Source organism: Lolium perenne, chromosome 1 (assembly GCF_019359855.2).
Source record: "Lolium perenne isolate Kyuss_39 chromosome 1, Kyuss_2.0, whole genome shotgun sequence".
In the NCBI taxonomy this organism is placed as follows: Eukaryota; Viridiplantae; Streptophyta; class Magnoliopsida; order Poales; family Poaceae; genus Lolium; species Lolium perenne.
The window spans coordinates 237,941,002-238,085,180 of NC_067244.2; the positions used below are offsets into that span (position 1 = coordinate 237,941,002).

General features: G+C 41.7%; 5 protein-coding genes and 1 long non-coding RNA gene across 8 annotated transcripts; 2 read left to right on the forward strand and 4 right to left on the reverse strand.

The window, feature by feature from the left end:
* Positions 1-14,965: 14,965 nt before the first annotated feature.
* On the reverse strand, positions 14,966-16,054 carry LOC127337276 (BTB/POZ and MATH domain-containing protein 2-like). Its single transcript, XM_051364235.1, has one exon. The coding sequence runs from the start codon at positions 16,052-16,054 to the stop codon at positions 14,966-14,968; it is 1,089 nt and encodes a 362-aa protein (XP_051220195.1).
* Positions 16,055-16,454: 400 nt separating this feature from the next.
* On the forward strand, positions 16,455-19,111 carry LOC127324972 (uncharacterized). Of its 2 annotated transcripts, XR_007866674.2 has the most exons (3): positions 16,459-16,747; positions 17,472-18,067; positions 18,467-19,111. It is a non-coding gene; the product is annotated as an uncharacterized lncRNA (long non-coding RNA). The 2 variants fall into 2 exon arrangements; XR_011750700.1 differs by having other exon boundaries at positions 16,455-18,067.
* A 327-nt stretch (positions 19,112-19,438) lies between these two features.
* On the reverse strand, positions 19,439-21,190 carry LOC127324951 (uncharacterized). Of its 2 annotated transcripts, XR_007866653.2 has the most exons (3): positions 20,822-21,190; positions 19,898-20,082; positions 19,439-19,856 (listed from the first exon to the last, which is right to left on the reverse strand). XR_007866653.2 is itself a non-coding variant. In XM_051352272.2 (2 exons), exons 1-2 carry the CDS (start codon positions 21,147-21,149, stop codon positions 19,976-19,978), a joined length of 435 nt encoding a protein of 144 aa, XP_051208232.1. In that variant the 5' UTR covers positions 21,150-21,190; the 3' UTR covers positions 19,439-19,975. The 2 variants fall into 2 exon arrangements, 1 of the variants encoding a protein (XP_051208232.1); XM_051352272.2 differs by having other exon boundaries at positions 19,439-20,082.
* Positions 21,191-45,862: 24,672 nt separating this feature from the next.
* Positions 45,863-49,325, forward strand: LOC127324935 (uncharacterized). Its single transcript, XM_051352270.2, has 7 exons — positions 45,863-45,960; positions 46,980-47,098; positions 47,233-47,315; positions 47,595-47,716; positions 48,085-48,249; positions 48,715-48,808; positions 48,895-49,325. The coding sequence occupies exons 1-7, from the start codon at positions 45,930-45,932 to the stop codon at positions 49,100-49,102; spliced, it is 822 nt and encodes a 273-aa protein (XP_051208230.1). The 5' UTR covers positions 45,863-45,929; the 3' UTR covers positions 49,103-49,325.
* A 1,434-nt stretch (positions 49,326-50,759) lies between these two features.
* LOC127318774 (BTB/POZ and MATH domain-containing protein 2-like) lies at positions 50,760-52,135 on the reverse strand. The gene has a single exon (XM_071825187.1). The coding sequence runs from the start codon at positions 52,004-52,006 to the stop codon at positions 50,921-50,923; it is 1,086 nt and encodes a 361-aa protein (XP_071681288.1). The 5' UTR covers positions 52,007-52,135; the 3' UTR covers positions 50,760-50,920.
* A 3,178-nt stretch (positions 52,136-55,313) lies between these two features.
* Positions 55,314-56,402, reverse strand: LOC127337264 (BTB/POZ and MATH domain-containing protein 2-like). Its single transcript, XM_071824868.1, has one exon. It carries the CDS (start codon positions 56,400-56,402, stop codon positions 55,314-55,316), a length of 1,089 nt encoding a protein of 362 aa, XP_071680969.1.
* Positions 56,403-144,179: the final 87,777 nt, after the last annotated feature.

Here is a 144,179-nt window from a genome sequence, read left to right on the forward strand (position 1 = left end):
TTTCTGCGCAGTAATCCAAATCTAGTATCAACCCTACTATCAAAGACTTTACTTGGCACAACAATGCAATAAAATAAGATAAGGAGAGGTTGCTACAGTAGTAAACAACTTCCAAGACTCAACAAAACAGTAGCAAAATAAACACATGGGTTATCTCCCAAGAAGTTCTTTCTTTATAGCCATTAAGATGGGCTCAGCAATTTTAATGATGCTCGCGCAAGAAATAAGAGTTGAAGCAAAAGAGAGCATCAAGAAGCAAATTCAAAACACATTTAAGTCTAACCCACTTCCTATGAAAAGGAATCTTGTAAATAAACAAATTCATGAAGCATAATGCAACAAGCATAGGAAGATAAAACAAGAGTAACTTCACAAATTTCAGCATATAGAGAGGTATTTTAGTAACATGAAAATTTCTACAACCATATTTTCCTCTCTCATAATGATTTTCAGTAGCATCATGAACAAACTCAACAATATAATTATCAAATGAAACATTCTTATCATGACTCTCATGCATAAAATTATTACTACTCCCAACATAAGCATAATCAATTTTATTAGTTGTAGTGGGAGCAAATTCAACAAAGTAGCTATCATTATTATTCTCATCATCAAATATAGGAGGTATAGTATCATCATAATAAACTTTATCCTCCATAGTAGGCGGCACCAAAATACCACTATCATTATAATCATCATAAATAGGAGGCATATCATAATCAACATAAACTTTCTCCTCAATACCCGGAGGGCTAAAGAGATCCTTTTCATCAAAACCGACCTCCCCAAGCTTAGAATTTTCTATATCATTATCAACAATGGTGTTCAAAGCGTTCATACTAATATTACTACTAGCATGCAAATAAGGTTCCATAGGTTTTTTAATTTTCGCATTAAACCATTCATGTCTTGACTCAGGAAATAGTTTAAAAAGCTCACAGATGTTTTCCATTATGCCTTACTAGTGTTTAACAAGAAACAAAAAGATGCAATTGCAGGATCTAAAGGAAATAGCTTCGAACACTCACACAACGGCAACAGAAAAGTACTTAGTTACCTGGGACCGGACTATGAGTGCCTTTTACCTTTCCTCCCCGGCAACGGCGCCAGAAAATAGCTTGATGTCTACGCACGCTTCTATTCCTGTAGACAGTGTTGGGCCTCCAAGAGCAGAGGTTTGTAGAACAGCAGCAAGTTTCCCTTAAGTGGATCACCCAAGGTTTATCGAACTCAGGGAGGAAGAGGTCAAAGATATCCCTCTCAAGCAACCCTGCAATCACGATACAAGAAGTCTCTTGTGTCCCCAACACACCTAATACACTTGTCAGATGTATAGGTGCACTAGTTCGGCGAAGAGATAGTGAAATACAAGTGGTATGAATGAATATGAGCAGTAGTAACGGCGCCAGAAAAGTGCTTGCTGGCGTGCAGTTGATGGTAGTAATATTGCAGGAAGTAAAGATGCAGTAAAACAGTAAACAAGCGATGATTGCAGTATTTGGAAAACAAGGCCTAGGGATCATACTTTCACTAGTGGACACTCTCAACATTGATCACATAATAAATAAGTTCTCTTCCTTTGTGCTACATATACTCTTGTTTGATAATGAACACCATTCGTTGTGTAGGGTGATACGTCTCCAACGTATCTATAATTTCTTATGTTCCATGCTAGTTTTATGACAATACCTACATGTTTTGTTCACACTTTATATCGTTTTGATGCGTTTTCCGGAACTAACCTATTGACGAGATGCCGAAGGGCCAGTTGCTGTTTTCTGCTGTTTTTGGTTTCAGAAATCGTAGTAAGGAAATATTCTCGGAATCGGACGAAATCAATGCCCAGCATCCTATTTTTCCACGAAGCTTCCAGAACACCCGAGAGCCAGCAGAGGGGGGCCACAGGGCCACCAGATGATAGGGCGGCGCGGCCAGGGCCTGGGCCGCGCCCCCCTATTGTGTCACCACCCCGCCAGCCCTCCGACTCCGCCTCTTCGCCTATTTAAAGGTCCCTGACCTAAATCTTCGAGACGGAAAAAGCCACGGTACGAGAAACCTTCCAGAGCCGCCGCCATCGCGAAGCCAAGATCTGGGGGACATGAGTCTCTGTTCCGGCACGCCGCCGGGACGGGGAAGTGCCCCTGGAAGGCTCCTCCATCGACACCACCGCCATCTTCATCCACGCTGCTGTCTCCCATGAGGAGGGAGTAGTTCTCCATCGAGGCTAAGGGCTGTACCGGTAGCTATGTGGTTAATCTCTCTCCTATGTACTTCAATACAATAATCTCATGAGCTGCCTTACATGATTGAGATTCATATGATGATGCTTGTAATCTAGATGTCATTATGCTAGTCAAGTGGATTTTACTTATGTGATCTCCGGAGACTCCTTGTCCCACGTGTGTAAAGGTGACAGTGTGTGCACCGTGTGGGTCTCTTAGGCTATATTTCACAGAATACTTATTCACTGTTATGAATAGCATAGTGAAGTGCTTATTTATATCCCTTTATGATTGCAATGTGTTTTGTATCACTATTCATCTATGTGCTACTCTAGTGATGTTATTAAAGTAGTCTATTCCTCCTGCACGGTGTAATGGTGACAGTGTGTGCATCGTGTAGTACTTGGCGTAGGTTATGATTGTGATCTCTTGTAGATTATGAAGTTAACTATTGCTATGATAGTATTGATGTGATCTATGCCTCCTTCATAGTGTGATGGTGACAGTGTGCATGCTATGTTAGTACTTGGTTTAGTTGTGTTGATCTATCGTGCACTCTAAGGTTATTTAAACATGAATATCGAATATTGTGGAGCTTGTTAACTCCGGCATTGAGGGTTCGTGTAATCCTACACAATTAGTGGTGTTCATCATCCAACAAGAGAGTGTAGAGTATAGCATTTATCTATTTATTCTGTTATGTGATCAATGTTGAGAGTGTCCACTAGTGAAAGTATGATCCCTAGGCCTCGTTTCCAATACTGCAATCATCGCTTGTTTACTGTTTTACTGCATCTTACTTCCTGCAATATTACTACCATCAACTGCACGCCAGCAAGCACTTTTCTGGCGCCGTTACTACTGCTCATATTCATTCATACCACTTGTATTTCACTATCTCTTCGCCGAACTAGTGCACCTATACATCTGACAAGTGTATTAGGTGTGTTGGGGACACAAGAGACTTCTTGTATCGTGATTGCAGGGTTGCTTGAGAGGAATATATTTGACCTCTTCCTCCCTGAGTTCGATAGACCTTGGGTGATCCACTTAAGGGAAACTTGCTGTTGTTCTACAAACCTCTGCTCTTGGAGGCCCAACACTGTCTACAAGAATAGAAGCACCCGTAGACATCAAGCACTTTTCTGGCGCCGTTGCCGGGGAGGAAAGGTAAAAGGCACCCATACTCCGGTCCCAGGTAACTAAGTACTTTTCTGTTGCCATTGTGTGTGTGCTCGAAGCTATTTCCTTTAGATCCTGCAATTGCATCTTTTTGTTTCTTGTTAAACACTAGTAAGGCATAATTGAAAACATCTGTGTGCTTTTTATATTATTTCCTGAGTCAAGACATGAATGGTTTAATGCGAAAATTAAAAAACCTATGGAATCTTATTTGCATGCTAGTAGCAATGATATTAGTATGAACGCTTTGAACACCATTGTTGCTAATGATATGGAAAATTCTAAGCTTGGGGAAGCTGGTTTTGATGAGCATGACATTTTTAGTCCCCCAAGCATCGAGGAGAAAATTTTCTTTGATGATACTTTGCCTCCTATTTATGATGATTATAATGATAGTGGTCTTTTGGTGCCGCCTACTATGGAGGATAAAGTTTATTATGATGATACTATACCTCCTATATTTGATGATGAGAATAATAATGATAGCTACTTTGTTGAATTTGCTCCCACTACAACTAATAAAATTGATTATGCTTATGTTGGGAGTAGTAATAATTTTATGCATATAGCTCATGATAAGAATGCCTTATGTGATACTTATATTGTTGAGTTTGTTCATGATGCTACTGAAAGTTATTATGAGAGAGGGAAACATGGTTATATGCATCTTAATAATGTTAAGTTCCCCCTCTTTGTGTTGAGAATCTTGAAGCTACTCGTGTTTTATCTTCCTATGCTTGTCACTTTGTTCTTCATGAATTTATTTGTGTACAAGATTCCTATGCATAGGAAGCATGTTAGACTTAAATGTGTTTTGAATTTGCTTCTTCATGCTCTCTTTTGCTTCAACTCTTATTTTTTGCGCGAGCATCATTAAAATTGCTGAGCCCATCTTAATGGCTATAAAGAAAGAACTTCTTGGGAGATAACCCATGTCTTTATTTTGCTACTGTTTTGTTGTGTCTTGGAAGTTGTTACTACTGTAGCAACCTCTCCTTATCTTTATTTTATTGCATTGTTGTGCCAAGTAAAGTCTTTGATAGTAAAGTCAATACTAGATTTGGATTACTGCGCAGAAACAGATTTCTTGCTGTCACGAATCTGGGCAGAATTCTCTGTAGGTAACTCAGAAAAATCTGCCAATTTACGTGTGTGATCCCCAGATATGTACGCAACTTTCATTCAATTTGAGCATTTTCATCTGAGCAAGTCTGGTGCCACTTTAAAATTCGTCTTTACGAACTGTTCTGTTTTGACAGATTCTGCCTTTTATTTCGCATTGCCTCTTTCGCTGTGTTGGATGGATTTCTTTGTTCCATTACCTTCCAGTAGCTTTGGGCAATGTCCAGAAGTGTTAAGAATGATTGTGTCACCTCTGAACATGTGAATTTTTGATTATGCACTAACCCTCTAATGAGTTGTTTCGAGTTTGGTGTGGAGGAAGTTTTCAAGGGTCAAGAGAGGAGGATGATATACTACGATCAAGAAGAGTGAAAAGTCTAAGCTTGGGGATGCCCCGGTGGTTCATCCCTGCATATTTCACGAAGACTCAAGCGTCTAAGCTTGGGGATGCCCAAGGCATCCTCTTCTTCATCGACAAAATTATCAGGTTCCTTCTCTTGAAACTATATTTTTATTCGGTCACATCTTATGTACTTTACTTGGAGCGTCTGTTTGTTTTTGTTTCTGTTTTTGTTTGAATAAATGCTTGTGTGGGAGAGAGACACGCTCCGCTGGTTCATATGAACACATGTGTTCTTAGCTTTTAATTTTCATGGCGAAGGTTGAAACTGCTTCGTTAATTGTTATATGGTTGGAAACGGGAAATGCTACATGTAGTAATTGGTATGATGTCTTGAATAACTTGATACTTGGCAATTGTTGTGCTCATGATTAAGCTCTTGCATCATATACTTTGCACCTATTAATGAAGAACTACATAGAGCTTGTTAAAATTTGGTTTGCATGATTGGTCTCTCTAAGTCTAGATATTTTCTGGTTGAGGTGTTTGAACAACAAGGAAGACGATGTAAAGTCTTATAATGTTTACAATATGTTCATATGTGAGTCTTGCTGCACCGTTTTATACTTGAGTTTGCTTCAAACAACCTTGCTAGCCTAGCCTTGTATTGAGAGGAATTCTTCTCGTGCATCCAAATCCTTGAGCCAAAATCTATGCCATTTGTGTCCACCATATCTACCTACTATGTGGTATTTTCTGCCATTCCAAGCAAATACTTCATGTGCTACCTTTAAACAATTCAAAAGCTATTATCTCTTATTTGTGTCAATGTTTTATAGCTCATGAGGAAGTATGTGGTGTTTTATCTTTCGATCTTGTCATTTACTTCGGACAGACTTTCACAATGGACTAGTGGTTCATCCGCTTATCCAATAATTTTGCAAAAAGAGCTGGCAATGGGGTTCCCAGCCCCGATTAATTAACTTGCATTAATAATTCTCTTCACATGTTTTGCTCTGATCTATCAGTAAGCAACTTAATTTTGCAAATAGACACTCCTTCATGGTATGTGATTGTTGGAAGGCACCCGAGGATTCGGTTAGCCATGGCTTGTGAAAGCAAAAGGTTGGGAGGAGTGTCATCTAATAAATAAAAAAAAACTAAACTAAAGTACATGTGTAAACAAAAGAGAAGAGGGATGATCTGCCTTGCTGGTAGAGATAACGTCCTTCATGGGAGCCGCTCTTGAAAGTCTGGTTGATAAGGTAGTTAGAGTACCCATTACCATTCGTTGACAACAACAAACACCTCTCAAAACTTTACTTTTATGCTCTCTATATGAATTCAAAACTTAAAAAGCTCTAGCACATGATTTAATCCCTGCTTCCCTCTGCGAAGGGCCTTTCTTCTACTTTATTGTTGAGTCAGTTTACCTATTCTTTCTATCTTAGAAGCAAACACTTGTGTAAACTGTGTGCATTGATTCTTACATGTTTACCTATTGCACTTGTTATATTGCTTTATGTTGACAACTATCCATGAGATATACATGTTGAAGTTGAAAGCAACCGCTGAAACTTATATCTTCCTTTGTGTTGTTTCAAAGCTTTCTACTAAGAATTTATTGCTTATGAGTTAACTCTTATGCAAGTCTTATTGATGCTTGTCTTGAAAGTACTATTCATGAAAAGTCTTTGCTATATGATTCAGTTGTTTACTCATTGTCTTCATCATTGCTTTGAATCGCTGCATTCATCTCATATGCTTTACAATAATGTTGATCAAGATTATGTTGGTAGCATGTCACTTAAGAAATTATCATTGTTATCGTTTACCTACTCGAGGGCGAGTAGGAACTAAGCTTGGGGATGCTTGATACGTTTCCAACGTATCTATAATTTCTTATGTTCCATGCTAGTTTTATGACAATACCTACATGTTTTGTTCACACTTTATATCGTTTTGATGCATTTTCCGGAACTAACCTATTGACGAGATGCCGAAGGGCCAGTAGCTGTTTTCTGCTGTTTTTGGTTTCAGAAATCCTAGTAAGGAAATATTCTCGGAATCGGACGAAATCAATGCCCAGCATCCTATTTTTCCACGAAGCTTCCAGAACACCCGAGAGCCAGCAGAGGGGGGCCACAGGGCCACCAGATGATAGGGCGGCGCGGCCAGGGCCTGGGCCGCGCCCCCCTATTGTGTCACCACCCCGTCAGCCCTCCGACTCCGCCTCTTCGCCTATTTAAAGGTCCCTGACCTAAATCTTCGAGACGGAAAAAGCCACGGTACGAGAAACCTTCCAGAGCCGCCGCCATCGCGAAGCCAAGATCTGGGGGACAGGAGTCTCTGTTCCGGCACGCCGCCGGGACGGGGAAGTGCCCCCGGAAGGCTCCTCCATCGACACCACCGCCATCTTCATCAACGCTGCTGTCTCCCATGAGGAGAGAGTAGTTCTCCATCGAGGCTAAGGGCTGTACCGGTAGCTATGTGGTTAATCTCTCTCCTATGTACTTCAATACAATAATCCCATGAGCTGCCTTACATGATTGAGATTCATATGATGATGCTTGTAATCTAGATGTCATTATGCTAGTCAAGTGGATTTTACTTATGTGATCTCCGGAGACTCCTTGTCCCACATGTGTAAAGGTGACAGTGTGTGCACCGTGTGGGTCTCTTAGGCTATATTTCACAGAATACTTATTCACTGTTATGAATAGCATAGTGAAGTGCTTATTTATATCCCTTTATGATTGCAATGTGTTTTGTATCACTATTCATCTATGTGCTACTCTAGTGATGTTATTAAAGTAGTCTATTCCTCCTGCACGGTGTAATGGTGACAGTGTGTGCATCGTGTAGTACTTGGCGTAGGTTATGATTGTGATCTCTTGTAGATTATGAAGTTAACTATTGCTATGATAGTATTGATTTGATCTATGCCTCCTTCATAGTGTGATGGTGACAGTGTGCATGCTATGTTAGTACTTGGTTTAGTTGTGTTGATCTATCGTGCACTCTAAGGTTATTTAAACATGAATATCGAATATTGTGGAGCTTGTTAACTCCAGCATGGAGGGTTCGTGTAATCCTACACAATTAGTGGTGTTCATCATCCAACAAGAGAGTGTAGAGTATAACATTTATCTATTTATTCTGTTATGTGATCAATGTTGAGAGTGTCCACTAGTGAAAGTATGATCCCTAGGCCTTGTTTCCAATACTGCAATCATCGCTTGTTTACTGTTTTACTGCATCTTTACTTCCTGCAATATTACTACCATCAACTGCACGCCAGCAAGCACTTTTCTGGCGCCGTTACTACTGCTCATATTCATTCATACCACTTGTATTTCACTATCTCTTCGCCGAACTAGTGCACCTATACATCTGACAAGTGTATTAGGTGTGTTGGGGACACAAGAGACTTCTTGTATCGTGATTGCAGGGTTGCTTGAGAGGAATATCTTTGACCTCTTCCTCCCTGAGTTCGATAAACCTTGGGTGATCCACTTAAGGGAAACTTGCTGCTGTTCTACAAACCTCTGCTCTTGGAGGCCCAACACTGTCTACAAGAATAGAAGCACCTGTATACATCATAGGGCTACAAGAGCTCCCTCAAGCCGGAGTTAACAAGCGCCACAACATTCGGCATTCATATTTAAGTAACCTTTAGAGCATAATAGATCTTTGAAACTTAAACCGAGTACTAACATAGCATACACACTGTCACCTTTACACTATGAAGGGGAATGAATCACATCAATACTATCATAGTAATAATTAACTCCATAACCTACAAGAGATTATGATCATAACCTACGCCAAGTACTACACGATGCACACACTGTCACCATTACACCGTGAAGGATGAATAGACTACTTTAATAACATCACAAGAGTAGCACACAGACTAATAGTGATACAAAGCTCATATGAATCTCAATCATGTAAGGCAGCTCATGAGATCATTGTATTGAAGTACATAGGAGAGAGATTAACCACATAGCTACCGGTACAGCCCTTAGCCTCGATGGAGAACTACTCCCTCCTCATGGGAGACAGCAGCGTTGATGAAGATGGTGGTGGTGTCGATGGAGAAGCCTTCCGGGGGCACTTCCCCGTCCCGGCGGCGTGCTGGAACAGAGACTCATGTCCCCCAGATCTTGGCTTCGCGATGGCGGCGGCTCTGGAAGGTTTCTCGTACCGTGGCTTTTCCGTCTCGAAGATTTAGGTCAGGGACCTTTAAATAGGCGAAGAGGCGGAGTCGGAGGGCTGACGAGGCGGTGACACAATAGGGGGCGCGGCTCAGGCCCTGGCCGCGCCACCCTGTCATCTGGTGGCCCTGTGGCCCCCCTCTGCTGGCTCTCGGGTGTTCTGGAAGCTTCGTGGAAAAATAGGATGCTGGGCATTGATTTCGTCCGATTCCGAGAATATTTCCTTACTATGATTTCTGAAACCAAAAACAGCAGAAAACAGGAACTGACACTTCGGCATCTCGTCAATAGGTTAGTTCCGGAAAATGCATAAATATGACATAAAGTGTGAACAAAACATGTAGGTATTGTCATAAAACAAGCATAGAACATAAGAAATTATAGATACGTTTGAGACGTATCAAGAGCCAGTTGCTGTTTTCTGCTGTTTTTGGTTTCAGAAATCCTAGTAAGGAAATATTCTCGGAATTGGATGAAATCAACGCCCAGGGGCCTATTTTTCCACGAAGCTTCCAGAAGACCGGAGGAGATACGAAGTGGGGCCACGGGGCGCCGCCACACTAGGGCGGCGCGGCCTAGAGGGGGCCCACGCGGCCCTAGCGTGTGGGGCCCCCGTGACGCCTCCTGACCTGCCCTTCCGCCTACTTAAAGCCTTCGTCGCGAATACCCCAGTACCGAGAGCCACGATACGGAAAACCTTCTAGAGACGCCGCCGCCGCCAATCCCATCTCGGGGGATTCAGGAGATCGCCTCCGGCACCCTGCCGGAGAGGGAAATCATCTCCCGGAGGTCTCTTCATCGCCATGATCGCCTCCGGATCGATGTGTGAGTAGTCCACCCCTGGACTATGGGTCCATAGCAGTAGCTAGATGGTTGTCTTCTCCTCATTGTGCTATCATGTTAGATCTTGTGAGCTGCCTATCATGATCAAGATCATCTATTTGTAATCCTACATGTTGTGTTTGTTGGGATCCGATGAATATTGAATACTATGTCAAGTTGATTATCAATCTATCATATATGTTGTTTATGTTCTTGCATGCTCTCCGTTGCTAGTAGAGGCTCTGGCCAAGTTGATACTTGTGACAAAGAGGGAGTATTTATGCTCGATAGTGGGTTCATGCCTCCATTAAATCTGGGACAGTGACAGAAAGTTCTAAGGTTGTGGATGTGCTGTTGCCACTAGGGATAAAACATCGATGCTTTGTTTAAGGATATTTGTGTTGATTACATTACGCACCATACTTAATGCAATTGTCTGTTGTTGCAACTTAATACTGGAAGGGGTTCGGATGATAACCTGAAGGTGGACTTTTTAGGCATAGATGCATGCTGGATAGCGGTCTATGTACTTTGTCGTAATACCCTGATTAAATCTCATAGTACTCATCATGATATATGTATGTGCATTGTTATGCCTTCTTTATTTGTCAATTGCCCAACTGTAATTTGTTCACCCAACATCTATTTATTTTATGGGAGAGACACCACTAGTCAACTGTGGACCCCGGTCCAATTCTTTACATCTTAAAGAACAATCTACTGCAATTGTTCTTTACTGTTCTTCGCAAACAATCATCATCATCCACACTATACATCTAATTCTTTGTTTACAGCAAGCCGGTGAGATTGACAACCTCACTGTTACGTTGGGGCAAAGTACTTTGATTGTGTTGTGCAGGTTCCACGTTGGCGCCGGAATCCCTGGTGTTGCGCCGCACTACACTCCGCCACCAACAACCTTCACGTGTTCCTTGACTCCTACTGGTTCGATAACCTTGGTTTCTTACTGAGGGAAACTTACTGCTGTGCGCATCACACCTTCCTCTTGGGGTTCCCAACGGACGTGTCAACTACACGTAGCAGGTTCCCAACGGACGTGTGCTTTACGCTTTAACAATTACTCCAGAAATGAATGAGGCCCTTCAACGAGAATTCACCCCAGAGGATGTCAAGAAGGCTTTGTTTCCCATTGGTGATATGAAGGCTCCAGGCTCGGATGGCTTGCATGCAATTTTCTTCAAAAAATGTTGGCACATCCTGGGTGAATTTTTGACTCAGGAAGTTCTGGATGCTATCAATAATAAGATCATTCCGGATGGATGGAATGGCACGGTCATTGTGTTAATTCCCAAAGTGGATTCTCCAGAAACTATAACACAGTATAGACCAATAAGCCTCTGCAATGTTCTCTATAAGGTAATCTCAAAGATGATAGCTTTCCGTCTTAAATCTTTCCTTGATGAGATTATTTCACCGGTTCACAGTGCTTTTGTACCTGGTAGACTTATCACAGATAACATTCTGGTGGCCTATGAGAGTATTCACGCTATTAAAAATAAGAAAAGTGGGAAGAATGGTTATTGTGTAGTTAAGCTTGGCATGCATAAGGCATATAATAGGGTGGAATGGGGTTTCTTGGAGAATATGCTTATCCAGTTGGGTTTCCATCATAATTTTGTTGAACTCCTAATGGTTTGTGTGAGGTCGGTCAAATATAAAGTAAGATACAATGATCAAGAAACTCAAGGTTTTTTCCAACAAGAGGCCTGAGACAGGGGGACCCCCTATCCCCATATATTTTCTTGATTTGCGCAGAAGGTTTATCAAGTTTATTGGCTCATCGTGAGGAGGTTCGTGGCATTGAAGGAGTAAGGGTGTGCAGAAATGCACCATCAGTTTCACACTTATTATTTGCTGATGATTCCCTGGTCCTTATGAAGGCAAACAGAGATAATGCAACCTCGTTGAGACAAGTTCTTGAACAATATTGTGCAAATTTGGGACAGATGGTGAGTGAGGCTAAATGCAGTATATTTTTTAGTCCTAATGTTGATGTGAAAGTTAAAGAAGGGATTTGTACAGAGCTAAATATTATGACTGAAGCTTTATCTGATAGATATCTTGGGCTGCCTGCAATGGTGGGAGTTAACAGAAGTGATCATTTTATGTATCTCCTAGAAAGAGTCATTGCGATCTTACCGGAAGGAGAAGTTATTATCTATGGGAGCAAAGAAAATTTTATTGAAGGCGGTTATCCAAGCTATTCCTGTTTTCGCTATGGGGGTTTTCAAAATTCCAAATAATATTTGTAAGGAGATTACTGATGCTATGTTGGCTTTCTGGTGGGGTGACACTGAAGAAAAAAAGCGTCTGCATTGGAGCGCTTGGTGGAAGATGTGCATACCGAAAAAAGAGGGAGGTATGGGTTTTCGAGATCTTCATGCGTTCAATCTTGCAATGCTTGCAAAGCAAACTGGAAGACTTATGTCTAGACCTGATACTCTATGCGCACAACTCCTAAGGGAAAAATACTATCCAACTGGTGATCTGCTTAATGCTGGTCCAAAGAGTGGGTCATCCTTCACTTGGCAGAGCATTGTCAAATGTATACAAACTTTTAAGAGAGGTCATATTTGGAGAGTAGGAAATGGACGAAGTATTAATATTTGGAAAGATCATTGGATTCCTGGGAATTTATCTAGGAAAATAGACACGGTGCGTGGTCAGAATCTGTTAAGAACTGTTGAAGAACTGATTAATCCAGCCACTGGTCTTTGGGACGAAGAGCTAGTTCGTGATACTTTCCATCCTTTTGAAACTCAAAAAATCTTGGAAATACCGATTAGCCCAAATCTGGATGCTGACTTTGTTGCATGGCATAAAACAAAATCTTATACTTTCTCTGTTCGTTCTGCTTATTATACAGAGTGGGAGCACCAGTTTCGGATCAAACTACGACGAGCTGATGGACAAGGTTCATCCACGACAAATCATGTTTGGGATATTCTTTGGAAGCTAAGTGTTCCTGCGAAAATTAAGATTTTTGGGTGGAGAGCCTTGCATGGGTTAATTCCAGGGGTTGGAGTTTTAGCTAACAGACATATCAAAGTCTCATCACAATGCCCTATATGTATGCAAGGCTCAGAAGATATCCGTCATTTTATGTTCACTTGTAAAAGAGCGAAAGAAGTTTGGAGATCGTTGGGACTTGAAGAAGTGATTGAAAATGTTGTTTGTTTGAATAGATCCGGCTCGGTGGTTCTAGAAGAAATTTTAAGAAGCCCTATAAAAAAGTCACCTATTCTTGGTCAGCTCGGTTTGCAAGAAATAATTCTTGTGGCATCTTGGTACATTTGGTGGCAGAGAAGGGAAGCAGTGAAGGGAGGAAAGGTGGCGCCACCATTGCGATCGGCATTCTCAATTCAGGCACTCACCCTAAATTATGGCTTAGCGGCGAAGAATACAAGTCCGGGACATATACAGTGGTCTAAACCCCCTCGGAATCAGTACAAGGCAAATATTGATGCTTCTTATTTCCCTAATGGTATGGGGGCAGTGGCAGTTGTTATTCGTAATGACCATGGCGAGGTGATAGCGGGAGGAGCATGGCCTAAGCTTAATCTTCTGAATGCCAAGACAAGTGAGGCCGAAGCTCTTCGACATGGTCTACAACTTATTGAAAGTATAGGCTGCTCTCCGGTAATTATTGAATCGGATCGTTTGGAGATTATTGAGGCTTGTAATGGTGCTGAAATTTGGGGTCCTTATACTGCTATACTAGCGGATTGCTTTCAAATTTCTCAACGCATGGGTATGATCAGCTTCCAGCATTGTCCAAGAGAAGGAAACAAGGTAGCACATAATCTTGCGAGGTTATGCTTTAAAGCAGATAGTATTATTTCTTGGGATGATGATCCTCCTAGTCATGTTGCTTTAGATGCTCTTAATGATTTAGCTCTCTTGAGCAATGATGTAATCGAACCGTGACGTTTAGCAGCAAGTTTCAGACGCACTCTTTTCCTTACCAGGATACCTAAGGGGACTGGAAGGTTTTTAATGAGATGGCTTGCGTGCTTTAATATATATTTAATTTTCAAAAAAAAGGAGGGCATGCGATCCGTTGTTTTCACACCTCCAGGCTGACCCCTTTTGGTATGTGCATGCAAGGAAACTGTTTCACACAGCCTAGAAAAAAGGAAAGAGAGGCATGCATGCGGCTAGGAGTAATTTTAGGAAGCTATTATTTAGGTGATTAATTGAAAGCGGGTCTTATTTTTTAGGTGTTTTGGAATAAATAATTTTTCACTAGGAGCCCAGAATACCGACCAGAGGGAGTAATGTATTTTCCACTCCACTTCATAATTTATCTTGAAATCTTCGCATGTACACTTATTTGTAGACGGAGGGAGTATGTTGTACTAGTAAATTGTTGATAAATAGCTTTGTTTCTCAATTCTCATGGTGAAAACAATAGGTGAAAAAGGCGGCAGCCGCCACAAAACCAATCTAGGGTTTCATCCTCGTCACCGGTGACACCGTTGGTCCGCTTTGCCTCCAACAGCCTTGGGGCCTTGGACGGATGGCGGGCCACGGCCCCTCGCCGGCGGGGAGTTTTTGTTTTTTTAGGTTGTTTTTCAGTTGTCTTTATCCATATGTTGAGGCGGCGGTTACATCTTGAAGTTAGAGTAAGTTCCTCCCCGTTTTATCCTCGCGTCGGTGGTGCGTCTAGCACTAGCGAAGGATGTGTGGAGTCGTGAGGCCGGCGGATCTCCTGGGACCCGGTCAGTTTTCATATTCCTTGGTGTGATTTTATGTCAGTCTCTTCCGATCTACTGTTATCATCGTTAGCGATGGTGGTTTGTAAAATTGGTAGAAATTACCTTGATGAAAGAGTAAGCATCACCAATGGCAAAGATTTGTGTTGTACATGATAAGCATTCTTGTACATGATAAGCATTCTTGTACATGAAAATATTATCTATTAATTGTATCTCCCTTTTATGTGAGCGAGAGATAATCATGCACAATCATGAGATTGGTTCAAAAGAATTGTTCTCAGGTCATTCAAAAAGGAGTAGTAGAAGAAATAAATACTATGGTGCAACCATGGCGATCAACTCCTTCATGACATAGGGGCAGCTCGTGATCAGATGATCGAAGCCATCAGTGGCTGCGACAGCCTTCAGCATGCCCGGAGCGCCCAGAAAATCGTAGCACGCTTTCTTCAACCCGTCAGAAAGGTGGCGCTCGGCTAGAGCCAGGATGGTCGCCGCGGTGTTCACGTCGATGAACCCACACAGCTTATCTTCACACATGAGTTTCAGCCGCTGGAGATCATACCTATCCGCCGCCACGAGCAGGTGCTGCCAAATCACAGCTCCATCGTCTTCTGGCTCCGAGTCACTGTAAATGAACGCAAGCATCGCGCTGAAAACTTGAGCCTCCATGTCCTCTACGAGTATGGTGCCGTTAGTGGCCGTCCCCTCCTTCATCGGACCGAGAAGCTCGGCCTTGAAGACCTTAGACCGGGCCGCGAGGATGCACCGGTGCGCGGCGAACGTCTCGCCGCTGACCTTGAATGTCACGTCGGTGCCTTCCTTGGCCATGAAGAAATCGGTGAAGTGACGCTGCATGTCGGGCGGAGGCACCGTGACGAACGGTGAAGCGACGCTGACACCGACGCTGGCATAGCCGCTGGCGGCCTTGGCGTTGGCGTCCCCAACGACGACGACGTCGCACCGGATGGTGAAGCTGCCATCCTTGAGGTGTTGCGAATTCTTCATCCTCAGGAGATTGCTGAGTTGCCAGTCGTTGGAAGGGAATTCATATACTTGGCCTGCACGAATGCGTGATGGCTCCTGCTCATCGGCCTGGTTAATGAAGCTAAACCTGAATTGCGCCTTCACGGGCTCTGCAACATGCTGATCAAGAGCGAGACCACCGTGGATTAGATTTGCGATGCCCAAGATGCCGTTGGGGTAGTACGTGAGATACCAAAGATACCCTCCGACTCTGAAACGGTGAGATGTGATGCAACCGCCGTTGGGGACGTCGGCATTGGTGTGCGAGTAGCCTTCGACCACGAGCAGGTGGTACCCACTGGCGGAGCCGGCGTCGCTGATGGCCGGCGCGGATGGCCATAGTTTCCCGTCGCGGATCAAGGATACGCCTGCGAATGACATGGCCTAGACACCAAGAGTACTCTCCGCGAAGATCAATTTGCCACGGACCCGTGACGTGCCTGTGAACTTTGCTTTATTACTAGATGTCACGGTTGGGTTACGAGTCTCTAGGGGAACATGCATATATTAGGCGTATGTGCAGGGACCGACTCGGCGTGCAACTTACACTACCCGGACTGTAATTCGTATGCTATTCGGACACACGATCGTTAAATTCTAACACTAGCAATTCATTAAGAAGAATACAAGTTTTACCATGATTGGCGATTTTATGAACCGTCCAACCAGGCTAATCCAACGGTTAGAAAATAGGTAATACCCGAAAGTACAAACAAAGAAGTACTGAAAAGTATTGGAAAGTACAGATTTATTTTAATTATTAAAGGGTAAATAAGTCATTTTGAGTCTACTGGTACACCTGTCTGGCTCTCTTCCGGCATCGACACCCTGTCGCCTTTCCCTCCCCCACCTCGCTGCCGGCGTGAGCTCCACCGTGCCGTCGCCGCCGTCGTCCCCGAGACCGGAGAATCGGCTCATCCGCTCCGCCTAGACGCACCGGTCCTCCCCGCGCGAGGAATCGGCCCGAGCAACACGCCTTCGTCTCCATCTAACTCACCTCCGGCCGGTCGCCGTGGATCATGGTTTCACCTCCGCCTCTCCGCCGGCATCGCCGACCACCTCATCTTCACCAAGGTGAGTCTATGATCCTTCTGGACTCTTTCCCGCATCTCCACGGGCTCTGTGGAGGACTGCCGCCGTTCACCGTCGTTTTGGAACTCAGCGTCGCCCCGCGTCATTGTGCTCAAGATCCGCTGCCTAGAAATATCCCAGCCCTGGTCCTTCGATGTTCCCGACGCTCGCCGGCGTGCCTAGCCGCGTCTCGCGTCTGTGAGTCGCGGATGTTTGCATTGCTCGGTAAATTTGCATTACCATCGTTTCAGAGTGCTGTACATGGACGATTCACCATTCGGAGCCTCCCATATGTGCCAGATAGTGACAACGAAAATAGTGGCATGGACCACTGGAGTTACCATTGCTGAGAACTTCTGAAATTCTTGAGATTCAGTTTGAGCCCATACATTGATTTGATGGACTCCAGGTTTCAGTTGTAAACGGAAACAACAGTAGTAATCTGTAGGGATTGGACGCTTTTGCAGCTGAACATCAGGCAGACTGTCATGGGCATATGTCATTGTAATTTTGTTCAATTTTGTCTAGGAGCATTCTGAAGCTAGATTGAGTGGAAATCTAACTTAATGTGGAGAATCGTAGCGTATATAGTTTACTCATTGCTAATGTTGTGTTCTGCTCAATTCCTTCATTAGGAATAGCAACTAATGATGTACTCATTTTCTTTATTACATGTGCTACTTGTTCTAATATTCTTACTCTTACAACGTGTTTTATGGTTGCATAGCTAGTGGAGGGCTGTTGAAAATGTTGCACGTAGGATTCAGATGATTACCTTTATTGAGAGTCCATCCTAAGAGTTTCCCTATGCCCCAGCTATGAGGTGTCGTTGATGCATACTTGGCTTAGACCAACAGCGTCAGTATCAACCATCCGAAGATAAGCACAAGCTTGCGCTGAGTGATGCATCTTGGATGGAATCAAACTCGCCATCCAAAAGTGTGCCTGAAACAGCAACACAGATTGCAGATAATGTTGATTCATGTACAAGTGCTGTTGGCAGTGATAAAAAAAACAAGGCATGCCTCGCAGGTTTCAGAAAATTTGCGAGCCCAAGTTCCACCCACCAAAGAGATTTCATGCCTTACATTAGGCGTGCAGCTGAAAGGAAGCTGCTGCAGCCTCAGGTCCTCTGGATGAGCCTCCTTTGCAAAGCTGAAGCAGAATGTCTCCTTGATGTCCCGTCTAGTTTACTTTGCGAGGACTACGCGTGTTGGATGTTGCGAATTCCTGAAGCTGAGCATGGTGCTGCAGACTCAGCTGCACTTGCTGGAGAGGGCGGTACTATCCCGGTTCCACATTTTTCTACTCAGCTACACCAAGGTATGAACTATGAAGCTCCATGAATTCTAACTAGGTGATAACTGCTTTTACTTGACATAAGCTGCAACCAGAACCAGTTTTATTCGGATTAAGAGTGCATTTGGTAGTATCTTCTGAAGGTTGCTTGATTTGTAGTATGAATAACCTTAGGATCTTATCTTGTTAAGTGTTTTTTCAAAAAAAAATTGCTTTCTCTTCTTTTAAGATATATTCAGGGCTTGGTTACAGGCGCCAAGTACCAGCTTACTGTTTTTGGATATGTATAGATGAACTTGTTCTTTAGGATGTTACACGATGGTTTCAAGGATGACAATGAGCAGTTGAGCACTAAACATACTTTATAGCTGCGTACTTGTACTTCATAATTCATATGATATCTTCTAGTGCTTGGTATTGCAGCTCGTATACTCCGGCGCCATTGTTGATGTATGCATGAGAAAGCTGATGTTTTATCCAGAAGTCGTTGATTTTCTCGAAGATGACAAAGATGAATTCCCTTATGTAGAAGCCCGATATGCTTACGGGTCGTCACCAAAGCTCATAATGCTTGACAAGGAGTCGTCGAACAGATCTCTAATGCGCTTAGATGAAATTCGACCACGTTTACATCTTGCGAAAGGCAGCAATGTGATACCTTTTGCAAACTGAAGACGAGAATGCAGTTTGCTCTGTAGTAGCTACAAGCTGGCTTCCCATTGATTTTATATAGTTCTCTTCTTGAATGAACTTTATACAGCAACTGAACCTTGTACAGTGGGTGAACAGAAGAAGACTATTGTTCTTCACGTCTAGCACAGTATAATATTGTTCTGTAATTCTCATTTGCCACCATCAAAGCCAAAACATAGCCAAGTACAGAGCGTCCATAGATCTAGGATTCATATTTAAGTTTCAGCAGGTCGTTGTCATGGCACAATTCAAAATCTTCCTGGATGGACAGTAAACAAGTCACCGTCCTGGATAATGCAATAGGCCAACAATGAGCCCCACATTGTTGTTTATTGTAGAATTATTCCCCTTGTTCTGTACACTAATGAGCTTTCAGAGATGACGACCATCTTCCTCCCGTCTTCACATTTATCAGAGGAAATGCGAACTTCTTTGTGTATGCGCTAAAAACATATGAGCTAGTCGTACAATGGGAACAGAATGAAGAATATATGTGTGCCTGAATACCACATTGATGTTTCTTTAAGAAATAATCAATCCTCTCACTTGTTGTGTACATTAATGAACAGATATAAAAACTGTGATACATCTTCCTCTGTTCTTTCAAAGAACGTGAACTTCATTCATTATGTATGAAGGACCAAGTTAGCGATTCGATTCATTTTGTCCCTGAACCTAAGAAATGACCTGAACGTCTCGACAAAACTACTTATCATACATATTCTTCTTATGTTTCTGAACCTAATTAAATCTGTAGTCACAAGTGTTATAACCCTGAGAACATCTCAATGCCACTAACCGCAGCTTCTGTCATCTCATGGTGCCAGCGAGCGACGCCCATGATAAGGACAGGCATCCAAGTCCGGAGTGAAACTGGCATAATCATCTAACAGATCTTCAGTTTCATCAGCTAACAGTTAGCTTGAGACCATGATCTGATCACAGGCCTCGAGGGCCTGGTGCGCGTAGCATCTCACATCCACGTCGGTGTCCAGGCTGAGCTCGACGAGGCAGGGCTTAAAAGTCTTCTCAGCCAAGGACTGATGTACGAGCGACTGCAATGAGATGGCTTGAAGGATTGTCATGCGGTACATCGTACGCTGTTTATCTTCTCCAACACCTGGAGAACATGATCTTTCACGACCTTATCTTCTCCAACACCTGGAGAACATGAGCTTTCACGACTAGTAGTAGAAATTAAGGAGAATTTATACATGCTACTACTCCGTTAAGTTCCAGTTAGGTATAAATGGGTCTAATTCGATGGATTATATGCTGCATTGCCCGCTCTGGCGCTCTGGACCAAACTCCTCTGCCAGACGCTGAAGTTGTTCGCGGCAGTTTCCCTGAAAGAAAACACCCGAAATTCAAACTATGGTTAACAAGCTTTGCATTAATAGCAGCAACGTTTCTGTAAGAATTTTGGAAATCCTCTTCAAAGATGCAAGCTCTAGCACTAAAATAATGCAAATCCTACATCAGATTTGGATAGTAAGTTCTGTTATGGTTGTTGCAATTAAAGAGCACACAAACTTCTCTCTGGGTGAGCAAGTATAAGACGAAACACACATGTATATAAACCAAAGCAAATCAGGTAATCATGAAAGGACAATATTGATGTGACCAGAATTGAGGTGGTAAAATAAATGTGAGGCAAACAAGACAGCAGAAGCTTTATGAAATCCAAACCTCAGCTATAATGAACAGTAGCTGGCAATTTTCTAGGCATAATGATATTTGAATAGAAACAGTGGCACCATATTGTTCATTATATACAAATCTTAACCAAAGAAATAGGGAAGCTAACTAAACATAGGTGTCAAGGTTGTTTGTAACAAATAAGATGAACATGAAAGTGTCTAATTATCAAGACTGAAACAATATGTTTGAGATTTGATATGCCAAAATCACATGAATGCACTGCTTTGTTTCCCAAAGGAACTAACTTCACACTAGTAATCACAACATATCATTAGTCGTATGGCCATTGGCCAAGGATACAACTAGAAATAATGATTTTGTTCAGAACTTGGCAAACATGCTCTGCTTATTTGGCAATAACTGAACTTCTTCAGACTGCACTACCAGGTGGATCAAGGGCGCAGAGGTGGAGGTGACGTGCAGGGGCGCCGCCGGGGGGTTTGGAGTGGGAGAGCCTGAGCGTGCCGGTGCAGTGCACCTGGCGAGAGGACGCGTGCGAGCTCGTGGGCGAGAACGCAAGGCGGCGGAGCTCCTTGATGACGCGGGCCAGGCGGGTGCGGTGCAGGAATGGAGTGCGGAGGTAGAGGTCTGATTCGGCCTCGCATCCGACGAGCGGCGGCGCGTCCGGCGAGCGGGAGCCGCGACGTGGCAGAGGGCAGAGGATTGCGCCGGCGCGGGACTGAGATCGTGGACCAGGTCGTGCTTGCGACATACCAGTCGTGCGGACTGGTTAGGCTAAGAAAGTTACCACAATACCCCTGCTTGTGTTTTTTTTTTTGCGAGGAAACAGCCATATCATTAAAGCAAGACAATTACGGAAAAGACCTCCACGAAACACAAAATTACAACCAAGTCCTTCTTCTGTAAAGCGAAGCCACCGACGAGGAACAGAACGAACTGCTCAGATCGGACGGACAGAAAAAAATAGAGCAGTAGTACTCGGTAGTACTCAGAAGTACTACCCAATCACTGTAACACAGCTCTAAGAAGAAAGTTCACATTGGGTCCTTAAATTCCAGTGAAAATTCACTTTTGGTCTTAGAACTTTCGTCTGCTTTAAAATAAACCTTCAACTCTCAGAATCATTCACTTTTAGTCATTATCCCGGTTGAGCTATGCAAATATCTGCCATCGGTCACCAAAAACTCAAACCAACGGTGCAAGGGTAAAGAGGCGGAACGATGTTGATAGGCAATCAAGCATGCCTTTGTAGCGCAACGCTTTAAGTGAATTGGAAGGGAGAGAAATCAAGCGAGAGACTAGTTCACAGACCCAAGAGTTTCATTGTTTTTTTTGCATTAAGATGTTGGGTTCCACATCTCAGCTAGTTTGGGCTTGGTCTGATTCTAAACCAATTTGGATGGTTCACTATTTTTTCTTTCCACATCAGCAATCTGCTCCACTCAACTGAAAATGGATGAAATGTGAATTATTCGGAGAATTCAAGATTCGTTTTAGACTAAAAATATATTTTGGAACCAAAAGTGAACTTTTCCAATAGTTCAACGATGAGAAGTGGACTTTCTTCATTAATTAAGTACTCCTTCTGTTAGAACATCTCAACGTGCTCTTCCTCCATTTTTATTTTCTTCGTCTTCTAGATTTTTCAAAAAAAAAGTTTTGATAAGAGGCGTAAACAGGTCTGATGGGCATTATGCAAATCTAGGCCTTGAAGATGGACCAACGGTTGTTGGTGGAGATGGCTTCTGTAGCATGTGCATGAGGTGCTCGCTAAGAATCTACTAGACTGGATGAGCACTTCCATTTTGCTTAGAGGGTGTCTCGGGTATGCGATATTCCTGATTTCTAGTAGATGAGAGTTCTTCTTTGTTCTCCAAAGAATAAGGCCCCGCCGACATGATCTTCTCTTGTTTGTCGGGTGTAGGTGTTGCGGGGTAGCTTCAGGTTTTTTGATTTCTGATTTTTGTTAGACTTTTGTTGAATAAATTAATAAAAAAAGTTGTATGCATCTTTTTGATGCATAGGCTGGGGTACTCCCTCCATTTAAATTTAAAGCATTATATATGGCATTTGCATAACTGAGATGCTCAAAATTCATCTTTGGATAACAAAAATAAAAGGCTCAATACAAGCAATCAATTATATCGACAACTAAGTTGGTGGATGTCCAATCCTTAGATAACACTTCCACCCATGTTGGGTAAAAAAGTCCTTTGTTGTGTTCTCTAACCATGTAGACACCTCCGAAAACAAATCGCAATCCTCCACACGATATAGAGATGACCATGAACATAGCAAAGCGATGCATCGGTAGATATATAACCTGCATAAGAGAAAAAATTGTAATAATTTTTTTTTATCATTTTTATGTAGCCAAAGCGACCATATAATGGCAAGCGCTAACACCCTAATAAGTATTCTGAGCCACTTAGCCAATTTCCAAAAATATTGGTAGAGCTCCGTGGTGAATATAAGGTAGAACCTATTTGGACGATTGACCATATAGATCTAACAAATTGGTATTAGAAGAATAAGTATTCTATAGTCTCATGCTGATGACAAAACTCACATCTTTAAATTTCCCTGCAAACTTTGTTTTGCAAGGTTGTCCTTAATGAAGATTGCCCATCTAAAAACATACCACACAGAAACCTTAGTTTTCAGCGAGATCTTTATTTCTAAATATTTTTATTATTATCCACCAATTCATCCGGTTGGCCCAACACTCTGTACATGGAATCCACCGAGAATTTACCACTCCTATTTAGGTTCCATCAAAACTCATATGTCCCTTGCGTCAGCTGGACAAAAGCCAAACGCTAAAGCAATGAATTCCAAGATGTAAGCCTTGGACCAACAAGATCTTTTCTGAACGTCACATTTGATGGGGAAGATATCATCACCTTAGCTAGTATCGCTTTTGTGAAGCACAATGTTATACAGAGCTAGATATTATTCCCGGAGAGTGGTATAACCTAATCACTTATGGTCTGAGAACCTTATCTCAGTACCATCCTTAATAGAGAAAGAAACATATTGGAAGAATTGCTTCTTAGTCGCCATATAACCATCCCAGACGTGTGAATCCCTACGTTTCCAATAAACTTGAGACAACGCAAACGAGATAACATATTTTCTTCTTAGAATGGTTTACCATACCCCATTGTCGGTAAGTAGCTTGGACATCTATTTACCCATGAGTGCTTATTGATCTCAAGATCATGAACACCCAACCCCCTTCATTCTTTGGACGAAAAACAACATTCCATTTAGTAAGCCGATATTTCTTTTTCTCACTATCTCTTTGCCAAAAGAATCTTGACGGGAAATAACCCAATCGCTGCAAGACTCCTTTGGGCAACTGGAAGAAGGAAATCATGTATAGTACCATATTAGTTAGTAATTGAATTAAAGAGAACCAACATTTGTCAGCCTCCGATAATGAATCATAATGTCAAAATATCTCATTCGAAACTGGCCCAACTTGTAGCCAAAAATCTCGGCATACAGTTCAGCCTCGCTAAATAAAACAACTAATTTTTATGGAAATTGATTTGCAACTTGATGTCGAAAGTTGATAAAATTAATTTTAGATTTGTCACTTTCATAAGATCATGCTTCGTAAAAAGAATCGTGTCATAACCATCCACAAGGTGAGGGACTACCCCTTCAATTTGCCCATCATTGCATGCTCAATAACTATTGCAAATATATCAGTCACTATATTAAATAGCATGGTTGTTAATGGATTGATTTGCGTCAATTATTTTTTCATCAAGTATTGTCTAACGTCATGTAATATCCCAGGTTTAGAGGCTACAAAATGAGAGAACACCAAAGTGTACATTGCATTCATGCATAGAAAATCCGGGAAATTTTCGCGCTTTCAAATAAAACTTGTCACAGTAACTGAAGTTTCACTTGACTTGCTGGAATTGAAGTAGATCATCAAATCAAGCGCTATAAACTTCACTGTGATCTTTGCTAAAACCTTGTTTTGGGTAGAGATGATTGGATCTATGGACTATTTCAAATGGAATTAGCTTTACAACAAACAACACCTTAAGTAAGTGAAAGTATAGAGATGGTAAACCTAGAGGGGGGGTGAATAGGTTTCTACAGATTTTTATTCTTTCTTTGCAATATTAGGCTTTGCGGAATATAAAGGTGAGCCTAATGCAAACTAGGTGAAGCAACCTATATGAAGATACAACTATCTCGAGCACGAAGGCTCTCTCAGGCAGTTTAAATCACAAGTAAGGAGTTCGGTTAGAGATAACCGATAGCACGCGGAGACGAGGATGTATTCCCATGTTCCCTTTCTTTGCAAAAAGGTACGTCACGTTTGGAGGGGTGGAGGTCCCACGAAGGATTCCCCACGCCACGAAGGCTCACCCTATTCTCCGGAGCCTATCCCACGAAGGAATAGCTCACTCACTTGTGGTAGACTTTGAGGTAGCCTCCAAACCTTCACAATCTTGTCCGGAGCAAATCCACAGCCCGGATGCTTCCGGACTCCTCTTGCCCACCTAGGGTTTCCAAGGAACCCTAGGAAGCAAGCTTCTCGATGAATACAAGGGGGAATGAGATTTGGCTTGGTAGAACAGTAGATCGGGTCCTCCTCTAGTGATTCCCCGGAGGGATTTGAGTTTGGGTGGAGGAGGAGTGAGATCGGAGGCTTTTGGTGTTTCTAATAATGGAGTAAGAGAGAGAGAGCTCAAGAACAGCTTGTAGTGTGTTGCCTAACTGTTCAGAGGTAGGAGAAGGCCTATTTATTGTGTTCTTCGAAATATGGCCGTTGGTCACTTGCCACCTCAGCTTTTTTCTCGACAAACCCGGTTGACCGGACCACAGACCGGACAGCCCGGTTGTGAGGCCGGTCGGACCGGATCAGCGACCGGATCCCTTTTGCGTCGTCCTGGAGCTCCTTCGGTTGGCGCCCGGTTGCCGCCCGGTTGCCGCCCGGTCGACCGGGCTGAGCGCCGGACTCCCCGGTCTGTAGGCCGGCTGACCGGTCGGCAACCGGATCTGCTGGCCCTTCGTATGGAACCCGGTTGCCGCCCGGTTGACCGGCCATCACGCCGGACTGGCCGGTTGCTGGCCCGGTTGGACCTGGCTGCAGACCGGATTTCTCCTGTAGACCCCTTTTTGATTGTTGTTGAAGTGGGGGGTCTCCTTTAGCCTTCTTGTTCCTTTATACACCATTTATGCCTCATTGCCTAATACCTGAGATTATCCTTTTAAACATATTAGGCCAAATACTTTAGCACGGTGTCATTGTTACCAAAATAATGGATAAGGGTAAAATACCCTTACAATCTCCCCCTTTTTGGTATACGATGACAAACCGAGCTAGAGTCACAAATATATATTATGATAAGCTCTAAACCCTGATTCCATATAAGATATTACGACAGCTCCCCCATAATGTGTGCACTTGGAGAATTTGCGTTTGAATGCAAAGTGCACCATTTGTGGAACATGAGAAGCTCCCCCAATATCTTTAGGAAACAAGCATGGTATGGAGATGTGCATATCAAGATATATAAGAATAGCACACATAATCATCCTAACATAGAGTAGCACACATAATAGTCGTCCATACACATCCATACACGAATTATGGTTCTTGAAAATACTGAAAGCAAACAAGCACAAGCCATATAAAATCCAAATAAAGCAACTCCCATGGCTTGTGACAATGAAAGAACCCCGTGGTCCTAGACTCTACTCTCTTCTCCCCCTATGGCATCGGAACACCAAAAAGGCGAAGAAAAGAGGAGAGATGCTATCGCACCCATCAATAGTGACCAAATCCGAACGAGGAGGAGCTCTCGCCAGCATCGCGTGCATCCGCATCACCCTGATACGTCTCCAACGTATCCATAATTTCTGATGTTCCATGCTTGTTTTATGACAATACTTACATGTTTTGCTTGCACTTTATAATGTTTTTATGCATTTTACGGAACTAACCTATTAACAAGATGCCACAGTGCCAGTTCCTGTTTTCTGCTGTTTTTGGTTCCAGAAAGGCTGTTCGGGCAATATTCTCGGAATTGGACGAAATCAACGCCAAACATCTTATTTTTCCCGGAACCTTCCAGAAAGTCAGAGGGGGACCAGAGGGGTGCCCTGGGGGCCCCACACGTGTGGCCGGCGCGGCCCAGGAGGGGGGCGCGCCGCCCTAGTGTGAGGAGGCCCCGTGGCCCCTCCGACTCCGACTCTTCGCCTATTTAAGCCCTTTCGACCTAAAAACGCAGTACCAATTGACGAAACTCCAGAAAGACTCCAGGGGCACCGCCGCCATCGCGGAACTCCAATTCGGGGGACAAAAGTCTCTGTTCCGGCACCCTGCCGGGACGGGGAAGTGCCCCCGGAAGCCATCTCCATCGACGCCACCGCCTCCATCATGCTCCGTGAGTAGTTCCCCCATGGACTACGGGTTCTAGCAGTAGCTAGTTGGTACTCTCTATCCTATGTACTTCAATACAATGATCTCATGAGCTGCCTTACATGATTGAGATCCATCTGATGTAATCGGTGTTGTGTTTGTTGGGATCCGATGGATGATACATTATGATTAGTCTATCTATAAAGTTTGTGAAGTTATTGTTGCTGCAATCTTGTTATGCTTAATGCTTGTCACTAGGGCCCGAGTGGCATGATCTTAGATTTAAACTCTATACTTATTGCTTAGATTGTATCTACAAGTTGTATGCACATGTCACTGTCCGGAACCAAAGGCCCCGAAGTGACAGAAATCGGGACAACCGGAGGGGATGGCGGTGATGTGAGGGACACATGTTTTCACGGAGTGTTAATGCTTTGCTCCGGTGCTCTATTAAAAGGAGTACCTTAATACTCCCTCCGTTCCTTTCTATAGTGCCTATTGTATTTTGGCACGGAAATTAGCGCAAGCCATTTTTTTTGGCACAAAACCCCCTAGCGATCTTAGATACAAAATAGGAAATTGAAATCAGATCTCAGAAAATAATCTTGTTTCCATAACCGATCGCTCGTGTACTCCATCTCTCCCGCTATTCTTTCCATAATCAGATTGGTTTCCATATTTTCTGGACGGGAACAGATTGGTTTCCAGATTTACTGGACGGGAACAGATTCGTTTTCAGATTTTCTGTACGGGAACATATCGGTGGAAGGGGTTCTTTGCAAAAAAACATAGCTTACTCTTATATTCTGAAACAAAAGAGAAAAAACAATAGGCATTATAGAAAGGAACGGAGGGAGTATCCAGTAGATTCCCTTGAGGCCCGGCTGCCACCGGCTGGTAGGACAATAGATGTTGTGCAAGTTTCTCATTGCGAGCACGTACGACTATATATGGAAAACATGCCTACATGATTAATGAATTGATGTTCTTTCTTAATGCTTTATCAATCCTATCAATTGCCCAACTGTAATTTGTTCACCCAACACTTGTCACTTGTTATTGGAGAGTTATCACTAGTGTAGATCGCTGGGAACCCCGGTCCATCTCTCATCATCATATACTCGTTCTACATGTCATTGGAAGTAGTATCAACTATCTTCTGGTGCCATTGCCACTGTGTTACTATTACTGCTGCTGTGTTACTGTTACTATTGCTCTCATATCACTGCTACTTTCACATCACCCCTGTTACTAGTGCTTTTCCAGGTGCAGCTGAATTGACAACTCAGTTGTTAAGACTTATAAGTATTCTTTACCTCCCCTTGTGTCGAATCAATAAATTTGGGTTTTACTTCCCTCGAAGACTGCCGTGATCCCCTATACTTGTGGGTTATCAAGACTGTTTTCTGGCGCCGTTGCCGGGGAGGCATAGCTCTACTCATAAGTTCACCTGGGGAGTACACTCTACCTCTCTCTCTGCTTTTATTTTGTTTTATTTTGTTTTGCTTAGTTTTCTTTTGTTTAGTTCATTTGTGCTCAGTTTATTTCTGTCTAGTATTATTTTGCTTAGTTTACTTTTGCTTAGTTTCTTTTTGTCTTGTTTTATTTTATACCCAAAAAACCATAAAAACTTGAAAAATCTAAAAATTAAAAACTGCTGTTATGGGAGAACCAACAACCTACTTGGAGCTCATAGAATGTTATAATAATTATAGGAAATCAAGAGCGGGTGAAGTAATGAGTGCTATGATAGTTGAAAACAATTGCTAAAATCTTGCTTAAACGCCATGATATAAACTGTTGCTCTCAACAGGATACTAAACATCTTAAATTTCAATGTGGCTTTAGTGAGGAATTTTTAATTAAGAACTATAATCGGAATTGCTATATTCATTATGGGTTCGAAGAGGTAGAACAATTTGTCTTATTTATGGGAGCCTCTGAGATAGAATCCTTCATGGTTGAGAATTATGAAACTTGTGCTGTTTCTAAGGACCTTAAAGATTATGTCTCTTCTATCCTTAATTCTTGCGTAGAATGCTACAGTGATAATCCTTATATCATTGATTATAAAGAGAGACTCATTAATGCACAAGAATGCACTCACAATTTGCAGGAACCTGTGGAAGAAGAAACTGATGAACCTGAAAGCTCATTGGATGAAAAAGAGGAGGAAATTGATGAACCTAAAAGCTCATTGGATGAAAAAGAAGAGGAGAATAATGAACAAAAGGAGGAAGAATGGATTAGCTACCCATGCCAACCTTCTAATGAGAGTAACTCTTTATCTCTTACACTATTTGATTGTCCTCCATGCTTATCGAAAGAGGTTGAATGTTATGTTCCTGTGGATTCTCTATGATTACCTATGAGTAAAACTTGTGAGAATAATTATGCTACTGTTATATATGATAATCCATGCTACTTTGAAAAATCTTATGATAATGCTTTGTTTGTGCCTGATGTCGAAATGCATGGTACTAAAGAGTTTTGTTTAGCAAATGTTTATGATAAAGCTCTAGATGATGGTCCTATGTTACTTGATACTATTAATTGTACTACTAATGAAAATGGGATTGGAGAGTTCTTGAAATTATCTATGTGTCCCATATCTCTTGAGATTGATCGATCACCTTGTTATATTATTGATAAAAGTGAGTTTGGAAGTTTTGATCCTACTATATTTGAGCTTGATAAAAATTATGTGTTTGGAAATCATGAAAAGTATGCTGCATGTGATAGTTATATTGTTGAGTTTGTTCATGAAGCTACTGAAAATTATTATGAGAGAGGAAAATATGGTTGTAGAAATTTGCATGGTACTAAAACACCTCTCTATGTGCTTAAAATTTTGAAGTTACTCTTGTTTATCTTCTTATGCTTGCCACTTTGTTCTTCATGAAGTTATTTGTGTACAAGATTCCTATGCATAGGAAGCATGTTAGGCTTAAATGTGTTTTGAATTTGCTTTTTGATACTCTCTTTTGCTTCAACTCTTATTTCTTGCGAGTGCATCATTAAAACTGCTGAGCCCATCTTAATGGCTGTAAAGAAAGAACTTCTTGGGAGATAACCCATGTGTTATTTTGCTACAGTACTTTGTTTTATATTTGTGTATTGGAAGTTGTTTACTACTGTAGCAACCTCTCCTTATCTTAGTTTTGTGTTTTTTTGTGCCAAGTGAAGCCTCTAATCGAAGGTTGATACTAGATTTGGATTTCTGCGCAGAAACAGATTTCTATCTGTCACGAATCTGGGCTGTTTTCTCTGTAGGTAACTCAGAAAAATATGCGAATTTATGTGAGTGTTCCTCAGATATGTACGCAACTTTCATTAGTTTTGAGTTTTCTGATTTGAGCAACGGAATTATTTATTAAAAATTCGTCTTCACGGACTGTTCTGTTTTGACAGATTCTGCCTTTTATTTCGCATTGCTTCTTTCGCTGTGTTGGGTGGATTTCTTTGTTCCATTACCTTCCAGTAGCTTTGAGCAATGTCCAGAATTTTTAAGAATGATTGTGTCACCTTTGAACATGTGAGTTTTTGATTATGTACTAACCCCTCTAATGAAGTTTATGAGAAGTTTGGTGTGAAGGAAGTTTTCAAGGGTCAAGAGAGGAGGATGATATATGATCAAGAAGAGTGAAAAGTCTAAGCTTGGGGATGCCCCCGTGGTTCATCCCTGCATATTTCAAGAAGACTCAAGCGTCTAAGCTTGGGGATGCCCAAGGCATCCCCTTCTTCATCAACTTATCAGGTTTCTTCTATTGAAACTATATTTTTATTCGGTCACATCTTATGTGCTTTACTTGGAGCGTCTGTGTGCTTTTATTTTTGTTTTTGTTTGAATAAAGATGGATCCTAGCAATCCTTGTGTGGGAGAGAGACACGCTCCGCTTTTTCATATGAACGCTTGTTCTTCGTTTTACTTTTAATGTTCAATGATAAAAGTTGGAAGCTACAATAATTATTTTTATTTGGTTGGAAACAGAAAATGCCTCATAATGTCTTGGATAATTTGACACTTGGCAATTGTTTTGAGCTCTCAAGTAGATCATGATTAAGTTTTTTCATGTAGTTTAAACCTATTAGTGGAGAACTACCGTAGAGCTTGTTGAAATTGGTTTGCATGATTGGTCTCTCTTAAGGTCTAGATATTTTCTGGTAAAAGTATTTGAGTAACAAGGAAGACAGTGTAGAGTATTATAATGCTTGCAATATGTTCTTATGTAAATTTTGCTGTACCGGTTTATACTTGTGTTTGCTTCAAATAGCCTTGCTAGCCTAAGCCTTGTATCGAGAGGGAATACTTCTCATGCATCCAAAATCCTTGAGCCAACCACTATGCCATTTGTGTCCACCATACCTACCTACTATGTGGTATTTCCTGCCATTCCAAGTAAATACTTCATGTGCTACCTTTTAAACAATTCAAAATTTACTATCTCTTATTTGTGTCAATGTTTTATAGCTCATGAGGAAGTATGTGGTGTTTTATCTTTCAATCTTGTTGGGCAGCTTTCACCAATGGACTAGTGGCTTCATCCGCTTATCCAATAATTTTGCAAAAAGAGCTGGCGCGGGGTTCCCAGCCCCCAATTAATTAACTTCATTAATAATTCTCTTCACATGTTTTGCTCTGATTCATCAGTAAGCAACTTAATTTTGCAAATAGACACTCCTCCATGGTATGAGATTGTTGGAAGGCACCCGAGGATTCGGTTAGCCATGGCTTGTGTAAGCAAAGGTTGGGAGGAGTGTCAACCATAAATAAAACTAAAGTACATGTGTAAACAAAAGAGAAGAGGGATGATCTACCTTGCTGGTAGAGATAACGTCCTTCATGGGAGCCGCTCTTTGAAAGTCTGCCTGGCAAGGGGGTTAGAGTGCCCACTACCATTCGTTGACAACAACAAACACCTCTCAAAACTTTACTTTTATGCTCTCTATATGATTTCAAAAACTTAAAAAGCTCTAGCACATGATTTAATCCCTGCTTCCCTCTGCGAAGGGCCTTTCTTTTACTTTATGTTGAGTCAGTTTACCTACTTCCTTCCATCTTAGAAGCAAACACTTGTGTCAACTGTGCATTGATTCTTACATACTTGCTTATTTGCATTCATCATATTAATTTATGTTGACAATTATCCATGAGATATGCATGTTGAAAGTTGAAAGCACCCGCTGAAACTTAAATCTTCCTTTGTGTTGCTTCGATGCCTTTACTTTGAATCTGTTGCTTTATGAGTTAACTCTCGTGCAAGACTTTTGATGCTTGTCTTGAAAGTACTCTTCATGAAAAGTTTTGCTATATGTTATCTATTTGTTAGCAACTATAGATTATTGCCTTGAGTCACTTCATTCATTTCATATGCTTTGTAATAGTATGATCAAGGTTATGTAAGTAGCATGTCACTACAGAAATTATTCTTTTTATCGTTTACCTGCTCGGGACGAGCAGGAACTAAGCTTGGGGATGCTGATACGTCTCCAACGTATCCATAATTTCTGATGTTCCATGCTTGTTTTATGACAATACTTACATGTTTTGCTTGCACTTTATAATGTTTTTATGCATTTTACGGAACTAACCTATTAACAAGATGCCACAGTGCCAGTTCCTGTTTTCTGCTGTTTTTGGTTCCAGAAAGGCTGTTCGAGCAATATTCTCGGAATTGGACGAAATCAACGCCAAACATCTTATTTTTCCCGGAACCTTCCAGAAAGTCAGAGGGGGACCAGAGGGGTGCCCTGGGGGCCCCACACGTGTGGCCGGCGCGGCCCAGGAGGGGGGCGCGCCGCCCTAGTGTGAGGAGGCCCCGTGGCCCCTCCGACTCCGACTCTTCGCCTATTTAAGCCCTTTCGACCTAAAAACGCAGTACCAATTGACGAAACTCCAGAAAGACTCCAGGGGCGCCGCCGCCATCGCGAAACTCCAATTCGGGGGACAGAAGTCTCTGTTCCGGCACCCTGTCGGGACGGGGAAGTGCCCCCGGAAGCCATCTCCATCGACGCCACCGCCTCCATCATGCTCCGTGAGTAGTTCCCCCATGGACTACGGGTTCTAGCAGTAGCTAGTTGGTACTCTCTATCCTATGTACTTCAATACAATGATCTCATGAGCTGCCTTACATGATTGAGATCCATCTGATGTAATCGGTGTTGTGTTTGTTGGGATCCGATGGATGATACATTATGATTAGTCTATCTATAAAGTTTGTGAAGTTATTGTTGCTGCAATCTTGTTATGCTTAATTCTTGTCACTAGGGCCCGAGTGGCATGATCTTAGATTTAAGCTCTATACTTATTGCTTAGATTGTATCTACAAGTTGTATGCACATGTCACTGTCCGGAACCAAAGGCCCCGAAGTGACAGAAATCGGGACAACCGGAGGGGATGGCGGTGATGTGAGGGACACATGTTTTCACGGAGTGTTAATGCTTTGCTCCGGTGCTCTATTAAAAGGAGTACCTTAATATCCAGTAGATTCCCTTGAGGCCCAGCTGCCACCGGCTAGTAGGACAATAGATGTTGTGCAAGTTTCTCATTGCGAGCACGTACGACTATATATGGAAAACATGCCTACATGATTAATGAATTGATGTTTTTTCTTAATGCTTTATCAATCCTATCAATTGCCCAACTGTAATTTGTTCACCCAACACTTGTCACTTGTTATTGGAGAGTTACCACTAGTGTAGATCGCTGGGAACCCCGGTCCATCTCTCATCATCATATACTCGTTCTACATGTCATTGGAAGTAGTATCAACTATCTTCTGGTGCCATTGCCACTGTGTTACTATTACTGCTGCTGCGTTACTGTTACTATTGCTCTCATATCACTGCTACTTTCACATCACCCCTGTTACTAGTGCTTTTCCAGGTGCAGCTGAATTGACAACTCAGTTGTTAAGGCTTATAAGTATTCTTTACCTCCCCTTGTGTCGAATCAATAAATTTGGGTTTTACTTCCCTCGAAGACTGCCGCGATCCCCTATACTTGTGGGTTATCACACCCTCATCGTCATCACCATCATCATCAGCATCATCAGTAGGAGTGGGAGCACGAGCAGTCCTAGAAGGGAGAGCACCATGAGCGTAGACGGAGAAGTCGAAGTTCTGGATCATCTCATCGGTAAGAGGAGGCATCTCCCACTGAGGTGATACCACAGGCTCCATCTCAGGTCCAGGAGGAGGAACAGGGTGGTTCCTTGAGGCCATGAACTCAGTCTGGCGCCTCCGTGTCTCCTGGGTCATAGTAAGGGTCTGATGTGCAACATCATTGTTGTTCTTGCACATTTGCCACATGCTGGAGAAGAAGCGAGCGGCCCCATGCTTGGAGCACCGAGAGTAGCTGGAGCTAGCATCATGATCATGGTGTTCCTTGGAACGACGCTCAGTGGAGGGCATCATGGAGGGAACGTCTGGACGAGTGGCCTCCTGAATGGGTATCCTGAATGGGTCCATGATGACTTTTTCACCAAGAACGTTGAGAGGAGCGGGAACAATGTAGTTGATGAGCCGCTGAACATACTGAGCATAGTTGGGAGTCATGCGGTCCATAATTGCTCGCTTCAGTTCACAGTAGATAATATCACAGCCATCAATCTTCCTTACCCTGTCAGGATGACAATAGTACATCAGATTTAGGTGATAGTTCCGGACTTCACTGGAGTCGCCAGACTTGCTGATGAGGCTCTCACAGAACATCTTGGCAAGTACAAGATATGAGTAGTACATCCCAGAGATAGTGGGAGGTCCAGGCATAGGGTTCACAGGATAGCAGAAGGAGATGTCACCCTTAGTAAGCTTGGGCCGTGTATGAATCTTGTACCCTGGAACACTGTCATCATCATCACAACCCATGGCTGCACGGAACTGAGAGTAAGAGCATGAGTACTTCTCCTTGCCAGTCATCCAGGTGATGGTGCGGTCCGCATCATCATGGAAGAAGACGGTGCAGTGGAACTGACGGACAAGGAGGTGACAGAAGGTAGGATCATCTTGTTGATCATCAGGCTTGAGGCACACAAGGTCATACAATCCCATACCCTTCAAGGTTTGCACCACAAAGCGATACTTTGTGGCGGCGTGCAAGGCAAGCTCGTCAGGATTGATGGCCTTGGGCGATACAATATAACCATTCTTCATATACTCATGAGAATCATAGTAACCATCCCATAGGGCTGCTTGTGTCTTGGTCCAGAAGGCCTTGTCCCCACGAGTGTAAGTCCGTTGCTCAAAGCGATACGGATTCACCGTCCTCCATTCCTGCCACTCAACACGGTTTGCAAGCCCAACATTGAGAGTTGGCACTATCTCATCATCCTCTTGGGTAGCATGCTTATCCTTTTTCTCGCCAGCAACAGACTTGGTTCTACCCCGAGCTGAGCTGCCAGTGTCAGTACCCTGATGAGCTGGAGGAGGTGCGCGACTACTAGAACGGCGGGGAGGATCAACAGTCCTTCCTCTCTTGGCAACATTGCCACATGGCTCACCACTCCAACTACCTGTGAATGAGAAAATAGAGCAAGAATAGTAGTGGGGTAAGTGTACATGTCATCAGTAAGAGGGAAGCCAAAATAGCATAGCATATATCCAAGTGTAGTGATGGGAGTGTGCGAAAACTGGGCAATCCGGCGCACAGGCCGGTCCAACCGGGCAGCAGACCGGACGGGCCGGTTGGCGCCCGGTTGACCGGGCCGTACGCTGGGCCGGCCGGTTGAGCGGCCGGTCGACCGGGCGGGAACCGGGTTTGTCGATTTGTGAAGTTGTGCCCAGATTTTCTACCACAAATTCATGCAAAAACTCATAAACTTGAATATAGACTATAGCAATATAATGGAATAAGTGCATTGTGTGGTGAGACACTCTAAAGGCATGAGGACTTACAAACCCTAACCCTAACCCTAAAATTTTCCCAAAACTTGTCCAAAATTTGCAATGTGTGAGGGAGACTAGGGGAGAGGAAGAAAGGGAGAGTACATTACCCGAAGACATTGTCCTCCTTGATCAAGAGAACAAGAAGAACACAAGGTAAAGCTTGAAAACCAAGAACACCAAAGATTCCCAAACTAGCTTGAGAGGGCTCAAATCCTTCGGTGGAGATGTCCCAAAGAGCCCGATCTATGTTTTGGTGGAGTTTGGGGGGTTCTTGTGGTGGGAACGGCCTAGATCTTGTTGGAGGAGGTCAGGGCGCCGGCCATGGAGTGTGGAGGTTGAGGAACAATGGGGAAGATGACCCCAAGGGGTATCCCTTCCCCAATTTATAGTAGGTTGCGCGGCCGGTCGGGCGCCCGGTCGACCGGACCTGGCGCCGGCTGACCCAGCCTAGAGCCCGGTTGGCGCCCGGTCAACCGGACCATCCGGTCAGGGACCCGGTCCAACCGGGCCAAGGACCGGCCAGCCCAGATTTGTCTAATTTTGCCTCGTTTTTGCCCCTATGCTTTGTGTAAACGTGTGTGAGTGCTCAAATGATGACATGTACATATAGATAGATAGATGATGATGAGATGAGCATAGACATGGGGTTGGAAACACAAAGTTCTCTAGGCATACCCATTGGAGAGAAAATCCAAACAAAATGTGACTAACAACAATGGGCATGATTCGAAGTATATATCAAGAATCATAAGTCATTTTGGAAATGATGTTCGCAATAAGATCATTTGGCCTTATATAGTCAATCAAGTTGTAATGAAGGCTCAATAAGGGGCGGGGGATTAATCCCCCTATGTGAAAGCGCAAATGTCATGTGACCGCGAAGAGACATGCTTGGGTCCATAAAATGACATTGGGTCTATTTATGTTGCACACATAGGTATGCATCGTACCAAGACATGGTAGGATGAATATCCCCATATGTGCTCTACCTCTAAGCTAGATAGCAAGATAAATGCAAGAATATAGTGCAAGAAGTTAATCAATCCAAGTTTTTAGGATCAAAAATACCAAGTTCTCTTCTCAAGTTAACAAACCGGGCTTCATCCAAAGGCTTAGTGAAAATATCCGCCAATTGGTAGGTTGTTCCCACATGAGTGAGATCAATATCCTTATTGGCAACATGATCACGTAGGAAGTGATGGCGAATGTCAATATGTTTGGTGCGACAATGTTGAACCGGGTTATTGGCGATCTTAATTGCACTTTCATTGTCACAAAGAAGAGGCACCGTACCAAGAGACACACCATAGTCTTTCAAGGTTTGCTTCATCCATAACAATTGAGTGCAACAAGATGGCGTGGATATGTATTCGGCTTCGGCGGTGGATAAGACGGTGGAGTTTTGTTTCTTGGATGACCAACTCACCAATGACCGGCCAAGGAATTGGCAAGCCCCGGAGGTAGACTTCCGGTCAACCTTATCACCGGCCCAATCGGAATCCGAATAGCCAATGAGTTCAAAGGTTGACCCCTTTGGATACCATAGCCCGAGAGTAGGAGTGAGAACAAGGTATCTTAGAATCCGTTTGACCGCCATTAAATGGCTCTCCTTAGGAGCGGATTGAAAACGAGCACACATCCCTACACTTAGCATGATATCCGGCCTAGAGGCACAAAGGTAGAGCAAGGATCCTATCATGGAGCGGTATACCTTTATGTCCACATCCTTCTCACCGTCACATGAGCCAAGTTGCCCCTTTACGGGCATGGATGTCTTCATTGGGCTTGCATTGGTCATGTTGAATTTCTTGAGCATGTCCTTCACATACTTTTCTTGAGAGATGAAGGTGCCTTTTGCAAGTTGCCTCACTTGGAAGCCTAGGAAGAACTTCAACTCTCCCATCATGGACATCTCAAATTTCCTAGTCATCAATAGCTCAAAAGCTTTGTTATGATTTGGGTTAGTTCCACCAAAGATAATATCATCAACATATATTTGACATATAAATAGGCCACCCCCTTTAACCCGCTTGGTGAAAAGGGTGGAATCGACCGTACCCATGCAAAACCCATCATGTAGTAAGAAATCCCTAAGGAACTCATACCAAGCACGTGGAGCTTCCTTGAGACCGTAGAGTGCCTTATGGAGTAAATACACGTGGTTGGGTCGGCATGGGTCTTCGAAACCCGGGGGTTGAGCCACATATGCGGTTTCTTTTAGGGGACCATTCAAAAATGCACTTTTCACATCCATTTGATATAGTTTGAAATTGTGGAAAGATGCAAATGCAAGCAAAAGACGAATAGCTTCAAGACGGGCTACCGGCGCAAAGGTATCCTCAAAATCCATACCTTCTATTTGGGCAAACCCTTGCACCACTAACCTTGCTTTGTTTCGTATGACAATGCCATTCTCATCTTGCTTGTTCTTGAATACCCATTTGGTCCCAATAACATTGATGCGATGATCCTTGGGTCTCTCAACTAGAGACCATACTTCATTACGAGTGAAACACTCCAATTCTTCTTGCATGGCAATTACCCAATCCGGATCAACCAAGGCTTCATGTACCTTGAGTGGTTCAAAACTAGACACAAAAGCATGATGTTGACAATAAGTGATAAGCAATGCATGGTGTCTACGAGTTACCACTCCTCTTGAGATGCTACCAAGGACTTGATCTACTTTCATGTCACTTGCCCTTGTAGCGGCCTTGATCTTCCGAATGGTTCCTTCATGATCAATGAATTCATCTCTTGCTAGTACTCGATCATGAGGGACCACTTGAGCTTGATCATGAGTTGAGGATGTTTCTTGATCATCATCATGGTCTTGCTCCGTGGTATGAGGGTTTTCTTCTTGTTCTTTGGAATGTGACTCATCTTGAGTGGAGGATGGTTCTTGAGTTGCACTTGATGGTTCGGCTTGAGTTGAGCTAGTCTCCACTTGAGCCGAGCTTGATACTTCTACTCCATCATCTTGATCATCATTATGAACTTCCATGGGCCGGATGTGTCCAATGCCCATATGCTTGATGGCACTAGATGGATCATCATTATTACCTGCAACACATGGAACAACTTGCTCCACTTGGGAGCCATTATCCTCCAAGAACACCACGTCACAAGATACTTCAATAGTCCCCGTGGACCGGTTGTAGTATCTATAGGCGTGAGAGTTCTCCGCATATCCAACAAATATACCCTCTATGGTTCTAGTTTCAAATTTACCGAGCTTTCCTTTGTTGTTCTTAACAAGGCATTTGCATCCAAAGACACGAATGTACATGACATTAGGCTTGTTACCGGTAAGGAGCTCGTATGGAGTTTTGTTGTGGAGGGGACGAAGAAAGAGCCGGTTGGAGTAGTGGACGGCCGTAGAGATGGCTTCTCCCCAAAAGTTGTGGGGTGAGTTGAATTCACTCAACATGGTTCTTGCCATCTCAATGATAGTCCGGTTCTTCCTTTCAACAACACCATTTTGTTGAGGGGTGTATGGCGCCGAAAACTCATGCTTGATGCCCTCATCATCAACAAACTCTTGCATGGTGTACTTCTTGAACTCGGTGCCATTGTCGGTCCTAATCGCCTTGATCTCGGATTCATATGTACGTTGAGCTTTCTTGGCGAAGGTGATGAACTCTCTATGGGTCTCGTCCTTAGACTTAAGGAGAAAGACCCAAGAGTATCTTGAGTAATCATCAACAATGACAAGTCCATACTTGCTCCCACCAAGAGTATCATAATGTGATGGCCCAAAGAGATCCAAATGAAGGAGCTCCAAAGGCCTAGATGTGGTGACGATACTCTTGATAGGATGTTTCTTCTTGAGTTGCTTTCCGGCTACACATGCACTGCAAACACGATCTTTCTCAAAAGAAATGCCGGTTAGTCCCACAATGTGCTCACCCTTTAGGAGTTGTTTAAGATTTCTCATGTTAACATGACCAAGGCGGCGATGCCACAACCATCCTTCGTCATGCTTGGTCGCCATTAGACATGTGGAGGGAGAGGAGCTCTCTTTCGAGAGGTCAACCACGTAAAGGTTGTTCTCCACATATCCAACGAGGACCAATTTGAGATTGTCACTCCTAAAGACTTTCACACAATAATTAGTAAAATATGAATTGTAACCGGCATCGGCAAGATGATATATAGAAAGTAAGTTGTAGCCAAGGGATTCAACAAGCATAACCGTCTCAAGGCACAAGTCCTTAGAGATTGCTACCTTGCCATACCCAAGTACCTTTCCCTTTGAATTATCACCAAAGGTAATGCTTGACTTCTTGTTGATGTCTTCAATGAATTGATCAAGCATACCTCTTCCTCCGGTCATATGATTGGTGCATCCACTATCAAACACCCATTTTGGACCACCGGAGGAGTACCCCTACAAAATCAAGTAGAGGATTTAGGAACCCATCGATTAATGGGTTCCTTTGCAATGGTAACAATATCTTTTGGTACCCAAATTGAGTACTCTCTATAAGCATAGCCATTAGGAGGGCCAACATAGCTAGCATAAACATCACCATAATAATCAACAAATAAAGCATAATGATTGTTTGGCCCCGTGCGGTCACCACTAGTGGCTTTGCCCTTTGAGGCCTTGCCATCATTAGTAACCTTCTTGTTCTTATCTTGAGCGGGCTTCTCCTTCTTGTAGTTGTTCTTCTTGTTGGACTTGGGAGTATATCCAAGTCCAAACTTTTGATTGTTTGACCTTTGCTTACTCAAGAGGTCATCCAATCCCATCTTGTTCTTGGCGGTGGTGAACTTTGCAAATTCCTTTGTTAACCTAACATTTTCCTCAAGAATAGATGCTTGCTCACAAGAAGATTCATTAGGATGATAGTTGAGACCATATTTAGTCACCAAGGATTCAAGATATGCATCGGTCTCAACATGCAAAGAGAGTTCCTCTTGTAAACGAACATGTTCCTCAACAAGCTTAGCATGCTCACTAGTAAAGGAAGTGGAGGAGCTAGCATGCACTTCTACAACCATGGGATCCTTCATTGATCCAAGAGCCTTCTTGTAGGTTTCTTGAAGAAGATCATGGTTCTCTTCAAGTTTCTTGAGCTCATCCTTAACAAGCTTGTTAGCTTTTTCAAGGTGGTCAAGATCCCTAGTGAGAGAAGCATGAGCAACTTCAAGCTCCTTCTTTGAGTCATTGAGCTCTTGGGTCAATGATTGAGCCCTATCAATAGTTTCTAGGTCCTTAACTTTATCAAGTTCATAAGTTTCAATTTGTTGCTTAAGTCCTTGAGATATGCACCTTTCGGTTTTTAGCTCTTGTCTTAGGAGATTGAATCTCCGTTCTTTTTCATTCAATTGATATTCTAATTCCTCAAGGGACTCATCCTTTTCTTTGAGGGAGTCCATCAAGAAATCAAACTTGACAAGATCTTCACCACGAAGGGTGCATCTAACATTGTAAAGTTCCTTAAGCACGATTAACTCATCTTGATTTTCAGTTTCATCATCAAGGACACTAGATAGAGAAGGTGGAGGTTCCATTACCTTGGTTTCTCTTGCCATAAGAGCCGACGATTGTAGAGGAGGGAGAGTCATCGGAGTCATCATCTTGAGTTGTTCTTGCCATGAAGGACGAGCCCACATCATTCTCCGTGGGGTAGTCCTTGGAGTAGTCATATGTGAAGAGTGACCCGGGCTTAGAGAAAGCCAAACCGGCCACTCCGGCTTCCTTCTCCTCATCTTCCTCTTCTTCATCGGACAAGTACTCGGCCCCAACAAAAGCTCTTCCCTTGTTCTTCTTGTATCGATCGTTGATTGGGTTTGGCTTCAATCTTGGCTTGACCCCTTTGATGAACTTTGGCTTGTCTACCCTTTTCTCATAAGGGCACTCATTTGCAAAGTGGCTATCTTCATCACAGTTGTAGCAAGTTCTCTTCTTCTTCTTGTCATTGAAGAGCATTGGAAGCTTTCCCTTGTACTTCTTGGCAAAGAAGGCAAAGTCGGTACCAATGTCACTAGTTGAGGTCATCTCTTCCCCTTCTTCAAATTCATATTCTTCTTTTCCTTCATGATCGGCCCTAGCTTTGAGAGCAAGATTGCGTGGCGCTTCATGGTTGTGTGAGGCTTCATCAACACGGTTCATCGCCATGAGCCTCTTTCCCGCTTTGGCCATGTTTTCATTGGCGGCCACATAGGAGACTAGATCATCGGAGTTGAGGTCGGCACTCTTGGTCATGATTTGTAAGTTGAGTGCAAGATTGGTGTCTTCCTGTTTGACGGCAATCATAGCAATGACCTTGGACTTTATAAATGCTTCATTCATCTCGAAGCCGTCATTGTACTTCTCAACACCGAGTCCCTTGACCCTTACTCTAAGAGCACCGAGTCTTGCATAAGCATCGGCCACGGACTCTCCTTCTCGAATCATGAATTGATGAGCCTCTTGCTTTGCGGTCTCATAAAGAGCGGATTGGATCAAATCGGTTCCCTCTTGGAGTACTACGATTCGATCCCACAACTCTTTAGCGGACTCTATGTCATTGACTTGATCAAGGAGCTTGCGGTTGATGCCACTCCTAATCTTGTCACGGGCGGAGGCGTTGAGTTGACGGTTGTAGAATTCGGTGGAGGTCAACCGAATGGGATCTTGTGGCTCCCGGTATCCATGAACAATGATCTCCCACAACTCCACGCTGCAGCTGCGAATATGAGATTCCATAGAAGATTTCCAAAAAGGAAAGTGAGTTCCATCAAAATGGGGAACATTCCCACTATGGTTTATATGAGGCATGGGTGAAGTGTTTTTGGGATAGTCATGGTTGACTTCGCGATAGCTCCCTAGTGAGGCCGAAGCCGTACTAGGAGGCCCACTAGTCAAGTTCTTAAGCATGGTAGACATCTCTGCCATTTGGCTTTGTAGCTCATCCTCCATTTTCTTCTTCTCGGCATCATATGCCAAGAATCTAGATTTCATCTCTTTAACCGAAAGGTTAGAGTTTTCATCTAGACCCTCGAATATTTTTTCCATCTCACTCTTAAGGCGGTGAAGCCCTTAATAAGAGTCCATGCTCTGATACCAATTGAAAGTATAGAGATGGTAAACCTAGAGGGGGGGGGGGTGAATAGGTTTCTACAGATTTTAATTCTTTCTTTGCAATATTAGGCTTTGCGGAATATAAAGGTGAGCCTAATGCAAACTAGGTGAAGCAACCTATATGAAGATACAACTATCTCGAGCACGAAGGCTCTCTCAGGCAGTTTAAATCACAAGTAAGGAGTTCGGTTAGAGATAACCGATAGCACGCGGAGACGAGGATGTATTCCCGTGTTCCCTTGCTTTGCAACAAGGTACGTCACGTTTGGAGGGGTGGAGGTCCCACGAAGGATTCCCCACGCCACGAAGGCTCACCCTATTCTCCGGAGCCTATCCCACGAAGGAATAGCTCACTCACTTGTGGTAGACTTTGAGGTAGCCTCCAAACCTTCACAATCTTGTCCGGAGCAAATCCACAGCCCGGATGCTTCCGGACTCCTCTTGCCCACCTAGGGTTTCCAAGGAACCCTTGGAAGGAAGCTTCTCGATGAATACAAGGGGGGATGAGATTTGGCTTGGTAGAACAGTAGATCGGGTCCTCCTCTAGTGATTCCCCGGAGGGATTTGAGTTTGGGTGGAGGAGGAGGGAGATCGGAGGCTTTTGGTGTTTCTAATAATGGAGTAAGAGAGAGAGAGAGAGAGCTCAAGAACAGCTTGTAGTGTGTTGCCTAACTGTTCAGAGGTAGGAGAAGGCCTATTTATAGTGTTCTTCGAAATATGGCCGTTGGTCACTTGCCACCTCAGCTTTTTTCTCGACAAACCCGGTTGACCGGACCACAGACCGGACAGCCCGGTTGTGAGGCCGGTCGGACCGGATCAGCGACCGGATCCCTTTTGCGTCGTCCTGGAGCTCCTTCGTTTGGCGCCCGGTTGCCGCCCGGTCGACCGGGCTGAGCGCCGGACTCCCCGGTCTGTAGGCCGGCTGACCGGTCGGCAACCGGATTTGCTGGCCCTTCGTATGGAACCCGGTTGCCGCCCGGTTGACCGGCCATCACGCCGGACTGGCCGGTTGCTGGCCCGGTTGGACCGGGCTGCAGACCGGATTTCTCCTGTAGACCCCTTTTTGATTGTTGTTGAAGTGGGGGGTCTCCTTTAGCCTTCTTGTTCCTTTATACACCACTTATGCCTCATTGCCTAATACCTGAGATTATCCTTTTAAACATATTAGGCCAAATACTTTAGCACGGTGTCATTGTTACCAAAATAATGGATAAGGGTAAAAAACCCTTACAGTAAGGATCAACTACAAGATCTTATAAAGGATCTCAACATGACATTCCTTACAACAACACATGAATATTGATTCAACTATAAATCTAAGAACACAATTAAATAAGACAATATTCTTAACTTATCTTTTCCATGTCTTTTACTAAATAAATATTCCTACCATGATTCACACGGTATATCTTTTCAACTACAATACTTGAATCCATGTCAAGGACATTCACATTAGTTCCTTAATATTGGTCAAAAGGTTAAGATTGAAGGTTATTCCTCAATTTTGGATAGTTGGGTTTGATTTCACCAAGGCATGATCATATGAGTTTCAAAATACTCATAGTTAATTTGATACAAATAGTTTGGACGATAATTCGTAATGTAAACGGATTTAGTTTTATGATATTCCATGTATTTAATAAGTTATGATTTAAATAAGAATGTGTGGCTGTTATGCACTTTAAACCCTGTGGTTTACCTTATTTAGAAGTGAATTAAATTGCACACAAAGGTAGTTGCTAACTTTTAAGTATTATTAAGTTAGGGTTTGATTCTTAAAGATTGTGTTGTTTTAAATCTAATTCCATTTGATCTAATCCATAGATCAAATCATCTCTACCCAAAACAAGGTTTTAGCAAAGATCGCACTGAAGTTTATAGCGCTTGACTTGATGATCTACTTCAATTCCAGCAAGTAAAGTGAAACTTCAGTGACTGTGGTAAGTTTTATTTGAAAGCGCGAAAATTCCCCGGATTTTCTATGCATGAATGCAATGCACACTTTGGTGTTCTCTCATTTTGTTGCCTCTAAACCTGGGATATTACATGGATGTTGTCCATCACACTAGCAGTGAGCATGAGGATCTCTGCCTCATAGGTGTTGAAGGAGGTCGGCGCCGCAACATCGACGAGATGGGCCGACGACGGGGCACATAGTGAAGTGGTTGAACTAGGAGGGTAAGGTGGGTAGCTGGCGGCGCTACTGTACATCGGTGCTACTTTCGGTATCCCGCTACTTCCCATGAGGTAGCCGTCGCCGGAGATGGAGGCTGCGGTGGAGGACCGAAGTCCTAGCTCCCCCAGCGTCCACCGTCCCTAGAGGCCACGATGGAGGCCCAAATGCCACCGAAGGGACGCAGTGTTACCTTCGATGGGAAGAGGTGATTCAATAGAGTGGTCAGTAGTTCTACTATCGGTTGGTGGCGGCGCTATCGTTGGTGTGAGCCATGCTTCCATGGGTGCGCATCGATGCTACTATCGGTGAGTGACTATATATGCTCTTGTAGGTGGGTATATGTGTTGCAAGGAGCGGACGGTGGTTCTACCGCTGGTGAGCGATTGTACTACCATAGGGGCGGATGTGCTACAAGGAAGTGGTTGGCAAGGTCTCCAGTCGGATCTTCGTCGACGATGGTGGTCGTGCTACGATGTTAAAATACTATAAATTGTTTGCTACAACCATTGTACAATGTTGCTACAAAAGCATAACTTTTTTGCTAGCAGCCGCCGAAGAGGTCTTTGAGGTCTCTGTTATGTGGGTTTGCAACATAGAATTTGTTTTGCTGCAACTTTTTTGACATTTTGCTACAATTTCACAATATGGTTGGCACATATTTTGTTGTGATATCTCTGACAAGCTCGGTTTCTTTTTCTTTTATTTTATGGGTGAACCAATTTTTCTACACTAAAACAAAAGCGGGAACATTTTTTTCTGCATGCAGCAAATGCGGAAATTTAAAAAGTTAAAAAAATGGACAGCATTGGGACCCGGGCTAGGGTCCCCCAGCACTGTCCAAATAAAAATATCGTTTAGACAAAAACAACTGGGCCGTGTGCAAGCAAGGAGGCCCACTCAAAGCCCACAGAGGCACTGCACGGAGTGAGGCTCAGCGCGGTCCAGCTTGACTCCGGTCTCCGGCTGTGTCTCTCGCCGGCGCCCGCCGTCCCCTGCCTATCCATGCCTCCGGATAAATCCCCGCAGTCCCCAGGTGCAAATCCCTCTCCTCTCTCCCTCTCTCTCTCTCTGAGGCCTTGTTTGGTACTAGTGTTTCAGTGGGGATTAGTGGGGATAATACTCTAGAGTATTGGGTGAATCACTGTTACCACCCAATCCCCACAAAACCCCATCCCCAATCCACTAGGTAGGGGTAGAGTATTGGGGATTGAAAAAATTACACTAAAATTTGGGGGAAAAGTGGGGATAAGTGGGGATTAAACTCTCTCATACTCTAGCACCAAACATGCATTGGGGATAAGTGGGGATTTAAATTTTGGAGCGGATTATCCACGTTAATCCCCACTAAAACTCTAGTACCAAACAAGACCTGAATAGGGTTTCTGGTGGATCCTTCCTGTATTGGTCACAGTAGCTAAGCTAGGCTTCTTTCGACCCGGACCGTTGTGGAATGAGATCCGGAAATTCCACACACCTAGTCCAAAATTCGGAGTTTAGGTGATTAATTTTACCTTCTCGGATTTATATGGATACATTGTTTTTGCTATCTTCGCTAGCATCCGAACGTCTATGTGGTAATTTGGTCAGGTCTCTAGGTTTTAGGTATGGGCTCTTCTAGGAAATGTCAGGTTGTGCAGTGGATTAAGTCTGACCATCATATGATGACAACTAGATATATTTGTGTACTTTTTTGATGTTTACTCGTAATTACATGATTTTATGAAGAGCTTTAGTAGGCTGTAGCTCGCCAAGTTGGAGTTCGCGCAGTTGAACATTTGTGTCACGAGTTTGCTGAAGAGCAGAAGAATGTATTTTTCATGACATCCATATTTGTTGCCAGACATGCACATGTGCATCTTAGTTGACCACCTATAACAGAAATTTTTCAGATTATCTACTGACAATCATTACAAGGATCATATTCATCTGACTGCCTTGCTATTTCACTGTCAAAGACATCGACTTATACTTTGTGATATAGTATCATATTTGCCGACTATGTTTTCTATTCGGAATTTGATGTGTACTTGGAACATGGTGTATGGTTCACAGCTGTTTGTGGACAAAGAGTTCTCATTTTGAACAAACTTGGGGAGAAGCTTGTTGGTTTATTACATGAAGCATGTTCGAAGGAACTTGTGATCCTCTGTCATGGATTCCGAGCTACAAAGGCAAGTCTGTACCATTTATATTAAAGTCTTTCATATATTTAATCAGGTATCAACTTGAGCTGTCTAAGATTCTTACTTTCACTGTTTTTGGTTTCCATCTTTATATGACTGTCTTACTCTGTAATGGCTTGCAGGATGACAGTATCTTGGTCGACCTTGCCGCTGCACTAGCAAGCGAAGGAGTTAATGTTTTTCGGTTTGATTTTGCTGGAAATGGGTAAGCTTCTTGTGACAACTTGTAGTAGCTATGGCGTAGCATCATAGCACTCATGATGCAGACTCTTACTTTTGGTATTGAATTTAAATGTTTCTTAGCTAGGGATATAGGTATCTTCATGCGTTTTGTACTTCTTCAGCAAGTAGCGGGTAGCAACACCCATAATTGTTCACATCAATTTTTATTCATATGACAATGCCCCTTGAGTACTTTCTTGCTGGCTGCTACATTCGATTTGTGTACCGTTATTGAATTAGGTGCTCGTTATCTCTCTCACAGGGAAAGCGAGGGCGTATTCCAATATGGAAACTACCGAAAAGAGGCAGATGATTTACGCTCTGTAGTATCTTACTTCGCAGAACAGAAGTATGCCATAATTGCCCTTGTTGGTCATAGCAAAGGCAGGTAACCCTTTGGTCATATGAAAATGGTGTTTATATACATATCAAGCTTTTTTCTGTATTCTTGTGTGTACATACTGCACAGTAGTGATAGTCCCATTAACATGCATAGTTGACATCAATAGTTCGTACATACTCATACTTGGTTTACTGTCTCTCGTGTTTGCTGCACTGTGGAAGGACCTCTACAACGTATTCATGAATAAATAAAAGTTGTTACTTACTATTTAATTTATCATGTATTTTATGCTGATATCATGTCTTTGTCCTGTAAATGTACGTGCCTTCCATTCCTTTTCATGTATGTTACTTTAGAAAGTTTACTTTCTAATTTTCTATACTTCATGACTTCTATTTCTTGCTTTTAGGAGGAAATGCTGTGCTTTTATATGCTTCAATGTACCATGATGTTACCACGATTGTGAATATCTCTGGCCGCTTTGCTTTAGAGCAAGGTATTGATGGGCGACTGGGGAAGAACTTCATGCAGAGAATAAAGAAAGATGGATACATAGACGTCAGCAATAAAAAAGGTGTAAGTTTGCTACACTTGATATGACATTTTGTTTCGTTAAGTCTCCCATGACACTTACTTTTGAAAATTAACTACAAATCTTGAGCCGATGACAGGTATATGAATCAACGAAATTTAACCAAGATTTCCAAGTAAAATAGTCGTGTGTCGATTCTGGTAGTGTATCTGCAGACTGGCTTTACCTGGTGAAACCAATTAGCAAGATCAAGATATGACCAAGATAATCCTTTATTTCTCCTTGGTACCCATACTAATTTATGCACCAAAGTGTGCGGCTTAGCCAGTTACTTGTAAGCACCATCATGCTTATGTGAACCATAGGTTGGATAATGATTCTATGTATCTGCTTATGTCCATAGACTAAATCTGCAAAATATTGTAACTGAAAGATTTATTTTGGGGATGACAGCCCCATGCTATGCTTACCTTACTGCAACATTTTCGTTATTATACACTTATGCAGGGGAATTTGAGTACCGGGTGACAGATGAGAGTCTACGAGATCGGCTGAGTGCCGACACCCTCCTTTCGAGCCGCTCCATCAGCAAAGACTGCAGGTTCTAAGCCAGTACTTTCTTACACCTGACTGAAGCAACTATCATGGACAGCCCGGGCCTTAAGGAAAACATGCACCAAACTGCAGGGTTCTCACAGTCCATGGCTTGAAAGATGGAACGGTCCCAGCAGGAGGCGCCCTGATGTTCGCTGCGAACATCCCAAACAACGAGCTGCATATAGTCGCGGGAGCCAACCATCGGTACACAGGCCACGAACGAGAGCTGACTTCACTCGTGCTGGATTTCATCAAGCCCCGCTCTCCAACCTCGGCGTCCTTGCGTCCAAAGCTCTAGGTGTTTGGCCATTACGGAGTAGTCTCCAATCCGCTAGGACCTGCAGGGCCGGTTCATATACAGTTGGTGTGCTTATATCAGTTAGATCTTGTACTATGTTGTATCTTATGAATAGAGAAACTTGTTAGATCCAATTGTTGTATCTATAATACAATCATAGGGATATGCTAGCTATCTGAAGTTGTTGGCTCATGGCTGTGTAAAGCCGATCGCTGAGGTGAAAGGATCTTGTCTTGCCTGCTGCACTTGCATATTGCATACTGTGACCGTCTGACGTACTGCCAAGAAGCTCAAAACTTTCGTGTACAGAGGGGAGTGGCATCCTATTGACCGAGAGCTGAAAGATACCATCATCTTAACGGATTCATAACTCTGGAGCATGCTCTCAATACATTGCCCACTGCATTTCCAACTGTTAGCTACTACATTGAAGGTTTGATGTCCCATCTGCTGTGTCATTATTTAAGTTTTCATCTTGCATATTTCTTATTTAACCTTTAACAAACGCCTGGGTTGCTAGAGAACCCCTGCAAGTTTTCCCAGCTGAAGTACTTACAGACAACACTCTCTCTTTAGCCTCTATTTTAGACCTGATCCACTTACTGAAAAGCTTGAGTTCAATGTATGTACCTCACGTTCACCGTACCCTACTTCGCTAGTAGCCGTCATCTATTTCATATGTGTGTTATATTCAGACTTTCAAGATTCTATCATCATTCGTTTCAAATTTGTTGAGCCTCAAATTTATGCTTCCGGTAAAAAACCATGATGGTCTGCTTCAGGAACATGTATGTCTCCATTTCTCTCTGGCCTTTTCAACGGTTAAGCAAGCAATCATAAACAGTATTGCTGCTTACATTTAATCATTGGATTTTATTAACTAAACTACCCAATAGCTAAATTGCTTCGAGACAAAGCTTTGTTTATAAGTCATCACTATCATTGTTAGCAGATGGTAAATTTGCTCATCATTTTGTTTGCACTATCTGCTACAGTTTGGTAGTTTCACCGTTCCTCATAATAAACAACTATCTCAAGAATTTACATGTCATGGGATTTATGGGGTCCACGGGCCAACTTGAAGTCCTGCTGCACGCCGTGGAAAATGCACCCGCACTCAGGTTTTAACTCTAGATCCATATTGTAAACATGATGAGGATAATCAAGGAATACAAACATATTTCATAGGAGTGGTTCGTAGAATTGGCAAAACCCACCTTCGTGAAAGATGATTACAAACTACAAAGCTTTGTGTTCTCTAAAGATAGTGATTTAATATCATGCGACAACATGCCCAGCGATTCATGTACATGAGAATTTATCAAAACAATGTCTCCCTCTAGGTAAACGAGACAATCATGTACAGTCTTGAGGTTGTGTTTAAATAATTTGCAGCTGGTTTCCTCAAATGCTTCCTCCCCATAGTGAGTGTACACAGCCATGTACCGATTGAAACAAACAGTAAATTAACCAGTACAATGTGATGCCGGATTGCCGGCGGTTGCAAAGATGGAGCTTTAGGCCTTTGGAGATGGAATTGACAAGTATCAGACATTTTAACTGAAAAGTGAAAATGACGGCCTTGTTGCCAATTAAAATTTAAAAGTAATGCAACATTCAGGTAACAATAATGCGGCGACAAAATCGGTTCCACCTAGAAGAGACAAATTGAGCACAGATGATGCAGCACTTACCCAGAAGCACTCTATCACGGGGGAAACCAAAAAATCATGACTAGACAACAGGCAAGTCCATTCAGTAAAATCACGAACACATTTGAGCCGGTGGATAACAACTGAAACGTAGAAGACCTAAACACTAAGGCGCAAGCATGGCAATCAACTCCTTCATAACAGAGGGGCAGCTTGTGATCAGATGATCGAATCCATCAGTGGCCGCGACAGCCTTCAGCTTTCCCGGAGCACCCAGAAAATCGTAGCACGCCTTCTTCAGTCCGTCGCAACTGTGGCGCTCAGCTAGAGCCAGGATGGACGTCGTGGTGCTCACATCGATGAACCTGCACAGCTTATCTTCACACATGAGCTTCAGCCGTTGGAGATCGTACCTATCCGCCGCACCGAGCAGGTGCTGCCACATGACATCTTCATCATCTTCCTTCCCCAGCTCTGGCTCCAAGTCACTGTAAATGAACGCAAGCATTGCCCTGAAAACTCGAGCATCCATGTCGTCTACAGTTATGGCTTCCGCAGTCGCCGTACTGCCCTCTTTCATCGGGCCAAAAAGCTCAGCCTTGAAGACTCTAGACCGGGCCGCGAGGATGCACCGGTGCGCGGCGAACGCCTCAGTACCGACCTTGAACGTGACGTCCGTGCCTTCCTTGGCCATCAAGAGATCGGTGAAGTGACGTTGCATGTTCGGTGGTGGCACCGTGATGAACGGTGAAGTGGTGCCCTTGGCGTCACCACCCTCGATGATGAGGACATCCCACCTGATGGTGAACCTATCATTCTTGAGGTGCTTTGAATTCTCCAGGGCTTCCGTCTTTATAAATTCGAATGAGCACATACCACGATTTTTGGTATGGAAGTCATATGCTTCACGCTTGCGAATGTGTGATGGCCCCTGTTTCTCGGCCTCGTCGATGAAACTGAACTCGTACTTGGCCTTCACGGGCATTGTAACATGCTGAGCAAGGATGAAAGACACGGAGATGAAGCCGGTGTTGCCCGACGAGCCATTCGGGTAGTACCGGAGAAACCAGAGATAGCCTCCAACTCTGAAGTAGTGAGAATCGATGTAACAGCCGTTGAGGGCGTCTTTGGTGCGCGAGTAGCCTTCGACCACAAGCAGGTGGTACCCACTAGAAGATCCAGCGTCGTTGATGGCCGACGCGGAAGGCCATAGCTTGCCGTCTTGGATCAGGGATACGCCTGCGAATGACATGGCGAGATGAACGAACCAGCAGGTGAGAAATGAGAGTGCACTTGGACGGGGAATGTAGGCGGAGCGGCGCTGGACTGGGACGGAGGCGGCAATGGACGGGGGGGCGGAGGCGGCGCTGAACGAGGTGAGACGGGGAATGGAAGGGAGGCGGCGCTGGACCAGGTGAGACGGGCGGCGCTGGACGGGGTCGAGGTAGAGAAGTGTATGGACCAAACGGCCTGTTTTCCTGATGCTGGGCCCGGTTCACATCGGGAAAGCCCAATATTTGGCGCTAAAGGGCCCAGCAGATATATATCATTTGGTTAGTACTATCTGTTCAGTAAGAGTCATGCTATTTCGCCGAGGTTTTATCACTTTACACCACAAGTTGCGGAATTTTTATCACAGAACCATAACTCTCCGATTTTTTTTTTCACAAAACACCAACTTTTGGGGTAATTATTTACATAAAACACATAATCTATAATTAGCTGGTTTGATAGCCCATGAGAAACTTATAGTTGTGGATAAAGTGACATATAATGGCTCATTGCGGCAACCAACCAATTGCTAGAGTGTAAAAGGAGCAAGTGCATCTTTTGTGATTTTCTTACGACGATGCGCATAGGAGAAATGATGTTTTGATTCTTGCACATGTTTGCTATGTGGGTCGAGATTGTTTAGAATCAGTCTTTTAGAATCATGAACAAGAAAACGGATGAATCCCGGTGATCAGGGGTACGTGAGCACCCCCCCCCCCCCCCCCCGCTACTCAACACGTGTCTAACGGCATCCAATATTTTGTTAACGCTCTCCAAAGCCGCTTGCCCCTGCAGCGCGGACGCGCATCTCCAAATAGACTCAACCGGAGCTGGAGGAGCAGCCATGGCGGGCCCAAATCGAGTGAACGAGGCAGTGCCCTGCCGTCCCACGCCGGAGCGGCATAAATCGGGGCGGAGCTCCCTCGCCAGCCAAATCCAGCCGAGGCGAGGAGACACAGGGTCGGGGCTCGCGGCGCGCATACGGCAGTTGCAGCATGCCGTCACCGCATCGCAGCAGCAGGCGCACCATCCACCACTTGGTGCTGCCACTGCCTCATCGATGGGAATCCCGCAGCGGCCAAGTTCTACATCGCTGGGGGCCAAGCGGCGGCGCCGCCATCCAATTTGGCCGTCACCTGCGCGCCATGGTCGGCTCGGGTAGGGCGTCACGTACCCCCATGATCACCAAATCTAGAGGGAGTATGTTGTAGAAATTTTCTTAAATGAAAAAGGCAGGTGAGCCTACTTTTAATTGTGTTAGAGAGAGTTACAGAGCTAGTTACAGAACTGCACAACTATAAATCAGCTTACCAAACTTGAGATTCAAGCGGTAAATAAAAACGACTGCGAGCACACACAGCAATTCCATGGGAAAAAATAATAGTAGTTCAACTTCTACCAGTATCCCTCCACATGCCCTTCTTTCTCGCTGGCGTCTAACGAACTAAATACTTGTCAACTCGGCTAATTAGAGATTATGTGTTTTGTGCAAGAAATTATCCTAAAGATTGGTGTTTTGTGAAAAAAAAATTGTAAGGTTGTGGTTCTGTGATAAAAAGTCCACAACCAGGCCCGGCCCAGAGGGCGGGGCAGAGGGGCGGCCGCCCCGGGCCCCCGAGACCAAGGGGCCCCTGGCCAGGTATGGCATAAGCAGTGGGGGTGAGCTCTTGTGGCTGCGCCATTAGAGCTAGTGCAGAGCTCCACTGGTAAGGTTTTAGACGAGGCTGAAGCGTTATGTCTGATGCTTTCTAGTGGGCTAGTGGGCTAGGACTTGGGTCTTTTTTCCCTATCGTTAGCTAGGGGTCTTTTCTCTTTTCATTAGAACTTGAGAGAATTACTTACGTGTGGTCGTTTGGTTTAGATCATGGGCACAACGCACAATATCGATCTTGCATAAAAAACAACAACACGCTGGATTTCAGATCCGAGTAATTGATCTTGGAGTGCCCATCGGGCGGTAGCGGCAGACGTAGATAAGCTTGGCTCACAACCAAGAATCCAGAATTTCAATTGAGATAGTAGTTCAAAAAAAGAAAGAAAATTACAAGGTTATTTCTAGGAACAAGTCTAATTCTCCATCTCATGTGTGTGTGATGCGCAGTTCAACTATTACCTCGACAAGAGTTGAGATGACCCATCGCGCCAACTCTCACACGGTTACACCGAGAGGAGTTCACGGGATAAACAATAAAATTGTTAGTATTGATATATTATCATCACTAAGTTTGCATCTTGGTATGGAGAAGACATTGAACACAATATTTATTAATTACTTGACATCAATACATATTTTTAAATACTTAGTGTCGTAATATTTTATATATTAATTGTTTATGTTTCTATTAAAGGGCCCTGATTTGTTGTTTCGCCCTGGGCCCTCGAAATCTTAGGACCGGGCCTGTCCACAACTTGTGGTGTAAAGTGATAAAACCTCTATTTCGCCTATCTGCTGCAATTTCACCCTTCCTCGTTATGGTCGAGAGTCTATCAGAAGCCTTCCAGGATGTCAACAACTTATCTCAATTCTCAAAATTGTACATGTCATGGGATTTATGGGGTTGAAGGGTCAACTTGAATTCCTACTACACGCCATGGAAAATGCACCCGCACCCAAGGTTTTAGTTGTGGATCTATATTGCAAAACTCGATGAGGATAATCAAGGAATACATACACAGTTCATAGGAGTGGTTCGTAGAGTTGGCAAAATGCACCTTGGTGAAAGAGTGTTGCCAATTACAAAGCTTTGTGTTCTATGAAGCTAGTGGTTTAATATCATGAGACGACACACTGAGGGATACATTTACACAGAATATTATCAAGCCTTTGTCTCCCTCTAGGTAAGTGAGACAGCCATGTACAGTCTTGCGGTTGTGTTTAAAGAATTTGCAGTTGGTTTTGTAAAATGTTTCCCCCCTTATAGTGATTGTACACAGCCACTATGAGATATTGCAGCTATGGGGCTTTAGGCATGTAGAGATAACAGCCATTTTAACTGAAGTGAAAATAGGGCTTTGTTTCCAAATAAAATTTTGAAGATAATGAAACATTCAGTTAACAACAATGTAGTGGCAAAATCGACGCCACATACTCGCTGAGTAGTATTGAAGAGAGAAATTGAGCAAAGATGACTTGCAGCACTAACCAATTCAGCAGAAACATTCTAGCACGGTGAAAACCAAAAAATAAAATCATGACCGGACAACAAACAGGTCCAGTGAAGATTCAGTAGAGTCACAATCCCAATTTTAGCCGGTAGCGAACAACTCAAATATAGAATCAACGAACACTAAGGAGCAAGCATGGCCATCAACTCCTTGACAACAGATGGGGAGCTGCTGATCAGATGGTCGAAGCCATCAGTGGCCACGACAGCCTTAACATTTCCTGGAGTGGCCAGAAAATGGTAGCACGCCTTCTTCAGCCCATCACAACCATGGCGCTCAGCTAGAGCCAGGATGGCCGTCGTGGTGTTCACATTGATGAACCCGCACAGCTTATCTTCACACACGAGCTTCAGCCGCTGGAGATCATACCTATCGGCCGCAACAAGCAGCTGCCGCCAAATCACATCTTCATCATCTCCCTTCTCTAGCTCTGGCTCCGAGTCGGTATAAATGAACGCAAGCATTGCCCTGAAAACTTGAGACTCCATGTCCTTCACATATATGACGCCTGCAGTCACTTTGCCCTCCTTCATCGGGCCAAAAAGCTCAGCCTTGAAGACTCTAGACCGGGCCGCGAGGACGCACCGGTGTGCAGATAATTTCTCTCCACCGACGTTGAACGTCACATCCGCGCCTTCCTTGGACGCCAGGAGGTCCGCGAAGTGCCGCTGCATGTCAGGCGGCGGCACCGTGACGAACGGTGAAGCCGTGGCCTTGGCGTCGACGTCCTTGATGACGACAACATCGCACCTGATGGTGAAACTGTCATCCTTGAGATGTTCTGAATCCTCGAAGTCATCCCTCCTTATAAAGTCGGGGCAGCCCCTACCGTGAGATTTTATAGGGAAGTCAAATACTTCCGTACGACGAATGTGCGATGGCCCCTGCTTGTCTGCCCGGTCGATGAAACAAAACTCGAACTTTGCTTTTACAGGCTCTGCAACATCCTGAGCAAGGATGAGACCAGCGGAGATAAAGTCGGCGTGGCTCGTCCACAAGCCGTTCGGGTAGTACCGGACAGTCCAGAGATACCCTCCAACTCTGAAACAGCGAGACTCGATGTAATTGCCATTCAGGACGTCGGCCTTGGTGCGCGAGTAGCCTTCGACCACGAGCAAGTGGTACCCACTGGCGGCGGCGGCATCGTCAGTGGCGGACGCAGATGGCCATAGCCTGCCGTCGCGGATCAGGGATACGCCTGCGAATGACATGGCGAGATGATGGAACCAGCAAGTGGAAGAAGGAAAGAATGGAAATACTATGGAGTAGCCTAGCGTGCACTCTCGACCCACGCATAAATAGGCTTGCGAAATGAGCCCGCGTGCTGCATTATTATGCGCCTCGTCGTTTTCGTATGCACGCGAATACGAGCAGGCTGAGGTTGGCCGCCGTGCGCCCGTCTCCTCGATACCTGAAACTGTAATTTCGTCCAGCCTCGAGTTTAGCGAATTGGCACTCGATCCGCACAAGTGTTGTTTCAGTCCAATTTCCTGACCGAGGCTTTGCCATTGAGCCGTCTCCACGAGCAAGAGCAACGGAGCAAGGCGCTGTGAAAAATGAACCTCCGCGCTTAACATGGGAATATTTCGCCGTGACAGCCGGGCCCAAGAGGATTTCTCTCTTTATACTGTGCTCCCTCGGTCCTCACATAACTGAATTTTTTCAATGCACATTAAAATAGCAAAAAATAATTCCCTCTCTCCTCTTTGCACGGAAATCAAATCCAATAATATTTGGCAGATATTTTTCTTATTTCCTACGTGCACTTAGGTTGGCCATAGTGGTTAAGTACTGCCTTCGTCTCCCAGCTTAGGGCGTAAAAGTTTTTACAATTTTTTGTCAAAGCTTAAGGCTTGGGGTGTGTGGGATTGCTAAGTATCCGGAATTACCCCTCCCTTCCGCTGGAATAGAGGAGATGCTCGGCATTCATCTGCGTGTTGATTGGCTAGTGGTTGTTTAGCAAGAAACGAGGAGTTGTTGCCCAGTAAACAAGAGAGAGAAATAACGGTTACAGCTATTAACTAGGGGCACCACTGAAAAACTGCATGCTTTGCTAGTCTCCTTAATCCACGCGCTAGTAGATTTACGCATAAGCTAAGGGACGGAGGGAGTATCAGTTAGTAGTATCATGCGTATGATATTTATGTACCACTATGATACTATCTCTATAGTGGGTAGTATTATGAATTACTCCATCGTCCCAAAATGTAAGACATCAAATGCACACATTAAGAAAATATACTCTATGGTGAATCTATTGATATTGATTTAGTATTACAAATGTTCATATTTTTGTGTATAAACTTGATCAAACTTTAAAAATATTGACTTTTGACTAATCCTTAGGTGCTTTACAATTTTGGAACGGAGAGAGTAGTATCATAGTTAAACAATGATTATTGTTGTTTAGAATCTCAATGTAAATTTGTGCACAAGATTTATTTGGTATTAGTTTTTCTTGTGATATGCGCTATGATACGGTATCCACCTATGTTACTCTAATCTCCTCTCTCATTCTTAATTAGCTGCCACATTACCATTTTTGTGGGACCAATATGCATGATACTTGCTAACATACTAGCACTATGGCTAGCCTTAGCTTATTGAATGTGAAAGAATTAAAGATGAGAGAGATGTTGGTTTGCATCTTTTTACTGCATTAAGGAGGGCATGCGATCTAGAGGATGATGTGGACTCCATGGCAGACAAGGCGGAGTCAAGCAAAGGGAAGGAGAAGAAGGGCGAAAACGTGGACGATCTGTTGGGCAGATTGCATCTAGAGGATGATAAGGTAGAAGACTTGTTCTGGGAAGATGAAGTGACTGCATCTGAGGTAAAATCGAAGTGGCTTGCTATTTCCCGTGTTCATACATCAAAGATAGGGTTTAGTCAGAGTGCGCTGTTCTCGGATATGAGATCTGCCTGGAATCCAGCAAGGATGTTACGTGGAGAAGAATTGAGGATAACTTATTTACTATAAAATTCAATTGTATGGTGGATTGGAACAAGGCAATGCACCAGGGGCCATGGTTGTTCTGTGATCAAGCTCTGATCATTGAGGAGTATGACGGGTTTACAAACCCGCTGTCTATTAAGTTGGATAGAATTACAGTGTGGGCGTAGATCCACAAGCCGCCGGATAACTATTTAAAGGAGCATGTGATAAGAGGAATGTCAAGGGGAGTAGGAGAAGTTACGGAAGTACAAATTAAATTACCTGCAGGATTTATAGGTAGCTTTGTGAGATTGAAGGTGAAGCTTGATGTCCATAAGAAGCTTAGCAGATTTGTTTCAATGACAAGAGAGAAAAAGAAAGAATATTATCAAGTCAAGTATGAGAAAATGCCTGATTTTTGTGCTCATTGTGGTATGCTTGGACACTGGTATGAGGAGTGCGGTACGGGGAGCATGATCCAGCTTTTTTTGAATGGGGAGACTTCATCATGGCCGATGGCGGTCGTGGGCGTGGTAGAGGTCGAGGACAAGGAAGAGGCCGTGGGGGTAGAGGTGAAAACATACATTCTCGCGGACGTGGTAGAGGGAGAGGTAGTTTTGCAGCAGGAACAATTTCTGATCCAAGAACTACGGTGCTCTCAGATGATATAGATTATGAGGAGTTCTCTTTACAAAATCCAAATGCTCGAAAGAGGTTGGCACTAAATTCGAATCTCTCTGAAGGGGTTATGGTAGAAGGTGCAGCAAGTGCGGGTGTTCTGAGGAAGGTGGATGAATTTGAGAACTGGCTTGAAACTAATAAGGGTAGGGAAGGGGAGTTGAATGATACCCCGCGGAAGAATGCAAACAAGAAGAAGGCAAGAAAATATGGTGAGGACATACACGCGGAGACAATCAATGATGGATCAGCGGCCTCCTTCGAGGAGGACCGCTGGACGCAATGAAAATATTAGGGCTTAACTGCCACGGTCTAGGAGGGGCTACGGTAGTGCTAGCGCTTCTGGATGTCCAGAAGCGTAGAGGGGCTGACGTAATTTTTCTTTCGGATACACATTTGGATGAGTTCCCAGTGGAAAGCTTACGCAGACGATTACAGATGGATCATAAATATGTAGTGAGAAGCAATGGGCGAAGTGGTGGTCTCATGCTACTTTGGAAGAAGGGAGTGGGGTTGATCTGCGCTTCAAGTGTGATAACTACATTGATGTTACATTGATGTTACTATTGGGAGAGGGGTAGAGAATATATGGAGAACCAAAGTGGGAAAATAAATATATGACCTGGGATCATTTGAGGACGTTACATGCCCAGAGCACTATGCCATGGCTGGTATTAGGTGATTTGAATGAAATTCTCTATCCATTTGAGAAGGAGGGAGGAAACCAGAGACCTCTTCATTTCATGCAAGCATTCCGAGAGGCACTGGTGGATTGCAATTTAACAGATCTGGGTTATGTGGGAGATAAATTCACGTGGCACAGAGGGGCTATTAGGGAGAGATTAGACCATGCATTATCCAATGATGCATGTAATATGAAGTTTCCAAATGTTGTTCTCGAGAATCTCCCTTACAGTAAGTCGGATCATCGCCCTTTGTTGCTGAATCCTGAAGAACAAGTGTCCGATGAAAATAATGGCCCAGCAGTACTTCGGTTTGAAGCCAAGTGGCTAAAGGAGGCCCAATTTAGAGAGATTGTGCAGCAAGCTTGGGATAGGTATAGCCAAAATTTGAATTCAAACTTGGCGGGAAGACTGGCAGCATTTCATGATCAACTGCATAGATGGGACCGGCAGACTCTCCAAAGTTCAAAGAAAAGACTAAGATCTGCCCAGAGAGAGTTGGAGCGGGTAGCTGTTGATGCACTAACAAATGAAAATATAGCTAAACAAAAGGATATAGCGTTGGAAATCGAGAAACCTTTGGAACAGGAGGAAATCCACTAGGCACAAAGGAGTCGAGTCAATTGGCTACAATTCGGTGACAAAAACACATCTTTCTTTCATAAATTCGCTAGTACCAGGAAACAAAGGAATAAAATTAAAAGACTGAAGAATGACCAGGGTATCTGGCAAGAAGGTACTGCTTATTTAAATCCAATGATATCTGACTATTTCTTTGGTTTGTTCTCTACAGAAGTTTACGATACCAACCCGGATTTATTGGATAAAGTCATACCCCGGGTTACTCCAGAAACGAATGAGGCCCTTCAACGGGAATTCACCCCAGAGGATGTCAACAAGGCTTTTTTTTCCATTGGTGATATCACTACAAGAAAAGTTGCCATGGCCGACGAAGTTGAAGTCGCGCCGTGGTTGCTGGTGTACCATGGCCGACGATTTTTGGTCCCTCCGTGGTGCATGTCAAAACTTTTTTTTTCTCGTTTTTGAGGCCACCTAGCCCGACGAAAGCGGCCAAAACGTCGCGTATGGTGGCCCGAGACGTGGTGCATCTCGAAATCTCGGGTTCGCCGGCCGAGTCAACGCAAATCCGCACCGCCGAGGGATGTAGGGCCCAGATGGCTGCCTCTCTGGCATTGTTTTTTTTCTCGATCGCGCCATCTCGTTCAATGTTCTCCGATCGAGCCGTTTACGATGCAGGATCATGGGTCCCGCATGTCATCCTCTATGAACCAAAATTCTTTCTATTCTTGGATTTTTTGACCCCCTGATTTCTGGCTACTTCCTTTTTCTTTTGATCCCTTGCCGCCTTGGAAACGTTGAGACCGCTGCTGCTAAATGGGACCCGCATGTCATCCTCTATGTGCAATCAACTTTCTTTTCTTGGAGTTTTTTTTGGCACCTCAAATTTGGTCACTTGCCTTTTTCTTTCGATCCCCTGCCGCCTCTCAAACGGTGATACCGCTGCTGCTAACTGGGACCCGCATGTCATCCTCTATGTACTATAAAACTTTCTTTTCTTGAATTATTTTTGGCACCTCATATTTGGTCACTTACCTTTTTCTTTCGATCCCCTGCCGCCTCTCAAACGGTGATACCGCTGTTGCTAAATGGGACCCGCATGTCATCCTCTATGTACTATAAAACTTTCTTTTCTTGAATTATTTTTGGCTCCTCATATTTTTTCACTTGCCTTTTTCTTTCGATCCCCTGCCGCCTCTCAAACGGTGATACCGCTGCTGCTAAATGGGACCCGCATGTCATCCTCTATGTACTATAAAACTTTCTATTCTTGAATTATTTTTAGCTCCTGATATTTTTTCACTTGCCTTTTTCTTTCGATCTCATGCCACGTTTGAAACGTTGAGGAACCTGCAGGCTCATGGGACCCGCATGTCATCCTCTATGTACTATAAAAGTTCATTTTCTTGGTTTTTATTCACCCTCTGATTTTTGGCAATTTTTTTTTTTTTTGATCCCCTGCCGCCTCTCAAACGGTGATACCGCTGCTGCTAAATGGGACCCGCATGTCATCCTCTATGTACTATAAAACTTTCTTTTCTTGAATTATTTTTGGCTCCTCATATTTGGTCACTTGCCTTTTTCTTTCGATCTCATGCCACGTTTGAAACGTTGAGGAACCCGCTTGGCTCATGGGACCCGCATGTCATCCTCTATGTGCTATAAAAGTTTATTTTCTTTATTTTTTTCACCCTCTGATTTTTGGCTATTTCCTTTTTCTTTTGATCCCCTGCCGCCTTGGAAACGTTGGGTAAGCTGCTGACTCATGGGACCCGCATGTCATCCTCTATGTACAATCAACTTTCTTTTTCTTTTGATCTCAAGCCGCATTTGAAACGTTGAGACCGCTGCTGCTAAATGGGACCCGCATGTCATCATCTACGTACAATAAAGTTTCTTTTCTTGGATTATCTTTGGCTCCTGATATTTTGTCACTTGCCTTTTTCTTTCGATCTCATGCCGCCTTTGAAACGTTGAGTAAGCTGCTGGCTCATGGGTCCCGCATGTCATCCTCTACGAACAATAAAAGTTTCCTTTCTTGGAGTTATTTTTTACCCCTAATTTATGGCTATTTGCCTTTTTCTTTTGATCTCCTGCCCCCTCTGAAACGATGAGGACGCTGTTGGCAGGTCGGTCCCACATGTCATCCTCTATGAACAATAAAAGTTTCCTTTGATGGATTTATTTTGAACCCCTAATTAATTTCTGGATATTTCCCCTGCCGCCTTGGAATCGTTGAGGATCTTTGCTGCCTCATGGGTCCCGCATGTCATCCTCTCAGAACGGTAAATGTTTATTTTCTTGGATTTTGTTGACCAAACGATTTTTGGCTTATTTTTTCTTTCGATCACCTGCAGCCTTTAAAACGTTGAGGACGCCGCTGGCTCACGGGTCCCACATGTCAACCTCTATGAACAATAAACTCTAAGGATGCTGCTGCCTCATGGGTCCCGCATGTCATCCTCTCAGAACGAAAATGTTTCTTTTCTTGGATTTTTTACCAACAGATTTTTGGTTTATTTTTTCTTTCCATCCCCTGCCGCCTTTAAAACGTTGACGACGCTGTTGGCTCATGGGTCCCCGATGTCAGCCTCCCCGTACAAGAAACATATGATATCTTGATTATTTTGCAGACAATAAACAATGTATTGCGCTCTGAGCTATTTCAAACGGATAATTAAATATTTATTTTTACATAAACAAACTTATATGTTGAATCTCCTTGTTTTTTTGTCTTTGCGAAGCATAGGACTTTCCTGTTTTTTTAGAAAATTCGGAACTTTCCTGTTTTGGAGTGGGCTGAAATTGTACGAGTCAAAAGGCCAAGCAGGATAGTTCGAAAGCCCAGATGTCCAGATGCAGCCCAATTGAAATCTTTCTTCTTGGATTTTTTTCACCCCCTGATTTCTGGCTACTTCATTTTTCTTTTGGTTCTGTGCCGCCTTGGAAACGTTGAGACCGCTGCTGCAAAATGGGACCCGCATGTCATCCTCTACGTACAATAAAATTTCTTTTCTTGGATTATTTTTGGCTCCTGATATTTGGTCACTTGCCTTTTTCTTTCGATCCCGTGCAGCCTCTCAAACGGTGATACCGCTGCTGCTAATTGGGACCCGCATGTCATCCTCTATGTACAATTAAGTTTCTTTTCTTGAATTATTTTTGGCTCCTGATATTTGGTCACTTGCCTTTTTCTTTCGATCTCATGCCACGTTTGAAACGTTGAGGAACCTGCTGCTAAATGGGACCCGCATGTCATCCTCTATGTACTATAAAACTTTCTTTTCTTGGATTATTTTTGGCACCTCATATTTGGTACTTGACTTTTTCTTTCGATACCCTTCTTCCTCTAAAAAGGTTATAACGCTTCTGCTAAATTGGAACCGCATTTCATCCTCTATGTACTATAAAACTTTCTTTTCTTGGATTATTTTTGGCTCCTGATATTTGGTCACTTGCGTTTTTTCTTTCGATCTCATGCCACGTTTGAAACTTTGAGGAACCTGCTGGCTCATGGGACCCGCATGTCATCCTCTATGTGCTATAAAAGTTTATTTTCTATGGTTTTTTTTCACTCTCTGATTTTTGTCTATTTCCTTTTTTCTTTTGATGCCCTGCCGCCTTGGAAACGTTGAGTAAGCTGCTTACACATGGGACCCGCATGTCATCCTCTATGTACAATCAAGTTTCTTTTCTTGAATTATTTTTGGCTCCTGATATTTCGTCACTTGCCTTTTTCTTTCGATCTCATGCCACGTTTGAAACGTTGAGGAACCTGCTGGCTCATGGGACCCGCATGTCATCCTCTATGTTCTATAAAAGTTTGTTTTCTTGGATTTTTTTTCACCCTCTGATTTTTGGCTATTTGCCTTTTACTTTTGATCCCCTGGCCCCTTTGAAACGTTGAGTAAGCTGCTGGCATATGGGACCCGCATGTCAACCTCTATGTCCATCAACTTTCTTTTCTTGGATTTTTTTTGACCCCCTAATTTCTAGCTACTTTCTTTTTCTTTTGATCTCAAGCCACATTTCAAACATTGAGACCGCTGCTGCAAAATGGGACCCGCATGTCATCCTCTATGTACAATAAATCTTGGATTATTTTTGGCACCTCATATTTGGTCACTTGCGTTTTTTTCTTTCGATCTCATGCCGCCTTTGAAACGTTGAGTAAGCTGCTGGCTCATGGGTCCCCCATGTCATCCTCTATGAACAATAAAAGTTTCCTTTCTTGGAGTTATTTTTGACCCCTAATTTCTGGCTATTTGCCTTTTTCTTTTGATCCCCTGCCCCCTTTGAAACGATGAGGACGCTGTTGGCAGGTCGGTCCCACATGTCATCCTCTATGAACAATAAAAGTTTCCTTTGGTGGATTTATTTTTTACCCCTAATTAATTTCTGGCTATTTCCTTTTTTTGTTTTGATCCCCTGCCGCCTTGGAAACGTTAGGATGCTGCTGCCTCATGGGTCCCGCATGTCATCCTCTCAGAACGATAAATGTTTTCTTTTCTTGGATTTTTTTACCAACTGATTTTTAGTTTTTTATTTTATTTTCGATCCTCGCCGCCTTTGAAACGTTGACGACGCTGCCGGCTCATGGGTCCCGATGTCAGCCTCCCCGTACAAGAAACATGTGATATCTTGATTATTTTCCAGACAATAAATAGTGTATTTCGCTCTGAGCTATTGCAAACGGATAAATTAAATCTTCATTTTTACATAAACAAACTTATATGTTGAGTGTCCTTGTTTTTTGTTTTTGCGAAGCATAGGACTTTCCTGTTTTTTTTTGAGAAAAAACCGAACTTTCTGTTTTGGAGTGGGCTGAAATTGTACGAGTCAAAAGGCCCACAGGATAGTTCGAAGGCCCAGATGTCCGTATGCAGCCCAATTGAAATCTTTCTTTTCTTGGATTTTTTCACCCCCGATTTCTCGGCTACTTCATTTTTCTTTTGGTCCTGTGCAAAATGGGTCCCACATGTCATCCTCTATGTACAGTAAATTTCTTTTCTTGGATTATTTTCGGGTCCTGATATTTGGTCACCTGCCTTTTTCTTTCGATCTCATGCCGCCTTTGAAACGTTGAGGAAGCTGCTGGCGCTTGGGTCCCGCATGTCATCCTCTATGAACAATAAAAGTTTCCTTTCTTGGAGTTATTTTTGACCCCTAATTTCTGGCTACTTCCTTTTTCTTTTGATCCCCTGCCGCCTTTGAAACGTTGAAAACTTTCTTTTCTTTGATTATTTTTGGCACCTCATATTTGGTCACTTGCCTTTTTCTTTCGATCACATCATGCCTCTCAAACGGTGATACAGCTGCTGCAAAATGGGACCCGCATGTCATCCTCTCTGTACTATAAAACTTTCTTTTCTTGGATTTTTTTGGCTCCTGATATTTGGTCACTTGCCTTTTTCTTTCGACCTCCTGCCGCATCTCAAACGGTGATACCGCTGCTGCTAAATGGGACCCGCATGTCATCCTCTATGTACAATAAAGTTTCTTTTCTTGGATTATTTTTGGCTCCTGATATTTGGTCACTTGCCTTTTTCTTTCGATCCCATGCCGCCTTTGAAACGTTGAGGAAGCTGCTGGCTCATGGGTCCCGCATGTCATCCTCTATGAACAATAAAAGTTTCCATTGTTGGAGTTATTTTTTACCCCTAATTTCTGGCTACTTCCATTTTCTTTTGATCCCCTGCCGCCTTTGAACGTTGAAGAATCTGCTCGCTAATGGGTCCCACATGTCAGCCTCTATGGACAATAAACCTTTCTTTTCTTGGAGTTATTTTGACCCCTAATTTCTGGCTATTTTGCCTTTTTTTGGATCCCGTGCTGCCTTGGAAACGTTGAGGATGCTGCTGCCACATGGGTCCCGCATGTCATCCTCTCAGAACGATAAATGTTTCTTTTCTTCGATTTTTTTACCAACTGATTTTTGATTTATTTTTTCTTTCGATCCCCTGCCGCCTTTAAAACTTTGACGACGCTGCTGGCTCATGGGTCCCGATGTCAGCCTCCCCGTACAAGAAACATGTGATATCTTGATTATTTTGCAGACAATAAAAAGTGTATTTCGCTCTGAGCAATTGCAAACGGATAAATTAAATCTTTATTTATACATAAACGAACTAATATGAATCTCCTTGTTTTTGTTTTGTTTTTGCGAAGCATAGGACTTTCTTGTTTTGGAGTGGGCTGAAATTGTACGAGTCAAAAGACGTCCAGCAGGTTAGAAGGCCCAGATGGCCAGGCAGCCCCAATTTATATCTTCCTTATCTTGGATTATTTTTTGATCAAAAGGCCCAACAGGGTACATCCTTTTTCTTTTGGTCCTGTGTGCCGCCTTGGAAACGTTGAGGACGCTGCTGCCTCATGGGACCCGCATGTCATCCTCTATGAACTATGAACTCTAAAAGTTTCTTTTTTCTTGGATTTTTTTTCACCCCTCTGATTTTTGGCTATTTCCTTTTTCTTTTGTTCCCCTGCCGCCTTGGGACCCGTATGTCATCCTCTATGTACAAACAACTTTCTTTTCTTGGAGTTTTATTCCCCCTAATTTCGGGCTACTTTCGTTTTCTTTTGATCTCAAGCCGCATTTGAAACATTGAGACCGCTGCTGCAAAATGGGACCCACATGTCATCCTCTATGTAAAATAAAAGTTTCTTTTCTTGGATTATTTTTCACGCTCTGATTTTTGGCTATTTCCTTTTTCTTTCGATCCCCTGCTTCTTGGAAACGTTGAGGATCTGCTTGCCTCATGGGTCCCACATGTCATCCACTATGAACAATAAAAGTTTCTTTTCTTCGATTTTTTTCACCCTCTCGCTTTTTGGCTATTTCCTTTTCATTTGATCCTGCCGCCTTGGAAACGTTGAGGATCTTTGCAGGCGTCATGGGACCCGCATGTCATACTCTATGTACAATAAAAGTTTCTTTTCTAGGTTTTTGGCTCCTGATATTTGGTCACTTGCCTTTTTCTTTCAATCTCATGCCGACTCTCAAAGGTACAATAAAAGTTTCTTTTCTTGGATTATTTTTGGCTCCTGATATTTGGTCACTTGCCTTTTTCTTTCGATCTCATGCCGTCTTTGAAACGTTCAGACCGCTGCTACAACATGGGACCCTATGTCATCCTCTATGTACAATGAAAGTTTCTTTTCATGGATTATTTTTTGCTCCTGATATTTGGTCACTTTCCTTTTTCTTTCGATCTCATGCCGCCTCGTCGCTATGAAACGAGGTTTATGTTGTTTTCTCATGGGACCCGCATGTCATCCTCTATGTACAATAAAGTTTTTTTCTTGGATTTTTTACCCCCTGATTTTTGGTCACTTGCCTTTTTCTTTCGATCCTGTGCCGCCTTTGAAATTGTGGACGCTGCTGGCTCATGGGTCCCACATGCCAGCCTCTATGAACAATAATATTTCTTTTCTTGGATTTTTTTTTTACCCCTGATTTCTGGCTATTTGCCTTTTTCTTTGGATCCCCGACCGCCTTTGAAACGATGAGGACGCTGCTGGCGCATAGCTCCCACATGTCAGCCTCTAAGAATAATAAACATTTCTTTTCTTGGATTTATTGTTGACCCCTAATTAATGGCTACTTCGCTTTTTTTTCGATCCCCACCGCCTTTAGAAACGTTGAGGACGCTTTGGCTCATGGGTCCCATATGACAGCCTCTATGAAAAGTAAAACATTTACTTTCTTGGATTTATTTTTGACACCTAATTAATGACTACTTGGTTCTTTTCTTTTGATCCCGTGACGCCTTTGAAACGTTGAGGGCCCTGCTGGCTCATGGGTCCAACATGCAGCCTCTATGAACAATAAGAGTTTTTATTGTTGCATTTATTTTTGACCCCTAATTTCTGGCTATTTGCCTTTTTCCATTGCCTGCCACCTTAGAAACGTTGAGGACGCTGCTGGCTGGGTCCCACAAGTCAGCCTCTTTGTACGATAAAAGTTTCCTTTGCTGGATTTATTTTTGACCCCTAATTTCTGGCTTTTTGCCTTTTTCTTTCGAACTCCACCGCCTTTGAAACGTTGATGGCCATTTGCAAGCTGGGTACAATATGTCAGCCTCTTTGTGCGATAAACCTTTCCTTTCTTGGATTTTTTGGACACCTGATTTCGAGCTACTTGCCTTTTTCTTTCGATCTCCTGCCCCCTTTGAGAAACGTCGAGAACGATGCTGGTTCGTGGGTCCCACATGTCATCCTCTCTGAATGATAAATGTTGAGGCCGCGGCTGCAAGATACGTCCCACATGTCAGCCTGACTGTTGAATAAACGTTTTCTTTCTCGAATTTATATTTGACCCCTGATTTCTGGCTACTTTGCCGTTTCTTTCGATCCCCTGCATGTCTGCTACTCCACCGAAAAACAGACTGGCATGTATTCATCACAATACTGGTAGCTAATTTAGGAAAAATGTGTTCATCATGGGATTCAAACAAAGATCTTCATCTCTGCTAAATTTTGATTTCACCAAAAACCGAACAGCGTGTGTTCATGACTTTAAGTTCACAAACACTATGGTTTCTCTATAAAATAAGGTCACCATCCGTTCCTTTATTGAAGGCATTTGCGAAAAGTGTCTTTGGCTAATGGGCACCAGTGCTCCTGCTGTTTAAAAAAAAAATCAAATATCATACATATTTGTTTCAAAAAAGTCTGAAAATGAATGTAGACATAATAAATAAAGTAACCTACAAGCATGTAAAATTTTAATATGACATTCTTTATATTGTAGACTACACAAAAAAGACAAAATCTGTTGAAATTTGGAGATTTGAAATATGCATACCCAGATCCACACGTTTGTTACTTTTGTGTAGCCCAGAATTTTTTGTATTTGAAACTGAAATTTTGCACGTTTATGGGACAACTCATTAGCTACTCCATGATTTTTTTTCTAATTTTTTGAACAAATAAATATATTTTTTATTTTTTCTAAAATAGCAGGAGCACTGGTGCCCAAGAGCACCAAATCTCTTAATAGGCATTTGCGCCTAATAGCGTGAGCTTAGCTAATTTTTGAAGAAAAAAAGATGTCCATTGTGGTATTCAGGACAAAGATCTTCATGTGCACTCTGCACCAAACAACAAACCAGCATGTATTCATCGCAATACGGGTAGCTAATTTGTGAAAAATATGTTCAGCACGGGATTCAAACAAAGATCTTCATCTCTGCAAAATTTTGATTTCAGCAAAAACCGAACAGCGAATGTTCATGAGGTTAAGTTCACGAACACTATGTTTTCTCTATAAAATAAGGTCACCATCTGTCTCTTATTTCTCAAGGAAAAATAGGTGGAAGTGTTGGGACGAACCACATGGGTGCTTCGGCTCTATGTTCAATCTTCTCTTTTTTGTACTGCAATCTTGAGCCTATGGCGGGACCTCCATTGACGTGCATTCTGCACCAATTTGGCCTTGGACGTATCCATGTATCACGGGCGCGATTGTGGGTAGCAAAGACACAGTCAGGTTTGAACAATTGGAAATATGGTTCTGCAGCCTCTGCGTCGATTGGCGGGGGTAGCATGAAAATTGGGTGATTGAGTCCAAGAAATAAAGAACGCCCCTTCAAATTGTTCAATCTTTCCCACCTTGCCTCTTCTACAGGGTCCAAGGTATGGGCAGATCTCAAGAAAACGTAGCACCGTACCAAAGGATAAGACCTCAGCTTGTTACCCATATGTAATATTGAAGGACCGAGGATGGGCCGATAACCTTTAACCTGAATCCACGCGAGATCAGATTCACCAGTAATGGACTCTGCTCTCATTGGTGCCAGGAACCAAGTGCGCTGGTCAGAAAATCCAAGAAATACATCTTCATCTTCATAATTATGATTATCACCATCATCATCTAATTCTTCATCATCTAATTCTTCATCATCGAATTCGTCTTCTTCTAATTCTTCTTCTTCTAATTCTTCTTCATCAGCATCATTATCTTCATCGGCACCTCCATCGCCTTGAGCCACATTTGCTTCATCATCTTCCATGACAGCATCTCCCTCGATTTGAGCGAAAATTGCAGCCACTTCTGCTTCTTCATCTTCAATGATAGGGGCGTCAATGAGACGCGGGGCTGCATGTGTCCCTGCAATGCACAAAGATCAACCACAATGCAGCAAGTAGGAACTACACTGAAAATTATCTCTTCTCTTCTATCTTCTATTTTCTACTACTATAAGGCACCAGTTTTTAACAAGACATGTAGCAGCAATTCCAACTGTTGGTGTCCAAAATCTAACGGTTGGGATTAGAGGTATTCGCGTGAAAAAAAATACCACACCAGTGTCCACTATTTCTAGAACCGTCATGTTTCCATTATGAAGAAAAATCAGAGCAGTCTCACACCGATATCACACGTCCCACTTGATAGTGATTAAGAAAGGTTCCAAATTTTTGTTCATATTTATAAACTGTATGCTCACACTTATTTTGATGGTATAACCAAATTATTAGTTGTATTGAAAGTTTGAACAACATTTAGAACGCAACTTTTATACATCAGTATTGCGAATCGTAATTGGTCCAACATGTGCAGCATGCCATTTACTAGTTAAGACATAAAACAAAGACTCACCACAGGTATATGGTTCCCAAACCAGAACATCTCCATACGGATATGTAACTGCGTATACACGATGTAGGTGTGAACTTGTACCATATCCATGAATGCCCATGGCATCAACATAGCTGTTTCTATCAAAGAATTCAGGGTTTCTCAGGATATTCCACTCCTTTTCTAGGGGCGCTTGTAGGATAGCGATCAATTCGTCAAATACAACGATTACCTCGTAATGCCATGGCCCTGCTAGATCATCTTTGTACGGCCTCTTGACGATCCGTACTTTGAGCAGTTCCAAACTTTTATCTATTTTGTATTTGAACAGGAATGGTGGGCTGCCATGCCACCATTCACTAGTAGGGCCCAAAGAAATTCCTGCATCTTGCAGAGATGGATGAGGTATAATAGTATCTGATATGTATATGTTGCGGATCGTCAAGTGCCCGTCCTGCTGGACAAATGCCACCCAGTAGCCGTTACAACCCACCCAGTGCATGGATCCATGTCCATCCAGTTCCTCCTTGGTATGGATAAATGCTGGAACTATCGGCTTGTCTAATGGCATCAGCAACGCGTGAATGCCCTGCAAATAGGATTTGTTTCAAAATTGTCTATGCATGCAAGGTATTCGACAGAATGAAGAGCGGATTGTGCAGAACTGAAGCACAGATGTAATGGATAAATAAAGCAATTCCGAAGAGTACATGTGCATAGTGAAGGCAGCAAACCTTACAGTACTCCCAAATCAGGTGATGATGTTGAGTCTAAATTCATGCATGATGTTTGGCAATAAGAAAAGTTGATTGAAAAAACACAAGCTGAAACGAGATGAGTAAATAAATAAATACTCTTACAGTATTGTCGCGGTCGTCTAGCCATGTCTCGGGGTCGCAGTGGAGCAGGCTCGGTAAACCGAACGGAACCTTATGCGCTCCGCGGATGGCATGCCGCATGCCGATCATGCCTCGAGCGAGGCGACCAGTGCTGAGGATATCCGCCCGCTCGGCTATGTTCTCCACCAGTGGGTAGTGGAGGTTGCCCCACCCCATGGACTGGTGGTAGCAATCAGGAATCTCCTCAACCTTACGCTTCTGCTTCATTGGAGTCGGTAATCCAATGCAAGGGAGAGAGGGGTGAACGGGAGAAAGAGACAGAAGAGGTTTTTTTTGGAGAAGATGCAGTAGTAGTACTACGATACTAGGAGGTGGAGATGCGGGGCATGTTTCCGGGGGAGAGGAACCACTATTTCCCTTTAAAAAAATAACAGCACTTGCGCATTAGAACTTGGGGCGGGGATATAGCGGTAAGAGGTATTGACCAACTTTCCCTCACCTTGACCCCACGTGGTTGTGAACCCGAGATAATTCTTTTTGATGAACCCGATATACTTATTATAGTACTAAAATAGTACAAGTATATACCTTGTACTCCTATATACTAACATTACTATTTTAAGGACTTTTGTTCCATGAGCAACAACTTCCCCCACTCCGCTCATCCAAAATCCTAGCCCCTCCAACTTCAAGGACCAATCAACATAGCTATGGCCTTCTAATTTGGCTCAAGTCGCCGCACACATAGTCCTCCCGCCGACAAGGAATAGGAGCATCAGCCCTTTCGTCGCTTGTTGTTATACATAATCATATACAGTACCATATATATTTCAAATTTCCATATCAAAAAATAGTTCAAATCTGAATTTTAACATCTCAAGCTAAACCCTCGCTTGCTCTTAAACATAAGCATACCATAGTTCTACTTTTGTCTTCACCGAACAACAGAACACAATGTGTTCATCACAACATAGCCAACCGGAGTACCTAGTAATGTAACTAGAGAAGTGAACCTATAGTTGATCAAGCCTTCAACTTTAACACAATAATACCCCCACATTATGTGTTGAGGAGCCACACCCATATATTTAAGAGTACCATCATGTAGACCACAAATGCATCAATGAAGAGAGGGGTATACTTATAGACCACCTCTTTACAAAACAGTTGTAATTAGTAGACCACAATTGCCTCGTTCATTAGCTATGAAATTACATACTATCAGTAGCTACAATGGCTGCAGGCCCTGTTTCAGAATTAAACATCACACTTGTTCCAATCCGGGGCGTTGGCGAAGTTTGGGATGAACCAAAGCGGTGTCTTTACCAGGTACCTATCTTTTTTTGTTTTGCATGTTTTCTCCAAGGCGTTGGTTTGGAAACCAACGGCGCAATCTTCACGATTCAGACTGAATCAGTATATTTCAGGCAGCTAATTGCGAAGCCATGCTTCATTCGGCAAGGTGTACACACAATTTCTTCTCGTCAGACATCCTGGGACAACATCTGCACCGCCTAATGGCAGCATAATCGGATAGTTCACTCCAAGGAAAAGAGAATATTCTCCAAGGTCATCAATCTTTTCCCATGGAATACCTTCATTTAACTTACTAGTGTCCTTCGTGAACACCAGGCAACCAAACCCAGAAGCATAGTTGCCAACAGTGCGACCATGATGAACACGACGATCAGAAGCAGTATGGCAAACTTTACAGGAATATTCCCTTTCATCAGCAATGCCACTACAAGAAAAGTTGCCATGGCCGACGAAGTTGAAGTCGCGCCGTGGTTGCTGGTGTACCATGGCCGACGATTTTGGGTCCCTCCGTGGTGCATGTCAAAACTTTTTTTTTCTCGTTTTTGAGGCCACCTAGCCCGACGAAAGCGGCCAAAACGTCGCGTATGGTGGCCCGGGACGTGGTGCATCTCGAAATCTCGGGTTCGCCGGCCGAGTCAACGCAAATCCGCACCGCCGAGGGATGTAGGGCCCAGATGGCAGCCTCTCTGGCATTGTTTTTTTTCTCGATCGCGCCATCTCGTTCAACGTTCTCCGATCGAGCCGTTTACGATGCAGTATCATGGGTCCCGCATGTCATCCTCTATGAACCAAAATTCTTTCTATTCTTGGATTTTTTTGACCCCCTGATTTCTGGCTACTTCCTTTTTCTTTTGATCCCTTGCCGCCTTGGAAACGTTGAGACCGCTGCTGCTAAATGGGACCCGCATGTCATCCTCTATGTGCAATCAACTTTCTTTTCTTGGAGTTTTTTTGGCACCTCATATTTGGTCACTGGCCTTTTTTCGATCCCCGCCGCCTCTCAAACGGTGATACCGCTGCTGCTAAATGGGACCCGCATGTCATCCTCTATGTACTATAAAACTTTCTTTTCTTGGATTTTTTTTGGCACCTCATATTTGGTCACTTGCCTTTTTCTTTCGATCCCCTGCCGCCTCTCAAACGGTGATACCGCTGCTGCTAAATGGGACCCGCATGTCATCCTCTATGTACTATAAAACTTTCTTTTCTTGGATTTTTTTTGGCACCTCATATTTGGTCACTTGCCTTTTTTCTTTCGATCCCCTGCCGCCTCTCAAACGCTGCTGCTAAATGGGACCCGCATGTCATCCTCTATGGAGTATAAAACTTTCTTTTCTTGAATTATTTTTGGCTCCTGATATTTGGTCACTTGCCTTTTTCTTTCGATCCCCTGCCGCCTCTCAAACAGTGAGACCGCTGCAGCTAAATGGGACCCGCATGTCATCCTCTATGAGCAATCAACTTTCTTTTCTTGGAGTTTTTTTTGGCACCTCATATTTTTTCACTTGCCTTTTTCTTTCGATCTCATGCCACGTTTGAAACGTTGAGGAACCTGCAGGATCATGGGACCCGCATGTCATCCTCTATGTACTATAAAGTTCATTTTCTTGGTTTTTTTTCACCCTCTGATTTTTGGCAATTTCTTTTTTCTTTTGATCCCCTGCCGCCTCTCAAACGGTGATACCGCTGCTGCTAAATGGGACCCGCATGTCATCCTCTATGTACTATAAAACTTTCTTTTCTTGGATTATTTTTGGCACCTCATATTCGTTCACTTGCCATTTTCTTTCGATCCCCTGCCGCCTCTCAAACAGTGAGACCGCTGCAGCTAAATGGGACCCGCATGTCATCCTCTATGAGCAATCAACTTTCTTTTCTTGGATTTTTTTTCACCCCCTAATTACTAGCTACTTTCTTTTTCTTTTGATCTCAAGCCGCATTACAAACATTGAGACCGCTGCTGCAAAATGGGACCCACATGTCATCCTCTATGTACAATAAAGTTTCTTTTCTTGGATTATCTTTTGCTCCTGATATTTTGTCACTTGCCTTTTTCTTTCGATCTCATGCCGCCTTTGAAACGTTGAGTAAGCTGCTGGCTCATGGGTCCCGCATGTCATCCTCTACGAACAATAAAAGTTTCCTTTCTTGGAGTTATTTTTTACCCCTAATTTCTGGCTATTTGCCTTTTTCTTTTGATCTCCTGCCCCTTTGAAACGATGAGGACGCTGTTGGCAGGTCGGTCCCACATGTCAGCCTCTATGAACAATAAATGTTTCCTTTGATGGATTTATTTTGAACCCCTAATTAATTTCTGGATATTTCCCCTGCCGCCTTGGAATCGTTGAGGATGCTGCTGCCTCATGGGTCCCGCATGTCATCCTCTCAGAACGGTAAATGTTTATTTTCTTGGATTTTGTTGACCAAACGATTTTTGGCTTATTTTTTCTTTCGATCACCTGCAGCCTTTAAAACGTTGAGGACGCCGCTGGCTCACGGGTCCCACATGTCGACCTCTATGAACAATAAATGCTGAGGATGCAGCTGCCTCATGGGTCCCGCATGTCATCCTCTCAGAACGAAAATGTTTCTTTTCTTGGATTTTTTACCAACAGATTTTTGGTTTATTTTTTCTTTCCATCCCCTGCCGCCTTTAAAACGTTGACGACGCTGTTGGCTCATGGGTCCCCGATGTCAGCCTCCCGTACAAGAAACATATGATATCTTGATTATTTTGTAGACAATAAACAATGTATTGCGCTCTGAGCTATTTCAAACGGATAATTAAATCTTTATTTTTACATAAACAAACTTATATGTTGAATCTCCTTGTTTTTTGTCTTTGCGAAGCATAGGACTTTCCTGTTTTTAGAAAATTCGGAACTTTCCTGTTTTGGAGTGGGCTGAAATTGTACGAGTCAAAAGGCCAAGCGGGATAGTTCGAAGGCCCAGATGTCCAGATGCAGCCCAATTGAAATCTTTCTTCTTGGATTTTTTCACCCACGATTTACGGCTACTTCATTTTTCTTTTGGTTCTGTGCCGCCTTGGAAACGTTGAGACCGCTGCTGCAAAATGGGACCCGCATGTCATCCTCTACGTACAATAAAATTTCTTTTCTTGAATTATTTTTGGCTCCTGATATTTGGTCACTTGCCTTTTTCTTTCGATCCCGTGCAGCCTCTCAAACGGTGATACCGCTGCTGCTAATTGGGACCCGCATGTCATCCTCTATGTACAATCAAGTTTCTTTTCTTGAATTATTTTTGGCTCCTGATATTTGGTCACTTGCCTTTTTCTTTCGATCTCATGCCACGTTTGAAACGTTGAGGAACCTGCTGGCTCATGGGACCCGCATGTCATCCTCTATGTACTATAAAAGTTCATTTTCTTTGTTTTTTTTCACCCTCTGATTTTTGGCTATTTCCTTTTTCTTTTGATCCCCTGCCGCCTTGGAAACGTTGAGTAAGCTGCTAGCTCATGGGACCCGCATGTCATCCTCTATGTCCATCAACTTTATTTTCTTGGATTTTTTTTGACCCCCTAATTTCTGGCTACTTTCTTTTTCTTTTGATCTCAAGCCGCATTTGAAACGTTGGGATCGCTGCTGCAAAATGGGACCCGCATGTCATCCTCTATGTAAATAAAGTTTCTTTTCTTGGATTATCTTGGGCTCCTGATATTTTGTCACTTGCCTTTTTCTTTCGATCTCATGCCACCTTTGAAACGATAAGTAAGCTGCTGGCTCATGGGTCCCGCATGTCATCCTCTATGAACTATGAACTCTAAAAGTTTCTTTTTTCTTGGATTTTTTTTTCACCCCTCTGATTTTTGGTTATTTCCTTTTTCTTTTGTTCCCCTGCCGCCTTGGGACCCGTATGTCATCCTCTATGTACAAACAACTTTCTTTTCTTGGAGTTTTATTCCCCCTAATTTCGGGCTACTTTCGTTTTCTTTTGATCTCAAGCCGCATTTGAAACGTTGAGACCGCTGCTGCAAAATGGGACCCACATGTCATCCTCTATGTAAAATAAAAGTTTCTTTTCTTGGATTATTTTTCACGCTCTGATTTTTGGCTATTTCCTTTTTCTTTCGATCCCCTGCTGCTTGGAAACGTTGAGGATGCTGCTGCCTCATGGGTCCCACATGTCATCCACTATGAACAATAAAAGTTTCTTTTCTTCGATTTTTTTCACCCTCTGCTTTTTGGCTATTTCCTTTTCATTTGATCCCCTGCCGCCTTGGAAACGTTGAGGATGCTGCAGCGTCATGGGACCCGCATGTCATACTCTATGTACAATAAAAGTTTCTTTTCTAGGTTTTTGGCTCCTGATATTTGGTCACTTGCCTTTTTCTTTCAATCTCATGCCGACTCTCAAAGGTACAATAAAAGTTTCTTTTCTTGGATTATTTTTGGCTCCTGATATTTGGTCACTTGCCTTTTTCTTTCGATCTCATGCCGTCTTTGAAACGTTCAGACCGCTGCTACAACATGGGACCCTATGTCATCCTCTATGTACAATGAAAGTTTCTTTTCATGGATTATTTTTTGCTCTGATATTTGGTCACTTTCCTTTTTCTTTCGATCTCATGCCGCCTCGGCCCTCTGAAACGACGAGTAAGTTGTTGGCTCATGGGACCCGCATGTCATCCTCTATGTACAATAAAGTTTTTTTCTTGGATTTTTTACCCCCTGATTTTTGGTCACTTGCCTTTTTCTTTCGATCCTGTGCCGCCTTTGAAATTGTGGACGCTGCTGGCTCATGGGTCCCACATGCCAGCCTCTATGAACAATAATATTTCTTTTCTTGGATTTTTTTACCCCTGATTTCTGGCTATTTGCCTTTTTCTTTGGATCCCGACCGCCTTTGAAACGATGAGGACGCTTTGGCGCATAGCTCCCACATGTCAGCCTCTAAGAATAATAAACATTTCTTTTCTTGGATTTATTGTTGACCCCTAATTAATGGCTACTTCGCTTTTTTTCGATCCCGGCCGCCTTAGAAACGTTGAGGACGCTTGGCTCATGGGTCCCATATGACAGCCTCTATGAAAAGTAAAACATTTACTTTCTTGGATTTATTTTTGACACCTAATTAATGACTACTTGGTTCTTTTCTTTAGATCACGTGACCCCTTTGAAACGTTGAGGGCCCTCTGGATCATGGGTCCAACATGTCAGACTCTATGAACAATAAGAGTTTCTATTGTTGCATTTATTTTTGACCCCTAATTTCTGGCTATTTGCCTTTTTTCCATTACTGCCACCTTAGAAACGTTGAGGATCTTCTTGGCTGGGTCCCACAAGTCAGCCTCTTTGTACGATAAAAGTTTCCTTTGCTGGATTTATTTTTGACCCCTAATTTCGGCTATTTGCCTTTTTCTTTCGAACTCCACCGCCTTTGAAACGTTGATGATGCTGCTTTAAACTGGGTACAATATGTCAGCCTGTTTGTGCGATAAACCTTTCCTTTCTTGGATTTTTTGGACACCTGATTTCGAGCTACTTGCCTTTTTCTTTCGATCTCCTGCCCCCTTTGAGAAACGTCGAGAACGATGCTGGTTCGTGGGTCCCACATGTCATCCTCTCTGAATGATAAATGTTGAGGCCGCGGCTGCAAGATACGTCCCACATGTCAGCCGATTTGTTGAATAAACGTTTTCTTTCTCGAATTTATATTTGACCCTGATTTACGGCTACTTTGCCGTTTCTTTCGATCCCCTGCATGTCTGCTACTCCACCGAAAAACAGACCGGCATGTATTCATCACAATACTGGTAGCTAATTTAGGAAAAATGTGTTCATCACGGGATTCAAACAAAGATCTTCATCTCTGCTAAATTTTGATTTCACCAAAAACTGAACAGCGTGTGTTCATGACTTTAAGTTCACAAACACTATGGTTTCTCTATAAAATAAGGTCACCATCCGTTCCTTTATTGAAGGCATTTGCGAAAAGTGTCTTTGGCTAATGGGCACCAGTGCTCCTGCTGTTTAAAAAAAAATCAAATATCATACATATTTGTTTCAAAAAAATCTGAAAATGAATGTAGACATAATAAATAAAGTAACCTACAAGCGTGTAAAATTTTAATATGACATTCTTTATATTGTAGACTACACAAAAAAGACAAAATCTGTTGAAATTTGGAGATTTGAAATATGCATACCCAAATCCACACGTTTGTTACTTTTGTGTAGCCCAGAATTTTTTGTATTTGAAACTGAAATTTTGCACGTTTATGGGACAATTCATTAGCTACTCCATGATTTTTTTTCTAATTTTTTGAACAAATAAATATATTTTTTATTTTTTCTAAAATAGCAGGAGCACTGGTGCCCAAGAGCACCAAATCTCTTAATAGGCATTTGCGCCTAATAGCGTGAGCTTAGCTAATTTTTGAAGAAAAAAAAAAGATGTCCATTGTGGTATTCAGGACAAAGATCTTCATGTCTGCTACTGCACCAAACAACAAACCAGCATGTATTCATCGCAATACGGGTAGCTAATTTGTGAAAAATATGTTCAGCACGGGATTCAAACAAAGATCTTCATCTCTGCAAAATTTTGATTTCAGCAAAAACCGAACAGCGAATGTTCATGAGGTTAAGTTCACGAACACTATGTTTTCTCTATAAAATAAGGTCACCATCTGTCTCTTATTTCTCAAGGAAAAACAGGTGGAAGTGTTGGGACGAACCACATGGGTGCTTCGGCTCTATGTTCAATCTTCTCTTTTTTGTACTGCAATCTTGAGCCTATGGCAGGACCTCAATTGACGTGCATTCTGCACCAATTTGGCCTTGGACGTATCCATGTATCACGGGCGCGATTGTGGGTAGCAAAGACACAGTCAGGTTTGAACAATTGGAAATATGGTTCTGCAGCCTCTGCGTCGATTGGCGGGGGTAGCATGAAAATTGGGTGATTGAGTCCAAGAAATAAAGAACGCCCCTTCAAATTGTTCAATCTTTCCCACCTTGCCTCTTCTACAGGGTCCAAGGTATGGGCAGATCTCAAGAAAACGTAGCACCGTACCAAAGGATAAGACCTCAGCTTGTTACCCATATGTAATATTGAAGGACCGAGGATGGGCCGATAACCTTTAACCTGAATCCACGCGAGATCAGATTCACCAGTAATGGACTCTGCTCTCATTGGTGCCAGGAACCAAGTGCGCTGGTCAGAAAATCCAAGAAATACATCTTCATCTTCATAATTATGATTATCACCATCATCATCTAATTCTTCATCATCTAATTCTTCATCATCGAATTCGTCTTCTTCTAATTCTTCTTCATCAGCATCATTATCTTCATCGGCACCTCCATCGCCTTGAGCCACATTTGCTTCATCATCTTCCATGACAGCATCTCCCTCGATTTGAGCGAAAATTGCAGCCACTTCTGCTTCTTCATCTTCAATGATAGGGGCGTCAATGAGACGCGGGGCTGCATGTGTCCCTGCAATGCACAAAGATCAACCACAATGCAGCAAGTAGGAACTACACTGAAAATTATCTCTTCTCTTCTATCTTCTATTTTCTACTACTATAAGGCACCAGTTTTTAACAAGACATGTAGCAGCAATTCCAACTGTTGGTGTCCAAAATCTAACGGTTGGGATTAGAGGTATTCGCGTGAAAAAAAATACCACACCAGTGTCCACTATTTCTAGAACCGTCATGTCTCCATTATGAAGAAAAATCAGAGCAGTCTCACACCGATATCACACGTCCCACTTGATAGTGATTAAGAAAGGTTCCAAATTTTTGTTCATATTTATAAACTGTATGCTCACACTTATTTTGATGGTATAACCAAATTATTAGTTGTATTGAAAGTTTGAACAACATTTAGAATGCAACTTTTATACATCAGTATTGCGAATCGTAATTGGTCCAACATGTGCAGCATGCCATTTACTAGTTAAGACATAAAACAAAGACTCACCACAGGTATATGGTTCCCAAACCAGAACATCTCCATACGGATATGTAACTGCGTATACACGATGTAGGTGTGAACTTGTACCATATCCATGAATGCCCATGGCATCAACATAGCTGTTTCTATCAAAGAATTCAGGGTTTCTCAGGATATTCCACTCCTTTTCTAGGGGCGCTTGTAGGATAGCGATCAATTCGTCAAATACAACGATTACCTCGTAATGCCATGGCCCTGCTAGATCATCTTTGTACGGCCTCTTGACGATCCGTACTTTGAGCAGTTCCAAACTTTTATCTATTTTGTATTTGAACAGGAATGGTGGGCTGCCATGCCACCATTCACTAGTAGGGCCCAAAGAAATTCCTGCATCTTGCAGAGATGGATGAGGTATAATAGTATCTGATATGTATATGTTGCGGATCGTCAAGTGCCCGTCCTGCTGGACAAATGCCACCCAGTCGCCGTTACAACCCACCCAGTGCATGGATCCATGTCCATCCAGTTCCTCCTTGGTATGGATAAATGCTGGAACTGTCGGCTTGTCTAATGGCATCAGCAACGCGTGAATGCCCTGCAAATAGGATTTGTTTCAAAATTGTCTATGCATGCAAGGTATTCGACAGAATGAAGAGCGGATTGTGCAGAACTGAAGCACAGATGTAATGGATAAATAAAGCAATTCCGAAGAGTACATGTGCATAGTGAAGGCAGCAAACCTTACAGTACTCCCAAATCAGGTGATGATGTTGAGTCTAAATTCATGCATGATGTTTGGCAATAAGAAAAGTTGATTGAAAAAATACAATCTGAAACGAGATGAGTAAATAAATAAATACTCTTATAGTATTGTCGCGGTCGTCTAGCCATGTCTCGGGGTCGCAGTGGAGCAGGCTCGGTAAACCGAACGGAACCTTATGCGCTCCGCGGATGGCATGCCGCATGCCGATCATGCCTCGAGCGAGGCGACCAGTGCTGAGGATATCCGCCCGCTCGGCTATGTTCTCCACCAGTGGGTAGTGGAGGTTGCCCCACCCCATGGACTGGTGGTAGCAATCAGGAATCTCCTCAACCTTACGCTTCTGCTTCATTGGAGTCGGTAATCTAATGCAAGGGAGAGAGGGGTGAACGGGAGAAAGAGACAGAAGAGGTTTTTTTTTGGAGAAGATGCAGTAGTAGTACTACGATACTAGGAGGTAGAGATGCGGGGCATGTTTCCGGGGGAGAGGAACCACTATTTCCCTTTAAAAAAATAACAGCACTTGCGCATTAGAACTTGGGGCGGGGATATAGCGGTAAGAGGTATTGACCAACTTTCCCTCACCTTGACCCCACGTGGTTGTGAACCCGAGATAATTCTTTTTGATGAACCCGATATACTTATTATAGTACTAAAATAGTACAAGTATATACCTTGTACTCCTATATACTAACATTACTATTTTAAGGACTTTTGTTCCATGAGCAACAACTTCCCCCACTCCGCTCATCCAAAATCCTAGCCCCTCCAACTTCAAGGACCAATCAACATAGCTATGGCCTTCTAATTTGGCTCAAGTCGCCGCACACATAGTCCTCCCGCCGACAAGGAATAGGAGCATCAGCCCTTTCGTCGCTTGTTGTTATACATAATCATATACAGTACCATATATATTTCAAATTTCCATATCAAAAAATAGTTCAAATCTGAATTTTAACATCTCAAGCTAAACCCTCGCTTGCTCTTAAACATAAGCATACCATAGTTCTACTTTTGTCTTCACCGAACAACAGAACACAATGTGTTCATCACAACATAGCCAACCGGAGTACCTAGTAATGTAACTAGAGAAGTGAACCTATAGTTGATCAAGCCTTCAACTTTAACACAATAATACCCCCACATTATGTGTTGAGGAGCCACACCCATATATTTAAGAGTACCATCATGTAGACCACAAATGCATCAATGAAGAGAGGGGTATACTTATAGACCACCTCTTTACAAAACAGTTGTAATTAGTAGACCACAATTGCCTCGTTCATTAGCTATGAAATTACATACTATCAGTAGCTACAATGGCTGCAGGCCCTATTTCAGAATTAAACATCACACTTGTTCCAATCCGGGGCGTTGGCGAAGTTTGGGATGAACCAAAGCGGTGTCTTTACCAGGTACCTATCTTTTTTTGTTTTGCATGTTTTCTCCAAGGCGTTGGTTTGGAAACCAACGGCGCAATCTTCACGATTCAGACTGAATCAGTATATTTCAGGCAGCTGCGAATTGCGAAGCCATGCTTCATTCGGCAAGGTGTACACACAATTTCTTCTCGTCAGACATCCTGGGACAACATCTGCACCGCCTAATGGCAGCATAATCGGATAGTTCACTCCAAGGAAAAGAGAATATTCTCCAAGGTCATCAATCTTTTCCCATGGAATACCTTCATTTAACTTACTAGTGTCCTTCGTGAACACCAGGCAACCAAACCCAGAAGCATAGTTGCCAACAGTGCGACCATGATGAACACGACGATCAGAAGCAGTATGGCAAACTTTACAGGAATATTCCCTTTCATCAGCAATGCCACTACAAGAAAAGTTGCCATGGCCGACGAAGTTGAAGTCGCGCCGTGGTTGCTGGTGTACCATGGCCGACGATTTTGGGTCCCTCCGTGGTGCATGTCAAAACTTTTTTTTTCTCGTTTTTGAGGCCACCTAGCCCGACGAAAGCGGCCAAAACGTCGCGTATGGTGGCCCGGGACGTGGTGCATCTCGAAATCTCGGGTTCGCCGGCCGAGTCAACGCAAATCCGCACCGCCGAGGGATGTAGGGCCCAGATGGCAGCCTCTCTGGCATTGTTTTTTTTCTCGATCGCGCCATCTCGTTCAACGTTCTCCGATCGAGCCGTTTACGATGCAGTATCATGGGTCCCGCATGTCATCCTCTATGAACCAAAATTCTTTCTATTCTTGGATTTTTTTGACCCCCTGATTTCTGGCTACTTCCTTTTTCTTTTGATCCCTTGCCGCCTTGGAAACGTTGAGACCGCTGCTGCTAAATGGGACCCGCATGTCATCCTCTATGTGCAATCAACTTTCTTTTCTTGGAGTTTTTTTTGGCACCTCATATTTGGTCACTTGCCTTTTTTTTTCGATCCCCTGCCACCTCTCAAACGGTGATACCGCTGCTGCTAAATGGGACCCGCATGTCATCCTCTATGTACTATAAAACTTTCTTTTCTTGGATTTTTTTGGCACCTCATATTTGGTCACTTGCCTTTTTCTTTCGATCCCCTGCCGCCTCTCAAACGGTGATACCGCTGCTGCTAAATGGGACCCGCATGTCATCCTCTATGTACTATAAAACTTTCTTTTCTTGGATTTTTTTTTGGCACCTCATATTTGGTCACTTGCCTTTTTCTTTCGATCCCCTGCCGCCTCTCAAACGCTGCTGCTAAATGGGACCCGCATGTCATCCTCTATGGAGTATAAAACTTTCTTTTCTTGAATTATTTTTGGCTCCTGATATTTGGTCACTTGCCTTTTTCTTTCGATCCCCTGCCGCCTCTCAAACGGTGAGACCGCTGCACTAAATGGGACCCGCATGTCATCCTCTATGAGCAATCAACTTTCTTTTCTTGGAGTTTTTTTTGGCACCTCATATTTTTTCACTTGCCTTTTTCTTTCGATCTCATGCCTCGTTTGAAACGTTGAGGAACCTGCAGGATCATGGGACCCGCATGTCATCCTCTATGTACTATAAAAGTTCATTTTCTTGGTTTTTTTCACCCTCTGATTTTTGGCAATTTCATTTTTCTTTAGATCCCCTGCCGCCTCTCAAACGGTGATACCGCTGCTGCTAAATGGGACCCGCATGTCATCCTCTATGTACTATAAAACTTTCTTTTCTTGGATTATTTTTGGCACCTCATATTTGGTCACTTGCCTTTTTCTTTCGATCCCCTGCCGCCTCTCAAACGGTGATACCGCTGCTGCTAAATGGGACCCGCATGTCATCCTCTATGTCCATCAACTTTCTTTTCTTGGATTTTTTTTCACCCCCTAATTACTAGCTACTTTCTTTTTCTTTTGATCTCAAGCCGCATTACAAACATTGAGACCGCTGCTGCAAAATGGGACCCACATGTCATCCTCTATGTACAATAAAGTTTCTTTTCTTGGATTATCTTTTGCTCCTGATATTTTGTCACTTGCCTTTTTCTTTCGATTTCATGCCGCCTTTGAAACGTTGAGTAAGTGCTGGCACATGGGACCCGCATGTCATCCTCTACGAACAATAAAAGTTTCCTTTCTTGGAGTTATTTTTTACCCCTAATTTACGGCTATTTGCCTTTTTCTTTTGATCTCTGCCCCTTTGAAACGATGAGGACGTTTGTTGGCAGGTCGGTCCCACATGTCAGCCTCTATGTACAATAATGTTTCCTTTGATGGATTTATTTTGAACCCCTAATTAATTTCTGGATATTTCCCCTGCCGCCTTGGAATCGTTGAGGATGCTGCCTCATGGGTCCCGCATGTCATCCTCTCAGAACGGTAAATGTTTATTTTCTTGGATTTTTTTGACCAAACGATTTTTGGCTTATTTTTCTTTCGATCACCTGCAGCCTTTAAAACGTTGAGGACGCCGTGGCTCACGGGTCCCACATGTCGACCTCTATGAACAATAAATGCTGAGGATGCAGCTGCCTCATGGGTCCCGCATGTCATCCTCTCAGAACGAAAATGTTTCTATTCTTGGATTATTTAACAACAGAGTTTTGGTTTATTTTTTCTTTCCATCCCCTGTCGCCTGTAAAACGTTGACGATTTGTTGGCTCATGGGTCCCCGATGTCAGCCTCCTCGTACAAGAAACATATGATATCTTGATTATTTTGCAGACAATAAACAATGTATTGCGCTCTGAGCTATTTCAAACGGATAATTAAATCTTTATTTTTACATAAACAAACTTATATGTTGAATCTCCTTGTTTTTTTGTCTTTGCGAAGCATAGAACTTTCCTTTTTTTTAGAAAATTCGGAACTTTCCTATTTTGGAGTGGGCCGAAATTGTACGAGTCAAAAGGCCAAGCAGGATAGTTCGAAGGCCCAGATGTCCAGATGCAGCCCAATTGAAATCTTTCTTCTTGGATTTTTTCACCCCACGATTTACGGCTACTTCATTTTTCTTTTGGTTACGTGCCGCCTTGGAAACGTTGAGACCGGCTGCAAAATGGGACCCGCATGTCATCCTCTACGTACAATAAAATTTCTTTTCTTGGATTATTTTTGGCTCTGATATTTGGTCACTTGCCTTTTTCTTTCGATCCCGTGCAGCCTCTCAAACGGTGATACCGCTGCTTGCTAATTGGGACCCGCATGTCATCCTCTATGTACAATCAAGTTTCTTTTCTTGAATTATTTTTGGCTCCTGATATTTGGTCACTTGCCTTTTTCTTTCGATCTCATGCCACGTTTGAAACGTTGAGGAACCTGCTGGCTCATGGGACCCGCATGTCATCCTCTATGTACTATAAAAGTTCATTTTCTTTGTTTTTTTTCACCCTCTGATTTTTGGCTATTTCCTTTTTCTTTTGATCCCCTGCCGCCTTGGAAACGTTGAGTAAGCTGCTAGCTCATGGGACCCGCATGTCATCCTCTATGTCCATCAACTTTATTTTCTTGGATTTTTTTGACCCCCTAATTTCTGGCTACTTTCTTTTTCTTTTGATCTCAAGCCGCATTTGAAACGTTGGGACCGTCATTTGCAAAATGGGACCCGCATGTCATCCTCTATGTAAATAAAGTTTCTTTTCTTGGATTATCTTGGGCTCACGATATTTTGTCACTTGCCTTTTTCTTTCGATCTCATGCCGCCTTTGAAACTTTAAGTATGCTGCTGGCTCATGGGTCCCGCATGTCATCCTCTACGAACAATAAAAGTTTCCTTTCTTGGAGTTATTTTTTACCCCTAATTTATGGCTATTTGCCTTTTTCTTTTGATCTCCTGCCCCCTTTGAAACGATGAGGACGCTGTTGGCAGGTCGGTCCCACATGTCATCCTCTATGAACAATAAAACTTTCCTTTGATGGATTTATTTTGAACCCCTAATTAATTTCTGGCTATTTCCTTTTTTTTCTTTGATCCCCTGCCGCCTTGGAAACGTTGAGGATGCTGCTGCCTCATCGGTCCCGCATGTCATCCTCTCAGAACGATAAATGTTTTATTTTATTGGATTTTTTTACCAACTGATATTTGGTTTATTTTTATTTTCGATCCCCTGCCGCCTTTGAAACGTTGACGACGCTGCTGGCTCATGGGTCCCTGATGTCAGCCTCCCCGTACAAGAAACATGTGATATCTTGATTATTTTGCAGACAATAAACAGTGTATTTCGCTCTGAGCTATTGCAAACGGATAAATTAAATTTTTATTTTTACAACTTATATCTTGAATCTCCTTGTTTTTTGTTTTGGCGAAGCATAGGACTTTCCTATTTTTTTTTTGAGAAAAATCCGAACTTTCATGTTCTGGAGTGGGCTGAAATTGTACGAGTCAAAAGGCCCAGAAGGATAGTTCGAAGGCCCAGATGTCCAGATGCAGCCCAATTGAAATCTTTCTTTTCTTGGATTTTTTTCACCCCCTGATTTCTGGCTACTTCATTTTTCTTTTGATCTCAAGCCGCATTTGAAACGTTGGGACCACTGCCGCACAATGGGACCCGCATGTCATCCTCTATGTACAATCAAGTTTCTTTTCTTGGATTATTTTTGGCTCCTGATATTTGGTCACTTGCCTTTTTCTTTCGATCTCATGCCACGTTTGAAACGTTGAGGAACCTGCTGGCTCATGGGACCCGCATGTCATCCTCTATGTACTACAAAAGTTTATTTTCTAGGGGTTTTTTTTCACTCTCTGATTTTTGGCTATTTCCTTTTTCTTTTGATCCCCTGCCGCCTTGGAAACGTTGAGTAAGCTGCTAACTCGTGGGACCCGCATGTCATCCTCTATGTACAATCAATTTTCTTTTCTTGGAGTTTTTTTACCCCCTAATTTCTGGCTACTTTCTTTTTCTTTTGATATCAAGCCGCATTTGAAACGTTGGGACAGCATGTCATCCTCTATGTACAATAAAAGTTTCTTTTCTTGGATTATTTTTCACCCTCTGATTTTTGGTCACTTGCCTTTTTCTTTCGATCTCATACCGCCCTTGAAAACGTTGAGGAACCTGCTGGCCCATGGGACCCGCATTTCATCCTCTATGTACTACAAAAGTTTCTTTTCTTGGATTTTTTTCACCCTCTGATTTTTGGCTATTTCCTTTTTCTTTTGATCCCCTGCCGCCTTGGAAACGTTGAGTAAGCTGCTGACTGATGGGACCCGCATGTCATCCTCTATGTACAATCAAGTCTCTTTTCTTGGATTTTTTTACCCTCTTATTTTTGGTCACTTGCCTTTTTCTTTCGATCTCATGCAGCCTACGAAACGTTGAGGAAGGCTGCTGGCTCATGGGACCCACATGTCATCCTCTATACTATAAAAGTTTCTTTTCTTGGATTTTTTCACCCGCTTATTTTTGGCTATTTCCTTTTTCTTTTGATCCCCTGCCGCCTTGGAAACGTTGATTAAGCTGCTGACACAAGGGCCCCGCATGTCATCCTCTATGTACAATCAACTTGCAAGATCTTGGAGCGAAAGAGCTTGTATAAGTGGGACCCATATGTCATCCTCTATGTACAATAAAAGTTTCTTTTCTTGGATTATTTTTTGCTCCTGATATTTGGTCAGTTTCCTTTTTCTTTTGATCTCATGCCGCCTCTGAAACGTTGAGTAAGGTGCTGGCTCATGGGACCCGCATGTCATCCTCTATGTACAATAAAGTTTCTTTTCTTAGATTTTTTACCCCTGATTTTTGCTAACTTGCCTTTTTCTTTTCGATCATATGCCGCCTTTGAAATTGAGGTCGCCGCTGGCTCATGGGTCCCACATGTTAGCCTCTATGAACAACAAACCTTTCCTTTGTTGGATTTATTTTTTACCCTAATTTACGGCTATTTGCCTTTTTTTCTTTTTGATCCCTGCGGCCTTTGAAACGATGAGGACGGCTGGCAGTCGGTCCCACATGTCATCCTCTATGAAGAATAAAAGTTTCCTTTTTGGATTTATTTTTGACCCCTAATTTCTGGCTATTTTCCTTTTTCTTCTGATCCCTGCCGACTTCGAAATGATGAGGATGCAGCTGGCAGATCGGTCCCACATGTCAGCCTCTATGAACTATAAATGTTTCCTATGTAGGATTTATTTTTTACCCCTATTTTCGGGCTACTTGCCTTTTTCTTTGAAACGTTGAGGACGCTACTGTCTCATGGGTCCCACATGGCATCCTCTCTGAACGATAAACCTTCATTTCTTGTTAACGACAGGTTTATCAGTATTATTTTCGCAGACTAATACAAGCTCTTTCGCTCCAAGATCTTGCAAGTTAATAGAATAAATCATGGAATTATTAGGATATGTTTTAAATTTCAAATCCACTTTATGAATTTTTGAAAATACCGTGATCTTTGTGGGTATGGAGCGATCAAGGATTTTCATATTGGCCATGAGCAGTTTCAAAAATTGCAACCCAATAATTCAAAATAAATACAAACAACTTTTATGTAGAATCTCCGTGTTTTTGTTTTTTGCCAATCATAGGATCTGTGGTTCTTTAGTAAAGGGCCAACATTGCATGAGCGAAAGGCCCATTTGTAGTTATTGGGCTTCGACAGTAGGAGCAAGTAGGCCTATAGCAAATACCTTGTAGATGGCCGTTGGAACCCAAAAGTATTTGTTGCCTAGACTTAGATGCCAAACTCAGCCTTATTGACATGAACCTTGCTATGCACACGACAATTTCAGTCCGATCCGTGTACGAAACACAAGATCCAACCCTTCGTGTGAGGAAGCGGTGGCGACACACCTCCAGATGCTCAATCGTACATACGCATATCATATAGGAGTTGTCGTATGTACATCAGTTCCGTATTGACATGTTTTTTTCTTTGGTTCACATGTGGGGTCCGCACAGTCACCTAGGTCGCACATCTACTTCCTTGCTCGTAGTTGATGCATGTTCGGTTTGGGGATGGGGTGGAACCGAACACACCCCCGTGCCAGTGGATGTACTTTACCCTTTAGCGGCGAAAAAATAGGAATGGTCCTCTCATGAGTATGATCAACAAGAGGTGGCTATATTATAAAGGACGTACACACATTGTAATTATAGTGCTGAAATAAAGTCAATCCTAAAACAGCCATGCATGGGTTATAATATGAAGGCAACACGAAATACAAAAGCAGGGCAGTGTTCAAATAAACTGATTCAAACTAGTACATACTAAAAACAGTGTACTACTTCTCAACACTTCAAGCATAATAAAAAAGTGTCACTGTTTTTTAAAGGTAACACCGAACGGGCAATGTTTAAAGCAGGCTTAAACCACATAGCCGCTTGTCGGACACTATCCCAACCATCCTTGGGAAGGCTGATAACTCCCACAGTCTCACCTTCATCGGCTGGAGGTTGCGGCGCAAAATTTTAGGGTATTGATTATAACGAATATTCCGGTATCTTGTGTAGACGCAGTTTTTCCTCATGAATGGAACCAATGTGCCATCGGAGCTTTGGATTCACGCTTCTTCAAGTTGGCAATGATTGGGTAATTGAGTCCGAGGAACAGAGAGTGGTCGTTGAGGCTGTTAACCTGCCTCCAAAGAAAGTCCACACGTGCAGTAGATAAGGGATCCAACTCAAAGACGTAGGTGGCAACAGGAGGATACTGCTGTAGCTGAAGCCCATTAGCAGCATAGGGAATGTCAGGAGGTACTTCAGCATTGGCAATCCCAATCTTGTTTACTGTAAGGATGATCATCAATTGCTTGCCATCAGCAGATGGAGCGAGGAACCACGCGTACTGCTGATCATCCACCACCGGTGGCGGGATTACAAACGGGAGCATCCGGTTTTCTCGCAATATTAGAAATGGAGACGAATAGGGTGTTACGGCAACCATATTCAAACAAAGCAGCATTGTTCATCGTTCATGCTCACAGTATAAATACGACTATGTAAGCTAAGGACATTGGTCATTCATGTGTTCAAATCGAGTGTCCAATATATCAGTTATACTGCATCCATCCCACGAAACTAGTCTAAACTTCGCCAAAACTAGACACTAGTTAGTGTATACACAGTTATATACTACCTCTGTCCCACCGAAAGTGTCTGAGATTTGTCCAAATTCAGATGTATCTAGACAGTGAAAGCATATAGATACATTCAAATTTTGACAAATATATATCATCTTAAGTTTAAGTCCTGTGCTGTAGTTAATTCCCTTTGTCTTAAGTGATCTATTAGAGAGCTTCCCTGTGACCACCCGAAGGGTAAGAAATGTTTAACTGTATAAGTGGATTGCCTAGACCTTTCCATCAGTTCGGACTTCTGGTTGCGTTGGCTAGTCCATGAAGCTTGACATGGTGTCAGAGCCAGGGTCTCGAGTTCGAGTCCTGGCTTTCGCAATTTATCCTAAAATTGTTGTTGCCCCCTCGGAGTCCACGTATATGCCTCTTGAGCTATACCTCTGAGTCTTTCCACATGTTGACTTGTCTCCCATCACACGTGAGGGGGGGTGTTGAATTGTATAAGTGGATTGCCGCCCTTGCGATCAGTTCGGACTTTTGGTTGTGTTGGTAGTGCATTAAGCTTGACAAGAAAGAAATGCATTTTTATAGCTAACCCCAAGTCTGGTAATATTTGCAAAATAGGTATCAGATGCAGCTATCCATTCAGTAGAAGAATTTGCATTTTAGAGTTGAAGGTTCATAATCTCTTCTCTACTATTGATAGTAAAGGGTACACATGGTATTTGTTTACCTCATTTTCGCGTTCTAAAAAAGGTACGCCATATGGTTGTGCTAAGTTAAACTGATTTAAGTCTGTTCAAGTTTATCGAAAGTTATACTACCAACATCTAAAACATCAATATAGGTTCATATATTACAAAAGATATTTAGATTTTCTTTTCTCGAACACATGCCTAGTCGTGCATCATTATATATTAGAGCATACAGTGTTGTAGCAAGGCTACGAAAAACTGAGAAAGCAAAAAGAAAGAACTATACAGGGGACTACAGGCAGCTAACTTTGCTAGGCCTGCAGGTGCTAAATCTTATATATATATGAGGTTGTAGATATTAGTCGTAAACTTACTCAAACTTAAATAACAATGAATTAGGAAAAAGATAACCTGAGTTATTTTGAATGAGGGGACGTCACAATCACTAATCAAAGATAATTGTGGGAAACTGAAATCTATTCAAGAAAATGGGAGAAATAATGTATCAAAAACAAAATTAATTATACCATTTTGCAGATTGTTCACCGATATAAACAAAGAACTGTTTGATCTGCATGTAGGTACATCCAATCAACGCTTTTTCCCCGATCTCTAGAAAATATAAGCTACGCATGTAATTACAAGCGATTTTCTTCTATTTTTCTGTTTCTACGTTAACATTTGAGATACTTGTTAATTACATCCATATTCTGCAGTTGCATAGAGTTACTAATTCAGGAATGCATTCACATACGGAGTATACTATGTTTGCTGATGACTGACTAGTACTAATTCATTGCAAGCAACGGTTCATTCATATTCAGATAAAGGATGTGATCGTTAAGTCATATACTTATGAAAGTCCTTATGCATCTCTCTGATGCAGATGGCGGGGGTCTCTCGTCCTCCTTTTGGAGGCAAAATCAATTAGTTATATATGAAACAATGGGTGTAAAAGGTTATCAAAAAGGGTGCCTTCATAGTGCTACGTTATCTTTTGAGATACTGGTTAATTACATCCATATTCTGCATTGGCGTAGAGTTACTAATTCAGGAATGCAATCACATACTGAGCATACTATGTTTGTTGGTGGCTAATTAGTACTACTAATTCATTGCAAGCAACGGTTCATTCATATTCAGCAAAAGGGGGTGTGATCATTAAGTCATTTAAGAAAGGTAAAATATAAACAAGGTAGTTCATTAATAACTTCATTGGTTAAGGCAGTGTATCATGCAATGCAAAAGGACTGAAAAATACCATTTGCGGTGTCCCAGAAGTACGTGGAGCCGTCAGTTTCGTCCACCGCAAAAACGTGGCCACCGAGTTCAATGGCATCACAGTAATTTGGATAATCAGGTGCAGGTGTAAGGGCCTCCAGCATTCTCCAGTCGCCACCCCCTTCAAGGTAGAAAATCGTTTTGTCGAACAAGGCGATGAGCTTGTAATCTGCGTACCTCCCACCTTTTGTGGGCACTTGGCAGATTACAATCTTCAACAAATCAATTGCTGGACCCCAGTTAAAAGAGTATGCAGGTTGATATGAAAAACTACTATGATCGATCTTCGAAGCAGGTAGGGATGGAAGGGGGATATGTCGCTCGGTGTAGACGTTCACGAGGCACCACTGGTACCCATGATGATCGGCGGCGGCGATCCAGTCGCCGTTCGCGCCAAGCCATTTTCTGTCGTGCATGAACGGCAGGGCGACAGAACGGCGAGGATGGTCGAGGGGCACCAGGTCGTACACGGTATCATGCAGACGAGATGCTGTCGCCCAATCCCAGTGTTCATCGAACCAATAAGCAGGCGGAGGCATCAGCAGGCAGGGTTCACCCCAATGGTGCATCTTACCTTCATCCTTGCTGATCCGGTCGTAGAGCTCCCTGGAACATGCGGCAAGTCGGACGGTGTAGGTAACGTCCAGATGCGCAGCGATGAGGTCGGTGTTGTCGCCGGTGAGAGCCTCCCAGTGGCCTTCCCCGCCGCCCCGGCAAAGCCTAGAATAATTCATCACGTGAAGATGGATTTAGGTGGATGGCGGATGCAACCGCGCTTGGGGATTTCGGAGGAGAGGGCGAGCGCTATGGAAGGAACGATGCGGCGTGGTGGGGATCGAGATACTGCGCGTGCGCGTGATTCTGGGAGGGTGAAGAAGAAGATGATAGACATGCAAGGGGCAAAAACTAGGTAGTACTCTAGGCTGCTGCTGCGACTGGGCGCCGATTTGACTGTTGGTATACTAGCACGCCAACCATCTATAAATTTGCGATGATGTTTGGTGCAGTGATGTCTCGTCACATCAGGTTGACCAGAGAGGTTTTTTTTACAGTTTCCATTTCGATATATTTTTCGCCAATAATCGTAGTTCTCTACATGCCAGAGACACGTACCTTAACACGTGGGCAGCATGCAACCGCGCGAGCACCAAAATGGAATGAGAAATGTTTTAGAGCAGAACTTCATTTTCAATGCCTTTCCTAGCTTGGTTTGGAAACCGGACAGAGCTTCAGTGACTTGATGCTTCCAAGATACATTGTGACTGTGTCCCACCATCTACCATCCATTTGAGATCCAACGTTCCAAACTATCTCTTATTTCGAAGCTAAAAAAGAAAAACTATTCAGAAAATTTTGAAAAAAAATCCAGTAATATGTAGATTCCTTGTTTTAAAATCTATGAATATTTCATCCCATTCGGATGACTAGCTTGTGATTAAATAGATTCTTACGTACTCGAGCACTAGTTTAAACTAAATATATATTTGCTCACAAACCTATGATTCAAATCAAATGAAACTTCACCAAAATATAAATCGAAATATGCATGATTTACTGGAAGTTTTTCAAAATTTTCATGGTCCATGGGGTCCTCCAAAGTGCAAGCTTTTTTTTTTCTTGGTTGGTACTTCAAAACCGAGTTTGGATGGTGGCAAGACTTGCACAAAGAGGATGTCAAAATTTTGGCCTTTGTGAACTTTGCAATCAACATCAAGTGTCGGACTCTCGAGAAAAAAATATGAGTTGGCGCCCACCTTTCTTTCAACCGTTGGTTCTCAATCCGAGGGTGGTCCAACTAGCTAACAAAATTGGCTTGGTATTCATGGTCTTGAACCAACGATTTGGCATGGCTTTCAATCGGTATGAGAGGTGATGTATGGAGGTGATTCATACGAGAGGGCAATAAAGAAATGTTTTGTCATCCTCGCAAAGCTAGTCTATTTGGAAAGAAATGAATAATTGGTTTTTCGCAACATTGCACGATACTAATTCATGATACTATGCATTGAAGGTGTTGTATCATAGACTAGTATCAGTCTACGATACTTCCCATTGTGACTAGTCTAAGTGCTTTTGCACCATGAACACTAGCTATGCACAGACCTCAAAAAACACTTCTCCATCATTCTACTATTCACACTTTCTTTTTCTAATAGAACTATGTACCATTGTTTTTAATATAATCTTGTGTCGAGAGTATATATTTCTAAAATAGTCATTTATGTTTCGCATAAGCTCAAAGAGGGATACTTACTTATGAGAGATATCTTTCAACTAATACGTTGTAGGAGTACTTTAATTATGTGAGCTATAGTGTGAAATGCTTACTAGAACGAGTACAAAAGGTGTTTGATAACATTACAGGCCACACGCCCAGTGTAGCCTGCATTGTAGGAGCATTACATCAATTTAACAACTACGGAGGAGTAGCCTAGGTAGAGATAACAGGCAAAGGAAATAGTTCAACAGATAGTACAACACAACTATGGAAAGGGAGTAGCCTAGGTAGAGATAAACATGCAAATGAAATAGTTCAACAGATACAAATCTTGCATTACAACACGAGTATTACATAAAGTACATCAGCCCTTCTTTACGGACTGTGTGTGAAGGCGAGTTCCATTGCCGGGCGTTGGCGAAGCTTGGGATGAGCCGCAACGGAACCTGCCGCCATGTCCATCTAATGTTGGTTTGGAAACCAACAAGATGATCTTCAGAATTCAAACTGAAGCGGCAAATTTCTGGAGAAGGAGGATATGCAAGGCCTACTGCATGGTGCGATGTGTAAACAGAGTTGCTTCTCGCCATATTTGGATGGTCAAGTTCTGCCCCGTCTTCTACTGGAAGGATAATCGGATAGTTCACTCCAAGGAAGAGAGAATATGATCCAAGGGAAATAATCCTCCTCCATGGCCTCGGTGGCATCAACTGACTGGTGTCCATGCTGTACACCTCGCAGCCAAGTAAACCCTTACCATACCCGCGAATAGTGCGACCATGACGACCCTCAGAGGTAGCAGCAGCAGGTAAAATCCGAACCAGTCCAGTATAATCCCGCCCGTCAGTAACGCCCCAGGTATGGACCAGAAAAAGTCTAGAACCATCAGGAGATCGTGCTAACCACCAGGAGCCAAGATTGTACCGACCTTGTTCATCAATTTCTGGCGGAATAGGTGCCGTGCTGATCAACAAAGGACCTTGCAAAGGAAAGCACAGCTTGAAGTCAGTTCAGCAAAACTTGATTAGTTCATTACATACATGAATAATGATGTAGCTAAAATACTGCCTCCGATCCAAATTAATTGACTCAACTGGATATGTCTAGCTAGATATGCACAAATTAATTGACTCAAGTTTGTCTAGCTAGATGCACTGGCTAGACAAAGCTGAGTCAATTTGATTTGGATCGGAGGGAGTACTTTATTTTGACTCAAAGGCATATCGCTGCTGATTTTGATTGAATATAGAGGGGGAAAGGTACAGGCATGACACGAAAACTGCACAACAAAAAGAAAAAGGCTAAAGCTAAATCTGAAACTAGCAGGTAATAGCGAAAACACATCATATGAGATGAGAAAAATTACCCCAAGAAAGTTGATTCCATGCATAAACTTTGCCTGTCTGAGTTCTGACAAATACAATACCCTTGTGGATGATTGCATCGGAGTAGCCGTACGCTAAGAACTGGTTGTCAAGAACTGTCCATCTGCTAGAAGCACAGTGAAGGACTGCAATTGCCGCGTTGAAGATGGCAAGAACAGAGAAACTAGTATAATTTGAAGCAGTTGTTGGAACTCGGCAAATAGCTATCTTCAGCAGTTGAAGATGTTGATCATTAGACTCGAACACAAGTTTATCCGGGGTGGATTTAAACTCACTTATTGGTGGTAGAGGAATCCGGCGACCAGTGTACACATTGACAAGCTCCCAATTCCAGGGGAAGCCAAGAAGGGCGATCCAATCTCCATTCGCGCTGCCCACATGCCCGTACCACCATACGGAATCACGGCATCGGAAGAGATCCTGTCCAGCGGCGTCGGTTGGCACAAGGTACCCTTGCGATCTTTTGCATCATGCTGCTTGTCCTTCTGCGCACCTGCTGCTTGAACTTGTGGACGCGGGAGAAGGGATTGTGCGCGAGGCGGTACCTCGGTTTGGTGAGTATGAAGAACACAGGGCATGCCAAACGGCTGAGATGCGGCGAGCTACACTTTGTGTTGCTGAATCATGATAAAACTTGCATGAACCGACGAGGCTCGCGGCGGTGATGACATCGCATCGGGATGCGATTTCTTCAAGGGGCCATCGGAAACACCCAAGAACTGCCACTCTCATTGATCGATCTCGCCATTGGAAGGATGCGGTCAAGTGGGTGTGGGGGTGTGGGAGTGGGACGCTGGCGTTTGGGTATGAGGTATTGGAGGACGGTGCGAGCGGCGGTGGTAGAGCGATATGGATAAAAGTCCACAACTCCTACTAGTACCATCAAACAGGTGGCTCGAGATGATCCGAAAAAGGCATGGCGGCGGTGGTGCGGGGGCTGCTGGTGTAGGCGGGGTCACCAGAGAAGATGGAGATGAAGAAGACGGAGAAAGCGAGGCAAAAAAAAACAATTTGAATTGAAATCAATAATACGAGTACTACGGGCGTGCCTTCTCTCTCGGTCTCTCGCTGCACCATCGCACCCGTCGTGAAGGCGTGTGACCCGAGAAGAAGCTAATGTCTTGTATATCTTGTCCTTGCACGCCGTGGAGCTGTATTTTGTCTCATCAAATCAGCTCGGACAGTTTCAGCAGAGAAAAGATCCTTTGCCATCATCATGATATATTACCACGGGCCCACGGCGGTGCACATTCATCTTGTACTACCATATCTTGTCTTGCTCTATATGTTGCACAAACCACCACTTGGACATTTTTTTTTGCAGTTTCCACCATGTGGTGGTCTAATATGTTGCAAATTTCACCACTTGGTTATCTAATCAGCTAGTTAGTCATGTTGATAGCAAAATCGACAAGTGGGTTCAACATGTCAATGCTCCAATTAATGTTTTAGAAAAAATAAATTTTTCAAAATTCATACTTCTTTTGTTTAGCTATTTAAAAATGCTTATTCATTTATTTCAACAAATATTGTGCGGTCTTGAATTTTTTCAAACAAATATTATGGCATCGGGTTCGGGACTCCTGAAAAGGACTGGCCGTCGTATGGGAACCCGAAATGATGCCCACAACATGGTCGAAAGTGGCAAGGAACCCGTCGAGGTGGATGAACTCGAGAAACCTTGGTAGAGGTAGGGATCTTGAGGAGGCCATTAGGGTTAGCCTACCCCCCAATAAGCGTATGAACGAAAAAAATTCACATAAGTAGTAGCTATTATTAAAATTTCACAAATATTACGCGCTTTTGAATATTTCAAAAGTATTGTGGCGTCACGCTGGCCTTGCCCGAATTTTACCTTTCAGTCTAGATGTCACGAGCATGATCACTCAACCAACCGGGTCCAAACATATATATACAATTGGCCTCCTCGAGCCTACACCGACCAGATTGTCGCTGAAACTGGATCATATAGTTTCTATTGGATTGATGTCCTAAGGAAATATTCCAACAACAGAAGTTGTTTGTTCGTTGTATTATATTCCTTTGGAATCTTGTTGGGCTTGTTTGGTTCGAAGAAAATTCATAGAAATTTTGTGGGATTCAAATCTCAGTGGCTCCTTTGATTCTTGAATACATGATAATTCATACTAATTCACATGTTTTTTGTGTAGCACTACAACCAAAGAACATGCAATTCAAATTTGTGTGATTTCTCTCATATAGGATTAATTCAACATGCAATCATATTCAATTCCTACATTATTTCTATTTTAACATTTTGTACACATCATGCATGCGACCCAAACAATGCGTACATGGTGGGGGGTTGTTTCGTTGCAAAAGCAGTTGGTCATACCACAAACAAACATGCAACAATTAATCCAAATTCACGTGGTTTCCCCGCGATGCAACCAAACAATATTCGATGAAACTAAGCATGGCATAAACATATACAATACACACCATACATTTTGGCTGCTTTGATTATTCGCAAGATTTTCAAAGTGCGGGAATATGAAAATTGTATGATTAGAGAGTGATGATCATCTCCAAATATATAGGATTGAGAAACAACGGTATTTGGATCCAATAACATTTGATTGCGTGTGAAAACCAAAAGAAATACTAGTAGTAACATACGGTTACACAATGAAGGATTTTTTGTTTTTGTATAAAAATGTATTGTCAATGAATTCTGAAAATTGCAATCCTATGAATTAAACAATCAGAAATCGTGTCAGACTAATTCCTACGTTTCGAGATTCTAGTACGGAGTATGATTTCTTTGAAGGGACGCAGAGGGACGTGGGTAGCAATGTCTAGTCCCTGTCTTGTCTGTATACACTGTACTTACGTCAGACTAGTGTTGCTCATGAAGTCTTAATCTGACGTACTCTGAAGCTAGATGCATCACCGTTTCCAGTCTCTGTCCTCGTTTTTTCGATCGGCAAAATAGACAGAAATAACCCAAAGTCGAAAAGATTGGGAAAAACAAACTTTCGACATACTAGCAAGATTGGGTTATTTTTGTCCAAATTCTCGTTTTTTTCTCTTGGCTTCCCTACCCTTGAATCCATGTCACTTACGTGTGTTGCCCATGCATGCGTCATGTCCCACACTTCAGTGAGCACAAGTGACGTGTTGTACGTACGCAAACTCCCAGCGATCTTCTTTGTCAAGAGAAGACGCATCAAGATTCAAGACCCGATCGCATTTCTTGCTTTCAGCCTGGGGTCCTCCATGTAAAAGTTAGGGATTTAGATGTAATTTCATGTTTATTTTGTGTGCTGTTGTAAACTGTTGATTTTTTATGTCCATTTCAATCTTGGTCAAATCCTAGGTTTGACCTAGATTTAAACAAGTTTAAAACATGAAAATGAAAAAGTAAGCCTGGATCCTCCTTAGTCAATCCAAAATGAAGCTTTTGGGAGGTTTTTGAAATTTCCATGTTTGAAACCCAAAACCACTTCTTTTCATGCTAGACTTCATAAGACATAGTTTAGGGATAGGGGTAGATACATGATTTGTCTGGTTTCAGTATGTCTAGAGCTTGTTTATCCACTTGAATGCTTACTATATGACATAAGAAGACTATGTGCTATGGTTTTTCATTTATCTAATTTTTTTGAATTTTATGCCCATTTGAATCTTGGTCAAATCCCAGGTTTGACCAGGTTTTAAACATGTTTAAAACTTGAAAATGAAAAGGTGTAAGCATGGATCCTTTGTAGTCACTCTAAAATGAAGCTTTTGGGAGGTTCTCGAAATTTCCATGCATGCTTGAAACTCAAAACCACTTTTCTTCATGCTTGACTTCATAAGACAGAGTTTAATTAGGGTTAGGGGTAGATACACGATTTTTCTGGTTTGAATATGTCTAGACCTTTTTTATCAACTTGAATGTTTACTATATGACATAATTAAGAAGGCTATGTACGTGCTTTGGGTTTTCATTCTTTAGATTTTTGTCTGAATTTTTATGCCCATTTGAATCTTGGTCAAATCCTAGGTTTGACCAAGATTTAAATAAGTTTAAAACATGAAAATGAAAACATAAGCATCGATCCTTCTTACTCGCTCTAAAATGAAGCTTTTGGTAGGTTTTTGAAATTTCCATGTTTGAAACCCAAAACCACTTCTCTTCATGCTTGACTTCATAAGATGAAGTTTAGGGTCGATAGGGGGTAGATACATGATTTGTTTGGTTTGAATATGTCTAGACCTTGTTGATGAACTTGAATGCTTACTATATGACATAAGAAGACTATGTGCTTTGGTTTTTTTTATTTTTTGATTTTATGCCCATTTTAATATTGGTCAAATCCTAGGTTTGACCAAGATTTAAACAAGTTTAAAACATGAAAATGAAAAGGTAAGCCTGGATCCTTCTTAGTCACTCTAAAATGAAGCTTTTCGGAGGTTTTTGAAATTTCCATGTTTGAAACCAAAAACCACTTCTCTTCATGCTTGACTTCATAAGACAGAGTTTAGGGTTAGGGGTAGATACATGATTTGTCTTATTTGAATATGTATAGACGTTGTTTGTCAACTTTTGAATGCTTACTATATATATATATATGTGACATAAGAAGACTATGTGCTTTTATTTTTCATTTTTCTGATTTTTTTAATTTTATGCCCATTTAAATCTTGGTCAAATCCTGGTTTGACAATGATTTAAACAAGTTTAAAATATGAAAATGAAAAGGTAAGCATTGATCTTTCTTAGTCACTCTAAAATGAAGTTTTTGGTAGGTTTTTGAAATTTCCATATTTGAGACCCAAAACCACTTCTCTTCATGCTTGACTACATAAGACAAAGTTTAGGGTTAGGGAGTAGATACATGATTTTTCTTGTTTGAATATGTCTAGACCTTGTTTATCAACTTTAATGCTACTATATGACATAAGAAAACTATGTGCTTTGGTTTTTCATTTTTCTGATATTTTTTGGAATTTTGATGCACATTTGAATCTTGGTCAAATCCTAGGTTTGACCAATATTTAAACAAGTATATATAGAACATGAAAATGAAAAGGGAAGCATGTATCCTTCTTAATTAGTCACCCTAAAATGAAGTTTTTGGGAGGTTTTTGAAATTTCCATGTTTGAAACCTAAAACCACTTATCTTCATGCTTGACTTCGTCATAAGACAGAGTTTAGGGGTTAGGGGGTAGATACATGATTTGTCTAGCTAGTTTGAATATGTCTAGACCTTGTTTATCAACTTTAATGCTTACTATATGACATATAAGAAGACTATGTGCGCTTTGGTTTTTCATTTTTCAGTTTTTTTATTTTATGCCCATTTGAATCTTGGTCGATTTAAACAAGTTTAAAACATGGAAATGAAAAGGTAAGCATCGATCCTTCTTAGTCGCTCTAAAATGAAGCTGAATTTTGGGAGGTTTTTGAAATTTCCATGTTTGAAACCCAAAACCACTTCTCTTCATGCTTGACTTCATAAGACGAAGTTTAGGGTCGATAGGGGGTAGATACATGATTTGTCTTGTTTGAATATGTCTAGACCTTGCTTATCAACTTGAATGCTTACTATATGACATAAGAGGACTATGTGCATTGGTATTTCATTTTTTTGATTTTTATGCCCATTTGAGAATCTTGGTAAAATCCTAGGTTTGTTGAGCAAGATTTAAACAAGTTTAACATGTGAAAATGATAAGGTAATTAAGTCTGGATCTTTCTCTTAGTAACTCTAAAATGAAGCTTTTGGGAGGTTCTTGAATTTACCATGTTTGAAACCCAAAACCACCGTACTTCTGTTCATGCTTGACTTCATAAGACAGAGTTTAGGGTTAGGGGTAGAAACATGATTTTTCTGGTTTGAATATGTCTAGACCGTGTTTATCAATTTGAATGCTTACTATATGACATAAGAAGGCTAAGTGCTTTGGTTTTTCATTCTTTCGATTTTTTTCTGAAATTTTATGGCCATTTGAATCTTGGTCAAATCCTAGGTTCGACCAAGATTTAAACAAGTTTAAAACATGACAATGAAAAGGTAATTAATCATGGATCCTTCTTAATTAACCAGCCAGTCTAATTAAAATGAAGCTTTTTGGGAGGTTTTTGAAATTTCCATGTTTGAAACCCAAAACCACACTTCTCTGCTTCATGCTTGACTTCATATATAATTAAGACAAAGTTTAGGGTTAGGGGGTACATGATTTGTCTGGTTTGAATATGTCTAGACCTTGTTTATGAAATTGAATGCTTACTATATGACATAAGAAGACCATGTGCTTTTGTTTTTCATTTTTCTATTTTTTTTAAGAATTTTATGCACATTTGATTCTGGTCAAATCCTAGGTTCAACCAAGATTTAAACAAGTTTCAAGCATGAAAATGAAAACGTAAGCCAAGATCCTTCTTAATTAGTCACTCTAAAATATATGAAGCTTTTGGGACGTACTTGAATTTCCATGTTTGAAACCCCAAACCAATTCTCTTCATGATTGACTTCATAAGACAGAGTTTAGGGTTAGGGGTAGATATACACATGATTTTTCTGGTTTGAATATGTCTAGACCTTGTTTATCAACTTGAGTGTTTACTATATGACATAATTAAGAAGACTATGTGCTTTGGTTTTTCATTCTTTAGATTTTTTGTCTGAATTTTTATGCCCATTTGAATCTTGGTCAAATCCTAGGTTTGACCAAGATTTAAATAAGTTTAAAACATGGAAATGAAAAGGTAAGCATCGATCCTTCTTAGTCGCTCAAAAATGAAGCTGAATTTTGGGAGGTTTTTGAAATTTCCATGTTTGAAACCCAAAACCACTTCTCTTCATGCTTGACTTCATAAGACGAAGTTTAGGGTCGATAGGGGGTAGATACATGATTTGTCTTGTTTGAATATGTCTAGACCTTGTTTATCAACTTGAATGCTTACTATATGACATAAGAGGACTATGTGCATTGGTATTTCATTTTTTGATTTTTATGCCCATTTGAGAATCTTGGTAAAATCCTAGGTTTGTTGAGCAAGATTTAAACAAGTTTAACATGTGAAAATGATAAGGTAATTAAGTCTGGACCTTGTTTATCAACTTTAATGCTTACTATATGACATAAGAAGACTATGTGCTTTGGTTTTTCATTTTTTTTTGAATTTTCTGCCAATTTTGTTTGACCAAGATTTAGACAAGTTTTACACGTCAAAACGAATAAGTAAGCCTGGATCCTTCTTAGTCACTCCAAAATATACCAATTGATAGGTGCGTTAACTTTGCTTCATGGAAAAAATAATGTCATGTAAATCAGTTAACTTGGATTTCCTACCCCTGAATCCATAGGAAACTTTGTTCTAATGCACTATAATAATCAACCGAGCTTTTACACCAGCAGGTCTGTCACTTACGTGTGGTGCCCATGCGTGAGGTCCCACACTTCAGTGAGCACAAATCACGTGCAATAGGTACGCAAACTCCCAGCCATTTTCTTTGTCAAGAGAAGACGCATCAGGATGCGTATTGGAAGTCTGTGGGTCCTTCTGGATCCTTCGGTTGTCCCTCTCACAAAAAAAAAACAAATCTCTCTCATTCTCGGCCTCGCTCGACTCGCTCGCTCGCTCGCACCTCCTGCTCACTGACAAACCCTGCACAAAAGTCAACATCATCACCCGAAAAAGGGGAGACACATAATTCTCTCCCTTCTTCTCTCCTTCCGAGTGATCCCTCTTCCTCCGAGTTTCACTCGACGGGCAAACACACATGTGCTGCATAGTAGAAAAATCGACCTACGAATCTATAATTAAATAGGTTAAACTAGGGTTTTGCCCAGTACTACAGATCAAGGTTCAAAAAATCCAACTACGGGGTTCGAACAACCCCATTTCTAATCCAAGATTTTTTTCGACCTCATCCAATGGCCTCAAACTATAGGCCGGGTTAGCATCTAGTGCAGTATGTGTGAGAATGTATGCACTATGTGTGCTATAACTTGTGTGTCTTTGAAATTTGAACCAAATTTGAATAAGTTTGAAATATTTGAAATGGGGCTTTTGGCTTAAACGTTTGAAACCCAAAATGACTTCTCCTCATGCTAGACTTCATAAGACCGAGTTTAGGGTTAGGGGGTAGATACATGATTTATCTGGTTTGAATATGTCTAAACCTTGTTTATCAACTTGAATGCTTACTATATGACATAAGAAGACCATGTGCTTTTGTTTTTCATTTTTCTATTTTTTAAGAATTTTATGCACATTTGATTCTGGTCAAATCCTAGGTTCAACCAAGATTTAAACAAGTTTCAAGCATGAAAATGAAAACGTAAGCCAAGATCCTTCTTAATTAGTCACTCTAAAATATATGAAGCTTTTGGGACGTACTTGAAATTTCCATGTTTGAAACCCAAAACCAATTCTCTTCATGATTGACTTCATAAGACAGAGTTTAGGGTTAGGGGTAGATATACACATGTTTTTTCTGGTTTGAATATGTCTAGACCTTGTTTATCAACTTGAGTGTTTACTATATGACATAATTAAGAAGGCTATGTGCTTTGGTTTTTCATTCTTTAGATTTTTGTCTGAATTTTTATGCCCATTTGAATCTTCGTCAAATCCTAGGTTTGACCAAGATTTAAATAAGTTTAAAACATGGAAATGAAAAGGTAAGCATCGATCCTTCTTAGTCGCTCTAAAATGAAGCTAAATTTTGGGAGGTTTTTGAAATTTCCATGTTTGAAACCCAAAACCACTTCTCTTCATGCTTGACTTCATAAGACGAAGTTTAGGGTCGATAGGGGGTAGATACATGATTTGTCTTGTTTGAATATGTCTAGACCTTGTTTATCAACTTGAATGCTTACTATATGACATAAGAGGACTATGTGCATTGGTATTTCATTTTTTGATTTTTATGCCCATTTGAGAATCTTGGTAAAATCCTAGGTTTGTTGAGCAAGATTTAAACAAGTTTAACATGTGAAAATGATAAGGTAATTAAGTCTGGATCTTTCTCTTAGTAACTCTAAAATGAAGCTTTTGGGAGGTTCTTGAATTTACCATGTTTGAAACCCAAAACCACCGTACTTCTGTTCATGCTTGACTTCATAAGACAGAGTTTAGGGTTAGGGGTAGATACATGATTTTTCTGGTTTGAATATGTCTAGACCATGTTTATCAATTTGAATGCTTACTATATGACATAAGAAGGCTATGTGCTTTAGTTTTTCATTCTTTCGATTTTTTTCTGAAATTTTATGGCCATTTGAATCTTGGTCAAATCCTAGGTTCGACCAAGATTTAAACAAGTTTAAAACATGACAATGAAAAGGTAATTAATCATGGATCCTTCTTAATTAACCATCCAGTCTAATTAAAATGAAGCTTTTTGGGAGGTTTTTGAAATTTCCATGTTTGAAACCCAAAACCACACTTCTCTGCTTCATGCTTGACTTCATATATAATTAAGACAAAGTTTAGGGTTAGGGGGTACATGATTTGTCTGGTTTGAATATGTCTAGACACCTTGTTTATGAACTTGAATGCTTACTATATGACATAAGAAGACTATGTGCTTTGGTTTTTTATTTTATTTATTTTTTATTTTATGCCCATTTGAATATTGGTCAAATCCTAGGTTTGACCAAGATTTAAACAAGTTTAAAACATGAAAATGAAAAGGTAAGCCTGGATCCTTCTTAACTAGTCACTCTAAAATGAAGCTTTAATTTTGGGAGGTTTTTGAAATTTCCATGTTTGAAACCAAAAACCACTTCTCTTCATGCTTGACTTCATAAGACAAAGTTTATGGTTTTAGAGGGGTAGATACATGATTTGTCTTATTTGAATATGTCTAGCTACACCTTGTTTATCAACTTTTGAATGCTTACTATATATATGTATGTGACATAAGAAAACTATGTGCTTTGGTTTTTCATTTTTCTGATTTTTTTTGGAATTTTGATGCACATTTGAATCTTGGTCAAATCCTAGGTTTGACCAAGATTTAAACAAGTATAGAACATGAAAATGAAAAGGGAAGCCTGTATCCTTCTTAATTAGTCACCCTAAAATGAAGTTTTTGGGAGGTTTTCGAAATTTCCATGTTTGAAACCCAAAACCACTTATCTTCATGCTTGACTTCGTCATAAGGCAGAGTTTAGGGGTTAGGGGGTAGATACATGATTTGTCTAGCTAGTTTGAATATGTCCAGACCTTATTTATCAACTTTAATGCTTACTATATGACATATAAGAAGACTATGTGCGCTTTGGTTTTTCATTTTTCTGTTTTTTTATTTTACGCCCATTTGAATCTTGGTTAAATCCTAGATTGACTTCATAAGACAGAGTTTAGGGTTAGGGGTAGATATACACATGATTTTTCTGGTTTGAATATGTCTAGACCTTGTTTATCAACTTGAGTGTTTACTATATGACATAATTAAGAGGGCTATGTGCTTTGGTTTTTCATTCTTTAGATTTTTTGTCTGAATTTTTATGCCCATTTGAATCTTGGTCAAATCCTAGGTTTGACCAAGATTTAAATAAGTTTAAAACATGGAAATGAAAAGGTAAGCATCGATCCTTCTTAGTCGCTCTAAAATGAAGCTGAATTTTGGGAGGTTTTTGAAATTTCCATGTTTGAAACCCAAAACCACTTCTCTTCATGCTTGACTTCATAAGACGAAGTTTAGGGTCGATAGGGGGTAGATACATGATTTGTCTGGTTTGGATATATCTAGACCTTGTTTATCAACTTGAATGCTTACGATATGACATAAGAACACTATGTGCTTTTATTTTTTATTTTTTTGTGCCCATTTGAATCTTGGTCAAATCCTAGGTTTGACCAAGATTTAAACAAGTATAGAACATGAAAATGAAAAGGGAAGCCTGTATCCTTCTTAGTCACCCTAAAATGAAGTTTTGGGAGGTTTTTGAAATTTCCATGTTTGAAACCCAAAACCACTTCTCTTCATGCTTGACTTCTTAAGACATAGTTTAGGGGTTAGCGGGTAGATACATGATTTGTATGGTTTGAATATGTCTAGACCATGTTTATCAATTTGAATGCTTACTATATGACATAAGAAGGCTATGTGCTTTGGTTTTTTATTCTTTCGATTTTTTTCTGAAATTTTATGGCCATTTGAATCTTGGTCAAATCCTAGGTTCGACCATGATTTAAACAAGTTTAAAACATGACAATGAAAAGGTAATTAATCATGGATCCTTCTTAATTAACCAGCCAGTCTAATTAAAATGAAGCTTTTTGGGAGGTTTTTGAAATTTCCATGTTTGAAACCCAAAACCACACTTCTCTGCTTCATGCTTGACTTCATATATAATTAAGACAAAGTTTAGGGTTAGGGGGTACATGATTTTTCTGGTTTGAATATGTCTAGACCTTGTTTATGAACTTGAATGCTTACTATATGACATAAGAAGACTATGTGCTTTGGTTTTTTATTTTATTTATTTTATATTTTATGCCCATTTGAATATTGGTCAAATCCTAGGTTTGACCAAGATTTAAACAAGTTTAAAACATGAAAATGAAAAGGTAAGCCTGGATCCTTCTTAACTAGTCACTCTAAAATGAAGCTTTAATTTTGGGAGGTTTTTGAAATTTCCATGTTTGAAACCAAAAACCACTTCTCTTCATGCTTGACTTCATAAGACAGAGTTTATGGTTTTAGAGGGGTAGATACATGATTTGTCTTATTTGAATATGTCTAGCTAGACCTTGTTTATCAACTTTTGAATGCTTACTATATATATGTATGTGACATAAGAAAACTATGTGCTTTGGTTTTCCATTTTTCTGATTTTTTTTGGAATTTTGATGCACATTTGAATCTTGGTCAAATCCTAGGTTTGACCAAGATTTAAACAAGTATAGAACATGAAAATGAAAAGGGAAGCCTGTATCCTTCTTAATTAGTCACCCTAAAATGAAGTTTTTGGGAGGTTTTTGAAATTTCCATGTTTGAAACCCAAAACCACTTATCTTCATGCTTGACTTCGTCATAAGACAGAGTTTAGGGGTTAGGGGGTAGATACATGATTTGTCTAGCTAGTTTGAATATGTCCAGACCTTGTTTATCAACTTTAATGCTTACTATATGACATATAAGAAGATTATGTGCGCTTTGGTTTTTCATTTTTCTTTTTTTTTATTTTATGCCCATTTGAATCTTGGTTAAATCCTAGATTGACTTCATAAGACAGAGTTTAGGGTTAGGGGTAGATATACACATGATTTTTCTGGTTTGAATATGTCTAGACCTTGTTTATCAACTTGAGTGTTTACTATATGACATAATTAAGAAGGCTATGTGCTTTGGTTTTTCATTCTTTAGATTTTTTGTCTGAATTTTTATGCCCATTTGAATCTTGGTAAAATCCTATGTTTGACCAAGATTTAAATAAGTTTAAAACATGGAAATGAAAAGGTAAGCATCGATCCTTCTTAGTCGCTCTAAAATGAAGCTGAATTTTGGGAGGTTTTTGAAATTTCCATGTTTGAAACCCAAAACCACTTCTCTTCATGCTTGACTTCATAAGACGAAGTTTAGGGTCGATAGGGGGTAGATACATGATTTGTCTGGTTTGGATATATCTAGACCTTTTTTATCAACTTGAATGCTTACGATATGACATAAGAACACTATGTGCTTTTATTTTTTTATTTTTTTGTGCCCATTTGAATCTTGGTCAAATCCTAGGTTTGACCAAGATTTAAACAAGTATAGAACATGAAAATGAAAAGGGAAGCGTGTATCCTTCTTAGTCACCCTAAAATGAAGTTTTGGGAGGTTTTTGAAATTTCCATGTTTGAAACCCAAAACCACTTCTCTTCATGCTTGACTTCTTAAGACATAGTTTAGGGGTTAGCGGGTAGATACATGATTTGTATGGTTTGAATATGTCTAGACCTTGTTTATCAACTTTAATGCTTACTATATGACATAAGAAGACTATGTGCTTTGGTTTTTCATTTTTCTGTTTTATTTTTTGAATTTTCTGCCAATTTTGTTTGACCAAGATTTAGACAAGTTTTACACGTGAACACGAATAAGTAAGCCTGGATCCTTCTTAGTCACTCCAAAATGTACCAATTGATAGGTGCGTTAACTTTGCTTCATGGAAAAAATAATGTCATGTAAATGAGTTAACTTGGATTTCCTACCCTTGAAACCATAGGAAACCTTGTTCTAATGCACTATAATAATCAACCGAGCTTTTACACCAGCAGGTCTATCACTTACGTGTGGTGCCCATGCGTGAGGTCCCACACTTCAGTGAGCACAAGTCACGTGCAATAGGTACGCAAACTCCCAGCCATCTTCTTTGTCAAGAGAAGACGCATCAGGATGCGTATTGGAAGTCTGTGGGTCCTTCTGGATCCTTCGGTTGTCCCTCTCACAAAAAAAACAAATCTCTCTCATTCTCAGCCTCGCTCGACTCGCTCGCTCGCTTGCTCGCACCTCCTGCTCACTGACAAACCCTGCACAAAAGTCAACATCATCACCCGAAAAAGGGGAGACACCATAATTCTCTCCCTTCTTCTCTCCTTCCGAGTGATCCCTCTTCCTCCGAGTTTCACTCGACGGGCAAACACACATGTGCTGCATAGTAGAAAAATCGACCTACGAATCTATAATTAAATAGGTTAAACTAGGGTTTTGCCCAGTACTACAGATCAAGGTTCAAAAAATCCAAATACGGGGTTCGAACAACCCCATTTCTAATCCAAGATTTTTTTCGACCTCATCCAATGGCCTCAAACTATAGGCCGGGTTAGCATCTAGTGCAGTATGTGTGAGAATGTATGCACTATGTGTGCTATAACTTGTGTGTCTTTGAAATTTGAACCAAATTTGAATAAGTTTGAAATATTTGAAATGGGGCTTTTGGCTTAAACGTTTGAAACCCAAAACGACTTCTCCTCATGCTAGACTTCATAAGACCGAGTTTAGGGTTAGGGGGTAGATACATGATTTGTCTGGTTTGAATATGTCTAAACCTTGTTTATCAACTTGAATGCTTACTATATGACATAAGAAGACCATGTGCTTTTTTTTTCATTTTTCTATTTTTTTTAAGAATTTTATGCAGATTTGATTCTGGTCAAATCCTAGGTTCAACCAAGATTTAAACAAGTTTCAAGCATGAAAATGAAAACGTAAGCCAAGATCCTTCTTAATTAGTCACTCTAAAATATATGAAGCTTTTGGGACGTACTTGAAATTTCCATGTTTGAAACCCAAAACCAATTCTCTTCATGATTGACTTCATAAGACAGAGTTTAGGGTTAGGGGTAGATATACACATGATTTTTCTGGTTTGAATATGTCTAGACCTTGTTTATCAACTTGAGTGTTTACTATATGACATAATTAAGAAGGCTATGTGCTTTGGTTTTTCATTCTTTAGATTTTTTGTCTGAATTTTTATGCCCATTTGAATCTTGGTCAAATCCTAGGTTTGACCAAGATTTAAATAAGTTTAAAACATGGAAATGAAAAGGTAAGCATCGATCCTTCTTAGTCGCTCTAAAATGAAGCTGAATTTTGGGAGGTTTTTGAAATTTCCATGTTTGAAACCCAAAACCACTTCTCTTCATGCTTGACTTCATAAGACGAAGTTTAGGGTCGATAGGGGGTAGATACATGATTTGTCTTGTTTGAATATGTCTAGACCTTGTTTATCAACTTGAATGCTTACTATATGACATAAGAGGACTATGTGCATTGGTATTTCATTTTTTGATTTTTATGCCCATTTGAGAATCTTGGTAAAATCCTAGGTTTGTTGAGCAAGATTTAAACAAGTTTAACATGTGAAAATGATAAGGTAATTAAGTCTGGATCTTTCTCTTAGTAACTCTAAAATGAAGCTTTTGGGAGGTTCTTGAATTTACCATGTTTGAAACCCAAAACCACCGTAATTCTTTTCATGCTTGACTTCATAAGACAGAGTTTAGGGTTAGGGGTAGATACATGATTTTTCTGGTTTGAATATGTCTAGACCATGTTTATCAATTTGAATGCTTACTATATATATGACATAAGAAGGCTATGTGCTTTGGTTTTTCATTCTTTCGATTTTTTTCTGAAATTTTATGCCCATTTGAATCTTGGTCAAATCCTAGGTTCGACCAAGATTTAAACAAGTTTAAAACATGACAATGAAAAGGTAATTAATCATGGATCCTTCTTAATTAACCAGCCAGTCTAATTAAAATGAAGCTTTTTGGGAGGTTTTTGAAATTTCCATGTTTGAAACCCAAAACCACACTTCTCTGCTTTGCTTGACTTCATATATAATTAAGACAAAGTTTAGGGTTAGGGGGTACATGATTTGTCTGGTTTGAATATGTCTAGACCTTGTTTATGAACTTGAATGCTTACTATATGACATAAGAAGACTACGTGCTTTGGTTTTTTATTTTATTTATTTTTTATTTTATGCCCATTTGAATATTGGTCAAATCCTAGGTTTGACCAAGATTTAAACAAGTTTAAAACATGAAAATGAAAAGGTAAGCCTGGATCCTTCTTAACTACTCACTCTAAAATGAAGCTTTAATTTTGGGAGGTTTTTGAAATTTCCATGTTTGAAACCAAAAACCACTTCTCTTCATGCTTGACTTCATAAGACAGAGTTTATGGTTTTAGAGGGGTAGATAAATGATTTTTCTTATTTGAATATGTCTAGCTAGACCTTGTTTATCAACTTTTGAATGCTTACTATATATATATGTGACATAAGAAGACTATGTGCTTTTGTTTTTCATTTTTCCGATTTTTTTAATTTTATGCCCATTTAAATCTTGGTCAAATCCTAGGTTTGACAATGATTTAAACAAGTTTCAAATATGAAAATGAAAAGGTAAGCATGGATCCTTCTTAGTCACTCTAAAATGAAGCTTTTGATAGGTTTTTGAAATTTTCATATTTGAAACCCAAAACCACTTCTCTTCATGCTTGACTACATAAGACAAAGTTTAGGGTTAGGGGGTAGATACATGATTTTTCTTGTTTGAATATGTCTAGACCCTTGTTTATCAACTTTAATGCTTACTATATGACATAAGAAAACTATGTGCTTTGGTTTTTCATTTTTCTGGTTTTTTGGAATTTTGATGCACATTTGAATCTTGGTCAAATCCTAGGTTTGACCAAGATTTAAACAAGTATAGAACATGAAAATGAAAAGGGAAGCCTGTATCCTTCTTAGTCACCCTAAAATGAAGTTTTTGGGAGGTTTTTGAAATTTCCATGTTTGAAACCCAAAACCACTTAATCTTCATGCTTGACTTCGTCATAAGACAGAGTTTAGGGGTTAGAGGGTAGATACATGATTTGTCTAGTTTGAATATGTCTAGACCTTGTTTACCAACTTTAATGCTTACTATATGACATATAAGAAGACTATGTGCGCTTTGGTTTTTCATTTTTTTCATTTTTTTATTTTATGCCCATTTGAATCGTGGTCAAATCCTAGATTTGACCAAGATTTAAACAAGTTTAAAACATGAAAATGGAAAGGTAAGCCTGGATCCTTCTTAGTCGCTCTAAAATGAAGCTTTTGGGATAATTTTGAAATTTCCATGTTTGAAACCCAAAACCAATTCTCTTCATGCATGCTTGACTTCATAAGACAGAGTTTAGGGTTAGGGGGTTAGATACATTATTTGTCTAGTTTGAATATGTCTAGACTTTGTATATCAACTTGAATATATTATTGTACCATGTCTCCACACAGCCCAAAATGCACATATTTTCAAAAGTTTTCATGCATGAGTACTTGTAACTAGTAAAAATAGAAAGTAAAAATAGGAACCCCATGTATGAAGGATACTAAAAGAACTCTTTCACATTTTTTTGGTATAGATTATGAGTTTGCTTGGCTTCATACACAAGTGAGTACATGTCATGCAAAAATTAACACGAAATTTAGTTATCATGACCCATTTTTGGCAGGCATTGTGCATATCGCCTTGAGAAACATCTTTGCGAGCTAGTGTATTAAACGTTTATTCACATATAATGGATTTTTTTTTACTTTATTAGTGCACACAATGACAGAATCGGCCAAATGTGTATGATTTTTGTGAAGGTGCTACAAAAACAAGATGCACTACGATGAAGCATGAAAGGAGGCAAGGGGAGGGATAGTGAAGAGGTGGGAGAGACCGAGAGATGAACCGCAAGGTAATTAAAAAATTGGGGCCAAAACGATTCCAACTTCCTAGGCATTGACCAACTTTGCCCCTCTTAACCCAACGTGGCAGTGAACCCGTATAAGCAACAACTTCCTCTTACTCCGCTTCTCCGAAATGGTAAGAGAACCTCTCCAGCTTAAGTGACCAATCGACATAGCTATGGCCTTCCGACTTGGCTCGGTCGCCGCGCGTAGTCCTACCACCGACGAGGAAGCGGAGAATCAGCGCCGCCTTCGCTTCGTCCATCGCGCACCAAGGCATAACCCGCCCGCTTCCGCACTGGCCGGTTGTTCAGCCCGCGGCGGCGGCGCTGGCCGTGGAGCCCTCGCGCCCGCTTCCCGTGCGGGCCGATGGATGCAGAGGCAGGGATCTCCCACGCAACCCCGCATGCGACGCCCGCTCGGCCCTGGCCGGCTTTTCCGCCCGCGCATGCTGCATGGTTTTCTTTGCCAGCAGGTGAGATCCCCTTCCCAGCGGGCGCGAACGATGTGGAGGCAGGGAGCTCCCGTGGCCAGCCGCCTAATCCGACCGCACTTCAGGCGGTGCCGGCCGTGGAGCCAGGCCGTTCTTTCGAAGCGCATCACGGCGACGCCCTTTGCAGGAGCAACACCGCCAAGGAGCTCGTATATAACGTGATGTTCCCGGCACTCTATAGATGCCGGGATGCTCTGCAAGCTTTCGTGCAGGCTAAGAATGCGGCGGCTGCAAATCCCAGGGACGCAGCATTGCAGCGGCGTGCCGATGAGGCTAAGGAGGCGCACGCTTTCCACCAGGCGTGCCTCGACAGGCTTAACATCCAGCACGGCTTCGTGCAACCGCCAAACACCACTCCAGCTAAGATCCAAAAATACTCCGGTGAGCATATCACTCCGGAGTAGAACAATTCAATTTCTAGTACTGTAGGAGTACTTTATTAGTGCACAAACCTGGCGAAATTAAAGGTGTGTTCTTTGTGTGTGATGTAAATCCGAGTGAATGAGTGATCCCTCTTCCTCCGAGTTTCACTAGCTAGACGGGCAAACACACATGTGCTGCATAGTAATAATAAAAAGGTAGAAAAATCGATATACGAATCTATAATTAAATAGGTTAAACTAGGGTTTTGCCCAGTACTACAGATCAAGGTTCAAAAAAATCCAACTACGGGGTTCGAACAACACGATTCTAATCCAAGAATTTTTTCTACCTCATCCAAATGGCCTCAAACTATAGGGTTAGCATCTATCTAGTGCAGTATGTGTGAAAATGTATGCACTATGTGTGCTATAACTTGTATGTCTTTCAAATTTGAACCAAACTTGAATAAGTTTGAAATATTTGAAAAGGGGCTTTTGGCTTAAATGTTTGAAACCCAAAATGACTTCTCTTCATGCTAGACTTCATAATACCGAGTTTAGGGTTAGGGGGTAGATACATGATCTGTCTGGTTTGAATATGTCTAAACCTTGTTTATCAACTTTAATGCTAACTATATGACACAATAAGACTATGTGCTTGGGTTTTTCATTTTTCTGTTTTTTTTAATTTTATGCCCATATATTTGAATCTTGGCCAAATCCTAGGTTTGACAAAGATTTAAACAAATTTAAAACATGAAAATGAAAAGGGAAGCCTCTATCCTTCTTAATTAGTCACTCTAATATGAAGTTTTTGGGAGGTTTTTGAAATTTCCATGTTTGAAACCCAAAACCACTTCTCTTCATGCTTGACTTCATAAGAAAGAGTTTAGGGTTAGGGGTAGATACATGATTTGTATGGTTTGAATATGTCCAAACCTTGTTTATCAACTTGAATATGCTTACTATATATATGACGTACATAAGAAGACTATGTACTTTGGTTTTTCAGTTTTCTATTTTTTTAAATTTTCTGCCCACTTGAATCTTGGTCAAATTAATCCTAGGGTTGACCATGATTTAAACAAGTCTATAACATGAAATGAAAAGGTAAGCATGGATCCTTATTAGTCACTCTAAAATGAAGCTTTTGGGATGTGTTCTTGAAATTTCCATGTTTGAAACCCAAAACGACACTTCTTTTCATGCTTTGGTTTTTCATTCTTTTGATTTTTTTCTGAATTTTTATGCCCATTTGAATCTTGGTCAAATATATCCTAGGTTTGACCAAGATTTAAACAAGTTTAAAACATGACAATGAAAAGGTAATTAATCATGGATCCTTCTTAATTAATCAGTCAGTCTAATTAAAATGAAGCTTTTGGGAGGTTTTTCAAATTTCCATGTTTGAAACCCAAAACCACACTTCTTTTCATGCTTGACTTCATTTATAAGACACAGTGTAGGGTTAGGGGTAGATGACTTGTTTGATTTGAATGTGTCTAGACCTTCTTCATGAACTTTTGAATGCTTACTATATGACATAAGAAGATTATGTGCTTTCGTTTTTTTATTTTTTTATTTCTTATTTTATGCTCATTTGAATATTGGTCAAATCCTAGGTTTGACCAAGATTTAAACAAGATTAAAACATCAAAATGAAAGGGTAAGCCTGGATCCTTCTTATGCACTCTAAAATGTGAAGCTTTTGGGGTTTTTAAAAATGATCCTTCTTAGTCCATGTTTGAAACCCGAAACCACTTCTCTTCATGCTTGACTTCATAAGACAGAGTTTAATTAGGGGTTAGGGGTATAGATACATGATTTGTCTGGTTTGAATATGTCTAGATCGACCTTGTTTAACAACTTGAATGCTTACTATATGACATAAGAAGACTATGTACTTTGGTTTTTCATTTTTTCACTTTTTAAATTTTCTACCCATTTGAATTTTGGTTAAATCCTAGGTTTGAACAAGATTTAAACAAGTTTAAAACATGAAAATAAAATGGTAAGCATGGATCCTTCTTAGTCTCCCTAAAATGAAGCTTTTTTTTGAAATTTCCATGTTTCAAACCCAAAACCGCCACTTCTCTTTCATGCATGCTTGAGTTGCATAGGTTGAATATGTCTAGACCTTGTTTCTCAACTTTAATGCTTAGTACTATATGACATAAGAAGCTTTTGAGATGTTCTTGAAATTTCCATGTTTGAAACCCAAAACGACTTCTCTTCATGCTAGACTTCAGAAGATCGACCAAGTTTAGGGTTAGGGGGTAGAGATACATTATTTGTCTGGTTTGAATATGTCCAAACCTTGTTTATCAACTTGAATGCTTACTATATGACATTAGAAGACTATATGCTTTTGTTTTTCCTTTTTCTGAGTTTTTTTTTTGAATTTAATGCCGATTTGAATCTCTTTGTCAGATCCTAGGTTTGACAAATTAAGATTTAAACAAGTTTAAAATATGAAAATGAAAAGGTAAGCATGGATCCTTCTTAGTCACTCTAAAATGAAGCTTTTGGGAGGTTTTTGAAATTTCCATGTTTCAAACCGAAAACCACTTCTCTTCATGCTTGACTTCATAAGACAGAGTTTAGGGTTAGGGGGTAGATACATGATTTGTTTGGTTTGGATATATCTAGACCTTGTTTATCAACTTGAATGCTTACGATATGACATAAGAAGACTATGTGATTTGGTTTTTCATTTTTTCTGATTTTTTTGAATTTTGTGCCCACCCATTTGTATCTTGGTCAAATCCTAGGTTTGACCAAGATTTAAACAAGTTTAAATCATGAAAATGAAAAGGTAAGCATGGATCCTTCTTACTCACTCTAAAATGAAACTTTTGGGAGGTTTTTGAAATTTCCATGTTTGAATCTTTTGGTCAAATCCTAGGTTTGAATATGTCTAGACCTTGTTTCTCAACTTTAATGCTTAGTACTATATAACATAAGAAGCTTTTGGGAGGTTCTTGAAATTTCCATGTTTGAAACCCAAAACAACTTCTCTTCATGATTGACTTAATAAGACAGAGTTTAGGGTTAGGGGTAGATACATGATTTTTCAGGTTTTTTTCAATTTTTTTCAATTGAATGCTTACTATATGACATATAAGAAGACCTTGATTTTTCAATTTTTTTGAATTTTTTGATTTTTGATGCCCATTTGAATCTTGGTCAAATCATAGGTTTGACCAAGATTTGAACAAGTTTAAATCATGAATATGAAAAATTAACCATCTATCCTTCTTAGTCACTCCAAAATGTAGCTCTTGGGAGGGTTTTTGAAATTTCCATGTTTGAAACAAAAAACCACTTCTCTTCATGCATGCTTGACTTCATAAAGATAGAGTTTAGGGTTAGGGGTAGATATATACATGATTTTCTGGTTTGAATATGTCTAGACTTTGTTTATCAACTTGAATGCTTACTATATGACATGCAAAGACTTGCTTTGGTTTTTGATTTTGTTTAATTTTGAATTTTTATGCCCATTTAAATCTTGGTCAAATCCTAGGTTTGACCATGACTTAAACAAGTTTAAAACATGAATATGTAAAAGTAAGCATGTATCCTTCTTAGTCACTCCAAAATGAAGCTCTTAATTAAGAGGGTTTTTGAAATTTCCATGTTTGAAACCAAAAACCACTTATCTTCACATGCATGCTTGACTTTATAAGACAGAGTTTAGGGTTAGGGGTAGATACATGATTTTTCAGGTTTAATATGTCTAGACCTTGTTTATCAACTTAATTGAATGCGCGCATACTGTATGACATAAGAAGACCTTGGTATTCATTTTATTTGAATTTTTATGCCCATTTGAATCTTGGTCAAATCCTAGGTTTGACCAAGATTTGAACAAGTTTAAAACATGAATATGAAAAGGTAAGCATGCATGTATGCTTCTCAGTCACTCCAAAATGAAGCTCTTGGAAGGGTTTTTGAAATTTCCATGTTTGAAACCAAAAACCACATCTCTTCATGCTTGACTTCATAAGACAGAGTTTAGGGTTAGGGGTAGCCACATACATGATTTTTCTGGTTTGAATATGTCTAGACCTTGTTTATCAACTTAATTGTATGCTTATTATATGACATAAGAAGACTATGTGCATTGGGTTTTCATTTTTTATCCCCATTTGTTGAATCTTGGTCAAATCCTAGGTTTGACCAAGATTTAAACAAGTTTAAAACATGAATAATATGAAAAGTAACCTGCATCGATCCTTCTTAGCCACTCCAAAATGAAGCTCGTGGGAGGTTTTTGAAATTTCCATGATTTTTCTGGTTTGAATATGTCTAGACCTTGTTTATCAACTTGAATGCTTACTATATGACATACACAGACTATGTGCTTTGGTTTTTGATTTTTTTTTGAATTCTTATGCCCATTTGAATCTTCATCAAATCCTAGGTTTGACCATGACTTAAACAAGTTTAAGACATGAATATGACAAAGTAATCATGTATCCTTCTTAGTCACCCCAAAATGAAGCTCTTGGGAGGGTTTTTTAAATTTCCATGTTTGAAACGAAAAACCACTTCTCTTCACCATGCATGCTTGACTTCATCAGACAGAGTTTAGGGTTAGGGGGTAGATACATGATTTTTCAGGTTTAATACGTCTAGACCTTGTTTATCAACTTAATTGAATGCTTACTATATGACATAAGAAGACCTTGGTTTTTCAATTTTTTTTTGAATTTTTATGCCCATTTGAATCTTGGTCAAATCCTAGGTTTGACCAAGATTTGAACAAGTTTAAAACATGAATATAAAAAAGTAAGCATGTATGCTTCTTAGTCACTCCAAAATGAAGCTCTTGGGAGGGTTTTCAAAATTTCCATGTTTGAAACCAAAAACCACATCTCTTCATGCTTGACTTCATAAGACAGAGTTTAGGGTTAGGGGGTAGATACATGATTTTTCTGGTTTGAGTATGTCTAGACCTTGTTTATCAACTTAATTGAATGCTTACTATATGACATAAGAAGACTATGTGCCTTGGTGTTTCATTTATTTTGATTTATTTTGAATTTTATGCCCATTTTTATGCCCATTTAAACAAGTTTAAATCATGAATATGAAAAATTAGTCACTCCAAAATGTAGCTCTTGAGAGGGTTTTTGAAATTTCCATGTTTGAAACCAAAAACCACTTCTCTTCATGCATGCTTTGACTTCATAAGACAGAGTTTAGGGTTTGGGGTAGACAGCACGTGCCGACGCGTGGACGAAATTTATTCTCTGTCCCCCTGACATGCACTTGCCAGTGTCTTCAACAGTCTGACACGAGCAGTGAAGCTTTTATGGAGCCCAGCGGAGAGGGGCTCCATTTCTCGAGCGGTAGCTATATGACATGGTGACATGCACCATGTCACCGTGTGACATGCGGCCTAAATCCAAATTTAAACATTGCGAAAAAATCTGAAAAAAATCATGCACGTTCACAGCTCATATTAAGATAACCCCTAAAAATTTCAGATCAAAATTCGAAACATACATCGAGAAAAAAAAAGAGAAACTCAGATGTGAATAGTCTACAGAGAAACTCAGATTTGAATTCGGGAACTATTCATGACAGATTTCTCTTTTTTGTTTCTCGATGTATGTTTCGAATTTTGACTTGAATTTTTTAGGGGTTATCTTAATATCTATGAACATGCATGATTTTTTCAGATTTGTTCGCAGTGTTCAAATTTGAATTTAAACCGCATGTCACACGGTGACATGCAATAGGTGCATGTCACCTGATCTGCGGTGACGCTGGGGCTAAAAAGAAGACCTTTCCACCTCATTTCCTCCACTGTTTCACATATTTTAGCTTCTATTTATGCGGTGCCGTGGAGGTGGGGGTCTGGTCGTCACCCTCCTCCTCCCCACCTCATTTCCTCCACTGTCTCGCAACTCCTTGATCTACTACTCCTATCCATATACATGCCACTCAAATGGATGTATTTGTAGATACATCCATTTTAGTGGCGATTAATATGGACCGGAGGAAGTACTAATAATATGAGGCATGTTTTTGAGCTGGCCCTGTTTAGTAGAGTTTACATTTGAGAGTTACATCTTTCTACCACCATTATTTTTGATTTAGCTTGTCTTTTGTGCCCACCATTTTATCGAGCAGGGTTAATGCAAGATCCATAGCAAACTAGCTTCTCATGACATTTTTTTGGCGGAGTGCATCTTCTCATGGCGAGCTAGCGACTTTGCCACTAGAGTTTTTTTTTGTTGAACTAGTACATTTTTTGGATTTTCCCATTTTATTTGTGCACAAGCTATGAGCCGCCCGCAATTCAGCACCATATATTGGCGGGATTTTCTAGTTCAATTGTTTTGTACTAGGATATTAGCAGGATGCTATCTTCTAGGGCTTTCATTTCCCCTATATCCAGCCCCACCCACGGACAAGCAAGGGCCTCTCTCCCTACCTCGCACCTAGTCCGTCTCGCTCCCTCTCAGTCCTCCATCCGTAGCCGACATCCACCGCGCCGGAGCCAGCTCAGCGACGCCGTCAACCACACTCCGTCCGCTTCGTCGGATCTGCTTCCCCGACTCACTGGTTCATCTTACCGGCTGGCGAGATCGGTACACAAAGCGCCACCATGATCCACCGAACCAAAACGAACGGCCAACGCGCCACCTCCCCAATCGACCAAGGTTGAACACTTTGTCCGGCAGCTTTTGTTATGTATTTGATTTCCGAGACTAGTTTATTGCTTGCTTCCACTGCTTGTTATTAGCATCTGTTTTTTTGTAATGCCTGCTAGATATTCCCCTCGAGAATGCCTACGAAGAATCTCGGAGGCAAAATATCTTGCAGAATAAGATAATTGCAGCCAAGCTCGGCATACTGTGGAATGGGACAAAATCACCGCACCCCAAGTCGTTGCCGAGATTTTTCACCCGTGTGATGTGCCGCCAAAAGGACGATTCCGTGGGGCAGCTGCTTTGAAGAAGGTATTTAGCCGCACTGCTCAAATTTCATATGTGTTGTTTGCTGATTGATTTGATGAACTTTGATTTGCAGCAGCTAGCCACTGCTCATGTTCCTAACAAAGACAGTGAGCGCGCCAGTGATGCAGACATTGGTAGAAAGGAGGCGGGATTTGGTCCTATTGTTCTAGCAAGCAATCATTTGAGGGGCCGCCTAGGATCAGCACATCTGGATCCTCCTGAGCTCAACATTAAGGAGGTAATTTTATAATAGTGTTTTAAACATGACATAATCTAATGTACTGAAAGAGATCAAACTGTCAACTGGAGTGGAGTGGTATAGATGGTAGAGATATAGATATAGATTTCAGATTTCCTAATTTTTTCTTGAAAATAGGGTCGCCCCGGCCTCTGCATCCAAATGATGCACCCACCCTTTTATTGCAATGTTTTAGACTCCATTTAAGGTTTAGAAACTCATGGGTTGCTCAAAGTGGTGACATGAATCAACCAACATATTTCCTTTTAATCTGCTGATTGATTTTATGCATGGCAAATCGCAGAAGCAAGTGACTGCTCATGTCCCTGCCAAGCAGCATTGTAGCACAGATGTCCAGAGTTCCAGTGATGCAAATGTTTGTAGGAACAAAACAGAAGGATGTGGCAATGGGGAAGCTAAGATTAGGCGTCTTCAAAAGGACTTGGATGTGGCCACTTGGCGGAACAAAGAAATGAACCGAGGATGGAATTCTACAATTCAAGATGGCCTACATGCTGTTGCTGATCTCAGAAGCTAGTGGTCGGCAACTTGGTTACCGCTTTGGCTGATGCAGATGTCCATGAGATCAACCGGAAGATCTTGGAACGGTGAAAGCACGAGCAGAAACTCGCACTCATCTTTGCGAGGTAGATGATTTTCAAAGGGTGATGCAAGAGCCGCTATATGAATAGATTGTTGTTTTCAGTTGATGATGTCCCTGGTTCTTTTGTTTACTTATGTGCTGGTAGTACTTAGGGGAACTAGCTTTTACAAGTAATTTTTTTCCGATAAAGTTGTACAAGTAAATGGCACATGCTTCGCATGTTTGACCAATTAAGTTAAAAAGCTTCACAAAATCCTGCGTCGAAGTTGTTTCACTAAAAAAAAGAGCTCTCACGTGCAAGGCACGTGTAATTTACTAGTATATACTAGTACTAGTAGAGATGGTACACCTAGACATTAGAGATTTGTTTGTTTTAAAGATATTTTTAATTGTGCACAAGATGGAAAATATAACTTTAGGGCATCCACAATGTTGCTATTGCCAAATCTGATACGATGGTGAATTTGGCTTTGGTGTGAAATATAGCAATAGCTCCACAATGTAGTGGTTCCAAATATTTATAACGTGGGACCCGCCATCAAGCTAAAACAACACATAAAGCCAATATGGAACTACTCTCACAATGTAGGGAACTAGTTCCAAATGCCAAAAGTGAAATTTGGCATCGGAGCACCTACTTGCTCCGGTTCCTTGTTAGTCTGGGTGTGGAACTACCTCTACAATGTATGGCACGCGTTCCAAAAGCCAAAAATCAAAGATGGAACCACGTGGGGCTCCACGTTGAGAATGCTCTTAGCAAATTCCTAGTATTTTTCATGGTCGATGTAAAAAAAAGTATTTTTCATGGTTGATGTAAAAAAAAAAACAAGTTTTTTTCATGGTCGATGTAAAAAAAGAGAGAAAACATGTCTCATAAAAAGCCTTATGGTTAGCACATTTTTTTTACGGAGTAACTCTTTTTTACATAGCCCAAATTACTATTCGATTTTCCATTGAAATATTTTATGTGTATAAAGCAAGCGAAGAAGTACACATGCATTTTTCGTTTTATTCTTTTTTGACATTTTTCAAAATGTATAGAAGATGAATTTCGAAATAAAGAGATCATATGCACCCAAGAACCAACAAGCATATCCCCTTGACCCCGAACATACTCAGGGCCCTTTTGTTGTGGCTTTTTTTTTTTTGCCTTTTTGGCTTTTGGATTTTGGAAGCCAAAAACAAATATTATATTCTTTTGGCTTCCAAAATCCAAAAGCCAAAAAGCCACACCAAAAGGACCCTCAGCTTCAGACCTGGGATTTCGTAGGCTAGGGTTCCACAGTTTTCCACCAACCAGTAATAATTTCAACTCTGCCGCAAAATTCCCGCCGAAATCCCCCCCCCCTCCCGCTTCCAAAATTCAAAGCGATGTGAAATAAGTACAGTGTCGATCTTATCCCCCCGGACCGCTCAATTCAGACCTATCACCGGCGGCGCCGAACCCCGCATCTCTCTCTCTCACGCTTCCACCCTGCATGACCCACCGGATCATCTCACACGCCGGCGCCGGCCCACTGTCCCACTCCCACACCAGCACTACTGCCTTCTCATCGGCCACCGTAGTGACCGACGACGTTCCGCCGTCTCCCTTGCTTTTTAGCAAGCCGGAGTAGCTTCCACCTCCCCCACCCCCACGGACGACCACTGTACCATACGAGCTCCTCCGTAGCCGACTTCCACCGCCGCCTTGTCAGCTACAGTCACCATCGCCGGGTTCTCGTATCTTAATCCCCTACTCCTTCCGTCCACCGGACTGGAGAGATGGGCGCTCCCATGGTCCACGGCAGGAAACCAAAGCGTACACGCGCCCACTTCCAAGAAGGTTGATATGGCCGCATTCGTTATGCATGTGATTTCGAAAAGTATTTTTTGCTTACTTGCACCGCCATCTCATTAGCATTTTTTCTGTAATGCATGCTAGATATTATTGCAATACAGAAGAATGAATTAAAAGAGAAACGGATACGGAATATATGTAGAAGATATGCAAGCCGTGTGGGCACAAGCATTTGTAACGCTATTGCCTCTAGTGCAAACCTGAACAAAATCGGAGAAGAACCCTTTCCCCTCCCCAAAGATAAAGAACAATGTTATGATTCACAATTTGATCCTGCTGAGCCTCTTGGAGAGCTGACTCAGGAAGATGCCTTGCCTGACCATTCTCCTCAACCCCACCAGGTGATTTCTGTGTTTTTACTTTGAGATATCTGTTGCAACTTCCATGTGTTGTATACTTGTATCCTGAATCCCACCAAACATGTTCACATGCCACCTCTAGGTCTCCTTAATGCATCATATATATGTTTCAGCATGCACGTCATCCTTTACTGTTCTTCATTCTATCCCATTTGCATATCATCATATATGGGACTTCTGTAGACTGAAATATCGTTTATGTGTGCTAGGAATCTGCAGCTTCAAGTAAGAATTTCGCAGGAACCACCAATGAGAGGAAGACCATTCAATATGCACCTGAATCGGTGATAGAACAGCTGCAACCAAAAAAGAAACCTGCTTCTGCTACTAGACAGTCTCAGCGATTCATGGCACTAGTTGAAGAAAATAACGAAAATGCTAAGAGTACTGAAATAAAAAAACGTGGTGAACACCCCAAGAGGTTGAATCAGCCACCTGTTACCAATCCAGTCAACCAGCGACAATCGGCAGCAGAACCAGTTTCCACAGCAACTTCTCAGCCACAATTGGCAGCAGAACCAGTTTCCACAGCAACTTCTCAGCCACAATTGGCAGCAGAACCAGTTTCCACAGCAACTTCTCAACAACAATTGGCAGCAGAACCAGTTTCCACGGCAACTTCTCAGCCACAATTGGGATCAGCAGTAGCTGTGGTAGGAAATACTGCCCAAGGACACACTGTACCAGTCCCAGCTGACACAACCACAACTGGCCAAACACTACTAGCACAACATCAACAAACTGTTGATGATCTCCCACTGACCCATATTAGTCCTGCCATAGACAACTCCCCTGAGGATGAGCCCCACACCGAAGAAGGTACATTTTCCAATGCTTATAGTTTCATTCTCCGTTATAAAGTTATACTTTATAGATAAATAAATAAATAAATATATATATATAAATATATATATATATATCTACCTTGATAGCTTGATGTAATGCTTAACTTTGTAGTTGCACCACGATCAAGAAAAACGAGGGGCCCAACAGTAGGGAAAATGTTCGTAGCTAAGCTTGCTGGGATGGAATCAAGATTTCGCCTTTCATCTATCGTAGGTGGCAGAAGGCCACTTTGGACCCGAAGAATCTTGTAAATTAGCATCGGATGTAGGAATTTTCGTCAGGAATGAAATTCCTATCTTCCCAACATGGAAAGAGCACGTAGACACCTCTGCGCATTTTGAAAAATTAGTGCACAAAAGTTACACGTAAGTCATCTTTCTCTTGGTAATGTTACTCATACTAGTATACCACATTGGCACGTCCCGTTCCTTCTAGCTTGTTGTTGGCTCTATGTATATCGCACCAACGGTTTATATTGTTGTGAACAGTTAAGGTTCGAGTTCGATGAGGACCAAGAGGAAGTAAAGCATGTTCTCAACAGTCTATTCTCAGATCGTCACGCCAAGATCGCAGCAGGCTAAAGAAGAAATACTTCACTGGAAAGATTACTTGGGAGTGTTCCAACTATATCTCCTTTTAAGCAAATGATGACAAACGGTGGGGAGATCTTGTGAAGCACTGGTCTGATCCAACGAATATGGTATGATTTGTAAGACTGAGACCAGATCACATCTTGGATTCTTATTTATAGCAGTGTCTCACTAGTCTCCTTTTTGCAGAATTTGGCTAAACAGAATCAGAAAAACCACGGTAAACTACTTTTACCTAGCCGTACAGGATCTCGTAACCTTATAGTGCACATTCGGCAAAAAGTAAGGACATGTTGTTTTATACTGCTATTTAGAAATATTTTAGTAAAAGATCATGCAGAGTATATACACCAGTGTGCAGCTTATATTATGATCCTCCATTTCAACCACGTTATTCGATTTATAAATGGTAGTACTAAAATGCAGATGTTACATAATGCAAGTAAAAGGGAACCAAACAAAGAGATGACTGCCAGAGATTTTTGAAGCATGCCAGAAGAACAAACTTGAAGTGATTGGAGAAGTCGCACAGAGTGTTCTTGTAAGTCTTCTAAAAGATTGAAATTTTGTGACGACTCACATCCCAACATGTAGGAGTAGTAAAGTACATGTCAATATGATATTATATATGTTTATTAAAATTCATGTGATGTGAATCAGACATGCCAAACTGTAGGAATAAAAGTAGGTCATACACATGATAAATCTACTATCAGCAAGTTTCTCTGTAGTAACTATCATGTTTACACATGTGTACGAACTGAATTTTTTGCAGGAAGATATGAAATTAGAGATGGCAAAACCCGGTAAAAACGGTCTGGAAAAAACCGATGAAGAATGTGTGAAGGCATTTTCTATGGCAATAAAAAAGAAAGGCATTGCCAAAAACACTTTCTTACGGAATGCTGGACTGCTGAAGTGCAAGTCCATGTCCAAGTCAAAGTATTTGCATGCTCAAGTTCTAGAGGAGCAACTCCAAGTAGAACGAGCTGCATCAGCTGCGCTAAGACTAGAAGTCGACAATTTTAGAACGATAGCAGCACAGAAGGAGGCCCTACTGGAGCAGGTTAGGAATGCTAGTAAGTAGTAAGAAGAGTATCTGCTAGATAATTGGAGATGAACGGGGACAGTGACAGGTCATTACCTTCGTCTTGTAAAATGGTTCCTTAGTCTGAGCATATTTCGTAGGTGCATTTATCTGCAATTGCTATGATCTTGGTGGTCGTTTCCTTGTTGTGATGTGGATTTTTTTTTTGAACCGGAACCCTGCTGATTGTTAATATTATAAGTGGATTGCCTAGCCCTTTCCATCAGTTCTGACTTGTGGTTCCGTTGGCTCGTGGATGAAGCTTGACATGGTATCAGAGCCCATAGTCTCAAGTTCGGACTTTTGGTCGCGTTGGCTAGTGCATTAAAGCTTGACACTGATGATTTTCTGTGATCCATTGATTTCCAGCTTTCTACATATAGCCCAGGTCTAGAAGCTTGTCAACTGGTCTGGTTCATTCATCGCTGTATTGAGTGCAATGAACGGAACAGTGCTTCTCCTTTGTGTTGTGCTGCAACACAACAAACTGTTCCTCGCTTCAGACGTAGTTGTGAACAAAGATACTTATGTATACTACCAAATTTCGACTCCATATAATCAATAGCTTAACAACCGTCTAATTCAAAATCTCAACACTGTAGCATATACCTCCTGCCTATTGAATACAATTATTTCACACACTGAAATATTTTGTACGCGTTTTGAATTGGAGAACATGGGAACCGACTTTGGTTTCTGATTATGACTTGATGTGACCCTAGGCCCTGGATTCCTGAGCAGAAGGTATGTGTAAAAACAAAGAGATTACGAAGTGCTAATTCCCTTTTTTTTGTAAGTCCTGGTGGCATTGACACTCCTTTCTTACTTGCTATATTTTTTTGGTGTTTATATATAATAGATAATTACCAGCTTATTGTCGAACCCGTTAGATTTTGGGCAATAATTGTTACGTGGCTGCTTCTTAATTAAAGTTTATCATGTCATGTAGATGGATTTGTGAAAGATGCAGCGGGTCGTTCTTCAGATCGTCTACATGGGATTCCCATCTACATGTATGTTCATGGTTTCATGGAGTACTTCAGCTCATAGCAGCCACATACGATCCTGCAAGATTTGCATTTTTTTTTGACCTTGCAAGATTTGCATTCAATGTATCGCCAAGGCGCGTCCGTGAGAACTCTAGAAACATCTTCGTCAGACTCGTTTTGGCGCGCGCAGCCTCGAGCGAATCCAATGAATTTTGACCGTTCTCTTAAAAAAAGGAACTCTGACCGTTGGATCAAGCGTTGGAGAACTGATGTGCCAACGGCCAATAATTATGATCGTGGTAACCGATTTTCAACGTGATGATGAATTGATGTGACATTTGGCCGTACTAGTACGGTCTCATATTTTTGTATTACTTAGTACTTGGACTGTGGCCAAATTCGAAATCTCATTCCAGCGGCAAAACTTCCCGCCCGAAAAATACAAATATTTCACACGCTTCTAACTTCCCATTCTACCCTCGTAAAGATGACAACAATGTCCATGTATAAGTCGGTTGGTGGGGGGTCTACCCGTCATTTTTTTTCGATCACCACCTCCCTAGCTCCGGAAACCCCCCGAAAAAAAATTCATTTCCCTCACTCTCTCCTCTGAGACCACCCACCGGAACTTCCCAAGTCCCTCTCTCTCCCACCTCCACACGGCCACCGCACCGGAACATCCCCGCCGGACTTCCCTGGCCTACCCGAGGCCTCGCGATCCTCGTCATCCGGCTGTCTGCCGGAGCCGCTTCATCGACGCCGTCATCAACCGGACCGGATCATCCCCGCCGAACCTCGAAACCATATACTCATCCAGCAGTCTACCGCAGTCGTTTCAGCTGCGGTATCGTCCACCCCACCGGAGCCGCTTCGCCGGATCCGTCGTCCACCGCATCGGATCTAGCTCACCGACACCACTGTGCATTAACCGGATCTGCTTCACCGGCGCCGTGCATGATCTAAACTCTTCTACTGTCGCTTTTCTATTGCTTGCCTGCAAGTTCTTGTTTAATCTTGGGGGAACCTGTTTGTGCTAACGACGCGCCGTTACGTTTTTGCAGATGAGATGAGTAACCATGAAGTGTAATGGCCGTCTCTCCAACCCCAAGTAGCACATGTAGCGTACTTCATCACCGGATCTATCAACCCCAGGAAGATCTGCTGTGACTCCCACAGAGTGCTTCTCCTAATGTAAGTCCCTTGTTTTAGCGCCATGTTCTGGGTTCAGATGCTTGTTTGTCTGAAGCTCTTTTAGTTCATTCCTAGCTATGACCGTAACACCTTGCTATTTTCTACTTCATTGCTAACTTTAAGCGATTGAACATTTTGGTTTGCATTCCCTGCTCTGTAGATGTAGCCATCATAACTTCTATCTTGCTCAGTCGTTGTTACAAAAATTATAGGTATTATAGTAACATCCTGCTATTATTTAGTTCATAGCCAATTTTAAGTAATTGCACATGTTGGTTCGCATTCCCTGCTCTATAGCTTTTGGCATCGTAACTTCTATATTTGGTTTACATTCCATGCTCTGTAGATCTAGCCATCATAACTTTATCTTGCTCAGCAGTTGTTACAAAAATTATGGCCTGCTACTATGTTGTTTGTGCCAATTTTTTACTCCATGAACATGTTGGCTTGCATTCCCTGTACTACAGGTGATGCCATTGTTTTGTATCTAGTTCATTGTAAGCTAACAAAGTAAGGACTTAGTTTGGCATGCTATCACTCTGCTATCTAGCCTGTAGTACAAATATACTTGTCATACTACTAGATAATAATTTTGCGTGCCATCTTGTTCTTCAAAAGCTGCATTATTGACTTGTTTCTCTGACTTGGCATGACGCTCACATATGGAAAGCTGAACATCTTGGTTTGCAGACCCTCTTATCCAAGTTCACCGGGGATCCCACTATATACAGTCTCTGGTCCATCCTAAGCTCCAGCATTAACTATCCTCTATGTGTTGCTCATTACAAGTTTATATCCCGAAACATCTTGATTTGCATCCCCTTCACTATAAGTTCAGGAGTATTATTTAGTTCACGGCCAAAATGAAGTAATTGCACTTGGCACATGTTGGTTCACATTCCCTCCTCTTTAGCTTTTGCCATCGTAACTTCTATTTTTGGTTTACATTCCTGCTCCGTAGATGTAGCCATCATAACTTCATCTTGCTCGGTCGTTGTTACAAAATTTATAGCCTGCTACTATGTTGTTCATGCCAATTTTGTACTCCCCGAACATGTTGGTTTGCATGGGACTCGGTAGTAAGTCTATTTGTTTCATTCTAACATGCTCTGTTATATTGAGTACATTGGTATGCGGCATGCACTCTTTGTTTGCTTATTGTGCGCATTACAATGATCTTGTTATAACGACGAAATGATGAGTTCCAAATTCTTTGGCAAACAATATTGTAGTGTCTTTGCCTTTCCATTGTTGCTGTCTTAACTTGTAATGTCTTTGTTTCAGATATAGGTGCTGCATGGACAACTTAAAAGATTTGCCGGATCCCTTCATTGTATTGCTAGGTTTAATTACCATTCAATTTCTCTGGGTTCTCTAATATTTTTTCAATGCCTTGCAGCTGATGTAATATTTAGTTAGTTTTTATAGTTCTTTCGCGCATTTTTTTCTTTGGTGCTTGTGGTAAGTGAGGCTATCTGACAGAAATCAATGCTGCGTAAATATTCTCAGTAGCTAAATCACGAATTCCCATCCCTTAAACGGCCCAATTAAGCGAAATCACATATGTGCCGGCCCGCAAAATCCTAAAGCGCCTATTAAGCCGGCATATAAACAGCAACTAAACGGGCTGGCCCACTTACTTATTGGGCCAGCCCACTTGATTTACTGTGGACCCCACACTTTTATTGGGCCGGCCCACTTGATTTAAGGTGGACCCCACCCAGTACTGGGCCGGCCCACTAACTAGTTGGGCCAGCCCAATTGCTTTTGTGGTGGCCCCGACATACTTAATGGGCCGGCCCTTTAAGACGAAAGTGGGACCCACCTGTGTTTTTGGCCCGGCCCACTATCTTGTTGGGCCGGCCCACTTGCTATATGGTGGACCCCACATACTAAATGGGCCGGACCCTTAACAGGAAAGTGGGACCCACCTGTGTTTTTGGCCCGGCCCACTAGCATGTTGGGCCGGCCCACTTGCTATATGGTGGACCCCACATACTAAATGGGCCGGCCCTTTAACAGGAAAGTGGGACCCACCAGTGTTTTGGCCCGGCCCACTATCTTGTTGGGCCGGCCCACTTGCTATATGGTGGACCCCACATACTAAATGGGCCAGCCCTTTAACAGGAAAGTGGGACCCACCTGTGTTTTTGGCCCGGCCCATTATCTTGTTGGGCCGGCCCATTTAGTATGCGGGGTCCACCGCAAAAGCAATTGGGCTGGCCCAACTAGTTAGTGGGTCGGCCCAGTAGTGGGTGGGGTCCACCTTAAAGCAAGTGGGCCGGCCCAATTAGAGTGTGGGGTCCACAGTAAATCAAGTGGGCTGGCCCAATAAGTAAGTGGGCCAGCCCGTTTAGTTGCTGTTTATATGCCGGCGTAAAAGGCGCTTTAGGATTTTGCGGGCCGGCACGTATGTGATTTCGCTTAATTGGGCCGTTTAAGGGATAGGAATTCGTGATTTAGATACTGAGAATATTTACGCAGCATTGATTTCTGTCGGATAGCCTCACTTACCACAAGCACCAAAGAAAAAATGCGCGAAAGAACTATAAAAACTAACTAAATATTACATCAGCTGCAAGGCTTTGAAAAAATATTACAGAACCCAGAGAAATTGAATGGTAATTAAACCTAGCAATACAATGAAGCGATCCGGCAATCTTTTAAGTTGTTCATGCAGCACCTATATCTGAAACAAAGACATTACAAGTTAAGACAGCAACAATGGAAACGCAAAGACACTGCAATATTGTTTGCCAAAGAATTTGGAACTCATCATTTTGTCGTTATAACAAGATCATTCTAATGCGCACAATAAGCAAACAAAGAGTGCATGCCGCATACCAACAGCCAATATAACAGAGCATGTTAGAATGAAACAGCAGACTTACTACTGTCGAGTCCCATGCAAACCAACATGTTCAGGGAGTACAAAATTGGCATGAACAACATAGTAGCAGGCTATAAATTTTGTAACAACGACTGAGCAAGATGAAGTTATGATGGCTACATCTACAGAGCAGGGAATGTAAACCAAAAATAGAAGTTACGATGGCAAAAGCTAAAGAGGAGGGAATGTGAACCAACATGTGCCAAGTGCAATTACTTCATTTTGGCCGTGAACTAAATAATACTCCTGAACTTATAGTGAAGGGGATGCAAATCAAGATGTTTCGGGATATAAACTTGTAATGAGCAACACATAGAGGATAGTTAATGCTAGAGCTTAGGATGGACCAGATACAGAATATAGTGGGATCACCTGTGAACTTGTATAAGAGGGAATGCAAACCAATATGTTCAGCTTTCCATATGTGAGCGTCATGCCAAGTCAGAGAAACAAGTCAATAATGCAGCTTTTGAAGAACAAGATGGCACGCAAAATTATTATCTAGTAGTATGACAAGTTTATTTGTACTACATGCTAGATAGCAGAGTGATAGCATGCCAAACTAAGTCCTTACTTTGTTAGCTTACAATGAACTAGATACAAAACAATGGCATCACCTGTAGTACAGGGAATGCAAGCCAACATGTTCATGGAGTAAAAAATTGGCACAAACAACATAGTAGCAGGCCATAATTTTTGTAACAACGACTGAGCAAGATAAAGTTATGATTGCTAGATCTACAGAGCAGGGAATGTAAACCAAATATAGAAGTTACGATGCCAAAAGCTATAGAGCAGGGAATGCGAACCAACATGTGCAATTACTTAAAATTGGCCATGAACTAAATAATAGCAGGATGTTACTATAATACCTATAATTTTTGTAACAATGACTGAGCAAGATAGAAGTTATGATGGCTACATCTACAGAGCAGGGAATGCAAACCAAAATGTTCAATCGCTTAAAGTTAGCAATGAAGTAGAAAATAGCAACGTGTTACGGTCATAGCTAGGAATGAACTAAAAGAGCTTCAGACAAACAAGCATCTGAACCCAGAACATGGCGCTAAAACAAGGGACTTACATTAGGAGAAGCACTCTGTGGGAGTCACAACAGATCTTCCTGGGGTTGATAGATCCGGTGATGAAGTACGCTACATGTGCTACTTGGGGTTGGAGAGACGGCCATTACACTTCATGATTACTCATCTCATGTGCAAAAACGTAACGGCGCGTCGTTAGCACAAACAGGTTCCCCCAAGATTAAACAAGAACTTGCAGGCAAGCAATAGAAAAGCGACAGTAGAAGAGTTTAGATCATGCAAGGCGCCGGTGAAGCAGATCCGGTTCATGCACAGTGGTGTCGGTGAGCAAGATCCGATGCGGTGGACGACGGATCTGGCGAAGCGGCTCCGGCGGGGTGGACGATACCGCAGTTGAAGCGACTGCGGTAGACTGCTGGATGAGCATATGGTTTCGAGGTACGGCGGGGATGATCCGGTCCGGTTGATGACGGCGTCGATGAAGCGGCTCCGGCAGGCAGCCGGATGACGAGGATCGCGAGGGCTCGGTAGGCTGGGAAGTCGGCGGGGATGTTCCGGCGCGGTGGTCGTGGAGGTGGGAGAGAGGGACTTGGGAAGTTCCGGTGGGTGGTCTGAAGGAAATGTATTTTTTTGGGAGGGTTTCTGGGCTAGGGAGGTGGTGATCCAAAAAATGACGGGCAGACCCCCCCACCAACCGACTTTGCTGCCATCTCCACAGGGGTAGAATGGGAATTTGGAAGCGTGTGAAATTTTTGTATTTTGTGGGCGGGAAGTTTTGCCGCTATGAGATTTTGAATTTGGCCACCGTCCAAGTATAATGATAAAAAATTGTGAGACCATACTAGTACCTCTGTTCAAGGCCGAGTGCAAAATCAAATCATCATCACGTTGAAAATTTGTTACCAACTTACCATGATCATGATCTACCTCTGAAAATGGGCGCATCCACTAAAACTTGCAAAGTATAATGATACAAATTTGTGAGACCGTACTAGTACTTATGTTCAAGGTCGAGTGCAACATCAAATCATCATTACATTGAAAATTGTGTTACCATGATCATGATATTTCTCTGAATTTGGCGCATCCGCTAAATCTCGCAAAGGATAATGATAAAAAAATGTGAGATTGTACTAGTTCTTATGTTCAAGGCCGAGTACAAGATCAAATCATCATCACGTTGAAATTTGTTACAATGATCATGACATATCTCTAAAATTGGTGCATCCGCTAAATCTTGCACGTGGCGCATCTCGGTGCAGAGCAACAGGTCGGTGCTATCAAGGTTGAGGCGTCGGTAGCGTCATCGGGCTCTCCTCTCTTGATAGATCTTCTACATGGCGCGGCGCACCACCCGCCGATAAGCAGTCACATGTGAGACCGAGGTGGAGACGTCCCCGGCATCCTCGAGGCGCGGCCGCCCTTCTACGAGCCAGCGTCGACTCAAGGTATGAATCCATGTGGTGCCTTAGATTTATTGTTCTTCTCTTATGATTATTTTGAGCCGAACATGTGTGCTCTTTCTCTGAATATATTGCTTGAAAAGTTTACCAAGTTACTTAAATTCACTTCGTTCTTAATCTTGCGAGCTAATATTGTTATTTTAATGAACGGTGGTGCGCGCAAGCAGAATTATTTGTGGGTGTGTTGAGCTGTTAGGCATAAGTCGAAATCCTCATCTAAACGAGGCCTCAGCTTAACACATAAAAAAGGTGTTCAATCTCGCCCACAATACCCTCTTCTTTCCTCTCCCTTTATTGGAACTTGTTTTGCAGACAAGGAAAGTGGCACGTGTAATGTGAGTAAAACCCTCTTAGCCAAAATCATCTACGAGCAAGATTTTCTATATTGTAGATGCCCCAATTGACTCTCATCCCCAAAGTAGTTTTTTATGTCAGTATAGACTTCTTTATCGGATGTATACTATCGTACATGGCATGCATTTGCCTAATGAGCAGCATTGTATTGCTATTCTAGCCAACCTGATCGATATGTCAAGCTTCATGCACGAGATGCCATGTTTAATTTACTCCCTCGCTCTGATCCATATTTCTTGATGTGAAATGTATGTGAATCGGAGGGAGTACTTTTCTTAGATAGTACTATATCATTTCAAAAAAAAGTACTACTACATCACAAATGCATCAAAAGAGTACTACATCACAAGACCACCACGGTTGTACTAGTAGAGTTTAATGCTGAACTTCCAAAGGGATTAAGATTACACATATGAACTTTAAACATGACCAGGAGCATGAGGGCCAGCAGCAGGGGCGTTGACGTGGAGCAAGCTAGGCAAGACGTAATTCTGGAGGAAGAGGCCATATGATGCGTGCTTGGCCTTGGTTGCAGGGCGGTGTTTCCCCCTATGTACTTAGGCCTACACCCATCGCATGTTGGATCAGGCTGTGGATGTCCTTCTAGAGAAATTTGCCACATAATGGGCAAAATAGCTCCCCGCGCATGCGAAAACGAATTTCACCACCCTTCACCCGCTTGAGAACATAGCGGCTTTTCCGGTCCCTCGCGCACCTTGTTGTTGTCCATGTCATCAGAATACTCCTATGAATTATTAAGTACTACATAATCAGGTTTTTTATGACAGATCGAATAAATACTCCACTAACATAATCAAACCTTAGAAACCCTAAAATTAAATGTGTAGAACAAGTAAATGGCAGAAGAAATCGTAATAAATCATGAGAAACCCTATGAACAACCATGAACATAAGCCACAACAATTGCAAGTCCACTAAGTATGAACACATAAATTGATTATATGACTACATGGCAGATTAGTCGAAATTAAACTAGAATCTGATCTTACGAATCGTAGAATCAATTACATCTACAAGAACAAGGTAGGATATCAAATCAATCAAGAACCAGGCTCGTGCAAACCATGTGAACAGCAATATGACACAAAGAGGGTTGGGACAGTTTCGGTAAAAGAGAAGTACCTCCTCGTCATCACCCTCAACATCCTCCTGGACCGAACGTTTGGGCCGAAATCGTCGAAGGGGTCGAGGTTCGCGTCCAGCATCGGGCCTAGGAAGACCTCGCCGTGGTGGCCTGCAACGCCGTGCACATCTTCGGCGGGATAAACAACATTGGTATCCACCTTCTGCTCGACGGCCAGGACGCCCGTTTCGACCGAGGTCGAAGAACCAGACAAGCAGAGGAGACGAGCGGCATGGGTGCCCGGTGAAGCCTCACCCGTCGTGACGGCCAGGACGCCCATTTCGACCGAGGTCGAAGAATCCGACAAGCAGAGGAGACGAGCGGCCTGGGTGCCCGGTGAAGCCTCACCCACCGCGACGGCCACTACCGTAGAGGCATCCTCTGCGTGGGCGGTCGCCTATTGCTCCGCCTCGTATGCAATACCTATCTTCATGCTGCTGCGGTTGGAAACGGGAAAGTCGATGCCTCAGAGGTGCGGTGAGTGGATGGGGGGTTTTCAAAGTGTGGGGAAGGCAAGTTGGGGGAGTGGAGAGGACGAGCTCGCGAGAGATGATGAGGCCGATTATGTTATAGCCTCTGACTCTCTGTATCCAGTAGTGGACGCGTGAAGTCATGCATGTACTCGACTTTCCACTTTCTGGGAGACGTGTACGAAACTTTTTTTTTGGACCATTTAACTTCATGTGGGACTCATGTATACCAATACTTCCAAACGTCATAAGTAATTCAAAATCATTCAGAATAATATGAGACCTTAACATTTTATTTTTTGTGTCAGATATTTTCTATGAAAAATAACATCCTTCAAAAAATAAAATTTGGCACCTTACATTCTTAAAATGAACCAAAATTTGGCACAGGGGTGCATCATCACATGGAAAATGATGTTACCATTCTGTCTTCCCATTTTTTTTGAATTTTTCAAAATTTTCATGCCCTAACGGAAAAAATGTACTCCTTCTAAGAAGCATGTATCAGAATGGCATTACCAAAACCTAGGGGTGGGGTGGGGGGAGGGGGGCACATGGTGGTGTGATGATACATCACATTTGGACCACACAACACCATTTGGACCAACCAAAAAAAAACCACCCTACACAAACCCTGGTCAAAACTAGTTTGACCAATATTACAAAAGTTGTACGGAGTACATAATTCAGAAACCGTCAGAAATATACGAAGCATTCAGGAGTCCCCAAAGTCAGTGACTTTGAGTCACTTACAACTGTGGTCCACATATCAGTCACCCAAAGTCATGGCAAAGTCAGCTTGGCAAAGTCACCGACAGACAAAGCAAGCAAAGGAATGCACAACTCCGTAGCACTGAAAAGACATCTCACAGAAAAGGCTAGTACTACCTTTTCTTCCCGGATAAGCAAAAATAGCTGATCGGTACTGACGAAATGCACCAGGTCCGCAATGTACTCCAGCTATAAGTGAAGCATGCCTACCACTGAAGAGGAAATTCAAGATTCCACCAGATCCCCATATCACTCTTTTGCATAAAACACGGACATATCTTTTGCACAATTCACCACTTGTTGGTCTAATCTATCGCAGCTTCCATCAGTTGGTCATCCAATTAACGATTTAACGGATTAGAAAAATAAGCGGTGGAATTAGAAGTACTAGTAGCGAAATGTGCAAAATATACCGTCCTTCCCGAGGGGGTTTGTCCAGAAGAGGGCCGGATGACAATGTCCCGGGTGCATCCAGAAACGAGAGGGGTAGTTTCTAATACATGTAAGAAATTATTTTACAAAAAGGTACATATTAAGTAGTACAACTATTAGTACAGTACTACTATTTCGAGGGAAAATTCCATGTCGTGCGACCTCTAATCAATGAGTAGAAGTTGTAGGTGCGCATAACATGCATTGCTTACCTCTAACATGCATAGCTTCATTTTAATTAGACTAACTTATTAATTATGAAGGATCCAGGATTGATTACCTGGGATTTGACCAAGATTCGAATGGGCATAAAAATTAAGAAAAAAATCGTAAGAATGAAAAACCAAAGCACATAGCCTTCTTATGTCATATAGTAAGCATTCAAATTGATAAACAAGGTCTAGACATGTTCAAACCAGAAAAATCATGTATCTACCCCTAACCCTAAACTATGTCTTATGAAGTCAAGCATGCATGAAGAGAAGTGGTTTTGGGTTTCAAACATAAAAATTTCAAAAACCTCCCAAAAGCTTCATTTTAGAGCGACTAATAAGGATCGATGCTTACCTTTTCATTTTCATGTTTTTACTTATTTGAATCTTGGTCAAATCCTAGGTTTGACCAAGATTTAAACAAGTTTAAAACATGAAAATGAAATGGGAAGTGTGTATCCTTCTTAGTCAGTCTAAAATGAAGCTTTTGGGATGTTCTTGAAATTTCCATGTTTGAAACCCAAAACCACTTAAGACAGAGTTTTTGGTTAGGTGTAGATACATGATTTTTCTTGTTTGAATATGTCTAGACCTTGTTTATCAACTTGAATGCTTATGACATAAGAAGGCTATATATGTGCTTTGGTTTTCCATTTTTTTCATTTTTATGCCCATTTAAATATTGGTCAAATCCTAGGTTTTACCAAGGTTTAATCAAGTTTAAAACATGACAATGAAAAGGTAAGCATGAATCCTTTCTTAGTCACTCTAAAATGAAGGTACTTGAAATTTTTATGTTTGAAACACAAAACCCCAGTTCTCTTCATATGTTTGACTTCATAAGACAGAGTTTAGGGTTAGGGGTAGATATGATACATGATATTTCTGGTTTGAATATGTCTAGACCTTGTTTATCAACTTGAATGCTTACTATATGACATAAGAAGGCTATATATGTGCTTTGGTTTTTCATTTTTTTTTTATTTTTTTTTTGAATTTTTACGCCCGTTTGAATCTTGGTCAAATCCTAGGTTTGACCAAGGTTAAAACAAGTTTAAAACATGGCAATGAAAAGGTAAGCATTGATCCTTCTTAGTCACTCTAAAATGAAGCTTTTGGGAGGTTTGTGAAATTTCCATGTTTGAAACCCAAAATCACTTCTCCTCATACTTAACTTCATAAGACAGAGTTTAGGGTTAGGGGGTAGATACATGTTTTGTGTGGTTTGAATATGTCTAGACCTTGTTTATCAACTTGAATGCTTACTATATGACATAAGAATACTATGTGCTTTGGTTTTTCATTTTTCTGATTTTTTTAATTGGTAAACCCATTTGAATCTTGGTCAAATCCTAGGTTTGAGCAAGATTTAAACAAGTTTAAAACATGAAAATGGAAAGCTAAGCATGAATCATTCTTAGTCACTCTAAAAATCTTTCGGTCTGCAGAAGAGTCGAATCTGCAATCAGTAGTTACAAAAGCGACCCACCTTAGGGATGAATAATAAGACTTGGGCAATATAAACGTTGATACTTACTTTGTGATACTAAAATATATGTATCTAGACATATTTCAGTTGTAGATACATCCATTTTAACATCAAGTAATATGGATCGGAGGACTAGCTAAAGAACAATGAGAGGCAGTGTTTCTCTCCCCCAGCCTACTTGGCGGATTGGCCCTCCATCAGGACAGGTGGTGATTTCGCTTCTCTCGTTGGAATTCCTTATCCCCCAGCCTAGTCGGCGACGTGCGCTCCTCAGTGACCTGCGCGAGGGCGCCTCGGCGACCTACGCAAAGGTGGCTGGACTCGGAGCGCATCGACTTCCTTCTGCGGTGCCTGGATTGGATCGACCATCCCGCGCGTGTCCTCCACCATATTGTTTTTCTTCAAGATGCTGTCATCCATCATCTTCTTCACCGCATCATGTTGGGTGTTGAGGCTCCCGTTGAGAGCTTGAATGCACCTGTTTGATAGCTCGACGTTTTCTTCGCGAAGAAAGCCGCACTCGATCTTAAGCATCAAATTCTCGCCCTTGAGCTTCTTGATGACAGAGTTCGTTTCCTCACTTGATGGAACGCTCACATCATGCAGCTTGCCCCGGCCGGTGACCTCGTCCTTCAAAGTATCGACATCATCGCGAAAGTTGGAGGCGAGTTCCACGAGAGTTTTAAGCTCATCTCTGAAACACGCCGATGCTTCCTGCATGGCAATATCATCAGTACCGAAACAAAGTGACGAGAGGAAGACGAAAATGTCCAGTCAGTGGTAACCTCTAAGCGCAGGAGACAGGGGTTGAAGTCGTCATGAGAAGATGTCAGGGTGCGTCGTGGGGCACTGAGATATGTATAAAAAGGATTAATACGGAATAAAGAGTTGGGACCTCCGGGCCAGGAAGAATCAAGAAACATGGCGATGGAAACCAACCAGGAATCTTCGACCGCACGACTGACGCCGTTCCGAGACGAGCGCGAAGCAGGGCCTTCGTTTTCTGGCGGGCCCTTTCTCGCGGCCAGCATCTGGATAGACCGCCGGCGGGAACTCTCCGCGTCCTTGGTCAACACTATATGGTTCTTCTTCAAGCGAGATGGTGGCCTTGACTTCGGAGGCATCGCTGGAAGTGGAAGGAGACTGGAAGTGAAGCAAGAAGGGGATGGAAGAAGTACTCCCCCCTATTAAAACCAGACAACCGTCTCCTGCCCTCGCTTCGAGCAACCTGGTCCGCCCATCCTAAATCAACGGCCGAGAGGGGGCTCCCTTGCGACGAGATCAGTGACTTTACCCAACGAAGTTACCATGAACTTTACCTATACGAGCCATCAGGTTAAGATCCAACGAACATGGTCGATCTAAAATTTGAAATTAAAATTTATGTAGCTCGAGAAAAAACAGAAAAACTTTACATTAAGACGTATTCTCGGAAAGTTCCAGTCCATTTAAAATATTAGTTTAGTTTAAGTTCGAAATTTGGATCAACCGCGAGCGTTGGATCTTGATCGAATGGCTCACGTGTGTAAAGTCGCATGGTGACTTCTCTTAGTGAAGTCACTGGATCTCAATCATGAAGGGTCGAGACGCGGGAGCAGAAGCAAATGAATCGAGAGCGGTCCGGAGTATCCTGTCCGTCCACCGTAAATCAACGGGACAGAGCGGCTACCTTCTCTTCGAAGGCTCTGGCGCGCAACCCGAGGAATGGACTTCTGTCGGCTAGTATAGAATTTTATAGCACGCCATTAATCGAGCTAGCGATCTTGTACTATCGGAGTACAACTACGATGGACGTCCAAAGCTACGAATAGTCGGGGAAACAATGAATGCGAGCCAGGGTAGTACGATTACTACGTAGTAGTGAAGCAATGGGGATTATCTGGAGCAAGTACGGAGTACCGAGTACGATTACTACAAAAGTGCTGTTCGTTGTTTTCATGATTCATTTTAGCGTAACGTCCAGGTTGTTGTCGAACCATTTGTTAGATTTTGGGTAATTATTGTTAAGTTGCTGCTTCTTAATTAAAATTTATCAAAGTCATGTAGACTAGATCGATTTGTGAGAACATCCCAAAAGCTTCATTCATTTTAGAATGACTAAGAAGGATCCATTCTTACCTTTTCTTTTCATGTTTTAAACTTGTTTAAACCTTGGTCAAACCTAGGATTTGACCAAGATTTAAATGGGCATAAAAATTCAGAAAAAATCAAAAAATGAAAAACCAAAGCACATATATAGCCTTCTTATGTCATATAGTAAGCACTGGAGTTGATAAAAACTCTGTCTTATGAAGTCAAACATATGAAGAGAACTGGTTTTGGGTTTCAAACATGGAAATTTCACAAATCTCCCAAAAGCTTCATTCTACAGTGACTAAGAAGGATCCAGGCTTACCTTTTTCATTTTCAATTTCTTAACTTGTTTAAATCTTGGTCAAACCTAGGATTTGACCAAGATTCAAATGGGTATAACAATTCAAAAAAAAATGGAAAAAAAACCAAAGAACATAGTCTTCTGATGTCATATAGTAAGCATTCAAGTTGATAAACAAGGTCTAGACATATTCAAACCAAACAAATCATGTATCTACCCCCTAACCCTAAACTCTGCCTTATGAAGTCAAGCATGAAGGGAAGTGATTTTGGGTTTCAAACATGGAAATTACAAAAACCTCCCAAAAGCTTCATTTTAGAGTGACTAAGAAGGATCCATGCTTACCTTTTCATTGCCATGTTTTAAACTTGTTTTAACCTTGGTCAAACCTAGGATTTGACCAAGATTCAAATGGGAGTAAAAATTCAGAAAAATTCAAAAAAATGAAAAACCAAAGCACATATATAGCCTTCTTATGTCATATAGTAAGCATTCAAGTTGATAAACAAGGTCTAGACATATTCAAAGCAGAAATATCATGTATCATATCTACCCCTAACCCTAAACTCTGTCTTATGAAGTCAAACATATGAAGAGAACTGGGGTTTTGGGTTTCAAACATAAAATTTTCAAGTACCTTCATTTTAGAGTGAGTAAGGAAGGATTCATGCTTACCGTTTCATTTTCATGTTTTAAACTTGTTTAAACCTAGGATTTGACCAAGATTTAAATAGGCATAAAAAATTCGAAAGAAATAAAAAATGAAAAACCAAAGCACATATATAGCCTTCTTATATCATATAGTAAACAATTCAAGTTGATAAACAAGGTCTAGACATATTCAAACAAGAAAAATCATGTATCTACACCTAACCATAAACTCTGTCTTAAGTGGTTTTGGGTTTCAAACATGGAAATTTCACAAACCTCCCAAAAGCTTCATTTTACATTGACTAAGGAGGATCCATGCTTACCTTTTGGCTTAAACGTTTGAAACCAAAAACCACTTCTCTTCATGCATGCTTGACTTCATAAGACAGAGTTTAGCTAGGGTTAGGGGGTAGATACATGATTTTCCTGGTTTGAATATGTCTAGACCTTGTTTATCAACTTAATTGATTGCTTACTATATGACATAAGAAGACTACGTGTCTTGGTTTTCATTTTTTTCTTCTTTTTTTTGAATTTTATGCTCATATATTTGAATCTTGGTCAAATCTTAGGTTTGACCAAGATTTAAACAAGTTTAAAACATGAAAATGAAAAGGGAAGCATGTATCCTTCTTAGTCACTCTAAAATGAAGCTTTTGGGATGTTCTTGAAATTTCCATGTTTGAAACCCAAAACGACTTCTCTTCATGCTAGACTTCATAAGATCAACAGGGGGTAGATACATGATTTGTCTGGTTTGGATATACCTAGACCTCGTTTAACTTGAATGCATACGATATGACATAAGAAGACTACGTGCTTTTGTTTTTCATTATTCTGATTTTTTTGAATTTTGTGCCCACCCATTTGTATCTTGGTCAAATCCTAGGCTTGATAATGATTTAAACAAGATTAAAATATGAAAATGCAAAGGTAAGCATGGATCCTTCTTAGTCACTCTAAAATGAAGCTTTTGGGAGCAAAACCACTTCTCTTCATGCTTGACTTCATAAGACGGAGTTTAGGGGTTAGGGGGTATAGGTACATGATTTGTCTAGTTTGAATATGTCTAGACCTTGTTTATCAACTTAATTGGCTTACTATATGACATAAGAAAACTATTTGCTTTGGTTTTTCATTTTCCTGATTTTTTTCAATTTTGATGCCCATTTGAATCTTGTCAAATCCTAGGTTTGACCGAGATAATTTAAACAAGCTTAAAACATGAATATGAAAAGGGAAGCATGTATCCTTCTTTGTCACTCTAAAATGAAGTTTTTGGGAGGTTTTTCAAATTTCCATGTTTGAAACCCAAAACCACTTCTCTTCATATGCTTGACTTCATAAGACAGAGTTCATGGGTTAGGGGGTATAGATACATGATTTGTCTAGTTTGAATATGTCTAGACCTTGTTTATCAACTTAATTGGCTTACTATATGACATAAGAAAACTATTTGCTTTGGTTTTCTTTTTTCTGACTTTTTTTTCAATTTTGATGCCCATTTGAATCTTGTCAAATCCTAGGTTTGACCAAGATAATTTAAACAAGCTTAAAACATGAATATGAAAAGGGGAGCATGTATCCTTCTTAGTCACTCTAAAATGTAGTTTTCGGGAGGTTTTTGAA

Coding starts and splice junctions, on each gene's coding strand:
- LOC127337276 (XM_051364235.1), bottom strand. CDS start 16,054: ATGTCATTCGCAGGCGTATCCTTGATCCGCGACGGGAAACTATGGCCA.
- LOC127324951 (XM_051352272.2), bottom strand. CDS start 21,149: ATGTCGCAAGCACGACCTGGTCCACGATCTCAGTCCCGCGCCGGCGCA. Junction 20,083..20,821: donor CTGCGCCCTTGATCCACCTG/GTAGTGCAGTCT, acceptor GTTTTCTTTCAG/GGAAACTGCCGCGAACAACT.
- LOC127324935 (XM_051352270.2), top strand. CDS start 45,930: ATGCCTCCGGATAAATCCCCGCAGTCCCCAG. Junction 47,099..47,232: donor ATGGATTCCGAGCTACAAAG/GCAAGTCTGTAC, acceptor AATGGCTTGCAG/GATGACAGTATCTTGGTCGA. Junction 48,250..48,714: donor AGACGTCAGCAATAAAAAAG/GTGTAAGTTTGC, acceptor ACACTTATGCAG/GGGAATTTGAGTACCGGGTG.
- LOC127318774 (XM_071825187.1), bottom strand. CDS start 52,006: ATGTCATTCGCAGGCGTATCCCTGATCCAAGACGGCAAGCTATGGCCT.
- LOC127337264 (XM_071824868.1), bottom strand. CDS start 56,402: ATGTCATTCGCAGGCGTATCCCTGATCCGCGACGGCAGGCTATGGCCA.